This window comes from Agelaius phoeniceus, chromosome 5 (genome assembly GCF_051311805.1).
Source record: "Agelaius phoeniceus isolate bAgePho1 chromosome 5, bAgePho1.hap1, whole genome shotgun sequence".
Classification (NCBI taxonomy): domain Eukaryota; kingdom Metazoa; phylum Chordata; class Aves; order Passeriformes; family Icteridae; genus Agelaius; species Agelaius phoeniceus.
In genome coordinates this window covers 24,912,265-25,052,361 of record NC_135269.1, presented here as the reverse complement: position 1 = coordinate 25,052,361, position 140,097 = coordinate 24,912,265, and the positions used below count along the sequence as shown (strand labels likewise).

Here is a 140,097-nt window from a genome sequence, read left to right as displayed (position 1 = left end):
GGCTGCACGCAGGGGCTTGAGGCTTCAGAGGCAGCCAGGGGAAAGTCTGAGGAAACCCCTGGGCAAGAGAAAGTAATTGAGGCTAAAACCCTCCTCCCTGCAGAATCACCTCAGTATCTCCCTAGACATTTCAACTCCACAACCTCCACTGAGGTCATGAGCATATCTGAGCTCCTGCAAGTTTCACCAAAAATGCTGGTGGTAAAGGAAAGAAGCCTTGGTGTCCCTATGGACATGGGTTTGGTTTTGTCCATGGTCCTAGAGGCAGGAGCCAGCTGGCCAACAGAACATGGCAGTGTTCTCCCTTTGAGGAGAGGGAACACCTGGCCAAAGGTCTTCTGCAGCCAAACCCTTCACATCTGCCAAACCCTTCTCAATCCCATAGGCTCCCCAGACTCCAAAGTGAGGCTTTCCTCCCTCACTTGCTCCTCTCCACTCCCATTACTGGTTCACCCAGCAGTGTAGAATCCTGATAGTTCACTCACAGGCCCAACTACTCCAGCCTAAAGCCCCCTCAGGCCCCTGCAGACCCAGCTTGCCCCTCCCTGGGCAGTCCTTGACAGTAGGCAGGGCAGGCAGGGCAGGTGGGCACCATTTCATCCCATACACAAAGTAATGCCCCAATGGCAAACGTCCAACAGGGTCCGTCTGTCTCTGGGTGCAGCCTCTGATCCCCCCTTGCTGCAAGGACGGGGCTGTGGGGCCACCCCATCGTCTGCTTGAGGAACATGGATCTCATCCCATCCCCAGGAACCTTTCCCATCGCTCATTCCCAGCGCCAGCCGTGGCACAGCCACACGTGGGTGCTCCTGCAATGCTCGGGGGGCACCCGTGGGAGGCCGTGGGAGGAGAGGCCAGCGGTCCCGGGGCGCCCGCCACGAGGTGGCACTGACACCACACACCGCAGGGAGAGGCCGCAGGGCCAGTGCCCCAGGATTGCCGGGGGACCAGGGACAGCCAGGCAGGCTTGTGGCCAGCGCCACTTGGGCCAGACGGAAGGGTGACAGCGGGGTCTGGCTCTGTGCGACCACACAGCCTCTGGGCTGCCCAGGAGAAATGGTCGCTGGTGGCTGGACACCTGTGGGGCAACCAGAGGCACAGAGAGCTGCTGCTCCATCCCCCAACAGCACTGAGCACCTCGACCATCGTCCTGCTCCCTGAGCAGCCCATTCCCAGTGCTGTCAGACCTTTCTGAGCATTCTCCAGGACACAGACCTGCCACCCAGCACCTCTCTTCTCTATCCCTCCCTGTCAGTCCCTGCCAAAAAGGAAAATACAGTTCTAGCCACAAGTTCCCCAGGTGGAAAAGGCCAGGGCTGGAAAGAAAGGGCTGGCCAGCTCCCTGTGCGATGCTGTCAGGAGACCACAGCCTTCCTGATGCTGCTCATCAGCATCCCTCCCTAATTGCTACCCAGTGCCTAATGACAGTAATTAGGAAGAACGAAGCTGCCTGGGGACTGGAAGCGCTGACGGAGTTGGGGGAGACAGATGGTGTTCGCACTTAAAGAAAGATTGAAAAAAATTTCCACTCAGCTTCGATCAGCCTCCTTTTCCTTTGCTTAGTGTCAGGATCACTTCAGTCCACAGGCATACCAGGGAGAGGCAGAGATGTTGCCCTGGTCATTTTCAGACACAGTATCTGCACACACACACACACACACACACACACACACACACACACACTCACTCAGAACTGCCGGTATTTTCGAGTGCCGAAGGAGCTGTGGGAGGGGGCGCAGTGCCTGCCTGGGTACCTGGCACGGAGGGGATTTCCTCACTGCTTTTGTGGGCTGGCGCTCTCCCCTGGGGCCGCCCCCACGGCTCCCGGCTTTGCTGGCTGTGATCAGAGCAGCTTCCCAAGGGTATCAAGTGAGGGAACGGCCCAAAACCACCTGAGTGGCTGTGGTGAGCAGACAGAAGCTCTCCTGGCAGAAAGAGCTGGCCAAGGGACAGCCCCACATTCTCCCCATCACTGTGGAGTGAAGACACAACACTGGGCTTTCCAGGGAGCACCCAAAACTGTACCTCAGCAACCAGAGCACTTGGACAGGGACTGCAATGCACTCAGCTTTACCTGCCTGGAGAAACCCCACCTGCAGGAAACTCCACCTGCAGAAAACCCCCTCCAAACCCTTTCACACAGCCCCTTCTGCCCAAGTCCTGGGGTGATGCCACCTGCCTCCAGAGCTACCTGCCAGACTGCAGCTGCACCTGTGCACAGAGATGATACTGGGCTGTGAGGGAAACACCCCTCGTGCCCCTTAGCAGCTGTCCCAAATGCTCTCAGGATGCCCAGGACCTTCATTCCCCAGAGCACCCTGGGGATGCAGGGTCAGAGTTATGCTAGGTAGGGAAGACACTCAGCCTCATGGAGAAGGATGCTCAGCCCTGCACTATGGCATCAGCCTGGCCCCATTCAGGGGATGCTCCAAGGAAAGGCCCAAGGCAGGCATAGGGCAAACCTGCACATCCCCTGGGCTTTGGGAGGGCAACTTCTCCTTCTCCCACAGCAAATGGGGTAATCTAAAACCCATTCTGCATCCTGGCCACAGCTAGCGAGGCGAGTAGAACCTTGCCGAGTGACACAAACCTCATGTGACACCTGAAGTGATCGGTGGTGACAGGCAGATTGTGCAGGGAGAGCCTCTGCACTCCTTTCAAGGTGCCGCTGTGACAGGGACTGACCCCTCTCTTTCACAGGGACACCTCCAAGGAATGCAGGGCTCTCCTCCTGCTGGGAAACTGGCATTCCCAAAGGGCTGTGGAAGTGGACACAGGATGTGGAAGAACCCCAAAAATAAGGATCCAGTTTTGGACCCCCCTCAAAAGGGTCATCTGGGCAGCAAGGTGGCTGGTGCCAGAGCTAAAACACATGGTGCAGCCTGCCCTGCTCCAAGCTGCATTTCATCCTCCCCTCCCTCTCCTGCCGTATGTTATTTCTTCTTTTTTCCCTCTTTTTCTGAGCATGGGGCCGTGATGAGAGCCCAGGGTGCAGCCACAGGGGTGCAGAGGGAGGAGGTCACCAGCAGTGGGGTGCTATGGGGACGGAGCCCCATGTCCTTCACTGCTGTCTCCAGTGTCAGCTGGCCACAGCTCCCTTGCCGCTGACAGGAGCTATTCTGAGCCTGGATCAATGGGTAAGTGTGGGGGTTTGGGTGACAGCCATGGGAGGCATGTTGGGAGGAGGGCTGCAGGCAGGGAAGAGCAGGTGGGATTTCTCAGGAGATTCCCCCATCTACCCCCCCAAGACACACGCTCTGCTGTCCTGTAAGGTTTCAGTGATGCAGATGTCTTTCTCATTTCCTTCCCTACGGGGGGTTGCAGTCTGACTGGGTCCCACTACCCAGATGTCACTTCCTGATTCGAGAAGTGCCGGCATTTTGTGGAGTGGCAAAACTCCAGGATGAAGGCACCTGCAGCCAAAAACTGTGGCCAAGACTGAGCTCAGGATGGCAATTTAAATAGGGTTTTATAGTGGGGGTGACACACAAAAGATCATCTTCCTCCTCCGCCAAAAATAATTGCCATTCTTATTCTGTGACAATAATAATATTTGGTAAGGCTGTTAATTCTTTGTGAAGTGAGGATAATTTTAAAGCTGGTGATTTAAATTCAGCACTGCAAAAGTTTTTGGATAATTAAAAAAAAAAAAAAGCTGTTTTCCTTAACTGAAAGGTTTGCCTTCTCCATTAGCATTTCCAGTGATGTCCAATAGTTTCCCATTAGCAAATTTGCAGATGATACCAAGTTGGAGGGGAATATCATTCTGCTGGAGGGCAGGAGGATTCTGCAAAGGGACATGGACAGACTGGATAGACAGGCTGAATCCAACAATATGAGGTTGAACAAAACCAAGTGCTGGGTCCTGAACTTTGGCCGCAACTCCCTGTGCACTACAGGCTGGGACAGAGTGGCTGGACAGCAGCCAGACAGAAAGGGACCTGGGGGTTCTGGTTGAATATCCAGATGTCTGAGTGGCCAAGAAGGCAAAAGACATCCTGGTCTGTATCAGGAATAGCGTGGCCAGCAGGACTAGGGAAGTGATTCTTCCCCTGTACTTGGCACTAGTTAGGACATAGCTTGAGTCCTGTGCCCAGTTTTGGGCCCCTTAATTTAGAAACAATACTGAGATGCTGGAGAGTGTCCAGAGAAGGGCAATGAAGCTGGAGAAGGGGCTGGAGCACAAGCCCTGTGAGGAGCAGCTGAGGGAGGTGGGATTGTTTGGCCTGGAGAGGAGAATGCTCAGGGGTGACCTGATCACTCTCCTCAAATACCTGAAAGAAGGCTGTGGCCACGTGAGGGTCGGACTCTTCTCCCAGGCAACCAGCAACAAAACAAGAGGTCACAATCTCAAGCTTCACCAGAGGAGGTTTAGGTTGGACATTAAGTGGAATTTCTTCAGAAAAAAAGGTGATTGGGCATTGGAATGGGCTGCCCAGGGAGGTGGTGGAGTCACCCTCCCTGGAGGTGTTTAAGGAAAGACTGCAGGTGGCACTCAGTGCCATGATCTGGCCATGGTGGCGTTCGGTCACAGGTTGGACTCGATGATCTCAGAGGTCTTTTTCAACCTCATTGATTGGGTGATTCTGTGACAAGGGCCTCAACCCTCGTAGAAGGGATCCAGTCTCCTTTCCTGGAGAAGAATGAGCGCATGAGGGAGGCTGCAGCTGGTCACCCTCGCTGGCCTCTCATGGCCACCACTGCCCTCCCTTGATGGTGGCCCTAGTTTATTTGCAATGTGAGCTGATAAAAACATTTCCTTCCCCAAATAAGAGGGAGCATCATTTTGTCACTGAACAATCCTGTCATGGACAGTCAGAAAGAACTGGAGCAGTGGATTGGGATGAGGGGGAAGTAAAAACCTGTTAACTCCCTCCCAAACCCCTTTCAGAGCCACAGCCCCAGCCTCTCTACCCCCTTAATACACTCCTGATGAATTCCCTTTTGTCTTTCTTCCTGTCCCTCACCACTAATAAAAAAATTAAATCTATAAATGCTTCTGGGGTGACACATTTCCCAGTGTATTCCCAGGAGTGGTCTCTCTGGGTTTGCTCTTCAGCTCCTCAATTATTTATCTCTGCAAGGGAACAGGAAAACAAACTCAGCAAAGCAAACTTCATGCCCTGTAGTGACACCATGAGTTATTAAAAAATATAATAAAAATTCCCCAGTGAGTCATTTGAGAGGCACTTAAGCAGCTCCAACCACAGAGACGACAGTCATGACTAACTGTTTACAGCCAGCATTGGTTGGAGAGGGCCAGGGGCAGGACAGAATCCGGATCCCCTCATGGCATTTCCCAACAGGGATGTTTGAGGGGAACCCTGCTGGTGGACAGTAAACACTAAATGTCCTCATTTACAGTCTAAGGTAATTGCAAGCTCCCTGTAAGTTTCATATGTTCTGGGGTGGCAGAATGAGGTGATGCAGAGGATGTGGGGGATGTAGGGGATGTGGGAAGTTATAGAAACTGTGGTGGGATGCAGGGGATGGAAGAATGCAGGAGCAATTGAGGGATGCAGAGCAATGTGGGGGATGTGATAAAAGGTTAGGAATGTGGTCAGAGGTGAGGGATGCAGAGCACACAGAGGAATACAACAGACGCAGGGATGAAGAAGATAGAGGGGACTGGGAGGATGCAGGGAGTGTAGAGGGATCTCCATCTACATGGGCAGATTGTGCCAGCGGGCTGCTGGGAACCCTCTGCCCCAGCACTCCCCTGCCCCCCTGAGCCCCATTCCAGCTGTGATGCCAAATGGCCACGGGAGCAGCAGGGAAAGAGCCTCCTAAACACCACGTCCCTGTGCCAGTGACTGTCCACTGCAGCCAATCGAGCACTGACCCCATGCTCAGGAGAGACCTCCTTGACCTCTCCACCTGCTGCCTCTCACATCATGGCCAGTCCCCTCTGCTCCTCAGCCACAGGGACCTGCTGGGGCACATCCAGTTCTCCTGCTCCTGGCCCAAAGAGCAGCAGTGGCAATGCAGGAGATGGCTAAATGCTGTGCAGGGAGTGTGTACACCCGAGCATGGGTGGGCTCCAGCGGAGACAAACTGTGGGGGAACTCCTGGCCTTGGAGGTGTTAAGAGGAGCTTGTCTTTAGCTCATCCCTTGCTTTCTGCCCAAATCCAGAGCCTCCACAGCTAAAATGCCCATGCCTAAATTGTGACGTGCTTTGAGCCCAGGTTTGTGTGCGCTGTCACCGGGGCAATGCTGAAGCCTGTCTTGCTTCAAGGCATCCTGTGATCCAGCTGGCACTCAGGAAGCCCAAGCAGCAGGGTGGGTCCGTGCGGACCCCTGCTGTCCCCGCTCTGCCCAGGAGCCAGCAGGCAGCAAACGCTCGCTTGGGCAGCGCTTAACCCCTCGCTCTGCTGCCCCCGCAGCCCGGCACGGCCGACTCGCTGCGCTCCCTGCATGCCGCTGGCGCACCGGGCTCTGCTGCAGCTTGAACGCCGGGAAAAGCAAAGGGCATAATTTTAGGAGAAGCGTGTGAAATGTGTTCTGGCAGATCAGCCGAAGAGCTCTCCAGCGCAAGGAAAGCATTAACATTTGCAAAAGGTCCTTGCAACAAAGCAACAAATTCCCAGCAGGCAAATCCAGATGTGGGGATGTACGAGCCCTGGGATGCAGACAGGGATGGGACAGGTCCACTGGTTTGGGAATGATTCAGGAATGTCCTGGGAAGGAATGTTACGCTGCAGGGTTGAAATGGTGGAGGCAATCAGAGTGGGAGGGACCGCTTGCTCCTGGCTGGGATTGACAGCACAGAGATGTACAAGGGGATGGATTTAGGCTTGGCTGGGACAGGATCTCCCCTGGGTCTGAGCTCCTTTTCTCCATCAGCCCCTCTCCCCCACATGATGGATTTGCAGAGAAAGGATGGGAAAAAAACCCTGAAGCCTGCAGCCTGTGATTCATCCTTACTATATTTGCACATATTATTAGAAAGATGAAAATATAGCCAGAGCTGGAATTACAGATTTAGTAAGCAGGACTGCCTATTTCAGCATATACTGCTTCTCCCAATGACTGTAACTCTACAGGGGACCAATTTACACCCTCACTAGCATTAAGGCATTGCCCTACACAGTCTACTTATATATCTGGGTGGATAAATTCAGCAAGCAAGTCCTTCAGGGACGGCAGTGTTTGGGTTCTGGTGCTGCCCACTCAGCATGCTGTGCAACTGGCTGGTGCCCGTAAACCTCTGCCTCAACCTCTGCCCATCTCCTGCTAATGCTCACCCAGATTCTGGGGATATATCAGTCCATGAAACCCATAGGCAAGAGAGACTTTTTTGCTTGCTGTTTTGCAAGCCTTCTCCATCCCTGACAGGGAGTTTGGGATGAGTGAAAAGGGAGAAGGCCAGAGCTTGCCAGCTCTGTGCTGTAACTCACCCCAAGCCCCCATCTTTTTATGAACAAATTATTAGCAAACTCCACAAGTTTGAACCCATACCTGGCCCATACCCACCCTTGTCCCCATGCCCGGCCAGTGGGCTTTGTGCCCATCAGGTAGGGAAGGTGGCTGATACCTCCCTGTGACACCTCCCTGTGCTATCCCATGTGAGGAGATCTGGTGCCCTCTGTGAGCCTGGGCACAGCACTCTCCTGCATGGGTCCTTCTTCCTTGCTGAATTGTTAAATGCAGTCAAGTGGATGGGTTATCTGCTGTAGTCCACTTGCTTGGTTTGAGACATTTTGGTCTGCTAATAAACCAGGTTGATTCAATATTCTTCTGCCTGCAAAAGATATCTTTCAAGGTTTAATAAAGCAGGAGGCAGCTGTGTGACCAGAAGAAGACCAAATAAAATACCAGGTACCACGTGTGGTTGCTGGTCTCCAGCATCTTGCTAGCAAAAAGACTGTGTACTGAGCCCACTTCAAGTGCAAAAGCTCCCAGGTGTGCCAGTGTGGAGGGGCCAGGAAGGCAGCACTGGATCCCTGCTGCCAACCCAGAAAATCGTGTGTGTTTTCCCATGAGGTGGCAATACAGTGTCTGGAGGAGTTTATGCCAGGGAGGTGAGGAGGACTCCAGGATCTGTTTGCTCTAGCTGCAGTGGGACATAGCTCCACGGGGATGTGACCCCAACAGAGTGAGCAGTACAGTGACATAGATATTTTGGCAGCAGTGCAGTGACCTGCATGGCTGAGGTCTGCAGGGAAGATTTCCTTGTGTGATGTTTTCCTCTTTTTGCTGGAAGTGAGGGAGAACCTCTGCTTCTGGGGTTTTTCTTGTTTGTTTGCTTGTTTTTCTTCTGATTGTTTCAGCCCCAAGAAAGGAAAAGGAGGTTGCCAGGGAGCTGACTCTTGGGTCAGTGTGTGACAGGATGCTCTGAGCAGAGGAGACCCCACTGTGGTTGTGTTTGCTGTGAGAGACGCTGGAGACTCCACTTTTGGGATTGCAAAACACTGTGTGACCCCATCCACTCACCAGAGAGGTGATGGCACCCCTATTTCTGTCCCTGGCCTCCTAGGGAACATGTGGGAGGTATTTTTATCTTCCTGCCAGCTCCCTTAGTCACCGGTGCTTGCTTTAAATGGGTCAACAGGGAATAAAGATGCAGCAGCCCTTGCTCCCTCGCTGTCTGTCTTGGAGCACATTTACTGGCAGCACTGACTCTTCCTCCTCTTGCACTCCATCCTGGGCAAGTGTTATGGAGACCCAGGAGAGAACTCCCTGGCCCAGGCATTGTCAGCTGCAATTAACTCCTCATTAAAGGCAGCCCCACTGCAGAGCTGCTGCGTGCCAGGACAACAAGGGCTGTCTCCTGGGACAGTGGCTGCCCTGATGGTGGCAGAGGCAGTGTGTTGGGGTGGACAGATGTGCAGCAGAAAGAGGCAGCAGGAAAACTGCATCCATCTCACGTGCCCCAGATGCATGGGTACAGTGTGGCAGGGATGGCTTTGGGGCATTGGGCACAGGTATGGCCCTTCTGAGCCATTTTGTGAAGGAGATGAGGTTCATTAGGAGAGTCCAAAAGGTTTGCATCTGCTGCCAGCAAGGTCTTGGAGCAGATGTGACACTTGATGACATCATTTGACAGCAATGACCCCAAAGCCATGGTGATCTGCCTGGACAGTGCCAGCCACTGCTGTGACTCCCAGTGCTCACTGCCTCACACATCTGTGCACCTCGCGATCATTGTGCCAGCATCATGGTTCACAAACTCCCATTTGGTGACCATCCTGGGAACTGTAGCAAAACTTGAAGGGTTTAGAACCAGGGCTCTGCCTGAGCACTCTGCTGGCTCCAGCCCCACTGTGCTGGTGCAGCTCAGCTGATTCTGGGCAGAGGGACCAGTGATCCCCTCTTCCAGAAGCAAATCTAGCTGGCCACCATTTTAACCATTTTAAATGGTTTGTTCCTGAAGGGTGACAACAGAACTTCACATCTGCTCTCTCCTGCCCGGCGTTTCAAGGGTGAGATTTCCACTGCAGCCGCCTTTGTGGCCAACTCCCGGCTTAGAGGGGACAGCTCAACTTCAAGGTGACCTCAAGAGATGAGCATGGGGTGAGTACAGCACCCAGGGAGATTTGGGCCTAATCCTTGTGACATCTTATAGCCAGAGAGAGAGAAAAACAGCAGGAGACAAGCTGGGTGTGGGGAGGAGGGGGGCAGAGGGGGCAATGGCTGACAGAACCAGGCAGTCGCCTCCATCACATTTAAGGGAGTTCGTTTTCCTCCTGTCTCCTCAGATCTGTCCTCCTGCTGCACTTGCACAGAGCCACGCGGCTTGGCTGCCCTGGGGAAGAGGCGAAGGGAGGGGGACCTGCTCATCAGGAGATGTCCCAGAGAGGAGCCACAGCTCCAGGCTCACTGTGCTCAAGGGATTGCTCACCCTGGTGTGAGCCAGATGGAGAGTGAGGGGCTGGCAGCCTGCCTGGGACCCCCAGAACATGCAGGGGGAGTGGGGTGGGTGCCAGCAGCCACCTCTCCCACTCCAGGGGCAAAGCATCTTTGCTGCAGGAAGAGACTGCAAAGCCCTCCCAGAATACCAGCAGCTCTCTCAGGGGCCCTGACACAGTGTTACCCTCAGGCACCTCAGGGCAGGAGCCAGGCCTGCAGAAAGCCAAAAACTGGCATAAAGATTGTGAGAGTGGAACAGAAAGAAGGAAAAAAGTGAAGATTTGGAACTTTTCTTATTTCGTCTCAGGCTCCTGAGCCTCTAGGCTACACTCCTTTTACCTTTTCAAGTCTTTTCTCTGTGAGAAGGATGACTAGAAACCCACACCTTGCTGATGAAGGCAGAGCCCCACAGGCACTTTGGTGGGTGGGGAACCTGGCAGAGCCTTTGGAGCTCCAGCCCTTTTGATTTCCAAAGCTACAGAGCCTGCCTAGCAGGTCAGGGAGGGGAAAGTGGCATGAGAGTGGCAGTGAGGGCAGCATGGCCTGCAGTGGCATCCATCCCCTGAGGTAAAGCTGGTGCAACAGGGAAATGTCTCTGGCGATGATGTGGAAGACAGCAGAAGGGCCACTCAGGTGTTGCTAATTTTCAAGACCTAGCTTTTTTTGTCTTAGCAGTTCTGTTGCTCAGCAAGGCATGACATTTCCCTGCCACCACCAACCCAGCCACCCCTTCTCCCACTGGTCCTGCTGCCTGATGAGGGCAGGCTGGTGGTGGCCACTGTCACCATGCAGCCAGCAAGCTCCTATTCAGAGCTGAAGGACAATCTGGAAATGTGAGCTAAACATCTAAATGTGAGATCAATACTAAAACATCCCCTGCCCCTCCAAAGAGCCGTTTGGTACCTCTGATGCACGTACTACCTTCACACTGCAGGAGGTGCAAATGTCTGGGCTTTTCTCCTTCTCCTGAAATGTTGGAAGTACATCACCTAGAGCAGCCTTGAGCTGTCAGTCTTCCCCATGAAACAGGAGCTCCAGCCTTCACTCAAGAGGGACAAACTGAGGTAAGAGAGCTCCCATGTTTGCAAATCTTTATCACTCTGCATCCTTCATGCCTCCCAAAATTAGAGGCCCAGGGTCTGGTCTCATCTCCTAGATGCTAAGGGAGCAGAAATCGGGAGATCTTTTGGCCATGCTGTGCTCAGTGACACATCTGTGCTAACGTGGAATCTCTGGGGCAGGCTGGGAAGCAGCTTCAGCTTGGTTTCTGCCAGGGTGTGGTTCCCTCTTCCCATGCTCCAGGCAGGACCCTGGGGAAGGGGTCCCCTGGCCAAACCCTTCTCCCAGCTCCCAGATCAGCACATGGCTTCCCTTTTCCACTGGTGTCAGGACCATCTACCCTGTGCCTGCCAGCCACTCCATCTTTAAAAAAGATGGTGGATGGGAGTTTTTGCACTTAATTTGGACATAGCCCAAGCCTGCTGGGCTCTCCATGATGCCATTGGTAGAGCAGAAAGCCACTTGCTGGTAGATGCTGAGAGTTTATTTTTCTCCTCATATTTGCAATTACCTCCACTAGTTGTTAGAAATATTGGCAAGTTTTAAAAATGATCGGGGCAGCCACATCCCTGCATTCACCCCCCTTGCTCCAGCAGCCACATCCCATCTCCAGCCAGGGCAGGGCCATCATCATTCTCTGACTGCAAAAGGCTGATGGTACATATTGAAACAGAGCATGAGGGGCAGAAAGCAAAGGATGAGGCCAAGAGCAGCACCAGAGGGCAACCACACAGTGTGTCACAAGGGCTCTTGTGACAAGATGAATGTCCAGCAGTGAGAGCTCCAGTTGGGGGACATCAGGGGCATCTGCCTCTGCAGGAACTGAGACTGTGAACTGGTCCTCCAAGAGGAGTGATGAGTGAGGATTAGTACCTGGGAGGCTTGAACACAGCTCTCCTCACTCGGTCACACGCCTTCCCTGCCCACAGTATCAGCCAACTCACAGGAGTTTTCACAGTCCCCTCCACCTGCATCCTGGTGCCGCACTCAGACAGCTGCAGAGGTGAGAGCAGACCTGTCACATCCCCCACCCCGATCCCTCTCTCCTGCTTTTGGCATGTTTTTAATGGTGCTTCTCTTGCTCCAGTCCGAGGCCTGTCTATAGCCACATACATCTCTCTGTTTGGATTTTCAGTTTTTCTCCTCTTCTGCTTAATTTACTCCTATTCCCCTCATGGTATACTATGCCCCTTACCCTGTCCTTTGTGGAGCTGCAGGTAGTTACTGAGCCTCTCATCCAGCCTCAGCACTTTGCAAACCTCCCGCAGACCTTTAGAAATTATTTGTTGGGAGCTAATATTTTGCCTTTTTCCCTTTCCCTTCTTTTCCCCAAGATTTGCCACAGATCCTCCTGCATCCCTGGTCACAGGAGTTTTCAGTGCGCCCTGGTCCCTTGTTCCCCTTGAGGGAACTGGTGGGTGCACCCACCATGTGTCCTTGTATTAGTCTCAAAGGTATTCACTAACTTGCTCTTCCTGTGTAGAAAACACAGGACTTGTTTTACCTAAAGCTCTGCTGCTGGTGGCATCTGTCCTGTCCTTGGGCTGGGATTTGGGAGGCAGAAGGAAAATGACATCGCTAGTAGGAGCACCAAGGTGACTCCTGCTTGCTGCAGCGAGGCTGCTGCCGGCGTGGCAAAGGGACAGTTCCTATGTGGGAAAGAGGCACGCTTGATATTTAGTCTCCCAAAAGACAGAGGCTTATTGCACAACAAAATGTCATCAGGGTAATGGTAGGAGACCTGAAGCAAATCCCTGCCGCTAATAGGATTGGGCCATCTTCAGCAGGTCTCACTCGCAAAGGCGGATCATGCCAAAATGAGGCTGGCTCAAAAGCCCAAGGATCCCGGCGGGAAAGGGAGCTCTGCTCACAGCCAGCCCTCTGATAGCAAAGCCCTCTCCTTCCTCTGTAATCCACTGAAAAGAGACATCAAAGGACAAGTACATCCATCCTGGGACACTCTTGGGAAGCCAAGGGCACAGAGAGCCTGCAGTTTGCTGCTACAGAGGGGAAGAGGCGGCTTGGCACATACCAGTGCCTGTGGAAGGGCAGGTGGAGGAAAGTGATGGTCCCAAAGGCAGCACAGCACGCTGCTCTGTGCAGAGGTGGGCATGGGCATTGCACATCCACACCTCTGTGTTCTCTTTACCTTCTCACCCTTGTTCTCTTCCATTGGAAAAGCAAAACTGACTCTCTGGGCCTTCCCTGGGTTTAATTAAAGGTCTTCCCTGTCCCATTCTGCTCAGAAGACTTTCCTGGTATCTACCTGAAGCTCCTCTTTCTCAGGACACATCCCTGATTTTTTTTCTCCCCTTAGCATCTCAAGAAAGGGCAGGAGCCCAGTGGACTGGGAGCCTTTTGTAGAGCCAGCCTTTGCTGGAAAAGGGTTATCATGAGAGGAGGAGTGTGCTGAGACCCTTCAAGTCTCTGCTGGAAGAGCCTGTCCCCCCGCACAAAGAGCTAGCAGAGGGTGAGGTGGATGTGCTCTTGCTGCCGACGTTCCACCAGTCATCCATCCTCTGTTTCCATGTCAAAATGTTGGTCTTGTAGAGGCAAAGATTTCATCAACATTCATACCCCACCACAACCACACGCAGTCACATCCACCTGACCCAAACTTCTGCTTTGTGGGGGTCGTGAGCCCCTACACGTCTCCTGGTTCCAGGGGATGAGGAGATGAGGAGGGACAGCTGGTTTGCGCAGAGGCATCCTGCCCTGCTGGCCATGCCGTGCTGCCCTGCAGGCTCTGAGCCGCCCGCAGCACCTGAGTGTACCTGGCAGCCGGCCGGCACCTGTGCCAGAGTCTGCGCTTGGCACGGCCGCCCTTCCCGAGGAGAGGCTGTGCCCGCTGCTGCCGGTCTGACGCCGGGGCAGCACGCAGCACGCTGCTCCCGGCCATATGGCCTCCTCCTGCACACCCTGCCTCGGCCGCCGGAACAGGCACCCTAAATCTCCCATCCCAGCAAACCCCAACAGCTCACTGCCACCACCACCACCACCTCAGGTGCTCAAGCACGGGAGGGGAAATGCTGGGTCCCTTTTGCCGCCACGGTCCGGTTTTTATTGCTCCACAGTTGGCTAAAGCAGCCTGGGACTGGCCCCGCTGCCTCCCATCCTCCCTGCAGCAGACCCCCTTCACACACAGCTGTTACACTGAGCCCTGAGGATGTTCTGTGCTGCAATGGCTGCTCTCATTCTTTCTCTCTTTGGGTGTGTTTTGCCCTAAATGATCGCGGTTTGAATCAGGAAGGGTGGTCAGGGGTGAGAGGGGAGGGGGTGAAGAGAGGGAGCATAGCCAGAGATGCCACTGCACTGCTGAGTAAGCTGGGCTGTGCATTACTGCTTCCAGGTGTTATATGGCTTTTTAATGCTTGAAAAACTAGTAGAAACTTATTTTGAAGAGGAAAGGAGAAAATACTCGGGCTCCACCCAGGATAGCAGCAGGGACCTGCCACACAAGCCCAGCACAGAAGGAGGTTTGAGGCTGGGGTACTCCTGCTCAGCCTGCAGGCACCAGTGAGGGGACAGTTTTGGGTCAATGTCCCACAGACTGCCCTGAAGCTCAGATGAGTGTAAACAGGGCTGCAAAGGCTCTGCAGCCATCCCCAACACAACCTCCAGACTGCTCCAGCAAAACCCCTGGGCTAACAAGCTGATGGGTACCAAGTGCCTGCAAAGGGGGAGCATTTACCAGCAGCGTCTCCCAATTTAATCCTAAATGCGAAGTCCATATGCAGACAGCCTGGGGGCCTGGGGGGTCACAGCTGATGCTCATGGACCTTTGTGCTGTATGTGGAGGCACGGCTGCCCTCTAACAGTGGCAGCTGAGGGAGCTCGGGCTTCCAGCCCAGATCCTGCTTGCCCATACGGCAACATAAATTAAAAATAAGCCCTTGCTTTGAGCTGATTTTCTCCTCATTCTTCTGGATGTCATTTGGATTCGAATCCAGCCGCTTTTGGGAGGCTGGAAGCTCGCAAATCTCAACTTTTGAATGTTTGCAGTTATGATGGTAATGGTAAAGCACATATGCTTCTGTATTCTCTATAAGCCGTTATGAGGCACAGTTGTTCTTTTACAGCCATTTTACAGCCAGAGCATCAAGCACAGGCAGGAAAATAAAATCCTTGTGCACATTGTGCTGGAAATAGGGTGGATGGTGGCTGCTCTGGGCTCAGCCACCTCATCTCTGTGCCTGCCCCAGTGCATTTAACTTTTCCCTGCTTTAGTTTTCCAATGCCAGTAGCCAAGGATCTGCTTTGGTTTCCCTAATCCATTGAGCCTATGATAATGTGAGGAGGGGAGTAGCATCTTATTGCACATTAGGCCAGCACTCGAGCCCAGGGATCCCTAATCACAGTCCAGGGGTCCCTTATCCCAGTCCTAGACAATGGATCTGAGAAAACTCAGGACTTACGAACAGGCCAAAGAAATTTCCCTCACAGAGACAAAGGCAAGGGGAGACTCTTCCCTGGCTCTAGCCCTGGCTGGAACAGAACCAGCTTCAGTAGCTAAAGTTTCGAGAGAAGCACGTTTCTCTGATGTATCCTGGGGAATGGTGGGAGGTGTGGGGGGATGCACACACCCCGTGTACCCCCAGGGATAGTAGCAGGAGCTCTGCCTCTCCTCTGCCTCCAGGCAGGGGACAGTGTCGCAGCGCATGCTGGAAGCTCTTCCTGACAGCCTTCCTTCGCCTTCAGCTCTTCCTAGATGATGATGTCGGGTGTTGCTGCTGATTTGCAAGCAGCAAAACCCACTCTGGCAGCACTCCTCAGCACACAAACATGAGGTGCTGGAGCCCTCCTATTGCAGCACAGCCCTTCAAGATGGGGCATCATCCCACAGCAGCACCCTTTCCCTCATTCACCCTTTGACCCTGAGCCTGGCTCAGTTCTACATGGTAAAAATCACTTTTCTGGGAGAGGGAAGTGTCTCTGATTCTCTGGGTGGGAGGGAGGGGGAGCTGGCTGGGTAGCTTTGGGGCTCCAAACATCCACTGCTAGCTTTTCTCAGGAGCTGACTGCACCCCAAATCCTTCCACATTCAGGGAGGGTCCCAGGGCTTTACTTCACACTGATGATGGTGATGGCTCCCTCCTCCTCCTGCTCCTCGGGCAAGGGCCTGGCAGCTCTGCTAGGCTTGCACCCCCATGATCAGCAGGGATCTGGGTCTGTCGGGCTCTCTGGCTGTGACAGAAAGGATCTTCTCCAGATCACCGTGCCCTGCCAGAAACAATCTGTTTACAGTGTCAGTGCTCGGCGCATCCCTCCCCACTCGGTGTTGAACCGCCCGAATATCCTATTTCTGCAGGCACAGAGACACCCTTCTGTAGTCCGGGTGGCATTGTCACTACAGGGAATATTTCTGTGACATCCTCCAAGGCTGGTGGTCAAAGTCTAACGGAGCTCTTCTCCCAAATCCCCGTCCCTAGAAGTGTTCATGGACGTTGCAAGCACGTTCTTTGATTTTTCTCCAGTGGTCCCTGCTGACCTGAATTTTCCTGCGGGTCCTGCCGCTGCTTCCCGGTGATGTGAGAGTGTAGGTGCCGAGCTGCAGGATTTCCCTCTCACAACCCCCTCTCTTTGGGGATGCAGCTAGAGGCTGGGTCACTTATTTGACAAAGATGAGCTGACGGCTCAGCGGGGCTGCGGGCTGCAGCCCCTGGTGCCAGCACTGCACGGAGCCAGCCCCGGCCGGCCCTGCGCGCCGGGGACGTGCCGGGCGGATGCTCCTCCGAACCATGCCCTTGGCTTTGGTTTCCTTCTGGGTTGATGCACGCAGCTAACGCCTGCGAGCGGCTCTTCCTCCCTCCTTGTCGCTCCCAGAGACCCTTTAAACCGGTTGCTTCACACTCAGTAAACACCCTCCCCCGCTCCTTAAAACCGTTCCCTTTCTCCCAGGTCATGCCAGGCAACCATTTTCCAGCAAACTCCCCGATTTTGGCCAGTTTTTCGCTCTGACTGTTAACAGTCTGTTAAACCCTGAGGGCCCCCGGGGCGACTCTGCTCGCACACACGTCGGGAGCGATCAGCCGGTGCCTGGGAAACGACTGCTGGCGTTACCTGGGCAGCCGCAAACTTTGCTTGCGCAGCTTCTCTCAAGGCCGATGCTGCTTTCGGCTATTAGTGGTAACGACCCCCATGTCTGCAACTTCCAGGCGATGGGGCCTTTCATCAGAGAGTCCTCCGAGATGCAGGGAAAGTGTGGCTTTTCCGCCTCACTAGATTTTTATCTCTTTCAGGAAGCTCTGGAGGCTACAAGCTACCTTACCTAATGGATCTCTATTAGGCTGAGGCACTTGGGACCCATGGACACGTCCCGGGCTCCAGCTGCTCTCATCCATGCTTTCAATGTCTTTGACTTTTGCCAGACTCCAGATGGGAAGCAACCGGGGGCCTGCAGGGCTCAGGCTTGGTGAACAGGGAAAGGATATTTTATCCTCTAAATCCATCCCCCAGAAAAACACACAAGTGTTTCACCCTCGATGGGGTGGGAAGCTTTTTGTGCAAAGCTCCAGCCTGAAATATCTGATTGCCATGACGCACAGGGAGGATGATGACAGAGTGCTTCACCCCATGTGAGACCCTCAGCCTGTCCCCTCTGGTGTGGCAGGTAAGGCATGGCTCCTGAGGACAGGCTGGTCCATGGGGCTTCGGTGTTGGCCTGAAGGAGGCATCTGCCAGAGGGAGGTGAGCCTCCCCGACCTGTTTAATCCCACCTCCATTATTATAATCTTTTTGTATCACCACTTCCCTGGGGGCTGGGGTCTCCTGTGCCAGCACTACGCGGCCCAAGGGCAGCCACATCCCCCAGGTTAGAGTACAAACAGGGCAAGACAGAACAACGCATTATTCATCCTCTCAAAGAGCATGGAGGGAATGTATGCCCAAGAACACAATGGTGATGCCAGGGTCTGTCTGGAGGTGATGAGGCTGCAGCCACAGCTCCCATATGTCACTGCCCCTCACCCCAGCCACCCTTGTTACAGGCTGTACAACGTGTTAGTGCTGGGCAAGGGGCCCAGCAGCCCTTCAGTTTGCCCCATCCTGCTGTTATCACAATGGCCCCAGAGCAGGAAAAGGAAATCATGCCCTTTTGGGAAGAGGAGCTGGTAGTGAAGATGAATACCACCTTTATGGGTGGCACCAGCCTGGGACCAGAGCAGTGGATGCACATTCCCCAGAGAGTCTGAACTTCAAAGTCCAAACACAGGGCCAGCCAGTGGCTAGTTGAAAATCATCCCGACTCTGTGGAGGATGACTTTCCAGGGGTGCCTCAGTAGCCCCCCACTTTGCCCATCCTACAGCCCCCCGTAGACAGCTCCCCTTGGGGGATGCTCTGATGTTCACAAGGGTCTGGGACTGCTGCTCTCCCCCCCTTCCCTAAGTGTCCCCTTCGCTGAGGGGCTGCAGAAGGGCACCCCACCACTCCCGGGGCTCTGTTCCCTCAGCATACACCTCTCCTGTACCACTGAGTGCCCGCCTGCGGCCCCGCAGCTCCCGTCCGGGCGAGTGGGGGTGCCGCGGCGGGGCTTGGGGTGCTCGGGGGCGGGCGGGCAACGCGGGACTTGTGCCACGCGTGTCCGGCCGCCCGCGGCGGCTGCCCGACGGGGAGGGCGGGTGTCCTGCCACCCGGTGGCGGCGGGGAGCCTGGCAGAGGACTCGGTGAAGGACCTTCTCCGGTTTCCTCGGGAGGCTGTCAGGCGGCGGGGGAGCCGAGCCCCCTGCGCCTCGCTGGCCGCGCCGGCTCCCTCCCCCTTTCCCCCGCACCCCTCCTCCTCCTGCTGCTGCTCCTCCTGCTCCTCCCGCCCTGGTACGAAGGGCTTTTGCTGCTTTTCCATTCTCTCTCCTCCCTGTCTCCTCGGCGGAGCGCGGTGCCGGGAGGCGCGGGCAGAGCGCGGGGATGGGGCGGCCGCCGGCGCCCGACCCGCCCGCCCGCTCCCGCCGCCCGCCGCCGCGTCCCCTCCCCGGCCGGCGGGAGGCGGCGGCTCTCCCATGCCGCCCGCCTCGCCCCCTGCTCTGAATCTCTGCCTGTCAGCCGATCTGGAGAGAAACGGGGAAGGGGTACGTCCCCTCGCACTTTTATTTTTCACCCACTTCTTTTTTTCTACCCTTTTTTGTCTTCCCTCCATTACGCCCCCCTTCTCCCCAGCCCGTTTCTCCTCCATCGGAGCTCTTCAGCGGCCATGCGGCCGGTCCCGGGCGAGCGGCTCTAACTCGTCTCCTCGCCCGGATGGCCCCCCGGAGCCGCGGGCGCATGGAGCCGAGCTACGTCGTGGGTATCTGCTGCCTGGTGCTGCTGGAGCCGGGCCGGGTGTGGAGCGGCGAGCCCAGCACCGGGGGGCCCGGGGAGAGCGGGAACAGCAGCCAGGCTCCGCCGCCGGAGACCACGGTCCCTGCGCCCACCGGAGCGGCACCACCGGGGGGGGACCGCTGCCGCGGGTACTACGACGTGATGGGGCAGTGGGACCCGCCGTTCAACTGCAACGCCGGCATCTACCAGTACTGCTGCGGGACCTGCGGGTACCGCTTCTGCTGCCAGTTCAAGCCCGGGCGGCTGGACCAGAGTGGCTGCTCCAACTACGACACCCCCAACTGGGTCAACACGGGCCAGCCGCCTGCCCGGGTGGACGAGACCCCCGAGGACCCCACTCGTGACAAGACCAACATGATCGTCTACATCATCTGCGGTGTGGTGGCCATCATGGTGCTGGTGGGCATCTTCACCAAGCTGGGCCTGGAGAAGGCACAGGGTCCCCAGACAGAGATGACCGTCTCCAGGTAAAGGGATCCAGTCCCCCCACCTTCCCTGCTTCATCTCCCCAAGGGTGGCAGCTCATGTTCCTAGCTGATTGCATAGACTCCTTGGGACTGCCAAGAGGGTGAGGTGATCCCTAAAATCCCTGTCCAGCATGCTGAAACACCAGGGGGTGGGTTGGCTGTAGCCCACTAACCTGGTAGGGAGGGCTGGCAGCCAGGACAGCCTCCATGAGAAGGGGTGGTTGTACACCCATCTCCTCTCAAAATGACCTGCTCTGTCTCTTGAGGAGGCATGTCCCTGGCTCAGGAGTGCCAACCCACCAGGCAGTGGGGTGGGTGACATGTGAGCTATAGGATGTGTCTTTCCCCCCGCAACAAATATGTGATTCCCAATGTCCCAGGAAGGTGAGACCAGGTCTGAGTCTGACTGTGTGTGGGGTGACTCTGGACTGCAGTCCCCTTGATCTCAGCCTTGCTTGCAGTGCTGGGGGAGACAAGGTGGCAATGACAGTTCCACGGTGGCTGCTGCGCCAGCTCTGTGTGCATGTGTGCACACACGTGTATGCGCGTGCCCGGGTGTGCCCTGGTCTCTGCTCTGTGCAGCAGCAGAGACACTGCCCTTGCAGGGGGTGTCCACACTCTTATACCCCCTGGAGCACACCCTCCAGTGGAAAGTTGGGCAGCTTCTTCTTGGAGCCCATGCCCTGTGGCTCCAACCTCTGCTTTTCAGCCCATTCCTGGGGCTGAGCACAGGGCTGGCAGGGGGAAGGTCAAGATGTCAGACACACCTGAGCACTGGAGACCCCCTGCATCTCCTCCAACTCCTGTGCTGCTGCTGTGGCTGTCCTGCATCTTCCCCTCTCCCTTTTGCTGCCAATACATGCTTCTCTCCCCATCCTGGGGCTCTACTTTGCATTTTCCCGGTGAGGACATCAAGCCTGGAGAGAAACAAATTTTCATGCCATTTTGTTAAGGGATTTTAGCTTTTAAAAAAAGGAAAAGCAGGGCTGGTGGAAATTATTTCATCAGGATGATCAGGCAACTGTCCTGATTGCAACCCCCAGCACCAGCACACTCTCTCCTTCCCCTGGAGCACCCTTTTTCCCCTGCCCATTTGGGACTTATGCAGCCACTGGGTGCTGCACCCCAAATCCAGAGCCATCCTACTTCTTGCACCCACCCAGGGGAGCAGAGGCTGATCACCCCTGGTTGGAGGAGGGGTCATATACTGAGCCATGGAGGAGGGTCACAGGACCCTTCTGAGACACAGGAGGCAGTTTTGGGGGGATCCATGCTGTGCCCCCACCTTGGTAGGGAGCCTGGCTGTGTGCTGCTCCATGCCCACGCCTCCCCCCGTGTTGCCTGAGGAAGTGCTGGCACCTTGACAGGATCAATACGGCCTCCGCCAGCCTCCTGATCCCGTTCCACTCGCCTGCCGCTGTGTCTTTTTTTGGTCATCCCCCCCACCTCCTGGGAAGGAGATACTGTGCTCAGGGAGGGGTCAGATCAGACCCTGGGACACCCAGACCCAGGTCCTCATCCCCTGCCTTTGGGTATTGCCTTCTCCCACCACCAGACGCTGGTGGGACTGCTGCCACTCACCAGGGGCTGTTTTCTGTAGGTAGCCTCAATTCTGCACTGCTGTTTCCCCTGGTCCCCCCCTCCCCCTCTAAACTCATGCAAGCCTGAATTTTCCCACTGAGTTTGGAGAGATAGGTGCCTATTCTCCATAATGCCACAGATCTTTTGGGCACTAGCATACAAACTGGGAGAAGATGAGTTTTTCTCATCCACCTTTGAGGGACAAAATCAGAAGCGCACCTCCATCACTGCGGAAGTCAGGAGAAGTCTTGCCCTCTTCTGTGCCCTTCAGTGCAAGTTGTGAGCAGCTCTGGTTCCTCAGGGATGGTGACTGGAAAGCTGTGGCAGGGAAGGAGTGGTGCCTCAGGTGCAGAGCCCCAGGAACCAGGCAAGACACCAGGCTGACATGACTTCCTGGGTGCTGGGCTAATGGAGACAGTGCCAAAGCCTGGGTACACAGCATCAGCATCCTAAAAGGGACACTGTCATCTCCATTCCACTGTGTCTGGGCAGCTGGGGGAATATGCTTTGTCTTGGTGCCTCTGAGACAGCAGGGCTATTTCTACCTGCCTTGCCACTGTACCCACGCATGGTCCAAGGCATGGGCAGTGCCACCTTGCCACTCTCCTGGTGCCTCAGGTAGGAGCTTCTCATTTGCTCCTTGGGCACCGCATCATGGCCTTGGGCCAGCTCCCTGTTGCACGGTTGTCTTGATTTCCATTCCTGTCCCTCCCTCCTGCCGGGGTTTTTCCGCTCCTGGGGAGCACTTTGTGCTGCCCTGGACAGCTCCCATTGCTGCTGCTTGCAGGTTTCTCGCTTGGGGGTTAAGGTCAACCACTTCTGCACCTCCAGATGTTGTTTGTCATGGTTCTGGTCCTGGTCCAAACCCAAGAAGAGTGACCAGGTGCAAAAAGTTCATTAGCTTCCCTCTGATGGAGACACCTGAGTCTGTGTCCAGCTTGTCCTGAGACCCCCACACCTTGGCCATCTCCAACATGTCTTTGTCTCCTCATGGGTTTGGCTGCTGGTCCACCCAGGGAAGTGGGCGCTCTAGTGATTGCAGCTACCTGGTTTGTCTTCCCGTCCTCATCCGCCTTCCTCCTGCAGGACCTTATGGTAGCTCCTGCAATCCCCTCTCCTTCCTGCTCGGCTCATGCTTGGCATCTGTCCCCGGCACTCGCTTAGCCTGGCCAAACCCTGCGTTGAGTCAGGAACACCTGCCTGTGTTTTTCTTCCGTCCCCAGATCTCCGAGGACGTTGGGTCCTTGGGGGCCTCTAGGATCTGTCTGTGCCCATTACACTGAGAGCAAGCACGTGCCCCAGACCTCTCCCAGAAAACCTCCTGGGTGGGAATTGCAAATTTATAGCTGGTGTGAACAACCCTATGGGAAGAACTGGGTAAGGAGCAGCCTTCTAGGGAGTAGGGGGGATTCTAGAGAGGGCCAAAACAACTGTTAGGAGCAGGTGCCCTGGCAGCTGCAGTAGGTGAGTGCTCAACTCTGGCTTTTCACTCCTTGCGACTCCCTGTGCTATTTGGGGTCCCCAAATTTGGCCCCACTGTTCCTCCAGCTGTGCTGGGTGTTTCTCTGGCAATGCTCAAGTCCAGGGCCATGCCTACAGTTGATGTCCATGGTAGCAGGTAGTGGTGAAGACTTAGAAAAAGTGTTTGCAGGCAGCATGGTGTGCTATCACGTGCTGCCCTGGCTCTTTGGGGGACGAAAGAGGATCCAGCTCCAGTAGGGAGGGAGACCTGGAGGTCTGTCCCTAGACTGAACACAATGTTTGGGGATGCTCATTTCCACTTTGCCCAAGCTCCAACACCCACCACTGCAATTCCCATTTTGTAAAGACACCTTGATAACCCCATGCCCTTCTGAGCATCCCTGAGTGTACCAGCCCCACTGGCAGGTGTCCCACAGTGCCTGTGCTGCTCAGTTGCACGGATGGGCACCTCTGCTCTGGGCAGACACACTATAAGCTGTGGGAAATGTCTCCCTTGGGAGGTGAAGATGAGGCTCTCACTGGGCACAGAGGTGGTGTGAGCAGCCAGGATGCTCACCTGTGGCTGCAGAGTGCTCTGTGCCTCCTGCAATGCTGCACCTCTGCTCATCACCCCACTCATCCAGTGGCTGCCACCTTCTGCGTCCCCACCAAGGGTTCAGCTCATGGCAATGTCACTTCTCCCCATCAGTTCATTATCTCTCCTCTCTCCTGGAGGGTGTGCTCCTGTCTCCCCCCACTCTTCCCTGTCCCCTTGCCAGGACTTCCATACTCTCTCCTACTGGGCTTGCCAGGTATGGGGCTTGGGCTTCCCAAAAAGTGAGTCAGGCCGTGGACTGGGCTGCTGTCCCAGGTCAGCATCCTGCTCCCACACAAGCACCTTGGGGATGGATCAGGAGCACTGAGTGCTTCATGCATGGCTTCTGCTGCGAAGATCTCTTGGCCTCCATCATTATTGCTTCTGGATGTGCCTCTGTGCTTGGTCTCAGGTCTTGCACTAGGCTAGTTTGCAGCATCTTTGTCGCACCCTTAAGCAGAGCTAGGCTCACCATGGTGGTGGCTGCATGCCTGCCCAGTTGACGCCCAGGCAAGCTGGGTGGCAAGCCACCTGCACACATGGCCTCATGCTCTCTGCATCCATGGCCAGAGTGTGGATGGAGACCTCAGCAATTCCATTCATCAGGCCTTTTGGAAATGAGCAGTGCAGATCTGAAGCTACATCTGCTCTTTGTTCCTTTCCTCCATCTGCACTACCGATCCATCTTGGTGCTGCAGGTGACCTAGGGAGATGGGGCTTGACCTTCCTCACATCCCCCAGCCACAGAACCAGACTGAGGCTCAAAACCCCCAAGGTGATGTTCAGTGAGACAGCAACTCCTCCATAGTGTCACCTTCCATGTCCACCTTCCCTGCAATGCATCACCGGGGGATGAGCCAGGGAAGGGGTGCAGTCCCTGAAAGCCCCACTGGCAGTCCTGGCCAGTGGCACTACTCGTGGTGCAAGGGCAGGGTGAATCCAAGTGTTGGTGGTGCTGGGGACTGGTGCATGCTTCTCACCTTAGCAAAAGAGCTCATTAATTGCTGCTCGAGCCGTTGTTGTTAATTGTTACTGTCCACATGCCCCGAGCGGTCAGCACAGAGGGCACGTTTGTGAGAAAGAGCATTGATGGATTTATGTGGAGAGAAGTCATAGATAAAGGATTGCTCAAGCTTCATAAATAGACCCGAGGAAAAGAAAAAATAATGTTAAAAATAGGTCAAATCGCATTGGACTTCCTGTTGAAACAAGCCTGTTTGAGCGCTGGCCCTGGGGATAGGCAAGAGCAGGCAGCGTCCAGTGGGGAGGGGCTGGTGAGCAGTGCACCCCAGGGAAGGTGGGAGTTGACAGGCCAGCAGCTCCCCGAGTTGACAGCCCACACCCATGGCCTCGGGGGTGCTGCCTCCCCCTGCCCTGCCTAGGCCTGTGCCCAGGGATTCTCTGACTGCAGCATCCACGGCCTGAACCCTGGTTGGGTCAGTCTGTTGCAGGAAGGTTCCTGGGAAGGTGCAGGTTTTGAATAGCTGCAGGATGGAGATGCCACAGTCTCCCCAGGGAGTCTGGTCAAGCATTTAACTACTCCTGCAGGAAAAAAAAAATTTCTTCTGTTTAAACAGTATTTCCCATTTCTGTTAGCACCTGTCACCTCTTGTCAGCTTGACGCTGTCCTTGTTGCACCCTCCCTTCAGCTACTCACGTACATTGATAAGATCCCCCAAAACCTTCTTTTCTCCAGGATGGACAGTCTCAGCTCTCTCAGCCTCTCCTCATATAAAAGATACTCCAGTCCCATCTTTGTGTCCCTTCCCTGGACTCCCTCCTGTACATCCATGCTTCTCCTGTATTGAGCTGGAGCCAGCTCTCCAGAGGTGTGGTCTTACCAGTGCCGAGCAGAGAGGAAGGATTGCCTTCCTAGACCTGCTGGCAACACTTTGCCTAATGCAGACCAGGAAACCATTCAGCGCCTTTGCCCCAAGGGCACTCTGCTGGCTTATGGTCCACCAGGATCCCCAGGCCCTTTTCCGCCAAGCTGCCTTCCAGCTGGTCACCTGCCAGGGTTTGTTCCTCGCTCGTTTTCAATTTCTTCAGCTCTATCAGGGTTCTCTTGGCCCATCTGGAGATTAAGTGATCCCAGAGGGATTGCTACAAAGCTTCCCAAGAATGATGTGAAATTAACCCACAGGGCAAGTGACCCTTCTTTGTAGCTTTGCTCTTGCCCCTGCCCTGTGATGCTGACTGATTCCAAACTGGGAGGGAAAAGGCTCCCTCAGGTCCCCACAAGGATAAGCATCCCCCAGGTACAATTCATTGCTTTCTTCCTTTTCTGCTTTTCCTGGAAATTCTGAGCATCATGTTCACTAGGTTTTTGAGCACTCTGGTGCCATGAGCTGACACATCTACCAAGTCAGGATTATTCCCCCCTTCCTCTCCAATTTGCATTTATGCATGTTGAGTTTAATCTGCTGTTTTATCGTCCAACCACTCGCTAACCGTCAGCTCACAGTGTGCGTCTGTGAGCCAGCCAGAGCCTTCGAGGCGCAAGGCATGCTGACAGTGAGCTGGGGATTAGCGAGCCAAAAAAAGCCCTGAGTGGACACCCCTGCACTCTTGCAGTCATGGTCTCTGCAGGGGGAATGGTGTGTCTTCTCATCACAAAGCCCTACGCCAGCAAGAGCATCCATCCTGTTCTAGGACTTGCTGCCAAAGGCTGCAGTGGCACGTGGCTAGGTCCTGCTCCAGCACTACCAATGTGCTTCCTCTGTCACTGCTGTTGTACCCTCCTCTGGCACCACCAGCACCGGTGTACCTTGCTCCAGCATTGCTGGTGTGCCCTGCTCTGGCACCACCAGCATGCCTCGCTCTGGCATTGCCAGCGCGCTGTGGTGGGACTGCAGAATCTCTGTCCATGAATGTTAAACGAAATAGGGCTCTATCTTATGTAATGGTGTTTAATGTTTAATGCTGTTACTCACAAGGAGGGTGTTATGCACAGACAGCGCCTGCGCCAGAGGCTGCCACTAGTTTATTTCCTTCCCTGAAGGGGCACAAGTGGCCTCTCTAATCCCTTCCTTGGGATCTTCTCTGTTTCAAAGGGACTTGAGTGGAGGTGTTGCTTCCTCTCCCCTGTTCCACCAGGCTCTCGCTCCAGGGGAGGATCCCAGAGGCATTGCTCCAGCTTCCATCAGATCAGTTTCCTCTGCCTCAGTTCATTGTTCCCTTGCAGCCTGCTCCAAGCCATGCATCTCCCTCACCACTCTTACCCACTGATGGTCCCGGCTCTGGGAGGGCTCAGCCCCAGCCAGATCCCAATTAGCTGTTAGACTTGTTAGCCCAGGCTGCAAAAGCCTGGAGGCACTCTGGGTGCATTGCTCCCAGTGGCTCTTTCCTAGCCCCAGGCTGCCTAGCTCTGCCTTCAGAGTGGAGTTCAGGGCTGGGACGAATTAGGGGTCCCAGGGGAGCAGGATATTGTTCTAACAGCCCTTCACCCCCTCTCCAGGACACTGACAGATCTGCTGAAGCAGCCAGGCCACAGCCCCTCTGAGAACATGGACAGCCTCATGGGGGGTGTGCAGGTCCCACTGAGTGAGGGGCTGGCTCGGGGTCCCTCCAGAAACAGCACAGGTAAGGCACTGGTATGGTGGGGAAAAATAAGTTCCTTTGAGTGAATAAAGGTAGTGGGAGGGCACAGCCTACAGCTGAGCCCCCACCCGTCTCTGCCCCTCCAGACAAGCCACCCTTGAACAACGCAGTGGCCATTGCCCCTTCACTGGGGCGGCCCCACAGCCATGGCAAGCGCCTGCCTCTGGCCAGCAGCCTGGCCCTCTCAGCCCCGGACTACACTTCCTACACCACCCTCAAGGTTGGAGGTGAGTGCCTTTGCCGTGGGGGTGGGATGGTGGCTGGAGGCGTGCACCCTGTTGACCCCAGAAACCAGGTGAGGAGGGGCACAGGGCTCACAAAGGGGCACAGGCAGGACAAGCATTCCAGTTTCCCAATGCTCCTGGGGTCACTGCTCACAGCAGAAACTCTGCAGCTCCTCCACCACTCCACCAGCCAGCTGTGCTGCCCAGCCAGTCAGTGCCCAGGGTCTCCCACGGATCCACTGCGCTTCCCAGTGACCCAGAATCCCACACAGCCCTGAAGCACTGCCCACCCCATCAGGGTTCAGGATCCACATGGACACTCCGCACTGCCCAGCAATTGGTGCCCCGGGATCTCCCAGCATCACTGCCCAGCCAGTTTATTGCCAGTATCCCTCCCTTAGCACCCAGAATCCCTCCTACAGCCCCATCCCAGCCTTCACCACTGCCCCCTCCCTGGTCCCCCGTGCCAGCAGAAAGGGGTGTCCCTGCAGGGGTGACACTGCACTGTCCCCACAGAGAGCGCCACCGAGGACTTCTACAGGCGGTTCGGGGGGCTGGAACCACCCCCCGCCAGCACACTGACCTTCCCAGCTGAGGCCCCGGTCCTGGCCGAGGGCTGCCCCCTGCCCAAGGCCAAGGGCACCAAGGTGCCAGGGGGTCTGGCCTTCCCGGGGGGCTGGGAGGGGGGCCCCCATCGCGGCCCCCGCCGGCCGGGCCTGGCCACCCTGCGCCCTGAGGGGCCACCTGAGGCCTTCGGCCCCTCCGCCTCGCTGTACGGGCAGCACTCCCGGCACTTGGCCACCAACAGCAAGACCGAGGTCACCGTCTGACGGCCGGTGCCAGCGGGGACCGGGGCTGCCCCTCAAGGGGGAGTTGCGGCAATCGGGGGCAGCCCACCGGAGGAGGAGAACACCACAGGACTTACACAAACCGCGACGCTGGCCAGAGCGGGAGACGCGCCGTCCTTCCTGGCCCCAGGGATGGGCACTGCCACCTGCACTTCACCATCGAGGAGGCACTGGGGACTCATCCGGGAAAGTTTCAGGCGTTCTCAGCCCACGTCCGGAAGAGGCTGAGCCGGGGACACACTGGCCCTAGCCTGCTCAGGGGATGGGGGCCAATGCTGGACAGACTGGGAACAGATCCTGCTGGGGGCCAGGCACCCCCACCTGGCTCCCCTGACGAGGTGGGGGAAGAGCAAAAGACTCAAAGCACCGCCCCCAAGCTGCCTGCACAGCCCGAGCAGCACCCTGCCCTCCCCAGCCTCCTCCCTGCCCCAGCCTCCACCTTGTCAATAAATAACACATTAAACTGTATGGCCTTGGCATGAATTGGCTGGGGAACTTCACACTCCTTACAAAACCTTCCCCCGGGGCAGCAGGGCTCAAAGCCCACTCCCCCACAGGGTGTGGGGAACCCCCCGCAATGGGGGATGTGGTGGGAACACAGCTTTAAGGGCCAACTGCAAAACCCTTCAAGCAGCTGCACAAAAAACAGATCTCCTCTGTCTGAAGTTTAATGGTTCTGACAGAGTTTTACCAGGGGGAGCAGAGAAACAAAGAGATGGAGCGAAAGGACATTGTTCTAAAGCAAGGTCAGGTAACAGCCTTCCTCCCCTAGAGAAGCTCCTAAAATTGCAGGCTTCTGGCTCAGCTCCACCTTGCTTGGCTCTGCTTGAGCCATCATCCTCTTGAGCAGCTTCCAGAGGAGCATGGAGACACCACACTTGCTCCTCCAAGGGACTTTCACTGCAAACGGTACCGTTCTGTTCTCTAGGTCATCCGGATAAAGGACTGACAGCTTCACGAGGCGCCTCTGAGGTTTTACGTCTCTAAAGGACTTTTCAAGCTCACCTCTGCTTAAGAGCAGCTGCTGGGTGGGATGAATAGAGCTAAGAGAAAGAGGGCAGGTGGGAGGTGGTGGTAACATTCATCTTTATTAGTTAACAGATGCTCAGAAGCCCTGGAACAGGGTTTTCAGACAGCAGGTATGTTCCCTGGGGAACTTCCCCACCACCAGTTGCATCTCATATCACAAAGCATCCCTACTCTGAACTCCATGTGGATAAATAGACTTTCTTCACATAATCCATAAAACAATTTCCTCCCACCCACAAACCAAAAAGTTACAGTATATACACACACATATAAAAAAAGTTGTAGGGACAGATGGACAGCAAATTTTTGAACAGTGTAGAAAAAACAGGGCAAAGATCCCTCACTCTGGAGGGGGCAGAGACATACCAGCCATGCTAGAACCCTTGGTACTTTATGCTATTCACTATTTGGGTATCAGCCCAACAGCTTCTCCCAGCTCCTGGCCCAGCCAGTACTCCCTGCAGCCCAGCCCCCAGGGCTCAGACTACCATGAGTGACAAAGTGAAACCTCAGCATCACTGCTTTCCCAAAGCCTCACCTCCCATTTTACTGAAGCACAGAACTGCCCACGTGCTGCACGCAGACCTGGAGAAATGCAAGGTAACTCAAGAGATTGCCACAGGCAAGGAGTTTCTGTATTTTAGGAAAAAAACTCCTTGACAAGGAAGACAGCATGAGAGCCACAGAAGAGGGGAAAAAAGTCAGGAGGAGGCAATCTACTCCCCCAAAACAGGATCACTGGTAAGCTCATGAACTTGGCAATGAGCAATCAAAATGTGTACAAATCAAGAGCTGTTCTGCACACGTAAGGTACCCGCTCAAAGCCAAAGCTGCTGCCACCAGAGTGTCCCCTACACTGATTGGACACTCTTGAGAGCAACCTCTTCCCCTCAAACAATGAGCTCCCCCTCCAACCACCGACTCCAGGAAGCAAGGGACACTCCAGCCAGTAGAACAGTACTGGCTATTGAAGCTGGGTGTCCACCAGCCATTCCCCAAACAAAGTGGGGGAGGTAGGCAAACACCTTCTGGTCCCCATGCTTTTGTCCACAGCTACAGACCACAATCACTGGGAACAGGCTTTGCTGGGAGATAGGTTTCTCCTGGCCCCAGTTTCCATATCCTTGAAGCCAGGCAAGTCCAGGACTAGCATTACCTGTGTTCAATTACTGCAGCATGCAAAACGGCCCTCCCAGATGCCAAAAGACCCTGTGCAAAGGGAAACCACAAGCCCTTATCTTTCTCCTCTCATTTTGAAGGAGCTCACGCCTCTCTGCAAGAGCTGGATACATGTAAAAGCTTCTTGTAAAACAGTCCAAGTTTGCAGGAGCTGGGCAGTACAGGCTTGATTGGGACAGGATGGGTTTGGATGGCTGCCTGTATCTAAATGCTTTGAGCTGCCAACATGGAGAACATGCCGGCCGTACACATGGAGGAACAGCAATGCCCACTTGCCAAATGCTGGTTTCCACTTATGCACATGTGAGAGGGCAACCACTCTGCACTTCTTTGGAGAGATGCAACAGGAAAGGCAGAGAGAAAGAGGGCGAACCGTTCTCTCCCTGTCCCAAATCCACCTCCCACTCCTGGAAAGTCACAGGCAATTCAACACCTGCAAGTCAAACTGCTTGGAATAGCAACGGTAACAAAGCTGGGAGACTTGCACCCTAAACCAGTGCCTTCCAAATCCTGCAGAAGCTGTGGAGGAGTTAGAGAAGGTAAGGAGAAACACCTGAAGACAAGTTCTGGGACTGGGAGTTGAGTAACATAAAAAAATTGTTTCTAAAAATTGTTTCTGCATCAACAAAAAGGCACCAGAGAAGCATTCACCCTTCATGCCAAGTGCAGGGCACTGCATGTCCACCTCTGCTGCCACCCAGCACCAGATGACCAGGGATGCCAAGGTCTTCTATCAGGCTCTGCTTGTCGCAGTCTGCCACAAACCCACCCCCTGCTGAAAACTGGAGGCAGCTATCACAGGAAAAGACGCATGAAGCAGAAGGGAAAGGAAATCTGCTGCATTGTTCCCCATGTTTTTGTAAAGCCACAAACATTCCTATAAAAAAACCTGTATAAAAACTGTAGAGAAATTTTCCAGGCAGTACTGGCCCCAAGCGATACTCCCAGAGCACCTAGGTAAGTTGGGTCTAGGGGGCTTCAGTTTCCTGACACACAACTCAAGGAAAGCTGGTGCCTTCCCCTCTCTTTTGGGAACAGCCTTAGGTCCCAGCAGCCCCATGGGACAAGGCTTGAACAGATCCTCTGCCCTCCCCAGAGATTTCCTTTCTGCAGAGGTGTTTGGAAAGGGAACAAAATACCCCTGAGGACAGACACGGGATGTGCCACTTCTCTATGTCGTGGGCTTGTGGGCTTCTCTCCCAAGCAGGGACGGGTGATTTGTGTTGGGGCAGCGCTTCTCAACAGCCCCAGGCATAGTGACAAAAACCACGACTAGACAGATTCCTGCTGCAGTGCCTGAGAACAAGCAAGGAAGCTAGTAAAGCTAAACCTGGGGCAAGTTTAGAAAAAAATAAAACCCAAAACCCTCCCTCCCTCTCCCACCCTATCCTGATCCCACCAGCACAGCCCTAACCTAGCACTTTTTCTAAGGTCCAGAAGGGAAGTCCAGGCCGATGCTCAACCAGGCTGTCTTTGCACAAAGGGAACCCCTGCCGGCGTTAGGAGGCAGCGATGGCCGTGCCCCCACTGAGCTTGACGATCATCTGCTGGCAGTCGTTGCAGGAGCGCTTGTCCCCCACCTTCTCCAGGGTGCGGGCGGCCTCGGCCAGCAGCACAGCGCGCTGGCCCGGCGACGACAGGAAGGACAGGGGGAGATGGCGGCAGGCCAGCAGGATGGCCGTGGCTCGCTCCCTTTGGCCCGGCAACGTGTCCAGTTCACCTATGGACAAACGATGAAGAGAGAAAACCCGTAACAGAGCTACCACCTGCATGAGAAAACCCCACCACACAGCCCTCAACTGCTTCTCCGGCTGGCATCCCCTGGCTGAGCCAAGAGCAGGGGGCACCCTGAGGGCCTTTAGGCTAGCAGAGGAGAACACTGAGCTAGAGTCATGTAGGAACTGTCAGTCTGGTCTTCTACAGAGGCAGTTCCTTTCAGCTCACTTCCTAGGACTCAACCCAACATTGCCATTCCTGCTTCCCATTCCCTTATATCTTTCATCTTTTGGCTCTTCCGTTTAGTATTCCCAGCTTCTGCCTTTGCACTGACTGCTCCAAACCCCAGACTGTCAAGTTCTTTGCACTTGTAGCTTCATGAAGGCAAATGTTTTCCAGTCTGTTTGCCAACACCTCCAGCCCAGGGCTCGTAGCTCATGTTAGCTGGCTTGTAGAGAACATGGCAGAAGCATTGCCTTGAGCCACAGGCTGATGGCAGCTCATTATCCTGACACAGCAGGAGACACTGCAGGTTTTATCTATGCCCCCACACCTTGCCCAAGCACTGCCCCCTCCCCTCCCAGTCCCACATGCAGTGGGTCACTGCCTGGGCCCCAGGGCTGACCTTGTTTGCTGCTCTGGGGCGTGCGCCGCCTCAGGCTGTGCTCCAGCAGCTGGTGGGTGCGGGTCGGGCTGGCCCCTGCCATCAGGCGCACGGTGGCCTCGTGGAGGAAGACCTGGAAGGGAAGGCAAGATGGAAGATGAGAGGTGGGCTGGCACAGGGATGATGCTGTGGCTGAACTGTCATCCCTCAGCCACGACATTTCAAGAGCAGAGCACTGACACCTTGACAAAAACAAGAGACCCATTTCCACGCTCCTCCCTCATCTTTCCACCTGTCTCTGGGGAATTTGCAGGTCAGGGCAACCATGAGGAAGGGGAAAAAAAATTGACACCTAACTGTGAGTGGCCTGGAAAGGGGGAGGATTGAGAGCAGGGAACAAGGTTGAAAAATCTGAGAGCAAACTTGGCACTGTGGTCCAGGCAGGATTCTCAACCTATGCTGCTAGTGCAGTGCTTTGGTAACAGCATCAAACTTTGGAATCTAGAGTTTGGACAACACCAGGACAACTCTCGTGTCCAAATATTAGACTCTACTTCCTCAACAGAGGCTTAAAAGTAGATAAACTGAAGAGAAGCGGGGAAATGCCAAGAAAAGCACCTGGGGCTCTACAGATGCAGAAGGCATTTGACCCTCCAGCTACTCAGCAGAGCCAACACAGCTGAGGAAGCTTCCTTCCACACTCCCCAGAGGGACAGACCCAGTCTGAAGCCACCTTAATAGACAGGATGCCATGGTTTTGGCAATACACATGTGCTGATGGTTTTCCATGCAGAAACTAAAGGGGATACTTCCCCACATGCACTGAACTCCCACAGGAGCCTCCCTCATCCCCCACCAACAGAAAGTACAGAGGCTGGTAGTGGAAGAACATCCCACCCCAAGTATCCAAACCACCCAAGCTCAGATACACCCTGTGTTTCCAAGGGCACCAGCTTCCCATCACCCCACGAAGGGCTGTAGACAAGCTGGAGGTGGAGCAGGCAGGGAGGCAAGCCATCACCTTGCGGTAGGCGGGTCTGAAGCTGTGGGCCAGCTTGCGCAGGCTGCCCAGGTCGCGCTGGAAGCCCGTCAGCTCGGGGGCTGAGGCGTGGTAGGTCTCACCCAGCGCCTGGCTGGCGTTGGCCTGCTTCTGCCACAGGCTGGTGCGGAGCGAGAGCAGCAAGTCACAGGCCAGCAGCTGGATCATCTGCAAGAGCCAAGATGCCCAGGCACAGGCTTTTAATAACACATAGCACCGGGTGAGTAACAAACTACATGGCGGCTGACACAGCCCATGGGAAGGAACCACAGCACCTCCTGTGGGGCTCCCCTGCCCTCCCCCCGCTGTGTCAGCCTACCACAAGGCACCAAAGGGAGCAAGCCTTTGCACTTTGCCCAAGTGGCATCTCTGGACCAAGACAAGGAAATGTGCCAAGGGCACATTGCATCAATGTTACATGCCCTTGCCTGCACCTTTCACAGGGATCAATGCTAACAAACACAAACTGATCCCATGGAAACAGCCTCCTGCAGAGGTTTTCCTGCCCAAAAAGTGACACTAACTAGTGGAAAAACAGCAAAGACAGCCGTGCCACCTGCAGAGAAAAAAAGAGGCAGTCACGGCACAGCCGACAGCAGCTGCCAAACCCCTTTTCCCCATCTGCTGCTGCCCCCTAGCACCGCTCCCGGCTCTGGGAGGGCTCTCTGCCTGTGCTGCTGAACAGAGAGTGCCTCTGTACTGCACTGCAGAAACATTGCACAGTCACTGCCACAACATGCAATGCAACTACAATGCACTACAGCTGCCACCCAGAACGACGAAAGGGACCAGAACCACGTCCCATATGCCATGGAGGGAAGCTCCAGTTTTATGTAATCCTGGAAAGAAGAGAAACAAGCCCCACACAAACTCAGGAGTAGCACAGCATAGTCACACTTCTGTGTCAGAGGATTCAAACATTCAGACCACATGAGTGTGGTCTGAAACAAGCAAACTTGACTTAGTGATTTCCTGTTTTACAGGTATCACCAAGTTGACCTGGAGGAGAGAGATGGATACTTTCCATCTCTGCAGGGCCAAATTCAAACTGGTCAAAGCACCAGAAAGGGGTGACAGCTACTGGCGCAAGAGGAGCAAGAGCTGACAACCATGCCAAGGGAGACAACACTGTACTTGTGGCTCTGCTTCCCCATACAGCAGAAACAGAACAATGGTAATGCCTTTTTCAAGGATAGGGAAGAAGCCTCCCCTCTAATCCCATGATCCACAGAGTGAATGGAGAATGCAGCTACAACAGAGAAGCGACACACCTGCAGCAAGACCAACCTTACAACCAAGACAGACCATGTGTTATCTCAGGCTTACAATGCTTACATTGTTGAGGACAGTGCTGGATGTGCCACTGCTCATGTTGAGGCTGTTCCACAAGTGACTGCTGGCCCTCTCACAGTGACCCAGGGAGCTCTGCTGTCCATCTGCCTTCCCAGACAGAGAGGCCTGCATAGCTTTACACATGTAGAAGGTAGCTTTCACCAGGGCATTCCTGAAAGAGAAAGCAGGTGGCTTTCAAGCAACACCATGTCATGCTGCTACAGCATCAGCTTTCACTCTCCCACCTTCAAGAGATATCATCACTCCTTAGACAGAAAAAAGATGACAATTGTTCCTCACCTACACACAAAGAACAGAGAAATAAGAGAAAGCTGGCAAAGATTCTTTAGTGCAAAAGAACAGAGATGGTGATACCATCCTTTCCATCATCATGTGAGTTTTGGTTGATTTTAGAAGGTGGGAGACTATGCAATTAGAACAAAGCCAAAAGACATCCCTAAAGAAGCAACTATGACTGTGACTTCCAGTCCACAGCTTTACTATCAGTCTGCAAGCCTTGACCTACACGTGAACTACTGAGCACACTGGCTCTTGCAGAGCACAAGAGACATGCAGCTCCAGAGCACAGGTAGGTGTGACTCTACAGAACAGCACTGGGGAAGGAGTCACCCCTGTTTAGAAGGAGCAGCAGTTTGAAAAGCGTACGAGGCCTACGCACTCTGACATCTCCAGGGACTTTGGCATGCGCTCCACTTCTGCAAAATGTGACCTCACAGCTGCATCGTCCCCTCTGAGCCAAGCGATTGCCATGGCCACGGCTGCTGACCACCACCGGCACACCACGTCGGGACCTGCAAAACAGAACCAGCGCCTGCAGCACCTGGCTCCCTCACACCTGGGGAAGCGGACCGGTATCACAGGCCCTTGGCAGTGCCTTCCTCTGGGATTGATGCTAATGAGCCCAAACTGATCCCATGGGAACTCAGCCACCCATGTGAATGCTGAAATGTGCTGCAAGAACACAAAGGAACTTGGCAGCCTGCAAACACCCTACATCTGACTGCAAGCAGAGTTTTGGATGGCATGTTTGTATCTTGTCAACAAGAATGTATTCCACCATCTTGTCTAGAAATTTGTTGACTTCCTTCCTGACAATGATCTCCACTCACCACCCCAAAATAACAACTCCAATCATATATACACTCATGATTGGCACTGATCACCATTAAGACAGTACATTGGGTTCCCTATAGAATTGCCTTCATTATTTAACATCCCCTCAAAAACTTCCCAAAGCCTGCTTAGGGCAAAAGGACATATGTTCTGCTACTCTAACCTGCTTTTCAATTCCATGGCAATACTGACCCAAGAACAGACTTCCCTTTAAAAAAATAATTATTTAGTTTTCCTACTATGTTTGCTCTATACATTTTAGGTACAGCACTTAATCTGTGTCTAAAGCTGCACCAGCATCCCAGTGAGCTGCCAGGTGCTGTCTGTACCAACACCAAGCTAAACAAATATTCCAGCAGCCTGTTACCAAGCCAGCCCAGATGAGCACATGGCTCAGAGGGATTCTGCAGCCCTTGCTGTCCCACTAAATATACACCAAGGGACCAAAACAAGCCCTCCCAATACATGCCCAGAGCTTGCTTACAGCAGAGGCTGCAGGTCTCTAGAGATTGAGGAATATATCCAACAGTCACTGTGAAAGTGGGGGCAACCCAGTTCAATAGGTAATTAAATGGAAAAAACCCTTCCTGTACTTCAACTGCAATGCTGCTGTGTTTGTTTATATGCTCCACCCTTCCTCTCGCTTTGCATTGCTAGGAGCAAGCTCTCAGGCGAGGGCACAGGGTTCAGACTGGAAATAAAATATTGCCCAACAACACAGATAGCAGCAGTCCCTGGCTGGGCACTCAGCATTATAACACAGAGCCAAATTTATAAGCCTTCTTAATTACTTTCTTCCAGTCTGAGCTGTGGTACCACACTGGCATGCAATCAGGCCTCACTCCAAGGACTGCATTTCTCCTTGACTAGAGTTTGAGAGGCAGCAGGGAGAGGAAATTTGTATTGGCAGTAAATCCTGCATCTGAAAGTGCTTCAGTTCTGCCAGACTTACCCAGGGCAGACTTGAGTACGGAATTGCTGGCAAAGGGTGGGGCTCCACTTCCCATTGAGTCCAAGAAAGAGTTGAGCAATTTCAGGTACTCCATAGCACCCGAGAATTCACTGAAACAAGGAACAAGGCAGATCTTTGCTATGCTGTCAAACAGAAAATACCAAGGCACTTTTTGTTCACAAGTCATGTTTAAACAGTGCTGAACCTTTAAGCCCACAGAAAGTTCAAGCTCTACAAGTAACACAACACTGGTGGACTGAAGAGACCACCCCATGAATAGAAGTGCAGAGCAATGCTCTGAGAGGAACAGCTTCACACCTCCCCTTTCATGACCACCAGCACAGAACTAGATTTAACCTCAAGGCTCACTTCAAACATAGACATACATTACAAGCTGATTATAGGCTCCTTTTCAGTGACTGCCTCCAAAAGAGGCTGAACTACACCTCTCTGATTATTTGCACATATACAAATATGTAAGAATGGAAGTGACAGTATGTTCTCAGCACTGGTCAGAGAAAATAGCATATGCAGCAATGACCTAATTTAACTGGGACATGCTACAGATGAAGATCTTGAGCTCCCACCCCTAGAGTGGACAAAAAAGCTTGCTGTTGTACTAGATCTAGTTCTTCCCGTGAGGAGACAGGACTTCCACAACTATAGTGACAACCCACCTCCCTTATACAAATCCTGTTACCTTCTCTCAACAGCAGCATCTGATCACCAGCAATTAAACCAATCTGTTGCTCCTTCTCTGCCAGGAAACGGACGAGATTGGGAAAAAACCCAAAGCTACAGAGTATTTTTCCTACACAGGTAGGGAAACTGAATTATCTTCCCATCTGAGGCTTTTACCCACACTTTCTGGGGACACGATCCTTACAGAGCTTCCTATATATGTATGTAGCATTTGCCTGGCACCAGCATATCTGGAGATCAGCAAGAAACAGTGCTGAATTACTAGCAAAGGCTGGGTTCCTGCTTCCTGCAGAGTCCAGGAGAAAGCTGGACATGGTTCAATACAAAAAGCTGCTGTTTCCCACCTATTTTCTCCTTTCATTTGGTGAAAGAGCTTAGAGACAATGACAATTATGTTCAACATAATCTTTACTCTTCTTGCCACATGTCTGTTTGGTTCTTCACTGCAGGTAGATGTCACACTCAGTCAGAAGAACACCCATGCACAAAGTAGCAAGCTGGTGGGTTCACTCTCTGACCTGCCAGACCATCACACTCTAAAAGGCCCAGACATAGGTCCTGGTCTATAGAAGAGGTAGGTGCACACTAATTTTTGTTCTCCTGAACATTAAACTTTGTCTCAGCAGAGAAAGTGCCATCCATTTAGTCGAGCAATCAACCAGAATTACCCCAGCTAACACCAGAAATCCCCACCACTCCCAGGTTCACCTTTGACTTGAGAGGTTTTAATACCAAGAGGCAGAGCTTGCTCTGCTAATAAACAGTGGTGGTGAGACTAGCATTGTCGTTCCAAGCCTTTAACAAGGACTTAACCAAGCATTTTGCCCCACAGCACTTGGTCAGTGGTTATGAGCTCTGCCTCAGAGCCTGCTGCTGCGGCCAGCAGTGCCCAGTGGGCCACACATACTCACCATGACTCCTCCTCCTCTTGTCCTGCCACCTCTTTCCTAGTCTGAGGCTTCACAAGTGAATCCACTGCTCGCTCTAGCAGGTTCTCACAGAATGCCTGATGGACCTGTGCAATGGGATCCGCTAGAGAAGAAGGATAAACCAAATAATTTAACTTGCATATTGTCCCAGACACCTCCCAATACACTCAGAAAGAAGAATCAAAATGTAGGAAATAGCATGATGAAGAATAGTAGAAGGAAATTCTCAAGAAACTAATTGAATTATTTAGAGACTAAGTTTTAGGGCTTTTTTATCCTTTCAATCCCCTTGTAAAGCTGCAGTCTTTGACCAAAGATCCCTCTTGCACTTCAGCCTCTCAGCAGAACAGTGACAACACTGCGCTGCAGAGGATAAACCTTGGTCACCTCAAAGTCACTCCCCAGACATTCAGGGTCACCTTTGGGTTGTGTTCCAGCATATAAAGACACAAGCAGTATGACACAGCATAGGATACAAAGGGTGGCAAGCCAGACCCTGCAGGCTGAGGAGACATCTCAGCTTCTCATGCCCTCTCACCCATCAGAACCACAAGCAGGGTGGGGATAAAAGAACGCTCTCAATCATGACACCCACTTTTGTCCCAGACAAGAGTGGAGAGAATGTCTCAAAGTGCTGGGATGCCCCACACTTGGGAAATGAGTGTCTCTCACCAGGATTCCTCTGCGTGCAGTACAGGCTCTCCTTCGCAGCAGACTTCACCATCCAGCTTCGCTCCACAAAAAACTTCTGTCCCAGGGGGTGGCACAGCCAACGCAACGAGTCAGGAATGGCACTTCGCTCTGAGCTGCACAGGCTCTGAGCCTGGCTGAGAAAGTAGCTCTGGTGAAAGGAGAGGGCAAGATTGAGAACAGTGAGGAAAGAGCGGCACCACCAAGGACAAAAATCATATCATAATTGCAGGTCATATTAGAATTGTAGTGCTAGTAGATGCCCTCTCCAAGATACAGCAATGCCAGCTTCCAGGCTTTCCTAGATCTGTGCTTGAGGGTGTGATCGGGGAAGATAACACAACTCACCGCCAGGAAACCAAGCTTGCCTCCACAGCGGGTTTTCAAGCCAACTGCAGCTGTCAGGTGGATTTCTGCCATTGTGCTGGGTGGGATTTTTTCTTCTGCACACTCAGCCAGATTCACAGCACACAATGCCATGTGCAAGCCCGAGTAAGCTGAGCTGGAGGGAAGTTTACCTGTACCAGCAGGAGAAGGAAAAGTGTTAATTTTTAATCAGTAGTACCAGCTACTAAATACTATCACAATTTGCAGGGCTACTATCCTAAAGAAACAACAAGAACCTATTGATAAGAGAAGCTTACACTGCTGTTGCTTCAGCTGTTCTTACAGAGTTCTTTTATTGCATGAACCAACAACTAAACCAAACAATAAGCCTCAACCAATAGCTGTTGCCACCAGCACTAGAAGTAAAAAGTGCACAAACAAGACTAATCAACCAGTAAATAATGATGATGCAAAAAAAAGACCCTCAACACTTCCTGACATAAAATCAAAAGTCAAAGCAACAAGCACAAGATCAGAAACCAATACTGAGTCCTTTTCCCTAAAAGACCTTCATGGCCTACAAAAAAATTACACTCAACAATCTAATAAATCCATAATTAATTAGTTAATCTGACTTTGAGATGCTGCAGATGAAATTATAATTCTAAACAGCACTGAAACTAAACATTTGAAATCCCAGTCACATAATCCTGCCATCGACTAATGAACCTGTTGTGTTTTATTAAGTGCCTCCTAAAATTTGTCAGGCTAATTTCTAACAGCAGCCCTCCCAGAGGAGAGAGGCTGTAGTGCTCTCCCTTTATGCTCCAGGATCAGCTGAATCTCCTCATTCAGGAAAACCAGACAGCAGATCTGCCACCTCTGCTCCCACCTGTTATGTGGAGCTGATGAAGCTTGTGATACGCCAGGGCAGCATCCCGAGCGCTGGTCTTGGCCTCATCCTCGAATCCCGCAGTGGCCTCCCTTGCCCGCCACTGATGAGAAGTCCTCTTCAGCAACCACCGCACCAGGGCCAGCTTCTGCAGGCTGTAGCGGATCACATTCCAGGACAGGCTGCAGGCCAAGTCCAGGCGGGAAGCTGGCAGTGCTCGCCCGAGTACTGACAGGCAAGTCTGCAGGTTTGACGCAGCTGCAGCAAAATCACCCTGCAAATAACACAACGAAAGGCTCAGCAACAAAGATCGCTATCAGAGACACTTTGGGACCTCCTTGGCACTGTGAGCAAGGCAAACTCATGTGCAAGTCAGGACAAGATCTTTAGCAGAGGGACATCAACATAGAAACTGAAAACATAACAACAGTTTACACCAGCTTGAAATCTGGCCCTAAATATACTTTCTACACGTGGTTCTGATCCTGTACTCCCTGTGAGACACATCAGCACTAGATGAAAAGAGCTTCCTGCCTTGTCAAACACCATGGAAATTTCAGGGTCCCTCAACAATATGTTGCATGTAATGTTATGATGTTGGGATGTTGGAGGACACAAGACAGATGATGGACTTTGGACCTGGTTAACATAAGAGATTTGATAACAGGATGCCTTAGCAAAAGCAAATGGAACTTTGAAAATTAGACCTAGATTGCAAGAAGATTAAATCAAGTGGGTTTAGTGGAAAAAGAAAATCCCATTAAACTCTGCAAGCAAGAGATGTTGTTACATGCCTAAATTTGTGTATGTGATTTTAACCTAATCACTGTAGTACAGATTACTAGTCTCCCTGAAATAGTATATAAGCGTTGTATCCCACAATAAAATCAGATTCTGATCACCAAGTCAGTCTCCCCGTCCCTCTCCATCACCGGTATTATATTATAATGTTTCCTCAACAATAAAGAAGACTTCCAAGAGGCTAGAAGACAGCAGACAGATGAAGCAGAGGGCCAGATTCTGGACAAAACCCAAGATGTTGCTGCCAGAAACTAATACAAGATGCAGTAGCTAGCAACAAGGACAGAAATTAGGAGCCTCTTCCATTGCTTCCATGCCTCGCTAACTTAAGCTGAGTAGGACAGTAATCTGCTCAGAACAACCTGGCATCAGCTTCTCTGAAATCACACAGGATGATCCACTCAAGGAACACAGTATCTTACAAGTGCCACTGCCTCACTGGGAAACATTTACCCACAATCCCATCTAAAAGATGCATTTGATGCAAAACAACGAGTCAACTTTACCCGTGCCAAATCCAGGTCCGCTTGCTTGCGGTGCCTCCAGAAGGTGACCGAGGACCTTGAGTGCAGCCGGGTCACTGGCTCTCCATGCACAAGGAGCTTTATAAACACACTCAGTACAATCACTCCGTTCACGAGCCACAGGATTAGGGTGGGCATCACCCAACCGAACCAACCAGCTGCATCTACAAAGGATATCCCAAAAAGGAAAGTTAAAATCTAACCTGGACACCAAAAGCCTGGCAATACAACGAGTGTAGACTCCAATGGATGGCTTGCTATGCTGGCCACGTGTTTAATCAGCTTTTGCAAAGAGTGCAGTTCAATCAGGAAATGCCTATACCAACACCTCTTAACCCAAACTCCAACCCTCAACATTCCCAACTAAATGATTATTTTAACAAGATTGATGTATTAAAAAAAATTATCAGCACTTAGTTTTCCAAGAGCTGTCTTCTGATTTTTCTGTAAGACACACTCACAGGTACTCAATACTCCAGTATCATTTTCCAATCTTTGTCAAATTTACAAAGCAACGCTGAGGAACCATATTTATCAGTCAGGAAAACAATCGCATGCCTACAGCATCCCCCCACCCTCTCCTAAGCTGAACTTTTAACTATGAATATTAGGGAATGAGTGTATCAACAAGCCCAGTTGCAAGACTCCATAGCAACAGTGTAGTAATACTTTATGATTAAGTGACAAAAATCAGTCAGTTACTTTAAAATCAAAGTGAACATGCTTCAAAGACTGGTGAAACAGGAAGACGCCCCTTACCCTGAACTACTTTTCAAGGCTCTATGCCAAAAACCCAAGCTGCTGGGCTACAAATAGGTGCCACCTCTACCTCACCATAAAACCATGGCTGGTTTTATGCAAGAAGAACACTGGATGTGAATTGGAGCCACATCCAAGCTGGCTCTCCTTCCATGCCCTGCCCCACAGTTACTGCCCCTCCCCACCCACTAAACAAAGGTTGTACAACTCCCTGAACACACAAACCCACCCCGCTAAACCACAGCCACCCTTCACTTTGTGACCTGCAGCCTTCACAGTTGCAGGTGGCTTTTAGGGAGACTGTAAGGCTGGACATCCCCATGGCCCAAACCATGCCAGCCCTTTACCTGACTCGATGGTCAGCACATTCCTGCCGGAGCCATGGCGCACCAGGCTGTCGGACTCGGGGCTTCCTCGCGCGTCCAGGAGGGACGTCAGTGGATTGAAGGAAAGGCAAAGGAACGTGAGAGCACACAGGAGGATTCGAGAGCGATCCACCATACCAAGCGCCACAGGAGGAGAGTCAGGCTCATCTTTAACCTTCAAGGGAATAGGAATGGAGAGAAAAAGGAGAAAAACCCCAATGTTTACCATTCTGGAGCACAAAAAATGTTTATGCCGAGGAAGGGGTAGGGAAGAAGGAGAAACAGAACATGTATAAATTTACTTTTGAGCTCCAGATCAGCAAGAACTCCAGTAAAGCTTTTCTTAAGTTAATAAGATAAGGCTGAAATATTTGACTGTCTCCAACTTCCTTCTGTGTTCAGTCATGTCAAGTATTAACTGTGACTGTATCCCTGGGTTAGGCTAGGATTAACCTTTGCTGCCCCTACTCTTTTGAGGATCTCCCAGAAAACCCACTTCTGTGGTATCCATAAAACAAACCCATAAGCCCAATACAGCTAACAGCTTTTTGTTACTCTGATTACTTATGGTCTCATAAACCACAACTGATGTCATCAACCATTTCCAAGTTCTTCTGCTTTACTCACTGGACATACATATCCTGGAAAGCCTTGGGCTTCTTGAGTAATGAACATGCATTCTAAGTCCACAGAGAGTGTACAGGGGCTGAAGGATAAGTACAGTTCTTCCAGCAACTAAAGGTAGGGCTCAGGTAATACAGCTCAGGAAATAGTCTCAGTAATTTAAAGAAAGATAAAACACAAACATGCACCCTCCTCACCCTTAAAGACGATCTCTAAGCCCTGCAAATCAGCTTGCCAGATGTCTGCTGGTTCCACTCTTGAGAATAAGAACTCAAATTCTGGCTCTTAAATATCCTGAAGAAGATAGCTTGAATTTGACAGCTAAAGTCACAACTACCTTTGCATCATCAAGGAGAGGGCTTCCTGGCTCTGAATCAATGGAATAGGGAGAGAAGCCAGCCGGAGATCCTGAATCAGAGGCTGGAGGAGACATCAGCAGCACATTCTGGTTGAAGTCACCAATCTTCAGGTCTACATCATTGTCAACCAGACTGCTCAGGTCAATGCCCTTCAACAGCTCTGAAAAAAATCAGAGTGCATTATGTACATGTTTCTCCATCCTGACTCCTGTCAGTAGCTCTCAGATTGGCTCAGTCATCTGGAGTAACACTGGCCACTATCAATACAACCTCTGTGAAGGATAGGAAACTACAAGATACATCCTACATCCATGCTGACTGCCTCCCATCTGCTACAGAGCCTCCACAACTTACTGTTTTTTTGGTTAGCCAGCTTCAGAACCATGTTCTCCTGCCTCAGCTTATGGTTAGCTTGCTGCAGGTATTTAATGTAGTCAATGGCTTTTCTCAGGACTCCAGACTTGTGCATCTGTAAGGAATTAAATGCACAAAAAAACAGTTTATATTAAGAGCACCAAAGGATCACTCCTGCCTGTAGGAATACCACAACCCTTTGTATTATGTGATGAAAAAAGAGCATAAAGGACTCTCAGCAGTTGCAAAGGAGCCATTAGCAGAGCATGCTCTGTGGGCAAGGTATCAAAGATGGACAAGGATGAGGTCTCTCTAAGATCTTTTAGAACAGTTCAAGAGACAGATTAACATCCAAGTTACAATGGACTTCCCACCTAGGTTTCAGCCAGAAATAGTCTTTTGAAAGCACGACAGTTTGCAAATGAAGTGGATCAATTCTGGGACAGAACGAGCAGCCTGATCACCGATAAATTCTGAGATAAGTAGTTCCCTCCTTGCCTTACTCACTTGGCCATCTCCCTGCAAATCCCTGCTTCCAGCAGCAGTGGGCAAGTTTATCCTCTAAACATAAGCCAAAAGTACTATGAAGCCACTGCACAACACACGTTTTCAAAAGCTTCCACTTCCAGCAATAGGTGACTTCACTAGTGCACTGATTTGCGCAGTAGGCACAGGAGGTATCAAGAATTCTACTGCCTGCCTCACCAGCACAAGGTAAAGCAAGTAGGAACAAACCCTGAATATGTGGTGCAAGAAAGCTTCCAGTATTTGAGCAAGCAGGAGTTTTTACAGCTCAGTGTCTACAGGAAATAAACTGGAAAGATCTGTAAACCCTCATCCTTACTGCAGTCACATGGAAAAGGAAACTTAATTGAAGCAAGATCTGGTTTAGCAGAGTTATCAAAACATCCACTTGGATATTCTAGCTAGAGGGCCTATTTTAAGTTAGACCTAATTAATATAAGAACAAATGCATAAGGTATAGCTTATTTTCAAGAAACAGTACCACTAGCATAGTAAAATTAATATTTTACAGATGACCCTTCCTGAATACAATATGGAACACAAGTGATTCTCACCAGTCTTAGCCCAACACACATGTACATGCCACTAACAGCTGCATGTACCAAATGCTTCATTTGGTAGAGCAAATGAGCACCTGCAGACAAGTATTTGTGACACCACATTTGCACTTATCTCCCATCTTTACCTTAGCATCTGTCCCCATGACGAGGTCCTTCAGCTCAATGATTTTGTCATTTATGGATGACCGGTAGCGCTTTTCAATGATGTTGTGAGTTGTTCTCCTCTCTCCTTCTTTGGGTGGTTCAGGTTGCTTGACACCGCCAGGAACTTGTTTGATAGGCACCTTTTCTTGTCCCACCATCACTGGCATTGTGGTCAAAATGGTCCCATTGCTCCCAACAAGGGTCTACAAAGACCAGGCATAACAAGTGTCAAAAGCAATCAGCCAATTTAGATAAGGTTTATGATGGCAAAAGAAGGAATAAACAGGAATCAGGAAAAGTTGGTACAGCTCAGAAAATGTGTGAGATGCCAAAATCCTTCCGTCTTTCTTGGTTGGCACAAGCATTGGCACAGCAACACAGGAAAAATCTGTCACTCTGGCTCCCACACTGGTCACTGTGGAATAGGAACATCTCTTGCTCTCCAAGCACATCAACACTTCTGCCAGTACTATGCTCTGTTCATCCACTTAAATAGAGAAAGGGACTAAAGCTCCTCCTTGTTCCCACAATCTTTACACTCCAAGTGTCAAAATCCACCTTTTCTTTGGACAGTCATGAAAACAGCAACAGCCTACACTACTTCCAATGACACAAGCAACAACAATGCTGGAAAGGATCCAACTATGAAAAAACAACCTTTGGCTTGAGGAACACAGTTCAAATTGATTTGAATTTCATTAGATGAAAAAAAAAAACAACCCATAAGCTATAAAAATGGCTTAATATGAGGAACTAAGACTAATGAGTGATATACAGCAGAATGGAAAGCTCAAACTTGGGCATCTAGATGTAGGACAGACCATCTAAGCAAACTAAGGCAGTATGTACTCAGAAATAAAAAATGATGAATCCCACCAGAACAGCTGCACAGAGGGGCTCCTAGGACAGCTGTAATGAAAGAAAGTTCAGACTGCTTAATCCAGCAAAGCGAGATTTAGAAAGGCACATGTGCTCTCTGAATTACACCAAGGATCAGGGAAGCAAGTAGCTATGGAGAGTAAGAGTTATTTCTGTCAAGAGACAAACATAGTAACTAGCCTAGAGCAGCTAGCCATGAGAATAAACTAGTAATGAGCAATTTCAGAAACAATTTTGACTGAAATAGTCTTCTAATTGGGATACCAAAAATTAATTCAGTTTCACTTCAAGCTGGAACTTGACAAATAAGTTAATTTAGGTCCTATACCTTTCCTTGGCTAATATCCACCTAATTTCAGTGTGTTCAAACATGCCTCAGATATACACAACCTCGTAAGCCTCAAGTTGTGTAAAAACACCATCTAAAAGCAAGCAGATTATTGAAGATTTTAGCCTGGCTGCTAATAAGTATCTAAGAAGCCTACCATGCTATTGCAAAACAAGTCAAAATTTAGATCCACACTGAAAAGCTTATCTCCCCCAGTAAATATTTATACAAAGATATCTGTTCAGAACATACACGACCATAATGAATGTTTCTTTGGGGGCATAAAGTTCTAAGACTTGATTAGGAGTGGAGGCCATGAAGCACAATTGCCACCTCCAACGATTATGACAAATCCTCCCTGCAAATGCCCTCTGAAAAGCAGTTTAATTAGTTGTCACAATTAATATACTACTATTAGACACTACTGAGAGGCAAAAGAAAGTTCCACAGGTATTCCAAGCAAGTTAGCTTTTGGCTTCAAGTTAAAAACTAGACTGAGTTTTTAGGTCATATTCCTCGTAGTACCAGAAAAAGTTAAACAGAAATGTGCCCTTGATCTTTGCTTACTGGCCATGGGAAGGCAGCCAAACAATACAATCTGTGTATTTACCCTTGACAGAAACAGGGTATTACTTGCCCTGGACGTGTCTACAACAGCCCTCAAACCCCCTTCTTGTCTGTGCCACTGCAGAACACTAAGGCACAAATCTCTTCCTTGTGTTCATAGGAAAGGACATCAGTGAGGAGAGGGATGGAAGGACAGCCAAGGGTACCTGCAGAGCTGTGGTCTGAATGGGAGCAGTGAGTGCTGTCAGTGCTGGGTTCTGTACTGCAGCCATAACAGGATTGCCATCTGTTTTCAGGGTTGTCAAGACCAGGGAATCCGTTTTTATGATCTGAGGTTGGACGAGAACCTAGGTTGAAAAGAGTTACAGGTGAAGAGGAGAGCAGGCTCATATTTCCCTGCTGATCTCAGTAGCCAAAGGTAATCACTGACAGAGCTGTAATAGCTTTACAACTCAGTGGCTGGCAAAAGAGCAAGGTGAGTATTCCTTTGACTTGTACCCTGCATCACCTGGATGCTTTCCAATGCAAACCCTGAGTAGGAGACAGGCTGAACAGCACTGGATAGAGTGGGGCAGAGGAACAACTGGGACAGTGGTTTTCAAATCAGTCCCCAGAAGTAAACAAGTATATAAAAACACAAAAGAGCTGATGGAAAAGCTGCAATCCCCTCTCCAGTTACACCTATAATTAGCTCTCTACATTAACTGTCTGAGTATTCAGTCTAACACAGCTAGGACACTCTGCTTTGGCAAATACCCATAGTAGCTTCTCCCTGCAATTTCACTAAAAGGATCTGTGCCTTTAACATCAAGCAGATCAAAATCCACTGTAAGTTATTTTGCTCTTATTTCTTTCAAATATCTTGTTGATTCTGAGAACACCAGAGATGGCATAATACGACTGAACCACAGCAACTTTGTCATACTGAGTCTCACAGACAAACAGTTTCCTTTAATACAAAGATGCACAAGAGTGAAAAAAAATCACATGGCACTGTTAAACAGTAAAACTATTTTAAAAAAACATGACAGAAGAATTAAAAGAACACATTCTACTATCCTTATAAGTCCTTATAAGATGTGGTAGAGGTGATGGATATGCAAAGAAGGCGGCGAAAGTCAAAGAAAGCCTGTTCAAGTAGTTTTCAACTGGGTTTGGCAGTACCAAGTTAAAAAATAATTTTAGACTGCATTTAGTTACTGTTTTACTGAAAACAGTTGCTGAGCATTTCCCAGAAGTCACATCACATCTCACAACCAGGAACTCTCACATATGACCTGCATGAAGTAAAATGCTTCTGGGACACAGGCTGGCTAGAATCTCTCAGGTTTCTAAACCTCTCAGGTTTAGAAACATTTGTGCAGAAGCAATCCCAGCCAGGATCGCCAGCCCTACAGCTTCACCACTTCTCCCCAGACAAGCCAGGGGACCAGACTCACAAAAGCACTTTCTTGTTCTGCTGGATCCCCCCCATCATGCTGCATTTTTACTTACTGGAACCTGCTGAACCTGTGGTGCAGCAACAGTCTGGACCGTGGCAGGCGTTAAGGTCTGGATGGTGCCATTGGCAGCCTGTGTCAGCACTCGCTGGGCCTGCACCGTCTGCACCTGCTGCTGGATCGTCACCGGCTGGACCTGTGAGGATGTCACCAGGCTCTGGACCTGAGGCTGGAGAACTGAAAAGCAGAAGAGATGTAAGAAATGGTCAAGAGACACACATCCCCCTCCTGGAGCCTGGAAATGCTCCTAGCATCACCCCTCTTCTTTCCACTGCTTCTTAGTAGGCAGCATTAATCTAACACATCCCACATGTTGGGAAACGTCCAGCTGCTTTGGTGCTTTCTGCAAGAGGGCACTGCACCTCGAATAGCAGCTTTCCAGGAGGCACAAGGATCAGCTAAGAGAAAATGGAGCCAAAACCCTTTAGGCTGACAGCACAGGACTCTGCTCCAGTGGCATTATACAGGCCATCCAAACTGCACTTTCCCACTCCCCCTGCTCTTGGTGGACCATAGGATCCTATCCGTCATGTAAAGAATCAAAACCTACTGAAGAGAATCAAGTCATCCAGCATTCACAAAGGAAGATTGCTAAATATTCCTACAGGTGTGTCTGCTCAGTGCAGGCACTGAGCTCCATAGTTTGGTAGATAAAATGTGCCTTCATTCCAGACTGCTGAGTGGGATAGACTGGATCTGCCCAGCATACCCATCAGTGGAAGGACAGGGTTGCCAACAATGATGTTTTAAGACATCTTTTCTCAAGCCTCACAAGAGCCATAGGGCAGAAGGCCAGGATGGAGGAGAGGAGCAAGACAACAATTATAGTAAGAGGTTGCACAAAAACACTTAAGATCTAATTCCTGACAATTTCTCATGCTCCCCAACTCTAAAGCCACACAGGTAGGAGAAGGGACACCCCACAGGCAGCACCACAAGAAAAGGATCATCAGGCTTGTCATGGCTGAGGATGCACTTGGAGTTTGAACAGTGATGCCATTTCCTGCAAGTGCACCAGCACATCCAGAGCCTGAGCATCCTGGAATCTCGTGTGCACCAGGCACACCTGTAGCCTGAGCACCTCAAGCACTACCTTGGAAGCTTGTGGCTGCATTCTGGTAGATGACTGGCTGCTGGATAATCCTGGTCTGGGGAGCAGAGCTGAAGGTTGGTGTGATCATGACGGCCTGCTGCTGGAGCTGAGGCTGCACCGAGGGCCGCGGCTGCAGGACCGGGGCCGAGCGAGGAGGGGCTGCAGGCACCGTCTGCGCCGCTTTCACCGGCAGGCTCTGGAGCTGGGGGGATGCAGGGGGTGCAGGGAAGGTCTGCAGCTGCACCTGGCTGTAGGGCCGCTGCAACTGCGGCTCCAGGGTCCCGCTGCTGCTGCCGCCGCTGCTGCTGCCCTGGAAAGTGCTGGACAAGGGATCCATGAACAGGTCTGTGAAGTCTCCTCCCTGGTTATTGACAAACTGCAGCATCTCTGCAAAACAGAAGAAAATTTGTTCAACGCTATTTTGTCACCTGCATACTTTGACACCTGCCATTTACATCATGGAATTATGGTGCGTGTACACAGAAGGGAGCTCTGGGTCCTTCAAAACCTTCAGAGAACGTCACACCAATGCAACACCTCCAGAGAGAGACCAGGATGTGGCCAGCAACAAAGTACTGCTGCTGCTGTTCAGGGCAAAAAGTAAGACCCTCCCTCAACACTTTCCAGAGAAGAAGATCCAAGCACAGACTAGAATTTAAAACCACCTCCAATATATATCTAAAATATTAGTCTTGTTCCATCACTCCCCTTCAGTCTAATCTTTGCAGAAGGAAAAAACCAAGCACCTCTACAATTCCAGCACTAACCATTCTCCCACCCAACTTCTGGGAGCTTTCAAGTCCCCTGTCTGTACTGCCCCACAGAGTATCTGAAAAAGGAAGAGACAGGATAAGAATTCATCTTATCTCTCTTTTACTTACAAGCATAACAAAAATTGGGGAAAAACCATAAAAGGAAACACCACTTTATAAAACTGTGCCAGGATAAATCCATGCATGTGTTTAAAATATCAGAATAACTTTTTCTGTTGGTTTTATGCCTGCAATCACTGCACAACAGGTTTTCTCCATCCCACCTTCTCCAGGATTTTATGAACCCACATCAAGAAGCTCCTACTGCAACACTATAGGCCTTTCCCCTAGAGGTGAACATTTCACAACCAAGAGATCATTGCTCACAAGCAGAGCTTCTTCTTCCCTCCATCTAATCCAATTTAATACCTTAAGACATGTGAATGCTTTCCCTGATCTGTGTGCAGGCAGTGGCATGAGGAATCAGACATTCTTCCCCATCCCAGGACCTGTCCCTGCTGCACTGGCTCTTCCATGGTTTTCTGAAAGTCCTTTATCTTTTCTTTCTGGAAACAGGAAAAGAGGGGACCCACAAACCTAAGAGAGATTATACCAAAATAATAAATATGGGTTTAGGAAGCAAAAAATAGATTTCTTATTTATAGGAAAAAATACAGCAAAAGGCTTCTTACACCAGGACCTTTCTCATTCACAAACCCCAAAGGATGTCACTGCTGTGATTTATGAAGTTGGTTTGAAGCAGTAAACTTTTGACGAGAAGTTTCCATGGATTATATCCCAGCAATAGGAGGGCTATTAATTTTTCAGCTCTCTGAAATGCCACCCACACATTATCCAATTAATTTGTCTGACACTCCTTTGTCTGAAACAGAGCAAAGGGATGAATCCTCCTCCAAGCCTCCTGCTCCCTCAACACACATTTCAACATATTTCTGTGACACTACCACTCTTCCCTTTGGATAGCAATCCCTCCACACCCTGACACACATTTAAGCTCTGGCCATGACCACTGCTCTCAAGAACTGGAGTCTGTTGGAGGGAAGAGCTTGGGAGGAGATGTGTCCTCCTGACCTGTTCACAACCTGACACTAAATGGGGACGCACAGCTCCCCCAGCACGAGGCAGCAGTCACCCTCAGGGACCAGGTGGACCAAACCCTTGTCTCCACTCTTCACTAGAGGAATGAAAGATTTTTTTTTTCCTAATGCATTGCTTTAACTGGCTTTCACAAAACTGTTTCAAGTTTCAACTGTTTCAAGATCAACATCTAGCTGGATATTAAACAGCTCTTCACATTCCAACTGACTTCAGCTAAGCCCATCCCAAATAACCCTCACTACAATAAAACTGATAATCCAGACTACTTCCCAAACTCTGCATTTGATGGTATTGCTATTTCACTATCAGACAACACAACTATAATTAGGGAATAAACAAATCAGATGAGATTTGCTCTGGAAGAGTAAATTCCAGCATAAGAACAAAATTTTAAGCACTGTGTTTTAAAGAATGTTGTGTTCAATGCAGCAGATTTAACAGATTCTTTTAAAAACTACTCCTGCTCTCATAAGTTAAATCACATCTTTATGACAGACTTAACTTTGACTAAATGCAAGAAGTCTTAAACTTAATTTTTAAGAATTAAGACTGCCAGGAAGTCTGGCACTCTTAATTAAAACCCACCTCTTTTAAAGGGCTCAAGAGCTTTCCTAATAACCACACACAAAAAATTAAAAGCAAGAGAAACAGACAACACCCAAAATCTAAATCTCTGCTTTTAAAAACACTTTTGCCTACCCAGAAATCAGAATATCTACACTGACTGTGAGAAACCTCAGGTGCTTCTGGAGCCATCAGTGATAAACCAAGTGTCACCAGAGCACTGGCACCGTCTGTGCCAGAGAGGTATCTCAGGCCCTAAAGCAGAGTGACCTTACTGCAGAACAAAATCCCAGCCCAACCCAAGGCTAAAAAATGTCAACAAGGTACTACAAAACCAAAACCGAGCCCACCAAGGGCTTCTGCCACTTTCATCTGCCCAGGGCCTGAACACCTGGCAGAAAGGCAAGGGCTGGGCTGCAGCTGCCTCTCCCAGGCAGTGGCTCAGCTCTCCAGCACAGAGGCTGCTCTTCCTCACACTCCTGGAGGTGCTGTGCTCTGAGAAAAACAAAGCAGCAGAGACCTCAACCTCAATAGACAGAAACAAACTCTATCCTGAACCCTGATGTGCTTTGACCTCCCAGAGACTCAGACCTTGAACTCTGATGCTGCCCAGCATTGCCCGCCAGCAGGAGATGCCCATGGCTGGTGGAACAGCTTGTGCCGGGGCAAGAGGCAGAGCCTCTTGTGCCACTCTTGTGCCCTGTCTGGAAGTATGAGCCCAGTGAGCAGTGACATCCCAGAGCACATCCACCACAAAAAACCAAAATCCATGCAACAGGCAGTGAGGAGCCCCCTCAGTCTGAACAGGAGAGGAACACCCACAAGACGACTTTAAAACCAAATGAAAACCCATGGAAAATTTCAAACCCTGAGATGAATCCATGATGATGCACAAAAAAAGCAGGATTGTCACGTTCTTCCCCTGCCTTCCCCGGGAAAATCCACCCCTGGAGGTGGGGAGGAAAGTGAAGCTCGTTTTCCTAAGTTACTCATGGCTCTGAATCACACCTCCCAGGGCACACCTCAGTTCAGAGCCATTGTTGGGTTTATCAATTCCTCTCAGTTTCCGTATGGAACCTGAGACCTCATTACGTGGTGCTCAAACAACAGCAAACACCTCCTCCAATGTGCACTATCAAACTTCATGAGCAATAACCAAGCCCATTGCACTCTCATAAGGTACATTCTTCTTTTATAATCAAAGAAAAAAAGGAGTATAAATTTCACCCCAAGCTATGTGGCAAATCAGTGTCAATTAGAAGCCTAAAAGTACTGGTAAAATTTCATCTCCCAGCTGCTAAACAAGGATATTTTGGACACTGCCAAAACTGAGCTCTGTTTGGGATTACAGCCCAGCAGAGCAGTGAGCTAAGGCAGGAGCTCATCTCCACCAGCCTACAGCATAGACCACACCGAGAAATGTCATTTTAAATGGGGTTTTCAGGAGCTGCTCGGTGTCGCCAAAAATACACATAAAATAGGCGTCACACGCAGGCGCTTCATTTCGCTGCACTTCGGTGGAAAACAGGGGTTTTCTCACAGGTCTGCGCTGTGCCAGCGATGCAGTAAAGTTTTAGGATGACAGGGAAAATGGGAAATTTAAGCAGTTAGAGCTGCTGGGATGCAGGAGGGCTTGGAGGCTCGGCCTGCCACGGGCACTAGTGGAGGCACAGCCTCAGCCACCGTTTAGCACCTACTTTAAAGGAGCCACGAGGAAACACGGGGGGACCGTGGGCAGCGCCGCTCGCCCCGCGGGTCAGCGGCAGGGGGACGGGGGCAGCGCTTTCCCCGACCCCTGCCCACGCCGGCCACCGTGGAAGGGCGGGCTCGGCAGCTCGGACCCCACACCCCCACGGCCTTCCTGCGGCTACGGCCTCCACTCCAGGCGGGCGGCAGCCCCGCGAAAGTCGCTCAGAAGCGCTCCCCTGACAGGGCAGACACGCGTGGCCGCTCCCAGGCGGGCGCTGCCCGGCGGGACGGGCTCCACTGCCCCGCCTGTTCCCACCCGGGATGGTGGCACAGGGGGATGCCCGCTCCCGCCGCGCCCGTGGCAGCCCGTACCGCGTGGGAAGCGCCCCCACCCCGAACACTCCAGAAGCACGATCCAAGGACCACCTGCCCACGCCTCCTGCCCCGGCAGCCGCGGGCCCGCGCGGGGAGACCCGGGCGCTACCCCCAACACGCGTGGGGAGCCCACGCGCGCCGTCTCCACCCCATCCCCCCGCTCCTTCCCGCGGCGCCTACCGTCGATGTCGCCCAGGGTGAGCTCGTCGCCCAGCTCAGTCAGGGTGTCCATGCTCTCGGCGGCCAGCTCGCCGCCCTCCATGGCGCAGGGCCCGCCGCCGCCCCGGGCGCTCAAGCGGAGGCTGCTGCCGCTGCCGGCGGGCGCCGCCGACCCCGCGCCATCTTGGGCCGGCCCGCGGCCCCGCCCCCGCGGCCCGGGCGCGCGCGCCCCCCGCGGTTTGTTGTCAATGAGACCAGGTCGGGCCCGGCCAATCGGCGGCCGCGGCGGCGCGTGGTGTGATGGCGCGTCAGCGATCAGCAGCTGTCATTAGCATAGCCCGCCCCGCCCCCGCGCGCTCAATATTCATGAGGGGGCGGGGCATCGCCGTGCGTGGGAGCGGCACCGAGGCCACCGCCCCCGCCGCCCACGGGAAACGCGGCCGGGCCAGGGCTCCCGTCCCGGGATGCCACCAGCGGAAAGGCCCGCTGCAAGGCGGCGGTAGATAGAGCATGGGGTTTGCCCTTCCCTCCGCAGCGCCCACGGAGGGGCCAACGCAGGGGCCAGCTCGACTCTCTCTGGCGTATACCCGCTCCCACCAGGAACGGGAGCAAGAGCCAGGATTCTTCTACTTAAAAAAAATAATAAAGTCAATTTTATTCAAGAAAAACCAAATGCGCCCATTGCCACCCCCTCCCCTCATTGGAGGGACTTGGCTCTGCTGTTAAAAAATCCGGGACGTTTCCCTTTCCTCAAAGGCTGTGATGCTGCCAGCCCGACGCAGAGAACCGGCTCCTTGGGGAAAGCCCCTCTGCAAGAGCCCGCAATGGTGCAAGGCCATCGGCACAGGTGAGACATCACAGCGTGGCTGTGTCGGGTCCCGGGCCAACCCCTCAACTGTCCCCATGGCAGCCCAGACACCCGTGGAAGGTTGCAGCCCCTCAAGTTGGCTGCCTCGCTACTTCGGCCCTGCTGTTGCCACATGCCCTCGTCTGGCTGTCCTCTGACAAGGAGCTTCGGGGACTCATTCAGAGAGGATGAGCCCCAAAGAGAAAGGATGGGGCATGGGCTGCAGGACAGGCTCTCAGCAGCTCGGGGTGGTTCCCCAGCATCTTCAGCATCAGCATGGTTTGCACTACAGGCACCACTGGCCGCAAAGAGGCCAAGTACCGAAATTCCTCCTGTCCAAAAAATTCACCAGGCATTTTCCTCTCTGAGGGAATGACCTGCAGTGGCCCCGAGATGCCATCGGCCAGGAACAGCTGCTGCCACCGGCATTTTCAACTACGTCTGGACAATGAAACACACGTTGCTTGGTGGAACAGCCACTGGGAAAAGGGAAGGTCCTCTCTGGCAGAGGTAGCAGCTGTGCAGAGACCAGGTAGAACCCAGTGGGGGGTGCCAATGAGATCACCCGTTTAGCTGAACAAAAAGCAAAACTGAGAGAAGCAGCATTGCTCATGAGGCTGTTTGGTGTGACGCACTCCCCAGCCCACCCGTGTTGGAGGAGGCACCTTCAGAGTGGGGTGTGCTGCAGTGAGGAGGGATCCCTGGGCTCCACCAGAGGCGTGTCCCCCACACCCTACTTCCCCAAAGGCAGCAACACCCTGACCAGGGGATGGCCCCAGAGCTGTCCTGTCTGGGCTTTACCTCTGTGGAAGGGGTACCCCACTTTAGCCCCTTTGGGCCAACCCACCAGCACCACCACGCAACCTCCACTGAACAAAAACGAAAGGCAACAAAACAAAACCCACAGCACAAATGGAAAGGGAATGGCCAGGCACTGGCCCAAAGCTGCCAAAAAGGGAGCAAGCCACTCTGTGTCCCAGTGGTGCCACCCCCACTGCAAGGCACAAGTCCCAGCCTGCTACAGCTCCGACTGTGAGCGGGAGATGCGTGGGCCCTTGCGGATCTCCTTCCGCTTCTCTTCCTTCTTCCTCCTCTTCTCCTCATCCCGCAGCGCCTTCTGAAAGGTGTCAGCACTGGGGAAAAACTGGGGGTTGACAGCAAGGAGTCAGCATTGGGGAGCACCCACAGCCTCCCAGAGGCACAACCCTCCAAACCCACCAAAGCCAACGCACGAGCCTCGCAGTCCAGGGAACTTTGAGCACAGATCAGCAAGTGACAAACAGAGTCTCAACTATGAGGCAGGTGGCCACAGAAGGGAAGAGAGGGCACCAGGTACCCAAAGTAGAGCACAGACAGGGAATTCAGTGTTTGTGTTTCAGCCATGCTTAGTCAGTGACAGGGGCTTTTGGCCACTTCCCACAAGCCAGCCATTGCATTCCCCAGTCAGCTGCCTGGAGCTGTGACACGGATGGGAAAGCCCACGAGACAAGCTGGCAGCGTTGCCATCTTACCTCTGACTGGTCCGTTTTAAAGGGATTGCGGTAATCAGGCGATTTCTCACTGATTCCTAGCTCCTGAGCCATCTGCAGAGCAAAGGGGAGACCTCACTGGGGAGTTGTGCCTCCCACTCGCATCCCCCAACTGTGTGACCGGGGTCCGCTACTCTCCCACCAGTCCCATCAATGCTCTCTGCTCTTCTCCCATCCCTCAGCTGAAGGACAGCCCCCAGACACAGTGAGGGCAGTGCCCCTCCCTTCCTTTTAGCCCAAAACCCTCAGCTCCCCCAGCCCAGCAGCAGAGAGGGGTCACGGCAGGGGGGACGAGGAGCCATACCAGCCGCAGGACCTGGGAGTGGGGTCCCTGCTCGAACACACCCGTCAGGTTGCAGAAGCCGATGCCCCAGCGGATGAGGCTGTTCCAGTTGGAGTTGCGGTCGAAGTAGTGGTGCACAATCTTGGGGAAGCGCAGGACCACGTCACCAAAGAAGGCAGTGTTCTCCACCACGTGGGAGTATGCTGTGGGGACAGCCACCAGCTCCATCAGCACAAGGTGAGGGCAAACCATTAGGCTCCCCAGTATGAACTGGTCAGAGAGGCAGCAATAACATCCCAAACAGACAGGGAGCAGTCCAGGTCTAGTCTGGATACACAGGGGTTTTGTACCTACCCCAGCACTGATCCCAGGAAGAATGTCTGTGGTGCACCAGAACAGAAGAAAAAGGAGGAGGGTAAAAACCAGAGAGGACCTACCATCCTTTATCTTCTCATCCTGAGGGAAGGGCCCATCAGGAGGCACATCAGCAGCGATGAGCACAGCACGGGAGTCCTCCAGCACCTGCCAGAGTCCTTGATTAGTGTTTTGTCCTGCCAGTCCTGCTCTGCACCCTAGAGGTGTTGCCACAGCTGCCCTACTTTGAAACCCCATGGCATCCTCCCTTCAGGTCCTAAGGCTCACCTGCCACACGCTCCACAGAAGCCCCCAACCCTTCCCTTTTCTGCCCACCCATGTGGGCTCAGAGTGCAGCCTGCACTGTGGCTTACTTTGAAGAGTCCCTTGAGCATGATGTCAATGATTTTGTACTGCTGGTTGACGTCATTGAGCTCAATCAAGTTCTTCAGAGCATTCATCTGGTCCTTGCGCTTCACCTCAAACAGTTTCTTATCTGCACCACTGTCAAGGGCACTGTCAACACTCTCCCAACACACTGCTGCTCTCCCCTCCTCCAGCAGGCCCCTGGCACCATCCCAGCCCCACTATGAGGTGTCTGAGGGGCAGCACGTGAGCCAGGATGGAACACAGATTTCCAGTGAACCCCTTGCCCAAACACCTCAGCAGGGCCCTTAACAGTGCTAAGAGCTTGCCAATCCATGCTCTGACTGATGGGATGGAGGAACATGGAGGAAGAACATGAACTGCCACCTTCCCCATGGGTCTCCACATATTCATCTTTTCATACTTTGCCTATTCAACAGGGATGCTGTGTGTGCTAAGAAGGGCTTGCATTAGCCCATCATCTCCTCATGAGCAAAAAGTGCCTGTGGCACAGAGGAGACCAAGTGCCACAACCCAGGAGTCCTTTTCCACCATCCCAGTCGGTGATCCCAAAGCACTGAGATGTGCAGGCATGCTCTGCCTTCTGGCGGGCCATGCCACTTCCAAGAGCAGACTGGGAAATGTGCTCAGTGCTCAGCACAACAGAGCAGAAAGAACACCAGGCATCACTGCCATTTCTGCTCCTGCACCAAGCCAGGCACTTGGTTAGCAAACCCAGGAGCTTGGCTAAAGCCCATCTACAGAAGGACAAAGCAGCAACTTCCCAGTGCTTTTTTTCCTTCCCCTCCCTTTTCCACTTCTTTGTGCCCCTTTCCATGGTCTCTGACCCCTTCCCTGTGCATGTGCTCCCTCCAGCCTCCGTAGCCATTAGTGCATACGTGGTCATGAGGGGCAGGCTGCAGAGGATACAGATTTCCAAGCCAGAGTCTACTCTCTGTTTCTCCAGGTCTGTGAAGCTGCCCTGGGACAGCAGCAAGGCCAGCAGAAAGGGACAGATGATGAGAAAATCCATGTTGGCCACTGCAGCCTGGAAGAGAAAAGACCAACAAAACCAATGATCGTTGAGGACTTACCAAAAGGAGAAGTCACACAAGCCACTTGGGACCAATGGCACAAATGCCCTTGGCACCGGGGTCCTTGCCCATCTCTCCCTTGTCCCCATGAGGGGTCTGAGGGATACAGTGCCCAGACCAGAGGCACATGGAGCAGATGCTGCAGCCAGCCTGCTGGAAGTGAAGTCCTGGTCTCCCTCTTCTCTTTACCTGCCTGCACTGCCAGCCCCAGGCATCTGACCCAGCACTGACCCAACAGAAAATTTAAGTCCTACCCCTTCTTCCAAAAATAACGGCTAGGTTTTTGCTGGGTTTGCGAGGCAGAGCAGCCCAACAGCCACAACAGCAGGTCTGGAAGAAAGAGCGGGATCACTGAGGAGTTGAAGTTCATCTCTCCTTCAAGTACCAGTGCAACCAGTTCAGTGACCTCCCCTCACCCCTTGGGGTATTGGTACCCGGACCCTTTCCCTCACTACAAGCTGGGTGCCACCACACCAAAAAACAACAGTTGGGTGACCTGGTGGTAGCTTCCCCCTCCCTCCAAACAAGTCCCTTCCCAGACAGCGTCTGAGGCTTTGCAGGGATGCTCTTGGGCAGAGCTGCTCCTGACCACAAATGTCCCTCAGACAAAATCAACGGCTGGAGGAAAAGGTCCTTGAGAATGAGGATCCTCTTGGACGGTCTATACCTGGAAAAGCCTATACCTGGAGCTGTTGCTTAGTCTATACTGAGCAACAGCTCAGTCCGCAGCAGCAGAACTCAGGGTGGTCTGTCCTCAGGCACAAGGTTTGCATGGAGCTGAGCACAGGCCACTGGCAATTACAGAAGCAACAGCTCCTTCAGAGGCATCATCTGAGCCATCTCCTGCTCCCGAAGGAAAGGCACATGTCTAAGGCCACCAGAGCTGACTTCACCCTATAACCCACTGCCCTCTTGAGTCCAAGCTTGCCTGCCCAGCCAAACTTGTCTCTGTAATGCCCTAATACTGAAACAAAACCAAATCCCTTCTTGTTCTTTTCTTGTTGCTTTTCTTTTTTTAAACAAATACTATTTCTTCAACTCCAAGCCCATGAAAGAGGCAAAGCAGGCAGCACTAGCAGTTCTCCCAGCCCTGCAAGGATCAGCAGCAGCTCCCACCATGTACCTCCTGCTGAGGCCAAGCCAAGCATCTTCACCCCCCTGGCAAAGGCAGGGGAGCAGTGTCAGACAAACATGAGAAACCCATATTTTGCTGTTATGCTTTGTAAAAGGCTGCACCCCTGGAAAGGAACAGACCAGAGTAAATACAACCAGCATTATTGAAGAAGATGTGGCTGCCCCTCGTGTGGGCTCAGCAATATGCCCCATATTTCTGACACGGTGTGGAGCTGGGACAGCAGCACAAATCCCCATGCCAGGTTTGGGGTCTGTCCCCTCTTCCCACTGTGGTGTGAGGCTTAAGCCATATTCCAGACATCCTGAATGCCACAAAGCACACCAAGAAGCGAAGGCTGTAAGGAAAATTCTCCAGCCCAGGCAAACAGATGTTCTGTTGGACCTAACAGCCTGGTCAGCTTCCAAGAGACTGCTTCACCCTGCCAAAAACCATGACCCAAGACCCAGGGCCTGGCTCAGTGAGGTGGCTCAGGTCTCCCCTCTGCAGAGCCCCACAGCTGCTCAACACCTCCCAAGCTTTCAGGGAGGAGGAAGTGCAGCAATGCAAAAGCACAAAGAGTGACTGCCCTGGGACCAGGCTCCTGTTTGCCCCTTGGATGAGACATACCAACATAAGGATTAGGCTGGCTATTTGCCATGCTCATGGAGAACTGGAAAGAGAAACTGGAGGTAGCCAGTGGCCTCCAGACTAGGCTGGAAGGCAAAGAGCAGAAATGCTGCCCACAACAGCTCTGCCATGCTGCCTGTGACAGTCCCAGCATGCCTGGTTAGTACAGGGGCTGCAGTATCCCGCATTTCCAACACTGGAGTTGGGTGGCCGGAGGATATTCCACAGGTGCAACAAGGGGGAAGATGAGCTGCAAAAAGCCCTGTTCCAGGCAGCAGCAGGGCAAAGCACAGCTCTCAGCTGAAGCAGCTGCTGACCAGCCAGCTGCTGCAGCACAAGGGCCACCAGCCTGCCTGGCTGTGCACAACAGTGATGGGCTTCTTCAGAGACACAACAGCAGATGCTGGGGTAGGGATGGTCAATGTTTGCAATGCAAATGTATTCAGATCCTCCTACACCAGCCCTAAAGATTGTCCCATGGGACAAGGTCAGAAGTAAAGGACTGGAGAACCACTCCATACTGGAAGCCCATCACTTTTTCATCTGATCTGCTGGCACTCATTCTCACATTGGAGCTATTTATTTGCCATTGTCCATCCAGGCTGAAACACACCGGGGAAAATGAAGCAGGCCCAGTTGTTTCTCTCACCCACAGGGAACTTGGGGCTGCTGATGCCATGTGGGACCACTCCAGATTTATTTCCTTTCACTGCTCTGGCAATTTCACCCCATTTTAACAGCAGAGGACATTCCTTCCTCTCCAGGCCACACTATGTAATGGCAGAGATGCCAAAGCTCCTTGCAGATGTTCCTCCATGCTTTCCCCACAAACTCTCTCTCACATCTTCACCTGCTGAGGGATGAGATGAGACACAAACACTGCAGAGCTGCTCCTCTCTTTCCTCCCAGCTCCTCCCTGAATTGATTTCTGCTAGAGACAGCTCTGCCTGATGCTCCCAGAGCAGTCCAGGGAGCCAGGGCCTGGCCTGATGCTACAGATGGAAAGGAGTTTCCGCCAACATTGCCTTGCAGCCCTGGCCAGCTGGCTGTTTCATCAGCAAGCCCACCAGTCTGTCTCACTGTCTACCAACCTCTTAATTTAGATGTGTTTTTCCAAAGACATGACAACAGATGCCATGTAATAGATGGTTAGTACTTCCCATTAAAATGTTTTCAATTACTTTATAAATTTTCCTGCAGGAGCCCCATCTGAAGCAAGCATCCCTGAGATTTATTCCCTTAATGAGCTTGCAAGGCAGAGCCATGCTGCAATGCTTAGGTTCCCTGGAGAAACTTTTGCATGATCCCCCCCCCAGTTCCCCTCTGCAGGCACTGAAATGTAGGGGGAAAAGCATCATCCTTCACCAGGAGCATGCTGTAGCAAAACAAGGGATGAAAACTCCCAGCCCCATGAACCCAATCCCAAGGCACTCCTCCAACAACCAGATGAGGATTAATCTTTTGTTACAGGTGAACCAAAAGCTTCAGAAGTGAAACACCTCTGCTCAGACTCCTCTAGGAGGACATATCTATATGGGGTTTACAGGACCAGCTGCTTCAGTTGAAACCGTACTGGCCATTTACACCTACTCGTCTCCCAAGTCTCCCAGCCACCAAGCCCAGAAGCTCGCGTACCGCACGGTTTGGCAGCCCCGATTTCCTGCTGTGATTTCCAGCAGGAATGGGTCCGTTCCAGCCCACCCTCGTGCCGGAGGGGTTCAAGCAGCACCCTGAGGGGCTCGGGCGGCCGCTGGCACAGGAGATGCGGATTCTCCCGCAAGCTCTGCTGAAAGTAAAGGCAATCACACGGGGACGGGGGAAAGCGGACTAGCCGAACCTGCCCTGGCCGCGCTGCGGGAAACCCACCCGGAGCCGTGTCAAGTGGACGCAGCAGGCGGCACCCGGGAGGACGCGAACCCTCGGGGGGACGGCAGCTCCCGGGAGCCGCGGCGCTCCGCTCCTCCCGTGGCTCCAGCGCGGGGCGAGCAGGCGGCGACGGCATGCAGAGCCCGTCGGGCACAGCCCTTTAACCCAGGGTCCAGAGAGGTGTCCCGGGGCCGCACTGCCCGCCCCGCTCTTCGGCCACCCCGGCTGCCCGGGAGGGCGGGCCCCTGCCGGGTCTCGCTCGGGGAGCACCGGCCACCTCCGCCCCGTCCCCCGGAGCGGCCCCAGGGCTGCTCCCGCCATTCCCTCCCGCCCCGCCACGGCCGGGCAGCTCCCCCCGGCCCCGCTGGGCCTCCCGGGGCGGGGATGGCTCCCGGGCGGCGCGGCCGGTCCCCACCTGCGGGCCGGGTGCCGGGTGCGGGTGCCGAGGCCGGCGCTCACGCCCGCCGCGCTGCCATGCTGCCGCTGTGCTGCCGCTGCCACCGCCGCTCCGCCCCGCCGTGTCACTTCCTGAGCCCCCGCCCCGCCCCGGCACCGGCACCGGCCACGCACCGGCGGGCACTTGGAGGGTCTGGCGGCAACAGGACAGCGGGGCTGGGGCTGTAGTCGAAGGGGTCACTCGTGACCTGGAAGAAGTCTCCTCATCCCTATGGGACACGTATCTGCTTCCCCCGGGATCCTGGCTGAGCCCCCACCGCCCCTTCCAGCCCAGAGCAAAGGGACCATCCTGCAGCCCTATCAGCCAGGATAAGTGAGCTGAGTAGCTCTTCCACAGCACCCCTGTACGACATCATTTCCCCGGCAGGATTACAGGCAGGACTGTATTCTGATACATGAAGGGCATCAACCAAGCCTTATCCCGCACAGAAGGGGAAACTGAGCCGTTTCAGTAACAGAACTTTTTAATTTCAACAAACCTTTTTCTAAAAATGAGCAACAAGTAACTTCCTTTGTCCTTCTTCTCCCGACTACTCACTGGGAAGGAATGGCAGGATGGGGTCTCCTCCTAGATTCTTGCTTTGTTCCTCTGCTCTGTGCACTGTATCTTCTCATTTCAATCTCCAATGTGTGAGAGAGACACTGCCACGTTTCCCAGACATCTGTCATTGACAGCATGAGTGGAAACCAAAAGAAAGGCATACATGCTACGGGAATTCCCACATTTGACATATCACTGACAGGAGGTTTTCATTACTAAACCAACCCTCCCATGGAACCTCACTCCCAACATACATGAGAAACGTCAGTGTAGGTAAACCTGAAGAAAAGTCAAAGCTCCATTTTGACCAGAGGATTTTGTCTTTCGTGTCCGTGACAATCTTATTCACATAGCTTCACTGCTGCACTTCAAATGCATCTAAGATCCTTCCTTCCTAACCACCAAGATTTGAAGGTTTCTTAATACATAAACAAGTCAGAATTGAAAAGTAACTTCAGCAATGTAACAAAACCTCCCATCCAAAGTCCTTCATCCCTGTACAGAGAAGCAAAATGGAGAAATGGAGTGGAGAGGTACTTTGTGGGGCTCGATGGCCTCCACCAGGACAACTTGCCCTCTGATTGTTCCACAACAGAGCAGTAACATCACACTGGGGGTAAGCATGAGGACAAGCTACTCCTGACAGGACAAACACCTCACCCACCACATACCCTACACATGGCTGATGACAGTGCCCCACAGTGAAGTCCCCACACCCACAGGAAATCACTGCCATGTCCACTTCCATCACTGCTACACATCTGAGGCAATGCAGCACGATGAAAACAGGAAGGCAGAAAAAGTTTGAGAAACAAACAAATATTGCATCAGGTTCCCTCTTTCTCCACAAGGCATCTGGGAGTGGCCTCTGCCTCTATCTCCAGAGAAGAGGATTTAGTTCACAGTGGCAGACCAGGCCCAAACAGAATAAAATCTGGTAATTCCACTCAGTGGTTCCCAAATGCTCTCTGTGTTTTGAAAGTGCCTGAGTTATATCTGGGTTTCCACTACTTCATGGGCATCCTGGCACTAGATGGCATGCAAACAGAGATTAACTCATTGCTCATCCTCCAGGGAAATCAATACAGGGATTGTTACTGCTTTGAAGCCAGAGACTCCCAAGCCTGCCCCTCTTTCATCAGATCACCTCTGCTTTATAGATGAATACAAGCCCAGCGCACAGAGCCTTCTTTAATCCCAATTGTCTACTCATTTCTGAAATGTCTTCTCAGATTAGGACATGATGAAGTCTTTCATCCCACAGTTAGCCAAGTGTAGAAACCACTCAGGGTTTTTCAATTTTGTTTGCCTTCAGCTGGAACAAGAGAAGGAGCAGCAAATTAAGTATCCTTTCTACCTCTGTTACACATATTAGTACCACACAGTGCTACTTTGGCCACACACATTAGTACCAAAGGATACACAATGTCCTGATGCTTTACACACATGGTCCTCTGTCCCAAGAGCCGATCCAGCAAGGTCTGAATGACCTCTGACTGTTCTGGCTCCACGTGGTAATGACTATTCTGAATCTGAGGGGTCAGAAAAAAAGAATGATTTCCAGAACAACATAAAACTGTTGGGCTTGTTCCTTCAGACTCCCTCCCTCATCTCCACACAGACCAGTGAGATCTTCAAAGGCCAAAGCAAACACCTAGGGACTCCATTCCCATTTTCCTAAGCAGTCACTGCTCTCTTACCTGAGAAAGGAAGAGGTGAAGAGCATGAGATGTGGCCTCAGGCAGCTCTGCTATGTTGGCTTCTGCTGCCTCCTGAATAATCTGGCTAATTTCTTTTTGAGAAATAATATTGCTGCTCTGATATCTCACAAACTTGAACAAAGGAAAAAATAGAGACATTAAATAGTGGAAGACCCACAGAGTGCAACAGTGACTCATCACTTGCAAAGACCTCTTCTGTGCACCATTACTGCAGCACCTTAACCACAGGCCTGATTTTTATACCACTTCTATTGGAACCAGTGCAAATATCTATGTTGATGGGGCTCTGATTTATAGCCAGATTTATTTTGGTTTAAGCTGGGAGGGAACTAAAATAAATGAGGTAACCTTTTAAAACTGAAATAAGAACAGCAAATACTCACAGACCCATCTTATATTTGGAGGGGGAAGGTTCACTTTAATAACCCCTTCTTCTCATTCACTGCCATGAGGGCTATATCTTCAGTGTTTCTGCTAGGTAGGATCACATTCCCCCTCTAGCCCACAGACCCCACATACAGCAGGGTAGAATATGGCACTAACTCCCTGCCCTGAAAAGTCAGGTCTGTAAGGTCGAGACAGGAGACAAGCTGCAATGCCAAGCAGCCAGCTTGCTCCCCGACTGGTAACAGCAGTTGCATGTTCTCTGCAAGTTTCTCCTCTCCTCCCCAGGGATCCTAGATGATATAAATAAATGTTACCAACACCAGAAGAACGAGAGGTGCTCAGTAACGGCAGTCAGTTTCTGCAGGGTGTGGAAGTTCACTTGAAAGTATCATTATTAATAGAGGGCAGGAATACAGTCCTGGGCAAAGCCACAGCAGTATCAGAGACTGTGTTGCATAGCAAGTTAACTACCAATAACCAGCCTAGGTGCATTGTGCCAACATACTGGGAAAGACAGGGAACAGTCCACCCTTCTGCTGCTCACCAAAGTCATCAGCCTGAGAACTTCTGGCTGCAGAAAGGACTTCTGGCCCCCACTGAGTAGTGTGAAGAGCAGGAATCGGTGCCATGGCTGTGAAGCAACATGCAGAGCTGGGAGAGAAGGAGAAGCCAATCAAAGACAGCTGTAAAACTGCCAAAGTGACAGGCTGAACCCAGCTAAGGACAGTCTTCAATACTGATCCCAAGTTTTCTCTCCTAGAACCCATGCTGTGAAACACTAAAGGGTTATTTTTCACTGCTCTTACTTGCTTTTTAATCTGTCACTCTCTGGGCAAGAGTTCAGTCAAGAGGACAAAAGCTTAATAGCTTTTCAAAGCAGAAAACACATACTGTCCATCTTTGTGCTGGTACAGGAAGAGAAACCTTCTCCTGGGGTGTATGTCATAAAACAGAGAGAGAATATCTTTAGCCTGGGGTTTTAAAAATAATACCCTCCAGTTTCAATCTGAGGACAACTCTCCTGACCTCAGTTTTTATTTAGCTGCAGAATACCCTTTGGGTAATGAAGTAAGCCCAATAACAGAAGTGGAACAAACTGAGGCTGGATCTACATCAGACAGTGGACTATGGGGACCAGCCAGGCTGATGGTGGCAATGCAGTCAGTAGAGAAAATGCTCTCACTAAAGAATAAACATGATAACATAATATGTATTAGGTAAGGCCATAAGTCTATGATGGCATGAAGTCTTTCACTGAATGCTGAAATTAAACTGTTATTACCTTGTATTTAGTACAGGTTAGGAGCATGGGATGGACAAATAAATCAACTGATATAACTTGTTATACTATAGCAACTCACCAGAGTGTAGAAAAGGTCTCTTTTCCACTGGCAGTCACATAACCTCCCTATTGCCACTACAAGAATCTTTTCCATAGGAAAACAACACTGAAAAATAATGTCAAATATTTTGGGGATATCTTTCATCTGGGGTAAATGAGAAAGTACCAGCACTGTGCATGAGCCTGCTCTGCACATTTGGAAATATCTCTGGACCAAAAGAGGATTTTAGAAAGCCTCAAGTGAGTCAACTCTTAGAGGCAGAGTCCAGGACAGACTCTTTCCAGTGTTCTTGCATCTTTCGGCCAAATAAAGCTTGACCCTCATTCTGCTTGAAATAAGGAGACTCTTGTTATTGTTGTTCTGAACTTCAGCACCACAGCAGCCAAAGTGACAGGTTCAGCTGTTGCTGCAGCAGCATTTCATTAGTTTAATCCCAAATTAGCAGAGCCTCCCCATAACTTTTTTTTTTTTTTTTTTTTAATTCAGCCTTTTAATAGCCTCCCTTCTGGGGAATGACTGGCTGTCATTCATCTGCAGTATTACATCTTTATCCAACCACTTCCTCTCTCCCACCAGTGTCCCTTTTGCCTGGTGTTCATTCACTCCATTCCCTCCTCTATTGGTGTTTAAACAACTGAAGTGAACAGGTCAGGGTACAGAGAACTTTCTGGTTTAAGAACAGAGCCAGCACCTGAACTTCATGGCAGGAGGCTGACAATAGCAGAAAGGTCTATTCTTCCCCCCCAACAATGTACACGGTACAAATGTAGAATGCAGTGATATTATGTTATACTGAAAACATGGTACACATTAGGTCTGACATGCACTCTGGAAACCAAGGTCAGAATTCACCCCTGGAAATCCAGAATTTCCATCTTCCATTCCCTAAGGCTGCCCAATATCCTGTTCTCCCTTCCCTTCCTTCAGGGCCAAACTATGACCAACACTGTCCTTTTGTAAGACACATCATGTTCAGATCCTTCCTCCCTCCCTCCCATATGTTTATGGTCTAAAGGTTTGATACAATTGGCCTGAAGGTCAAAGACTATTCCTATACTCCTTCCATTCCCAAACCTTTCCCTCTTACAGGGTTGGAGAACTACTTTTTGCCTTCTGGAAAGCATCTTGGTGTCCAGAGCCAAAGTTCATGCAGAGGAGCCATGCACTGAGATGTCATCCCACAAAGCACAATATTAACTTTAGGCACACAAATAATTTTTCTTATTTGGCATACACTCATCACACATTTTCTCCAGAGCACTACTGGATAAAGAACAAAGAGCTCAAAATCACTGCAGGAGGGGAACTAGGAGAAGAAAGAACATGAAGACTTTACCAACATCCTGGTTCTTCACATACAGGTATTCCACTAAGGTTTCCAAGCAGGCAACCACTGCCTGAGAGAGCAGCAAGTCTTTCTGGAATACCAAGAGAAAGGAAAAAAAAAAAAAAAAAAAAAAAAAAAAAAAAAAAAAAAAAAAGCCCCAGTCAACAGCTATTGCAAGAGGAAAATTCATAAAGTGCCAGGATCAGAAGAGTATGCAGCACAGGAAAATAACACCTTTCATCTCCTTCAAGGAATGCAATGTGCTGCAAATTATCTGTCACATCAAGGAGCCAGACAGAGCTACAACTACTTATTTTGAGACTAAAAATAATAAGTAACAGCCTCTAAAGAATAAAGATAGGAGCCCAACACAGCTTAAGTGTTAAATGGAAACTGATGTACTACCCCTGGAGCCCAGCATCACTTGAGCAAGTTAAATGTATGCTGATGCACTCACTACCCGCAGAAGCACCTTGTCAGGGGCATGGGGAATGAACTGGGATTTGTTATACATTGCCCACATCTGTCCCTATGGATGTGGCATCCCTGCAGAGAAAGAGATGGGGAGACAGAAATTGTCATTAGTACACAGAATTTCAGCTACCCAGTTGAGCAGCAGGGAGTACTGCCTAGCTTGATTTACCTTCTCTCTCACTGCACTGTGCTGCAGCAAGAGCATTTTCCCTCCTCCTCATCACACATCTGTAAGGGGTTGAAAATGCAGGGAAAAGAAAAAAACAAGCAGGCAGCCCCTTTGATTCTGCAGCAGGGTGGTTTCTCCTCAGGTTACTGTTCCTGCTTGAAGCCCAACACTAGTGTTGTTCCAAAAATCATATTTTACATACCTGCAACTGGACATGCACCAGAAGGTTCTGCAGACTGACAACAAGTGAGAAGACCTGCTGCATGGCAAGGGGGTGCAGGGCAGTGTCCTGCAGTGATGATGGCTGTGGTTGAGCAGCACTTGGGGCTGTGTTTTGGCCAACAATCACCAGCAGGGAGGAGGAGAAGTTCTGTCGCAGAACAGCTCTCAGGAACTGCATGATGCTCACTAGATGGAGAGATGCTTTTTAGTGTGTGTTAGTGTTTTTCTCTGCTCTACCCTGTGTGTTGGTGCCTGTGCAATAGCATGGGAGAGGGTGATGAGAGAATATGTGAGCTTAATAGCCCACCAGAGTTGTCTGGCAGCTGCTGACAGCTCTAGACAGGAATGGCAACATGCGTTTCTTTGTAAATCTTCTTTGAGACACTAACACAGTTCATACTCAGTTCCAGATGTCACTACCAACCTCCAAGGAAGATCTGTCCAACTACAGAACTTCCCTTTTGCCCCTTCTTATCACCAGTTACACATTTACAACATCAAATGGACCAAAGTTTCCAGATTCCCTCCAGCACCCCCACCATTCCATTCCATTCCATTCCATTCCATTCCATTCCATTCCATTCCATTCCATTGTCACTAGTTCTCCCTTGCTGCTTGTATCATGGTACTAGTGGCTCCTTCCAGACAAATCCCCCTAACAGATGTAAATACCTAACAGCAGGATTGGCTTCTTATTCCTGAAGATGACTGTATTCAGGACTTCTGTAAAGTCTACAGAGAGTGTCTGGTGAACCTAGAAGAGAATTAAATAGAAGAGAATAAGTGGTGCTGGTTTGGAGCAGATAGAAAGCTCCATTATGTACTTAGACAGTATCCCATGATGACCACTGAAAATCAAGGGAACAGAAGGGAGAGTTACATCATTGGACCCTCATGTTTCCCTCACCACTAGCCTGAGCTGCACAGCTTCCAAACCGCAGCCTACCTTGTCTGTCTTGTTCTCACTACTCCCTGCAGGACCTCTGGCATGTGGCTGTCAGCCTGCCAAGCACATGAAGTGGCAGAAACAGCCACCACCAAGGTGGCTCTACCTTAGCCACAGAGCCAGGCAGCAGGACTGAAGAGCCAGGCAGCCAAAAAGCAGCAGTGGCCAGAAGCTGTCCTTGCCTGCTGCAGCTGGGGCCTGCTGAGAGCCCAGGGACAGGAAATATTGCATGGGTGTAAGTGGCAGAGGAGTTCAGGGACTTGGGAACTTGGTGAAATAGGACTGGTCGGCTTGAGAGGGAAATCTGCAGTACATTGTTTCCTTCACAGAACAGCCATTCAAGAGCAAGGGCATGAAGGCTCAGAGAACACCAGAAGGGTTCAAACTCTTCAACAAGCCAGAGAGTTGATATGGGAAGGCAGGCATAAGGATCACAGGACTGATTCCTCTAAATACTCTTCTGAAGAGAGAAATATTCCACAGAGAACTAGGAGTAGCTCCTGCAACATGGTGGCAGTGGCTACTCATCTTAGAATTGACAAGCCAAATCCTCTAATAGCCTGCCACCCATGAGCCCTGTTTATTCACAGGGTAAAGCCAGCAGCAGCAACACAGTTAAGATGTAAGTTGGCTATGGCCAGACAAATCCTCACTATTAACATCAGCCTGAGATGAATGTGGCCATTTCTTGAAGCCACTGTTCTCCTCTAAAAACTGCAGGTTCAGGGAGACAGCCTGTCATCAGCTCACATTCACAGCCACAAAGGTGCTCTTATGAGTTTCCAGGATGTTTTGTGCAGCTCCAGCTACACTGAACAGCAGAAAGAAGCAAGAGAAGTGACTCTTCTGCTTCTTCCCCTTCAAGAGAAGAATAGAAACACTGACAATTAGAAATGCTGAAGATTAGAAACATTGAAGCAGTCTTGAAGCATTTCAATTTCCCAGCTGTATCTGCAGTTTCTGTCCTCATCTCTGGTGCAAAAACATTTCTGGGTTGTATATCATAGCACATCAAGCCAGTTGGTATTAATAAAACCCAGCAACAGGCTTATAAGCTGCTAAATGATTGCACTTCAAGGATCAATAGGAGCTGAGAGCATCAGTCCCACAAGATGAAGCCCAATACTTGACACTTGACACTAGAATGTCGTTTGGGATTGGCACAGCCCCAGACACAGCCCTGACTTGGAAACTGAGAAGGCAGGCTGTACTTAGCAGCTCCCAGAGCAGGGCCAGGCTGCATTCCCACAGCTGACAGCCTGTACAAGTACCATGCTCTGAGCCCTAAGCCAGAGGCTGCATGCTGACAAAGTAATGAGTGCAGACTTGGTCTGGGCTGGTCTTCTGGAAAACATCTTCCCTCAGCATTAGAAATCAAACCCTTGCTTTTCTGTGCACATGCATGCATGTCCTTAATGTGATTTTATCATCTGCAAACAGGCGTTCCAACCCCCAAAGAGCATACTCTGCTGGGCATAACTGCAAGAGCAGAGCTCACAACTCATTACATGCTCTCTAACTCCATACCAAGAGAGGTCTGGGTAGGTACTTCACAAGGAAACATTTTCCTTTGTATTGACATTGGAAAATGCTTCCTTCAAAGTTGTAATTCCATTAATAGCTGACAACTCCAGCTTAGATGTCTTGTTGGACTGCAAAGCATCAAATACAATGACAGCTGCCCACATTCATAAGAGCTTGCTAATATTGAACACTTACTTGCCAATAATAGGTTCTATCTCACTATTGATCATTTTAGTAACAAAAAAGCAGTTTACAACATGGGAGCTGTGCCCTTCACCCCCAGTCTTCCCTTGAGAAAGGTTTTAAAATATATTTTGCTCTGTTCTGAAGAGGAAAATTATTTGGATCGGGAAAGCTGGGTATGCACTTCTCCCCACAGGATTTGCACCCCTCTTTAACTCTTCAATGATTACTGTCTCAGACCTTCAGGGACATGCTAACTTCCAGTCCTGTTGGAGAGGTGCAGCAGGGAATAACTTGTGGACAGTAACAAAAGAGAAATCAACACAATCAGATTACAGGCCAAAGCCTGTAATTAGATTACAGGCCAAAACACTTTCATATATATATATACTTACACACATATTTATTTTTAAGGTTTATCCATGTGCTGACTCTGAACACTGGAGGGTTTTAGAGTGGTTCTAACCTCAGTATTGTAGCGATGCTGATAAAGCAAAAGGGATGCCACCAAAAGCCATCCAGAGCACAGCAAGGCATCTTCAGATGACAAGGAGGCAGGTCTGGAAGGAGGGGACCACAGCCAGGTGCATTCCAAAACCTTCTGCAGGAGTTCCAGCAAGGACACATTGGAGAGCAGCACAGCTACTGCTGCATGAGAGAAACAAAATCAGAGAGGGTGATGGGATGGCATAGGTTAAACAACCTTGACAAGCACAACAGAAGTGCAGAGCACACCCCTGCTGCAGTGAGGTAGCCCAGCTGCCACAGCTCATCTGAGTGAGGCTGTCCAGCTACTGGTATTCATCTCCCAGAACACAAGCAATTGGTCAGCAAGCTAATCAACTAACAACACAGTAGGAAAGTCAATTAGAGCTTTTCCCTAGTATTGTTTAATTTTTTTGAACTATGACAATACCAGGATATTTCAAGCTAGGCACCAAAGGCCCACTGCTGTGTTTATGAACAAGAAAAATACAGTGATTCTGTCTTTCAGCAGCCAATTCTCAAATCATGAGAAGGCAGCAAAACCAAATCAAACTCCTCAACCTAAAAAACCTCATCCAAAGTATGAAATTGTCTTTAATTATAATGCTGTGTCTGGATGGGGAAACGTCCACCTTACCTGCTAAGACAGTTAGAATACAGTCTCTGTCAAGCTACATCCTCACTGAAATTAACTTAGCAATCAATACAATCCTTCCTCACCTCTCTGTTGACTACAAGGTGTTGTCTGATGAAGGTTCCAGTATAGAAAATTCAAGGATGGCTGCAGGAGGTCAGTGTCCCTTGGCCTGCATTTCCCACAGAGATTACAGACTAGAAACAAAAGAACAGGTGTAACAAGGACACCAACTTAACAGAGCACCTCAGCAAATGAAAGAAGTCAGTCAGTGGGGAGGGAATTCAGACAAAGTGAAAATAAACACAGCAGGGCACAGACAAAGCAACAGGTGTTTGCTCTACAATGTTTGCTTTAGAGTGGACAGTGCAGTGAAGGAAGAGTGCAGAGGTGGGGAGAGGAATTGAAAAAGGTATATTAGAGTGCATATATCACATTGGGCAGTAATGAGTCCAAGAGAAATGGACTTTAGGGCATCTGTTTCCACAGAGAAAAACCTGCAGTGTGAGTTATCTGCTTCCACAGTGTGAGTTTGATCCTAGTACTAGAACAAGCATAAACAACGATGTGACTGTCTCTCATGGCGACCAGACTGGGGAAAGCCATGGAGAGCTGTGCTCCTCCACTCTCACCAATTTGCTCACACCAGGAGTAAAATGTCATGTTTGTTGTAAGCACCAAACACTTAGCAACAATGTTTGGTAAGAGTTAGGGAGGGAAATCCAGGACTGCAGGGCTCAGCAAAACTGTCTTTGAAGATCTGGAGAGCTTAAAACTTGAGTAAGCAATTCTCAGAAAACACACATCAACACGCCCCTTCCATCTAAGAGGCCTCATTAGAGAAGAGTGTCCTGCACATCCACCCCTAGAGAACACAGCTGGGAGGCCAAGGGGGAAATAAATGGGGTGGCTGGGGTAGGGAGAGAGTTGTGTGGAAAAAGAACAAAGCAGAAAGCAAGGGCAAAAGGGGCTTGTGGCTCCTGGGAGAAGCTGTGCTGTGTTCTAAAATCACAGCAGCTAAAAAGGCTGGGATAAAGAGGCTGTGGTTCCTCCACACCCCCAGTTCCCTTGGCTAATCAATGTCTGAGAAATGCCACGTCTTTACAAGGACAACACAGGCAGCTCTGAGATATGAAACATTTCAAATTGAAGGGGCTAGTCCTTCAAAGTCTGCTGGAGAAACCAATTTGTCAGAGCAGGGAAGAGATGAGAGGATGGATCAGCTGAACTTTCCTCCTCATATCTTTTCTTTTTTCACAGCTATATGAACCTGCAATAGTCAAGTAAGAAGGCAGAAGCCACCAAGAAAGGATCAGCAGACAAGGCAGCAGGTTATGGTATGGTAAACACAACCTGCTCTTCTGTCTTTGGGGTGGAGTGGGAAAGCCCTGCAGTTGGTTGGGAGCCATATACTCTGAATTCACATTCCAAGGAAAGCCCAGTTTCACTAGACTGCTGGTTCCTGATAGCTGATTAACAGGACAAGACTGTGGCCTGAGCCCCACCAGACTGTTATAGCAAGAATGGACAGGAATGATTCAGGAAGCACAGCAGCCACGTGGTCACATGCCAAACCAACGACAGTCACTGACCCTGAAATCTTGTCATGGTCAGGGGAATACTTTGGCCACCTTGTGAGGTTTCAGAGAAAAAAAATTATTGTAAAAGCAAGAGGAAGAGAACTTGGGCCTTGTTAACTGAGTTAGTTACCACAACTCTTTACAATGCTCTGCTAAGAAAGCATCTCAAAGCAATCATTACTATAATGCAAGGTCAATCTTCTCTCAAAGGACAAGGAGCAAGCCCCTAATCATCTTATGGAACAATTAACAAACACTTCCCTGGGAGAAGATGGATGCACATACTCACCCTGGTGAAGCAGCTTGAAGTCTGTGCTGTCCAGCTCCCTTATGCCCTTGCTCCGCAGCTGCACCAGGAAAAGAAGGCTCAGCAAAACAGGCAGGTTCCTGTTGGCTAAGAAGGGCACAAACAGCTCAGCTTCTCAGTGAACTCCAAACTATTGTACCTTAAAGTGTGTCAGGAATTGTGAATTTTCTGGCTGCAGGATAAGGACACGGACACACATACACACACACACACACACACACACACACAGAGCCCCAACGTTTTTCTCATCTCTACAGTCCCCTCTGGACCAGATCCCCTTTCTGTCACTCTGGCTTGGCCTGAGCCACACTTGAATCCTGCCAACACCATTTTAGGAGCAACTAAGAAGGGGGGAAAAAAGAACTAGGATCATTCATACCCTTCATGAGCTATGTAGGGAGCATGTTCCTCACTCTTTGAAATTGATACTGCTAATAAACTAGAAGTCATTAGCCCTTTCTAGACTGCTCCCTTCCTGCCCACTTGACCATTGCTGTTAGTTTTGTTCTCCTCCATCTAGTGAGACTGCAAAAATGCTGTCCCATTCCATCCTACAAGAAAGGGCAGAGACAGAAGTGAGAACCTCACACATTGGGCCTGTATGTAAGGAAAATGGGGCTATTTAGACCACCAACCCCACAGAGCAATCTTCTCCCTAATATTCACCTTTTTACAGTGCTGTAAACAGGTTAAGATTTTGTACTGTGTACAGCCATACCTACAGCAAGCAACTATCACCTCCAGTAAATGTTTTCACAAAGGCACATGAGTTTTCAGTTTTGAGGAGAAAACACTTATGGGTGTCTTTAATGTTAACATATTCCTGATGGAGTCCCACTGTTGGGTCTCCTTCTTGTCTAAAAGCAGGCTACTGTTTGAATAGGGATGCAGATCCCCTGGACTTAACTACTCCAGGCCTCACAGAGCTGCCTGTGTGCTGGGAGACAAGGAAGTCTGTCTCCAGAGTACATCTGGTGTTTGACTTTCTGCATGGGTTGCCAGGATGTCACTTAACAAGTTCAAGATGCAATACAAAGAAGAGCTACACATATTAGCAGCAGCAGAAGGGCTCAAACCTTGCAAAAGCTCCTATAGCTCAGTGTCCTACCCCCATAACCAGTGGTTTGGAGGAATAGGTCTGACTTCCTATAGGAAATGGATACTTTGCCTCCCCACAGCTCCTGACATCCCTAGATCAGCAGCAGAGGGATATGCAAGTTCAAATGTGCACAACTCCAAACAAGATCAGACTTAGCAGATCTTGTAGCCTCATGCTCTACCATGCCCCTCTTTCAATGCCCCTCCTCCAGCCTACTGACTTTGCTGGAGGTAAAGCAAAAACACTGAGGTGCTCCCAACTGCTGCACAACAAAACATTTGAAACAGAGCAGAGCTGTTAAAAGCATCAGTGGCCCCCTCAGGAACAAATAAAAGTTGTGCTAAGTCTCTATCCTGAAGGAGCCAAGGACATCCTAGCACTGCTTCTTATTTCAGTTCAAGCTCACAGACTGGTTTGCACAGCACCATTCTTAGTGGGACAACAGTTCCAACATCACAGGCAGGGCTAGAAAGGAAAACAGGGACTTCCCCTGGTCACAGCCTTGCTCCCTTTGAGAGACTTATCAGAGTTATAAGATCTGGTGATACCACAGTCCCTGTTTGGGGATCAATACCATGAACGATTCAATCCTTGCTCCTGATTTCTGTGTCCTGGGAACTATGTATACTCAGGCACACCCAGCTGTTTTGCACAAAGAAGAGGCAAAAAGGAGGATGTCTTTCAGACACCACTTGGGCCCCTATTCAAGCAGGAAGATTTACCAGCACAGCTATCCATTTGAACACTGACAGCAGTATACAAGAACCTTGCATTGGTTTAACAATCACAGTTTGAAGCCAGAACAACCTAAATTAGAAAAAAGGCTCTAACTTCAAAATGAATCTCTGAAAAAGGAAACTAAATTAGCACAGTTCTGTTCATAAATTTCCCCATGCAGGTAAGTACTGAAGCTACATCAGCAGTTCAAAACCACTTTATCCCAGACTGTGTCCCTACAGCTAGTTGATCTTACAGCAAGACCAAATCACAGAGGTGGGGTCACCTTGCAGGGTGGCTGAGCTGCTCTCTACCAGCAGCTGTTGCAGAATCTGTAAAAATCGGCTCCGAAGTAGGTCACAGACAAGGACATCCTCATTTCTTTCCAGAAAGGTCCTTAGAGTCATCAACACCTTCCAAGCCACTTCCACAGAGCTTGAGCAGACCAGATCCTGCAAAGGAAGAAACAAACACATTACCTTTCTACCCTGATTAGAGAGAAGTCACCATTGTTTAATACCATTATGGTAATCTGGTGCCTTGGGAAACAGCCTAATAAAGCACCATTAAGATTAAGTATGTCCTGATTAAATAGAGAACTGAATGAAGCAGAAGGACTCATGTCTGTTAGGCACCTCTGAGTAATATCCCTTTTAAAGAATGATTTGGTTCTGAGTGTAAGGGTAACATACATTTAAGGTCACAGTTTTAGGCAAGGGAGAACCAAACAAGAGAACAGAATCTCTGGTACCTCTGCTCTCCATGTTGTTTTGAAAAATAAGCTTGCATATTGAAGATGCTTGTCTAAAATCAAGCTTATGAGTCAGTCCATAGTTCCTAACTTTCAAAAGGCTGGCAGCTTGTATGTGCAGTAGTAACATAACTAAACTGCATGAAACATATGTAAGCTGGGCAAGCAATCAATCACAGGAAAGGGGAGAGTCATGTACACAGCTCACAAGCCTGCCTCTTGACTACAGGGCTTTTTCTGGAGTCTCTGAGCTGAATCCCACAGCCAGTAGGCTTAATTTGGGCATAGTCTTCATGTTGAGGTACATAACATTAAATTCACTTGCACAGCATGTACAGAGGCAGTTGTATAAATATCAGACAGAAAATGCCTGGTAGTGCTGACATAATATAACCATCTCAACACATATTAGGTCAGCACTACCTTTCCTCTCTTCCTGCAGTAGTCCTGGCTACTGCATTGCAATGGTAGAGTTGAAGAGGTAAACAGGAAACTGGTCTCAGCAACTGAGCCTACAGCCTGCCTGGACAGCTTGCTGCCTCCCCCAACTGCTTTCCCCTATCACACAGCAGTAATGCATCCAGACTTTGATGAGGCAGAGAAAATGGCTGTGGGACCCCGTACCCAAGGAATGCAAATAAGGAAAGAACAGGCTGTCTGTGCTAGAAAAAGCTCTCTAGTTCTGAGATGAGTTCCTGTCTCTAGCAGAGACTTTCACAAACAAAGGGCAGGGAGATGTCGGCACAATCATCTCTGCTGACATAGATGTGCTTCATATGACGTTCAGGAATGTAATCTAACATCTCTGTTCTCTGAGAGAGCACCTCAGACCTGGAGCATGGAGAAGACAAGTGGGACAGTGTGTCATTATGACTACATTCACCCCCAGATGAGCACACAGAGCCCAAAATGACATGAAGCAATAGCCACAGCCTCTCTGGTCCTGGCAAATTCACCATTGTGTTAATCAGTTCCTTCCTACCCAGAAGCCCAAGGTCTCAGATGAAGTCACTAACCATCTGTTATATCTAATCCAGGCAATTATTTAAAGCAGATAAGCAAAGAAGTCATCCTTGGAAGGACATTCATTCTTGTTTCACTGTACCATGCAGAGGCCTTTCCACTCCACTAGTGCATTCTGAGGCTTAGGTTATTCATCTCATAAGTTTTCTTTCCATCTGACAGTATATTTATCCCTGCATATTGCACTGTTTTATTAGTCCATCTAAATTCAGATTGATTATGCTCTTCCACAACTGAAAGGTGAATTGTCAAAGCCTGTGACTTATTACAACTTACTTTAAAGACTGGAACAGAGCTAAATGAATTTACTTCTGCAAGAACATATGGCAAGGCAGAGAAGGGAAAGCAGAAATGTCGTACAATTCAGGGAAGGGAGACACCATTTATGTTTTGCTTATTGACAGACCTGCTTCAGTTTATGGAGTGACAGGTTCCAGAACTACTGCCAAAGGTAACAGAGTGGACAAGCCTCATGGGACACTTCACTTCCTTGATTTGTCCTGATAGGTAAACTCATTGCTCAGTTTTACTAATGCTCTGCAATGGTATCAAATGCCTGGATGCTGTTACCCACCCTGCAATATCATCCCAACTGTGAAAGAACTGCCCCACCTGAGAGGCCTCCTGGCAGTCATTTCAGTAACATCAGATATTAAAATTTAGCCATAGCCTCTTAGATCTGAACAAACATGTTCTGTAATGTCCAGTGGATGCCCACTCAGAGTTAAGCCTTGCTTCCTCTTACTTCTTTATCATCTGCTGACATGGGTTTGCCTTCTCAATGATAGTTAGTTCTAATTTCTCTAAGGGACTGGAGAAGAAATATCACAGTTCTTAGCTTTTGCCCTTACAAGCAAATCTCATGTTCTTCTGTGGAAAAGTTAGCAAATATTTACTACATGACTGGCTCAACAGTCATGGGACAAGAGACCACTGATGGGGAGGAGTGATGGGAAGGTGAGAGCAGTGGAAGTGAGAAAAGGCCTCGAAGCAGCCATCAGGACACAACTGTGTCATGATTACATAGGTTAATAAAGCTCATCACACCAGCTAGAGGCAAACACACTAGCCTGCTACTTCAAGGCCCCTTTCTCTCCTGAACTGATTAAATTTCCCTGTCCCAAGACTATTATTTTATCTTTTAAGAGCAATAAAACATGTTATTTGCAGTCCTGAAAACTCAAGAGTACTTCAAAATTCTCTGACAAGAGTCTCCAGTTAAAACAAGACAAAATGAAAACCTCAAACAAACAGAAAGCTGTGCCCTCAAGACCTGTTCTCTGCACACTGCTTTTTCAAAGTTCTTGTTCATTATACCCTTCTCATCTATGAGTAGCAAAGCTTTGCTCCCAAATTTGCAAAACAGCTTCTTCAAAGGCTGGTACTGAAGAATCTGAAGTACCCAGCTGTGTATCTGGATAGAGGAAGGAATGGGATTTTTCATGACATACATCAGAATAACTCTTCAGATCCTTGTCCAGCCAGCTCTCAGAGGATCTCTTCCTGTCACAGTGGATGGATGACAGAGAAAGAGATAACACACATACAAGGTCCCATTTGCCACAGAAGGCTTCCCTGGCAGGTGGAAGTCTGTGTACACACACACAGCCCCTTCTATCAAAATCCTTGGTTTCACAACATCACTACAAGCTTTAAGAACCAAAAAACCCCCAAAATCAGGGCCAAGATAGCAGCCTGTCCTTGTGAAAGCCACATACCAGTAAAATAAGCAAAATGCTGGAATTGCTCTTCAGAATGGGAAGCAATGGGTTAGCACTGTTCAGCTGTTCTGATGAGCCAAAATCAGATTCTTCAGCCTTAGTCTGCTTGGAGTCTTCCCAGGAAAACCAGAGTTGGAGGACTTGGTGTCCAAATCTCCCCATGAGCTCAGGGTAGCGCAGGAAGAATTTCAGCAGGAGAGGACAATGGACATAGACCAAGCTCAGATCTGGAAGATTATCCAGGATCCTTCTTATGGTAGACAAAGACCTCTGGTAAAGAGGGAAAGGGGAAGTGAGACAGAGGACAAAATAATCACTAATACTGAATATAAAGCATCTGAAGTGATGAGACTTTACTGCAAGAAACAGTCACACTGCCTTTTCAGCAGACAATCAAACACATCAGTTAAACATCATTTTGTGAAGCCCATTTGCATCACAAAGGCTAAGAAACCTGTAGGCTTTATACAGAGCTCAAAGCTGTGCAGCAGCAAAGAGCCATATGGGAGCACTAGAAAGCCTGCTGCAGAGGCTGGAGATGTGTTTGGGAGCCTGAGCTATGAAATTCATTATATTCTGTGTGTGAATTCACAGCCTACCCAACGCAGTTACACTTCCCACACATACACAAGTTTATTCTGTCATATCTATATTCCCCTGTGGATTTACATAGTTAACTTTCCAGGGTGTAGATGCACTGCACAGTCTTCACTCATTCACTGCTCACCACCTATGCCAAAATACTTTCTACAAGAAGGTTGATGTGAGTGGGGAGAAACCTTAGTTTCAACAAAAAGGCTCCAAGAGGTAGGAATGAAATCTTTTACCACATCCAGGGCTTTGCCTTTGTCCTGACAGACAGCAAGGAGGTAAAGTGCAGCTCTGAGTATGTGTGGAGGGGGACAGTCTCCATGGTCCTGTGCTGACAGGAGAAAATTTCTTACAGCTAGAAATAATTCTGCATCTGGAACAAACCTGCATTGAAGGAGATTGGAGTAGAAACAGTAACAATAGATATGCCTTACCCACCAATTCATGGTCACTTGCTTTGTATAGTCTTGGCTCACCTGTCCCCAAAGGTGTAGGCAAAGTATAAGAGCAGTACAAAACAATGCTGGTGGCTGCAAAGAGACTGATCCAAAAAGAAAGGTTCAGGGGTTTCAGACAGGAGGAGAAGGCTTTCAGCAATGGTGTAGTTTAACTGAGGCAGACCCTTCTGCAGGAGCTCAGACATCTCCTGCTCTAGAAATAAAAACACAAGGAAATGATGAGCAATGTCTATGGAACAACTCCACAGTCTGCATACACCAAGCGCACCTCTGTGATTTGGCATCAATAGTGGTGTGAAACCTGACTTAACAGAGCTGGCTTAAAGGATGAAAAGACACTTTAAGGATGAAAAAACACAATCTGTTTGAGATTCTGAGCCTTTTGCTGATGCTGCCTGTATGGCAACCAACCACTGCTAATGGGAAAAGTGGCTTTTCTGATGTAGAAACTTTCACCTCATTTGTTTGGGACTTACCTATTATGGAAAGCTACAGTACAGACAGGAATGCTTTATAGAGTATGTCAGAGGGAAAAAAATACCTTAATCTGCAGATATGCCACTTGACTGTGGCAAGTAATTTTGTTTCAATTAAGCATGCACAGCTGTGCTAATAAATGCCCCCATGTAAACAAAACCATAGGTAGATGAAATGCATTCTTTCAGGTAGGGTTCCAAACTCTTCAAAAGGCATTTTCTGAGTGTTTTCTGTGCTGGTCCAGTAAGGACCAGCTTAAAAACAAGCTGGGGAAAAGAAATCTCTCAGTCAAGCTTTGTGTGTTTTCTCTTCCCTTCTCCTTTGTCCTTTACTATTTTTTTTCACCTGTTGCCTAAACAGAGGGTGGCAGGGCCTCAAACTAAATTAAGCAATTTTTCTCTTTCCCCAAACTTGCCCTCCTGAGAAGTTCTCGTCTTCTCCATGGCTGAGTAAAGGTTCAGGCATAAGCTGCAGAGGAAGCTGGAACAGGTGTGATTCAGGACAGGATTACTGCGAAGAAGAACAGAAAGAGACAGTAAAGGAGGCTAGAAATATCCTCTTCCTACTTCTGATATCACACGCTGTCTGCCAGAACCTCATTTTACTGAATGATCAAAACAAACACTGCCCCATCACAAGAAGACTAGGAGCCAGCCTAGGCTTCCAGGAAAATTAAGAGTTCCCAATGGACTGTCAGCTCACAGATGTGGGGGTGTGTGCAGTGACAACAGTGAACATGTTCATACCTTGGGCCAATGTGAATACAGTGAGGTATTCCCACAGCCATCACACACCTTGTCTACACAGAGAGTCCTATAAGGACAGGACCCTAACACTGCAGAGAATGGGAGATGTTTAAGGGCAGCTCACAATACAATGATTCCACTGGCAAACAACACTTGGATTTTTTAGCAATGACATTGCCAGGGATGAACACTGAAGAATGCCAAAATAGCAACTAAAAGGGTGAGAACAGCTATTTCCAGGCATTTCTTTCTCTCCAACCCATTTCCTTGCAGAACAGGACATAAGCAGATATCTGTAACACACCATCCTTGGCATAGCACAGTGCTCTATTCAGAAACCTAGATCACTCCCACCACACACCATTCACAGGCACAAATGTCCTCACTCGAAGTTCCACACTAGTAAACTCGACTAGGAGTGCTCTGTGTTTTGTTTACTTTTTAAATGAGGTACAGTCACAGGAAAGAGGAGGTAAAACATCTCTGCAGACCCAGAGAGAGTCTCCCCAAATACTCCTCAACCTAGAAATCATAGCCTCTACTACAGGAGATCTTTTACAATACCTGCTACTGAAGTTATCCTCCTTCCCCCCATGTCTAATATATTATCACACCATGAGGAACAACAACAGTGGCAGTAAATGCTTAGGAAGCCAGAGCTCAGATGGAACTGATGCTACTGGTACTTCTCTTTAGAACACCCACTGATCTGACTACTCCAAAGTCAGGCTGCTCTATCTGTGCAACTCACAACAGAGCACAGAATTCTCACAATGCTGTGCAAATCCATCCACCTCCTACCAAACCGCTTCTCCCTTCTCCCACATCAAGCTCTTCCATTGTCAGTAACCATTTCCATTTTTCAGTAAGACACAACTATTCCTGAGTCTCTCATCTTACCTAATCAGGTGTATTAGATAAGGCATGATCTACTTTCCCATCTGGAAATTTTATGCTCACTAACAATGCACACATCACAATACCTCTGTACAGAGCAAAATCTGGCCTTCAGCTCCAGTGTCAGTCGGATGAAGGACGAGGATGCTAGACAGAAAGCAAGACAGAGATGTCAAAGGAGCACAGAACATGTATGATAAGAAAAAGAGTAGGCAGGTCCCATAACCACCCCCACACATCTCCATACAAGCCTGGTGAAGAGGGCAGGCCATCTTAGTAAGAATATACATATTAGGCTGCCTCTCAGAAAGTAAACTACTCCAAGTTTGGGTATGAGGAGAGTATCTGAGGTTACTTTGTTTTCTTAGGAGAAGTTAAGATTTGCCTGTTTCACATGTTTAGAACAGAGGAATTGTCTACATCACCTCTCTGTTGTGTGAAGAATAAGGCATACATAAACTAAACTAGGATTTCTACATAGTAAAATCCCACCAACAATTCCAGCATAATCCCTGTCTACAGGAACAGCCAATTCAATTCTGAATTATTCCAGAGGGAAGGAAAAAGCTGACACAACATTCTTATCCAAAATGAAACCTGTCTCATCATCATTGCTAGACCAAATAACTTTTCCATCCTGCTGAACAAAACTATGCACCCTATTCTTATTCATATAAACTTGTAATAGCATCCTCCCCATAAAGTCTCAATGTTAGGCTCATTGCCTCAGTAATATGCAGTAGCAGCAAGTTCCATCAGTTAAGAGCACAGAGAACACAATCCCACAATACCCTCCTACCCAGCTTCTTGGAGAACTTATTCCTCATGCTTGGCACCACTGTAAAGAGGGTACTGAGTGCTGAGATGAAAACCTCTGTCACTGACGGGCTGACAGCCCTTTCCAGATAGCTCTGTTGAAAGATAAATACATCAGGTGCACAAGGTGCTATAAACACTGAAGGCAGCAGCTTCCTTCCAGCCTCCTGCCTGCCCAGAAAGTCAGGTTTCTAAATCCAAACAAATGGAGTAGCAGTTCTTTTACCAAAATGCCTGGCAGCAGAGCAGGCTCACAGAGCACTTTGAACACAACTAACTCCCCCTGCCAGCACTATGAGCTGTGCTGGTAACTCTGCCAGACATCCCACCAGACAAGAGACTTCTCCTGGACTCCAGCAGGCAACCAGTTAGGCCTTAATGCACAGTGACTGACACTACTGCCCACACTGCACTGGGAGTTACTGCTCTCACAGGTCAGATGGATAATTCTATACAACATAGGACATATGTTTAAGTGCAGCTGACCTCAGCAACATTTAACACCTGTGCTTCAGTGTTTCACTGAGCAGTGGCAAACACAGGCATTTGAGCTCTCTACAGAATTTAGCCCTGAACTGTTTAGAACAGAATGACTCAACTCACTCTTGTTGAAGGTCACTGGACAATTTTCTCACAGTCCATTAATTTTTACCCAAGTTCAATGAGCAAGAAACAGAACACCGACTCCAGCTTTGCCAAACCGGACATGCACTGCACCCTCCTGTCAGGGAGGAGAACAGCAGTGCCACTGCAGCTGCCTACCAAGAGATTGGTTAAGAAAACACCAACCAAAACATCTCCAAGCTCCTAACAACTGTGAGAATCCATACACCAGTGCCCGTCACAAAGCACAAGGAAACTTTACTAAATGTTAAGAACCGCAACAAAAGTCCCATTGTTTTGACAATTCTGCTTGAAGTGTCTTAGGGACAGGCCTGTATGGAGCACTAAAGCACTCATGAGTCTCCACAGCTACTTTTTAAATCATGTCACTGGCCTTACTGCTTAATACTGCCCATGCAGACTGGGAAGCCTCATCAGTACCTTCTGGGAAGAAGCATAGAAATGAAATTGCAGGTGCAAACCATGGCAGCTCTCTGGGACACAGGCAAGTTTTGAAAAAGTGGCAGAAGGGGAAACAACAGTTCAGGCACCCTTCATTTCCTGACACATCCAGAGCTGCAATGGATCCCACAGCATGGTAGGTAGGCTATGGGATGGCACAGCCTGAAGACATGGAAACTGACATGGAAACTTTATGAATTTCTGCACCCTCTGAGAGCATTTGCATGAACTATGTAATTCCATATTTGGCTGTGGAAAAGTGGCAAATGCCACAACTCTTCTCAGTTTACTTGACGTGCCCTCTTCCCCAAAAAAACATTTGTGCAACCCACTCTTGGTGCTTGAAAGCACCTTTCCAGGTACCCATGGAACAGACCAAGTTCAAAAGAAATCCTACCATGACCATGGGGATGCAGAGACTGTCACAAATCCTCAACAAGAACTCAGAGAAGTTGCTTAGTGTGTCTTTGCTCTCAGAGTTGGGGGCAGTGAAAGCATTCTCCTGGGCCATGAAGTCACCCTGGAATTCCACTGCTAACCTACAAACACACAGTGGATAACAGAGGAAAGAGGAAACCTCCTAACTCTGTAAAGGAAGCCAGGAGATACAACATTTTAATCACAATTATCACCATAAAGGACTCACAAACACTCAATGGGTTGGAAACAGAGGAATCTGGCAATCACATTCAGTTACCTCTTGAGTGAAGCTATTAAAAGTCATCAAGGTTGCACAACAGTACACATTGGGAAAGGAAGACTTAGTTTCTGTGAAGAAAGCATGTGTTGTGGGAAGCTCTGGAGTGGTAAGACTGGTTTTCAGCCATACCAGAATGTCTGATGCACAATACAGCAAACTTTGTGAAAATCAGCCAAGGAACCATTCAGCTGATATAAAATCCATGACAGAACCTGAGTGCCCTCTAACACGACCCTGAGACTCTGGGTCAATGCAGAAAGGCACGTCTGATTCTGACTGAATTATCTCAGCCAACCCAAGTGATGCAAGGCAAAAACTAATTTGGCCAGACCACCCTAAAAGCTGATCCTGATTCATTCTGATTCATGCACAAACTCATCTATCGCTGTCTGATGTGCAGGTTAGGGTGCCAAATAGCTCTGATCCAGCAGAAGAGGTAAAGTTGGTGCCTATAAACCCACTTCCAGTAGCAGGTCACAGACATGAGCAAATCCAAGGCCAGTATCTGGAGGAGATATGCATTTGTTAAATGGTTAATCCCCTCTGGCAGTGAAACCACATAGCATAGCATAGGAATCTAGTTTCACACATACCTTCCAATAGTTCTTACACTATCAGCAGTTTTGGTGAATTTTCAAAGCCCAAAGACATGACATAAACTGATAGGTCCCAGGCAAATTTAATGGGAGACATATTCAGGTGTCACAAAATTTTCACTATTAATACATAGCCCTGATTCTGCTGTTTCACTGACCTGTGCCATGCACTGAACTCACCTGTGATATTTCTGTGGTGGGGCTGGGTGGAGGAATATAGTCACAAGGACAGAAGAATGGACAGACACAGACACACACCACCCACCCACCTTCCTGACGTGTCCTCACCTGCAAGCATTTCTGAAACTTTCCAGTGTATTGAGCAAGAACTGACCCTGTCTCTGAGGAACTCTCCCAAGATTTCTGTTTGCTGAATGACTCTGAGACACTGAGAACAGGAGATCGCCCTGTTAAAGGAGAGAATCTTATAAAATCTTATGTCCACTTTCAGGAAAAAAATAGCTTTCTCCTCTCACACCAGCAGCAGGAGAACAACAGATTGCACTTCACCCCTTTACACAACAATTTTTTTACTACTGTGCTTTCCCAGAGAGGGCAGAGTTAAACAACTTGTATGCTCTTCCTAGGGAGGACAGAGTCATGGAACTATTAACTCTGCACTGCCATCTCTTTAGAGTCTGTATTACCATGATTTGATCTAATCCGAGTTTTATGCATTTCAGCTAATGGAGCTTTAAATCCTTCTGAGAAAACTTTGTATTTTTAAAGATTTTCTTTCTTCCAAATACTCTTCAGACAACACAGAATAGATCTTCTCCTTGCTTAGCAATGAAATCTTAGAAGTTCTTCTATTTTGGCTCAGACTTTTAAGCAGTTATCCATGTACTAATTCTTGTTCCCACACAGCATCCCACTGAGTTAAGCCTGAAGCCAACTGAAGCATCAGAGTTAATCATTTGCCCAAACTGGGAACAACTTGGAACTCAAAATCTGCCTTTAAGCCTTAACCTGTTGTGGTGGTCTTCTCCATAATACCAGAGGAGGGCACAGCTACACACTGGTGCCTGGCAGTTCAGAACTCCTTCTCCATTTCATGCTGAGATACCTTGGCAAAGGTATCATAATTTCCCCTTTTCTCCCTTTAAACACAGCCTGCATATCCTCACTATCTAATTTCCTTCCTGTGAAGCTCCTAATTCTGAAAGGGACACCCAGCTCTGTGTGTGTGCAAACTGACTGGCCAACATCTGCCTATGGGACAGAAAGCACTTCTGCCTTCTTCAGGCAGAGAAGGCCAATATCTGGTACGACAGAACTTGGGTCTAAAAAATGTTCATCATGAATTTGGAGTTCTGCTACTCCTTTGAGTATTGAGGTGTTCTCCCCACTAATGGCACGAAATCTAAACCTACATGGCTCTAAGCCTACAGCAAGAAGGCTCAGTCCTTGTCTTTTCATTAGCCATCTGCACCTGGGGCTCTTCTCAGAAGTGCAGAGGTCCCAGCAGCACACCACACTAACCACAGATGCCAGGAACAGAAAAGGGTTTATAGTTCAAATAGTGGCTAACAACTCCCTTGCTGAGGGATCACAGTGCATATATGGTGACACTCTTGATCTGAATGTAGAACAAGAAATGTTCATTGCTGAAAAAATGGATTGACCAATGCAGCCTACAAGGTGAGGGTGGGAAGAAGGGGAAGTTCAAATGGCTGTGGAGTACTGGACACATAAAGAGAGTAGCATGCTCAAGTAGTGCCCCACAGAACTTCACTGATTTAGAAGGATATCATTCACCAGCATCCACCTTCATCTGCTTCAACGTCTGCTACCATCTCAAGGCAAGAGAATCAAAAGAAATAGCAGAGAACCAAACAGCCACAGGGGATGTAAACAAGGGGATGGAACACATATAAAACATCAATATAGGAAGATCATCACTGTCCTGCTCAGTCCTACCAACAAGCAACAGCTTTTGACTTACTGCATGCCTCTTACTACTCTGTGGTGGGGAAAGGTCAGCACATCGCTTCAGCACTGCCTCCAGAAGCTTCTGCAGTTCTTCATATGGGACTGGAGGGGAACTCAGATGGTCCTTCCTTAACAAGTGAAGACAAAGACAAGATGCACAGTCCCTGCAGGGGACATTCCACTAGGAAGGCAACACCATCAGAAATAACTGCTCTTCTGATGGAAATATGCCACTGACACTTCTCTCCAGCAGAGCATAGTAAGGTCACAATATCTGAATAGTGTCTTCACCCACACATAAACCCAAACACACCCTCAGTGCTCTGTCTGCTTTCACCACAGTCAGGGAGCCCATGACTGTCCAGAGTCTTATGTTTATTATTCTTATCAGTCCAGATGGGGCACAGAGTGACAAAGCCACAGCAGCTGCTGTACAAGCCTGCCTAGAACACTAGGTCCTTCCTGAAATTACTTGCTGCCTGCCACAGCTTCATTGCTCTGGCAGCTTTCCTGAGGTGGGTGGGAAGCTGGCTCTGCTGTACCCACGCCTGCCTCAGCCACAAGTCCCACTGCGGAGCACGTTCACCCACACAGCCACAGGGGAACTGCAAAGCCCAAGATGGTATCAACAGATCTATCTGAAGAAAAGTCTGCAAATACATTCCTACCTACCTCAGGAAAGCAGCCACAGCTTTCACAGCCTCCACTGCCACCTCCAGCACTGGGCAGTTCACTGTCTCCATCAAAACATCAATGGCTTCTATGCATACACCTCGGTTGGTGAACAATTTGATTTCCACTGGTTGCCTTTGAAGACAAAACAAAGTAAACAAGGAGAATGTTGTCAGAGTTAGGTAACTGTAGTGCCCTTCCCTCATTTCAGCAAATTGACAGCTGAGCCACGAGATTACAGCCATGTTTTTCAGTATTGAGAGCCAGGAGCCAGCTGCTCTCAAGGAGGTACATTCACACTTGAGCAGGTAGAGGGTTTGCTATAAAGAGGAAATTTCAGCCAGTCTAAAGCACTACCATGATAAAACACAGCCTGGATAGAGTGTGACTACTCCAGAACAGTGTCATGAAAAGCACAAGAAAAACAAGCTTTGCAAAATATAGTGATCTCTGTGCCTTGGACTCTATGTTCAGGCCATCTGCTCTGGCATTTGTGAGTTCATCTAGCAACTTACATTTTTAAGTATACAAGCAAACATCCCTGTCCTAGAGGATAATGCCATGAGAATAGCTTCTCTCATCGCACTCCTAATGGCAGATGCTGCCAGGGCAGGAACCTTCACAAACTTGAAAAGTAAACAGGAGAATAAACACAATCCAACTGTCGAGATTTAACAATCCTTCTCGACAGTGAGCATTTTGGTCATCTGTGGCCCAACACCTTTGAGCATTCAGCATGAGAGCATGGAGGGACAACAGGCCATTAATTCCATTATTGGACAGAGCTGTGTAAATGGCAGACTTTGGCTCCTGGCAAGTCAGGTACAGTTGGGGAGGCAGGGGGAAGACAGGCAGTTACATACAGACAAGAGGCACAAACAACCTGCCAGAGGGTCCCTCCAAAGTGAAGCAAGAAAAGCAGCACAGCATGACAGGAGCCACATTTGGGAGCCAAAACTATTCCCTGTTATTCAATTTTCACAGTCATGCCTGACTGAAGAAAGCCAGGAGCACATGCTCTCATGCACAAATGGGAAAGCAAAGTGAACTTCAGTAGAAATTACACTAATAGCCCAGTTACATGGCAAAAAGGGAACAGAAGAAGAACCACTCTTTTTAGTCACCCAGTGGGATGGAACCCAGCTTCGCAGCCACCTCACATCCCGCTGTGAGGTGGCTGCAAAGAAAAAAGCTGTGAGGTGGGCATGGCAAGGAAAAGGACTTGTGGAACTCAGGCATCAGGAGCCAAGCCACAAGTGATGCACTGAACTTCCAAATTACTTCTACTCACACTGGGTAATTCTATTAATCCTCTGTATCTCCTTTCTTTAATCACTGACCTTCTGAAGTAAAATACATCAGGAAGAAAAAAGTCTTCACTGACTCATGCAGGGAAGAAGGGATGGAGGAGTATTGCTGACTCATTCAAGCAGCACAAACCCACTTTCAAGATGGTGCATTGTGATATCTTTGGGGCCTGGAGGGAAAGTGTGAAGGGCAGCACTCTTGCAGCTTCCTGCAACCTCTCATCTTTGGGCCCCAAACTGCACCTGCCACTTTGATTATGCTGGGAGAGACAAGGGTCACTCCAGGGAGAGCTACCCAACATTCCTGACATACTGCCAAGGGGAGCAGTACGTCCTGCGTGGACCTCACCAGAATGTGAGGCTCACTTACACAAGAGAATCCAGCTGCAAGCTAAAACCAAGATGAGAGGTTCCAGCACAAGATCCCTTTCCCCATTATGATATAATTTTAAATAAAACGTGATTTCTAAGGCAAAGCTCAGAGAAACAGAATGGGTGTACGAGAAAATGAGAGCAACTGCACAGAGTGTTCTCTTTGTTTCACAAGCATAAATGCTGTAATTAATGTTCCCCATATCCCAGTTTCTCTTTTTGACAGATCCCACACTGGCATCACCACACTGTTCTAGCACTGTTGCTTTTTCTTCTCCTTTTTACCCTGCCACTTGCTACAAAATTGACTATGACATTTCCAAAATTCTGCTCAAGGGCTCTCTTGGGGGATCCAAGTGACAAAAACGAGACTCTGTCACTAGCATGACAGGATAGGAACAAGATCATAAAGGCAAGAACAGGAAGCACAGAAGAAAAACAAGCCAGTGTATATTATTTCTTCGCAGAAAACAAGAGGCAAAAAGTGACAGAAGACATTAATATTTCAGCCTAGAATTTGTTTTTGCAGTTTGAATTTAGTTCAGATGATGATAGAAGACCAGAGGCCATGGAATTTGCATACTTTGTTTTGTCATAGAGGCACACTTAGCAGGAGCTGGCCTGCTCACATATGCCTGGACCTTCCTGGACTTCTCTCCTGCTCTATCTACAGCTGATAAGAGATTTCAACTCCCTAACTGGCAAGTAAGCAGGAAGAGGAAGATTTAGTGGTGGATGTAAGCACAAACAGGACAAGCTGGGAGGTTTGGAAGCAACCATCAGGCCTTTCTTTGCAGGAATAAAGGAGATGAGATTGTTCAGCACCATCTTTTAAACACAAAAACTCTTGTGGGTTCTGGTCTTGGAAGAAAATCTTAAAAGAAAAAGCCTCACAGTCTCCATTTTGGAGTACCAAACTCTGCCTGCAAGCCTCCCTTGGCACTCCCTTACCGTTTCAGTATTTCAGTGAAGAGCAGGAGCCCTTGTTTGTGCAACTCCACATTGTTCAGCAGCAGGACACCTTGGAGACTCCTCACCAGAGATTCAATGCCTGTACATGTTCAAGAGAAGTCACAGAGAGTCTTTTAATGTTCCAGATTCCAGAATGGAAGCAAAATTAATTTTTAAAAGGAAGAAAGATTAGAACAATTATTTTTCTGAGCTACTGACAGAAACAACTGTCCAAAACTGTTGAGTGTTCACTCAGCTCCCTCATAACATGCCTCAACCTTCACTGCTGGAGATAAGTCCCAAAGAACAGAAGGAATTTAACCATTCTTCCTAAATCCACTCTTGGCATATCCACAGAAATACTTAATAGTAACTCAGACAGTGTCAATCATGATAACTGGTTATTATAATGAATTAGTGCTCATCAGAAACTCATTAGGACAATGACACTACAAATTCAAGCTATGTTGGACATCACGAGCATGTCTGATAGGTACTTATTTTCAGTCCTTTATCCATCCTGACTGGAAATTGTGGTTGTGTGCAAAGTGCTGGAATTCAGCTAGAGGCACAAGAATGACTGCAGTCACTGTGCCAGCAAGGTTGATGACTCACCATACACAGTGTGACACTTGGAGAAGAAAAGGCGCTCTTCAGTCAGGAGGAGTAGACAGCAGTACACTGACCAGATGAGGATTTCACTTTTGCACAAGAGACACTCAAAGAGGAACTCTGCAAACACACACACAAATAAGGTCACTCTGGTAAGAAGCAGGCTGCTCACAGCACGGCACAGCTGCTCCTGGAACAGAGCAGAGGAAGGAGGAGGGAACGAGAAAACATAGCAACAGCCACAGGGAGAATGGCTGTACCATGAAATGGCAGGAATGGAGAACACAGTAGATGCTCAGGGGTATGCTAATCTTCAAAAAGAGGTGACTGGAGAGCAGAGACCCATGGGCAGGCATCTTCCCAGCACAAACTCAGTAGGAAGGAACTGAATTGTGGATCTAGCCTTTGGCACAAATGAAAAGCCACAAAGCAAGCTTTATCACAGATGCAGTGACCTTTTTTTCCTCATGACTTTTACATCTCCCAAATAATTTGTATCATGAAAGTATTTCTGTCTTTTGGGATTACAGAGAAATAATAAACCATCTCCCATAGCTGCATTCTAAAGCTAAATCCTAGACCAAAATCTGAGCAAACTTACAATATTTAGTGGAATGAAATGGAAACCAGTTTGCTTAAACTTGTATCTAAGGTCCTGCAAGAAGGACCTTGACCTCAAGTACTTGGCCACATTCTCTCAGTGGAAACTCCATTCTTCCTGGTGACACCTGCTTCTAAACTTTCAGTTAAAAACATACTCTCCCCTTCTACTCCTAAAATCACTTGGTACAAAATGGCCACCACATTATGGCATCAGTGGATTTCATGGAGCCAGCCTGATTCCTAAACCAAACAGCCAGGGGCAGATTTGATACTGGGGAACGAACAATAAGATGCTACTGCATTTGTTCACCTGGGACATCTGCATGGATAAAAGCAGGAGCATATCTGCTAGGAGAGTGAACCAGCACTGCAGCCATACAGTGAGAACTCGCTGCCTGTAGCATCTCATCTCTGGTTAACAAGAGCTGTTGGGAAGCAAACGTCAAAAGGAGAAAGGAAATCAGCTATACAGCTGTGAGTAGGAAACAGTTTGTTCTACCTTTTAAAATTTAAAACATAAATTAAGGTCTCTCTTTCGGCATTTATTTCACAGATTAAACCTGCTAAGGTAAGATAAAACACTGAACCAAAGAGACTCAAAAAAGCACATGAGAACTACAACAGAGTAGATCATGAGTAAGAATAGTTCTGCCCCCAGGCTTAGTCATGCTGGTGCTGCATGTGCTGTATCAGACCTCAAGTGTAAATGAGTAAGATCAGCTAAGGCCAGGAGTAAAATTTTCCCCATTCCAGGATGCAGGCATGAACAAGAAGGTGGTCAACAGAGGTATCCCCTATTGCTGGTTGGGGTACTATGTACAAATTACAAAGGGGATGGGACAAGCATTAATACACAGACCATTGTTCTACTTGTCCTTACTTTTTTTTTCTTACATAATTTTTCTGCTGACAAATCTTATAGCTACTATTTAACTCTAATCACAGTTCTGCTGTCTCTAAAGCTTACCTTTTCCAGCTTTCCCAAAACCCTCTGATTTTAAAGATTCCCACATTCCCATTTCTCAGTGCAGCCTCTATTGCTGGTGTTGGTAACAGAACACCCTGCTTTTTTATATATACAGTGCCTCAGATAAAGGTTCATTACAGGCCAGCAAATTATTTATGTGTACCAACAATTCACTACTACTTCAGCAATCACCTTTTTGAGAACAAGTGGCAGTGGATTTTCCCCTTCTAAAAAGTCAGGGTTCTCAGTCTCCTCCTCTGTCTTTGCATTATTCATAAGAATAGATACAAAATGGTCAGATTTCAGCAGCTCCTTTAGCAAGCCTGCAAAAGGAAGAGCAAGAATGAGCACCATATTGAGCAGCACAGTGAGGATTATATTAACACACAAGTATTTACAGACTAAGACTTGTTGCCAACTTCTTCCCCTCTCCTGGAGGGCCTCACCTCCAATTTAGGGAGCTTCTTCTCATTGTGTCCCCCAAATGCTGCCATGACCCCCATGTCTTGCAACCCCTTGCTGCTGATACTTTTTGCTGGTCTGATCTGGTCTCTGTTCCTTCTCAGAGCCACATATGTACAGGGATGCATCTCAGGAGCTCCCTACTTGCATTATCTTCTGTTAATAATCACACTTTAAACTGTTTCTTGGGAGAGCTCTTGACGTGCATTCTTCTCCAAGCAGTCAGTTACCCTCAATGACAAGACATTTTCCCTAGAACACTTCCCAGAGAACAGGCATTTATCTTCCCCTTCTATTTCCACAGGCTCTTACAGAAACAGCTGTGTTCAGCTAAAGGATATCCACACTCCAAAAAACTCCCTCAGTATAGCAGTATAGATCACTGCTACAGGTAATGATGAAAATCATCAGTACACATCAGTACAAATCCACAGGGGTATCTTCTGAGCTACAGAATTCTACTTTCAAAGGAATCATAATCTGTTTCTAGTAGTTGAGTAGATAAGCTGAGGAGCAATCCAGTTCCTGCTTGCCTCCTTCTAGAAAAATTAATTCCCTGAATGGTTTACAAACAAGTGATGTCAGAAAGGCTGAGATTGTGCTCCCCAGCAACAGCTGAAACATGGAGTTGTAAGGATAACTGCAAGAAAGTGCCACTTCCACATTAGCTCTCTATCTAATTAACACAATGCCCCACATTTAAAGACTGTATTTTTTAGACTCCATCCCACTGCTCTACAAAATCCACTTGCCCATGCACAGTATCTGAATTTAGACATTTTGAGAGATGATCAGGCCATAGCACAGGCTCTGAAGAGACTGAAGATTAGTCATTGCTGGGCAAATGTGAGGCATCAGGGGACACAGGGGTCTGGGGGTGCTCAGCAGCTGGTCTGGGCTACTTCACTGGAGTAACAGAAGGGACTGATGGCTTTGGACAAGCAACATAAAGATCCTCTATGGAACAATCCACACTAAAGCATCTAAATCAGCCAAGGACTTCTTCCTCATTCTAAGCCTTCCCTTGCACCTTGCAGTTTCTCTCAGCAATGCCTTACCCAAACAGTTAACCTGCAGCTCCTTTGTCTGTGCACACCCCAGAGTATTCAAGAAGACACCACACAGCCTTTCTTCAAAGTGTCCTGAGAGCCGTTCTGTGCCAGCAGGAGAGGAGTACAGCTTGCCATACAAGTAGCAGACAGCAGCTTTTATACTTTCATTTGGGTATGTCAAGCCCATCAGTAGATGATCCACTAAATTATCTAGCATGAGGAACAGGAACAGCAAACATTCACTGACATTTTAAAAGCACCAACCTATTTCCCTTGAAAACTTGCAAAAGCCTACTGGCCAGACTGGTGTATGCAGGTTAATGAAAGCCACAGTCAGGTGATGTGCTCAGCACCATCTGTCCCTCTGAGCAGAGGTACAGTAACCAACAGCCAGCAGAGCTCACTGTTCACCATATGAAGATCCACCATCCCAGCTCCCTCCACAAACAGTTCAGCTTGCTCACCAGACCCCCAAGGACTGGATCAAGATAAAAAAACCTCAATGTATGTTGCCTGTGAAGCAGACCCACAACCCCAGTTCACAGAGGCTAAAAGCAGGATTATAAAAGCTTCTATGAAGGTTCTAACCTGTATCCCAGGAGGCCTGAATGCCATTCTGACTTCTGGACAGGCTTCTTGCATGACCTTCATGAACTCATCTGGGGGACAGGGGAGTGCATGCATGCATGTGCACTAGGGCTGTGACTACCACCCTTCAGTGGGACATGACATACTACTCACTGTGCTTTACCACCAGTATTTCAGCAAAGCCTGGGATGGCATCTGCCAGCTTGCCCAAGAGAGAAAATGTGGGCAGGCTGCTTCTCATGGTATTGGCTTTGCACAGCTGTAGAGGAGACAGAGAAGGAAAACATTTCGTTGATGAGGACACAGTCCAAAGGCAGAAATGCACCCAAACCAGCAACTTCTCAGTGATGCATAATCTTCCAGAACAGGATCTTTTCCAAAGATGGGCCCTCTTCACCACTTGGGATAAAGCACAGGGAAACCCCAAATACCACACTACGTCTCCAAAATGTCTTTAAATGAATTCAAGGAATTGCCTGCTTGTTGTTCCTTTTCCTCTTTCTCCCCTCCACCTCTTACATGAGCAGACTAATTTCTCACCACTTTTGCTACTTCTCTTTTTTTGTACGCTGTGGGACCATCATAAACTTAGGAATGAAGAGAATGAGAGCCCATAGCACAGGTTGGGAAAGCTCCTCATATAACTGAACAGTGAAGTAGGAAAAGAAGTATCTAAGGAAACCACACAGCTTCATAAGAGTATCATGAAGCCCTGTGGCTGCAAGGCATCATGAGAACAATATAAAAACTCCATGGTAGAAACTAACACTGCCAACATCACAGCTGAGAATGGGCATTAGGACATCCTAGATCAGAGGGGATGGAGCTTTGAGCAACCTGGTCTAGTGGAAGGTGTCCCTGCCCACGCCAGGAGGGTTAGAATTAGATAATTTTTAAGGTTCCTTCCAACCCAAACCATTCGATGATTCTGTGATCCCACTGCTACATCCCAGTCTTGCAGGGCCACTCATTCCTCAACCTCTGAAAGACTGGAAGAAAGGGGAAGAGAACTCATCTTCACTGACCTCCTTCTGACTTTCATCCAAAATGCAGTATAAGTACTGTTCTGACTTCAGCTCCACAACAAGCCTCACCAGAACTAGGCAGAAAAAACAGGATCAGTAATACACACACAAGAGCACTCACAATCCATCTTCCATGGGGCTTTAGCAGACCAGTGAGCAAAGAGCTTAGAAATGAAATGAGCCCAGACATGCTGAGAGAGCTGGGTTACAGCAGCATTCCCAGCACTATTACCTCTGATAGCCCAGCTCAAGCTCTCTGAGGCATCATTCCAGCAGTCCTGCTTCAGCTGCACTACAAACCATGCATGGAAATGAGCTGCAAGCGACAAGCTGAGCCTCAGGACAGCAAGTAAACATAAGGAATTAGGAAAGGAAGGGGGGGAAAAAAACCTAGCTTAAAAGTATAAAAAATTATGGTAATTGAATAGACCAGGCTTCCTACTGCATGAAAACTGGCCTTTAAAAATGCATCCTTCCAGAGAAGATATCAGAACTGAAACTGCTAAGGAGCCTTAGATTCACACTCAGAGCTTCTCCTTCAGCTGCTACTGTCCCTAAGATAAGTGAAGTCTATCAGCCATTCCTCCCCACTGCAGATGTCCCATACACCTTACCAGAAAGCACAGTGCCAGAGTGGTGCTGGTCACTTCCTCAGCCCCAAGCAAGTGCTGTTACTATTTTTAGAACTCTGACAGCTCTGTACTAATAAGAGGAATCAGCAAGAAATTATGTTTTCCAGGCAGTGGCAACACATCACCTGGGGTTTCCCTAACCAAATCTCAAGGGAGTTGCCTGATGCTGGCAGGCTGCCTGTGCCTCCACACATAGACCAGCAGGCCAGTTGCAGCAAGCAAAGTTCTTCTTCCAGCACTTTTAGAACTGGCACCTGAATGTTCAGCTGATAAAATTTTGGCAAGAGCCCCTTTACTGAGACACTGCACACATTTCTACACGGGGTTTGGTAAGGCTGTCTTGGATGTAGCTTGCTGTCATGGCATGACTCATTTGGAAAACCTACACTTTTGATTCGTATCCTAGGAAAGCATTCTAAAAAGAAATACCAGGGACTTCTGGGCTCACCATTTCTTGGTATATCCAAGGCAGTACTAGACCTGCTTCAGCTACAGAGCTACACATCTCAGTAGAAGCATGTCTGAGACAGGTGATTTATAGGTGGTTTAATAGCCCTTTCTTGCCCTAAACACTCAGAAACTTACAACACTTTCAACACTTAGGCAACACTAATTCAAAATTGCTCTGTTAGAGAGCATCCATCTCTCAACAGACTGGTAACATGACAAAAAGACTTCTCCACTTTTCAGCCCCATTTCAAGCAAGTGTCTGGAAACTAAAATCCCTCTGGAAGAAGTTTGTAATAGCTCCTTTTACCTTTCATGGCTGGTCATGAAATGCACTACTGCACTGTTGATATCTCTAGATTCAGCAGAGGTGCCCAGGGTTAACTGGACTGCAGAGATTCCTTTGTCAGCCCTGCATATGTTTTCTTCAATTTTCAAATGAAGGACTGCTCACAAAGAGGAATCTACAGCCTGTACAGCTAAATCACAAATACCCTGTACTCCTGAAGAGAAAGCAGTAGATCCCATAGACTTCCATTTGCTTTGACAATTTGGTCAGGTCTAAAGATGCCAAAGTTGAGGCACTGTTACCCATTTGATACTAAATTCATGACACACACAGAACCTTTGAGAGAAATGTTCAGTATTTTAAAATGCACACACTCCCCTGCCCCCAGTATTAGAGCAGACCATCATTTTTGATGCATGGATATCGACGGTCTTCCCTTCTGAAGCTGTGTCAAAGCTGAGCATCTCACTATAGGTATCAGACAAGACACATTGTCCCCTTCAAAAACTGCCAGGAATTGAGATGTGGATTTGTCTCTCACCTTCAACTAATAGGTTCAGGGCACTGCTGTCTTCCACAGAATGCAACATCCCTACAAGATAAACCACAACACATCATAGAACTCATTCCTGTTTCTGATCATCAGTGATGTAATTCCTTCTTGTTAAAAGGAGATGATTTTTTTTTCAGAACTGTTTTGTTTTCCCTGCTTCACATAACACCAGCCTGACTTTGTCAGATAAGAGTGGATACTCTCCAGGAATATGGCAAAAAGTGCCTCCATAAGCAGGACACAGGGACACAAGACATTTGGTTCTCTTGCAAATTTTTATGTGCTTTATAGTTGAAGTCAATGGCTCCACCTATGTCAGGGAATATGTAACTGCTGCTACCACCACATCTCACTGTGTGTATGCAGTATTACACATCTGAAACAACACCCTGGAATGACAGAAGTGGGTTTTGTCCTTTGTGTGCTTTGTGTCCTTCATTCTTACCAGTTACTATGATCAGTCTTCTCCCTCCACAGTACTGACAACCCTGAAACCAAACCTGAACACCAGGTTTAAATCATCCAGAAACAGTTCCAACATTAAATTGAACCTGAAGGCATCACTTCACGAGTTAATTTTACAATGAGAGCATAAGAGTGGATGTATCAAAACAAACCACTGTCTCACTCTACAACACTACAGCAGACAAGAAACTCCACCTCCCAGCCCCTTCCAACCCATAGCATCAGGTATGTGTTTCGGATCCCCACTTCTGCCACACTAAATCACTTGTTTCAATACATCCAATCAAACTACCTCCCTCTGAAGGCTCCATGATGTCTCAGAATTCTGACCAACTAAAGCAATGTTATGACAGATGAAGAAATTACTTATTTCATGCCTCATCTGACCAATCCTTAGTAACTCTTTAGAAAATATTTGTATACAGCATTATTGAACATTACAATATTAGCCGCATTAAATTCAGGCTTATCTGAAACACACCACCTCGTAAGTAACACTCCACATTTCGCCTCTCTTAACCCTCTTTCTTCTGCCTATGCTTATTCCAATATTCTCTCTCCAAATGTATTTTCCTGAATTCACTATTAATACCTCCTCCACAGCACTGCTCAAACTTCTGGGGAGGTCCCCCTTACACTCTTGCACCAAATGATCCTTGGTTCATCCATGCACTACTGAAAATGAACATTGTTTGTAGCCCCAAGTTTAGGATTCCAACTGCTGTGAGAGTTACACCAAGTACAGTAAAACCCAAAGCTGTCCTCAAACCACCCAATCATAAAGAGAATTCTCTTCTCAGAGAATTATTAAAGCAGACAAGAGCACTGAAATGAAAGCACAGCATCCCTGTCTTCTGGGCTATTTTGTGTTAGGGCTATATAGTGTAGGGTTCAATTGGCCACAATCACCACTTTTTCCACTACTCTGAAGGATTATATGTGCACCACATACTATTAAAAAAAATTTGCACAATTAAAAGAATGAAAACTTCATAAAACTCTGTTTCTAACAAAACTGCTTCCAAAACATGCCCAACACAATCTAAGGGCAATCAACTCTTTGAACAATTCAGTGCATCAAGGCAGGGAGAGGGTCTTGTAGGTTACTTTTCCCCAAAGAACAAGAATTATCTGTGATGTGCAAATGAGATGGTGGAATTGAAGGAATCTGGTATATTTGCACTTCGAAGGCACTCTTATTTCTACCCTCCACCTTTCCCTTCCATTATTTCTTCTCCATCAAGACTTTAGATGTTTCAAAGACATTTCTCTGCCATGCAAACAGAAACCCATAAGAGAAGTCCAAGATCACAGAGACTTACTGGAAAGACACTTTCTGACATCCTGCCGAACACTATTTTGCTGAGGCTGACTCACCAGAAAGCAGCAGGTTTCAGTTCTACAGCAACAAAGATTTCTACAAATGTAAAGTGATGGCGTAAAAAAACCCCACTACATAGATTTGTGGTTTGTGCATTTTATATTAAATCCTGCAACACCTTTTTATGCTCACACTTTGATTTCTGTATGAATCTTCATATAACTCCAGAGGCATGAGACCAGAATGGAGAGCATTCAGGGAAAAGCAAAATGCCAAGCATTCCCTATTCTCCAGAAGGACTTTACAGATACGTCAAGATACTTTGAAAAACTGCAAGAGCTTTATGAACATGCCAATCCTGCACCTTGGGGAATGGGAAAATTAATTAACCTATTCTAAATCAGTGACAGCCAGTTTTCTGCAGGGAGTAATTACACAACAGCACGGTGGAAATATAGAGGCAGGCACCTCAATGTTCTTTTGCTCTTTTTTTTTTTGGCTTCAAATGTGAGGAAGCTTCACATGTATTCAACAAAAGGTAACTACCTCCTCCCTGCTGCTGCACCAGGCCTCAGAGAGCTCTTACCAAAGAGAGTTCCTATCAAATGCATGCACACTCTCTCGTCTGGTGCCAGCAGCTGGACGACCGGCAGCGCCTGCCAGGCCAGGGCATCCTGGAGCCGGGACAGGACGTGCTTCTTGCGCACCAGCTACGGATCAAACACAGCAGCGCGTTAGGCCCCGGGCCCGAGCCCCGCGCTGCTCCCACCGCCCTGAGGGGAAAAGGGCCACCAGGGCCCGGCTGCCGAGGCGACAGGACTGGCCAAGGGCCACACCGGCCGGGCCCGGCCCCCAACTGAGCGCCGGGGAGCGGCAGCCCCGCCGCTGAGGGGGCTCCGCGGCCCAGCCGCACAGGGGAAGGGGCGGCGGGGCAGGCGCTGCCCACCGAGGCGCTGCCGTCGCCCAGGGTCTCCACGGCGCAGGCGAGGCAGAGCGGCGGGCGCAGCGGCAGCGCCCAGTGCGGCCCGTGATCGCCGCACGGCCCCGCCGCCATCGGCGCTGCCGGGGCTGCCGCGCGGCTCCGCCCCGCTGGGAACGGCGACTCCGCCCCGGGGCCGCCCCGGCACCGCCTCCCTTCCGGCGGCCGCGGCAGCGCTCCCGCCTCTTCCCTCACAGCGCGCTCGGGCCCACAGGAGAGACCGCGCCGCGGCCATGGTGAGTGGCGTCGGGCCCCCAGCTCCTCTTCGTCCTCCTTCTCCTTCTTCTTCTTCTTCTCCTCCTCCTATTCTTCCTTCTCCTCTCCCTACTCCTCTTCCTTCTGCCCACTCCCACCAGCCTGGGGTAGAGGGAGGCCGCTCTCCGGCTGCGCGGCGGGCAGCACGTGGAGGCCGTGCGGGCGGGGGTGCGGCCGCTTGCGGGGCAGGAGGCCCGGAGGGATCCTGGGGACACCCGGTAACGGGCGATTCTCTGTGTCTGGGGTCACCCCCGCGCCGTGCTGGGAGCCGCAGAGGCCGCGGTTCTGCCAGCGCCAGTCGCTAACACCGCTTGTGACCTCGCTGCTGTGCCACCCCGCTGCCCATGTTAACATTTAGACTACTTGTGGTTTGCAGAAATAACCCTGATGAGTGCTCTTCTGGTGATTTCTTCAAAATTTTTGTTAGTCCTTTAATTTGCACTGTTAAGGTGCACTGAAGTGTTTCATTTTGCGTAGTCTGAAGACTGCCCCATAAGTGCACTGCTTTGTAGGATGTTTATTGTAAGTAGATACACTCTTTGATGTAAAGCATATCTTTCTTACGTTTCCCCTTTACTTTGATACAAGAAGAATCCTTACTCTTTTAGGAGTAAAATACAGTGGCGTTTCTTCTGTATGAGCAGAGCAGATTAGACACGACTTCAGAAATCAGTATATGGTGGACATGGACCAACATGCCTGCGCAGTGTTGGTCGAACCAAAGCCTCTTTTGCTCCTATTGTGATATTCTTTACTTTTTCCTTTAGAGTGAGGCAGAAGTGAATCCCAAAGCTTACCCCCTGGCTGATGCACAGCTCACCAAAACACTGCTGGATCTCGTGCAGCAATCCTGCAACTATAAGCAGCTACGCAAGGGAGCCAATGAAGGTAAAACCTGCATGTTAAAAAATGTGCTACAAATCACAACAACGATTTTGTGAGATGCCATGGGTAGAGATTGTCTTTTCTCTGTAGCTTGATGAGTGAATCACTCATTTTATATAGATCTGGGTATTGCAGGTGTGTGTCTCCTTTCTCCTCCTTCAAGTCTGCTTTAACAAGATTCAGGGACAGAACTAAACTGTAATCTTTTTGACATTTATATGTAGTTCTGGTAGATTCCCAAACTGTGTTCCTGGTGCATGGTGTGTAATCGTGCATGTTTCAGTGGTGTGGCACTGGGGTTACCAGATGCCTAACCAGTTCAGAACCATAAAAGATTTGGGTTTGAAGGTACCTTTAGTGCAACCTGCTTACAACCTCTCTTCACAGTTGCTTGGGGCTTCACCTAGTCAAACTTGTAAAAAACCCCAGAATTCCTAAGGATAGAAACTCAGCAATGTCTTAGAGCCCATGTCTCATGCACTACATCTCTTCCCACTGATGCCACTTCCAGCACTTCCTGAAGTTGTTTAACATTAGATGTGCTTTCCAGAAAGACCTAGACTGACTCCAGCTTCTTTTACAGCCACCAAAACACTGAACAGAGGGATAGCAGAGTTCATTGTGATGGCAGCAGATGCAGAGCCCTTGGAGATCATCCTGCACCTCCCTCTTCTGTGCGAGGACAAGAACGTACCGTACGTGTTTGTGCGCTCCAAGCAAGCCCTGGGCCGGGCGTGCGGCGTTTCCCGGCCTGTCATCGCCTGCTCCATCACCATCAAGGAGGGCTCACAGCTAAAGCCTCAGATCCAGTCTGTACAGCAAGCTATAGAAAGACTCTTGGTCTAAGTGCCCATGAGAGTGTGTGTGTGAAATAGAAAGTGCAAATTAGGGGAAATTTATGTTTAGCTTCATTTGAGACGATAGTTTTGATATCAAAGTTTCATTTTAAAATGCCACATTTTTGTTTAATTATGGCTTAATTCTTAGTGTTTCCGCCTCCTATCCCCCCACTTTTCTATTATTCCACTCCAACATTTTCATTCTCATTGTATTACTTCTTGAAAAGTGACTATACAACTGTGTTTGCTGTTTTATGTTTGAAAGAATGACAGAAAAAATAAGTCCTCCCCTCGTCTTCCTGTCTGCCTGCTCAGGGCTTTTTTAACCCACCCGTCAGCTTTCTCTGTGGTGCAGTATTTCTGCCAAGCTTGAGCTTCCAGCAGCTGTGAGTAACTGCATTTCTGAACGGTTTAGGCTACTGAGGAAAAGGTTCCCTGTGTTCAGGCTGCTGGAGTCAGTAAGTGATGGAGCAGCACAGGCACGTATAAGGCAGGCAGCAGCTACTGTGTAGCAGCAGGTAGAGCCAAGATCAGCACAGCCCTTGTTCTCAAAACCAGACAAGAGATGTCTGTAAGAGATGCACCGCAAGCAGAAATCTTATGGCAATACACAAGGGGAACTCTCTTAATTTGATTATTTTTAAATACTGACTTTTTAAGAAAAAATAAAAATGCTGCAAAGCTAAATATAATTGTCATTCCCTTGGTGAAGTATTTGCAACTAACTGGAATGTTTCTGCTTGTAAAGCTGAACTGCTCACAGGTTGCCTAAAGGCTATTGCAGTGCAGTAATTTGTTCTCTTTCAGTTTCCTTTTCATGGACTGTTACCACTGAGGTTGGGCTCAAAACACATGGCAGAGAGCAGCCTGTTGTGGCTGATGAGCACCCTACACCTGGCTGTTAATTATAAAAAGTGCCATGCTTTTTAGCTACTGCACTCTAGTCACCTGATTGAAGATGAACCCTTTTAAGTCATGGCCAAGGAAACAGAGAACAAGTAATTTTTCAGATAAATTAATACATGTCTCAAGAAGAGAATGTTATATCATCTCATGTCCTGGAAAAGCAGCATGGAGCACCAACAGCAGTCTGGATCAGTGGTGGTTTTATGGACCTAGTTTTAGTTAAATACATATTGTATAATAAATGCACTTCTGCTCTGATCAGAAGTTTAAACCCCTGTGTTGGAATATCAAACCTGTTTTCTATTGCAGGATGCCAAAGCAAAATAGTGTGGAAACTCCATTAGGTGCAATAGCAGAATGGAAAATAAAATTTTCTGTAATGTTTCCACAGAGGCACTAACTTCATACCTTTCATAAGTACATCCCAAGCAGATGAAGTGAGCTTATGAAAGACTGAAGACATCATGTTTGTATATTTTTGTAAATGGCTGATACCAGTAATCCTTGCTGAGATAAACTTGATCCAAATACTTCAGAATCCTTTTATTTGTATGAGGTTTAGAAGGGCTCCTGTTCCCTTCTACTGATGCTGACTGTTGAGCTAGTTGTGTTAAGAACTACAGCTTTGCCAAGGATTTGCCCTGTTGTACCAAGACAGATGATGTAAGAGAAAGCACACAAGGAGCAGAAATAAAAGATACTTGAGCAAGCAAAACTGTCTTTTTCTGCTCTAAAGCACTCCATCACCATCCCTTTTAAACTTCTGCTTAATGTGATAGCCTGCTATTAAAAAGAACAAAAAAAAAAAGCCAGGAGGCAGATCTAATAACCTAGAACAAACATGCCACAATCATCCAAAGCCTGGCACATAGTGTGCCTGAGGGTTAGCAAGGCAAGAGAGATGTTAACAAGGGTATTTGCAGAATTCAATTCACAGACTTAGAGACAGGATAGTCTCACTATTCCACTCTTCAAGCCTTGCTAAGACAAGCGTTTACAGTAACTTCATTGCCCAAGGGCAAAATAAATTGAGTGCTTAGGCAAATTTTATTAAAAATAACTAATCCAGGCTGATGGGAAGTGTAACAGGTAACGTAGTTTCAGTACTGCAGAGCTCAGTGCAAGCTAGCTGCTCTCTGGGGTAATTGTCAAGGTAGAAGTGAGCAGCATGCTGGCACAGCTAGGACAGTCACAGTGCTAGAAGGGTGGTCACAGCTGGCTCCACGTGTGCCACACTACAGATGGTGACAAGACAGTTTGTGGGCCACACACAGGAATCTCTGGACACTAAAAACACTATGCAGACCAAAATGGACACCTCAGGTATCCAATGTTTATGTACTGTAAAATGTTAAGAGTTTCACTAAACAATTAGTAATTTCCTAAAGCAAAAGCAACAACTGTTTATTGGTTTTAGGTACCTTGCACTACAAGACAGGTGGGGCATGCCAGGGATGGAAATCTAACACCCAGCTACAGCCTTAAGTAGGACTAAAAAAGTAAAAATACTGTATGTAACAAGGGCTCTCTCCATAACTTGCTATTCTTCTATTTTAAAAGCACATGTTTGAGTACAGAAGCCTGAACAATAGTCTGACTCATTCATTTAGAGAGGTAGAAAAGCTCTTTGCCATCTCAGTAATTTAATTGGGATAAATGCTTGCAGCCTTCCAGGGAACACAATTTGTTTTCCATTTTTAAACCAGCTTCTGCTATTACCGTTTAAAAATGGAAGACCTGTGTGTGCAGATTTAAGTGCCAGCTTTTTGCCCAAGGGATTGGATACTGCTTCCCAGTAATGATTTTTTTCTTTTAAGATCTGCTGGTAATACTTGTAATGGTGATGGCAGAAAAGAACCCAATTGGATTACTAGTACTGATACTGGCTGTTTTGGAGAGTAATACATATTTATACCCTCTGTTAGGACACAGACTCAATCTACTGCTTGGATTCATGTGGTGCCATTAACACAGATCACTGGGTTTTTTTACAATGAAGTGAGTTCTGCTGTCTTTATGATGCTGAGACGACATAGTCGGTGTTGCAAAGGAAAAGATCCAAACTTTTATTAAGAAACCAGCAAGGCACAACTCTGTCCATGTGCAGTGGGTGACCTGAGTTCACAGGGAATTTAGTTCTGCCTTTACCTACTGTCAACAGAATCCAACTTTGCAGAGATGTTTCACAACTAAGTAAAAAGTTTCTCCACTGCTAGACAAAGCAACATTTAGTTGCCATCTCTTTCATAGCAAGATTAAATAGACACAGCGCCTACATAAGACAATCAAGATTCTAAGCAGACAGAAGTAAACCAGGGCCTCCCTCTCCAGCTTAGTGCTCATTAAAGTAATCAGTTAAAGAATCCACAAGCTCCTGCTTCTTGCTTCCACATCTCAACCCCAAAAACCTGCATGCATCCTTCAGGATAGGTACAGTGAGCTTGCCTAGAGTGCCCTTCTGCACATAACTCCGCAGCTCATCTTCTGAGACTTCTACCTTGGGCCTCTTCTCAGTTTGACCATCAGAAGCTAGAAAGATACATTTTAGATCACAAAGATTTTAAAAATTAGAAAGACATCCATGCTTCTTACACATACCATAGTTAATGGCCATTAGCACATTAGTACTTTAACAGCCACACGCTCACAGACCTAGTTTTCATGTTCTCTTTTAAGAAACAGGTAACTTAGTCACTATGTAAGTCATGCAGTATTTCGTTGATAGGAGTTATCTTAACTGAAGTATGAAACTGTGTGTTCTGATGAAAGCATCACCCTCCAAAATGAAACTTTTAAGGGATTCTCGTTGAGACAGCAGAATGCAATGATTCCACAGCGAGCTCAGCTGACACTTGTTTTATGCAGTCTTTCATAGACTCCCAAATTACACATGGACTTAAGCATTGCTTACACATATAGCCATTAAGATGCCCATCCTGGACTTGCTAAATAGCCCATGCATAAAAGTCTCACCAACACAAACTGAAAGCATAAGTGATTTTACTATTCTGTTGTAAAACAGAAAGTTGCTAAAATTATATATACATATTCTGCAGTCATTTACCTACGTTACTTCTTATACTTGACCCTGCATTTTGTCACTCCAGCAACTGTCCAACTGGATACCACAATATTCTCTACTCTCTAAGAAGCAATACTGGATATAACACTTCATTATGGAGATTAGCAGAGTTGTTGCACAAGCAGCTACTTTAAACTACGAGACAAACTGAAAACACAGGAGCTTCTTAACAGAATACAGACATTGTATTTTGTGTCTGCACCACCATTACTTACCTTGTTTTCGCTTCACAGCCTTCGCATCAGGATTGTAGTCAGGGGGATAAACCAGCTGCTTAAACTCATCCACCAGGTTGCCCAGCCTGTGGCTCATCTGTTCAGACTTTGGCACTGGCAAAAGATAAAGATTTGCCCTCTCAGAAACAGTGTGATCACAAGAAAGTCTGCAAGGCCATCCCTGTTGCCAGATGAACTATCAGCTCACCTGGTGGGAAAAATACAACACTCATTCTACAAAACCATTAGTGTATGGAACCACACAATACTTTATTTTGTAGGATCATGTTAAACATTCACCAAGAAGGGACTCACAAAATATGAACCAGTTTAGGTATGCCAACTGCACTCTGTATTGGGATGTAACACGAGTTCATCAAGCACCCAGCTGTAACTTTAGGGTCTATGACCATGAGAGAGATCCCTGGGACTGAAGAACATGTGTACAAAGGAGAATTAACACATGTTAATGAGTTTGGGGAAATGATTACCACATGTTTGTTTCTTCTGAGAAAACCTACATAAACAGCTTTTTCTGTACTAGAGATGCACGATTTTGGTGGAGATATCCTTCATGCATCCAGGACTGTAATAAAGAACACCTGCTTCTTAAAGCTGCATTGGTGCTAACAAGTCTGACTGTTTTTCAGTAACATCACCAGACACAACTGTGCTTCTGTAATAACTAGTCCACAAGTGTCCTGCAAGCATGCAAAAATGCAAATACTTGTGTTATGATACTCCCAAATGAGAAATTTACAGCTCTTGGTAATATCACAAGTTTGGACATCTAGAATGCTGCGTCCATTTCTGGGCTCCCCGGTACAGGAGAGATATGGAGCTCCTGGAATGGGTCCAGCAGAGGACAACAAAGATGATTAAAGGACTGGAACAGTTTCCTTATGAGGAAGGTCTGAAGGAACTGTTCAGCCTCCAGAAGAGATGACTGAGAGGGGAACCTCATCTAAGTATCTGAAGGGAAGGTGTCAAGAGTATAGTGTCAGGCTCCTGGTGGTGCCAAGCAACAGGACAAGAGGCAATGGGCAGAAACTGAAGCACAGGAAGAGCCATCTGAACAGGGGGAAAAACTTTCCTGGGAAGGTGACTGAGCACTGAAACAGGTCACCCACAGAGGTTGTAGAATATCCCTCACTGGAGAAATAATTTAAGAACTACCTGGAATGCACCCTGTGCAATGTGCTGTAAGATAACCCTGCTTGGGCAGGGGGGCTGGACCAGATGACCCACTGAGGTCCCTGCCCTCCTGACCCACTCTGTGGTTATACAGGACACTCACAGTTTAACTCTCCCCCTCACTAGGTGGCAGCACTGCCCCCAGCAGAATAATTATCTTCATTCACTCCATTTATCACACTGAAATATTAATGAGAATCTTGAACAGAGGAATTTCAGAGAAAATATTTTTCACCACAGGAAAAAGGTGATTCAATTTTAATTTTGTATGGTAAAGTGAGCAATTTTTTCTTTACCTTATAAGTGACAGCAATAGAAAATAAGGTTTCAGTATTTCAGAATGAGCCCATCCAGAATCCTACATAGTGAAACTGAACACAACTGAAATATTTCTTAAAATACATTTAGGTTTGTAGTAGCACATATTTGACTCATAACAAAGTCACGAGTCCTCTACCCTGCCTCCCTTCACACCCACCAAGAGCTCTCACTTGTAAGATCCTCAGCTTGTTCTGGTTCCATCATATCCAGCGCCAAAGCCTCCAAATTCCTGAAGTGCTGCTGCAAAACTGGGTTCTCAAAGCTGTCAGCCCTGTCAAGAATCCCCCAAAATGTCAATGCATGCTGCCAAGAAGACAGACAAAACACAAGATCTACCACCAACTTATGTGAGAATAAAACTTCCCTCTTTCCCACACAACAATCCATCACATCAGAACTGCTTTTCCTCTTTGCAATTTACCTGCTGAATCACTATTCTGTCATGTATAAACCCATAAGAATGCTGTGTGAGAGTTAGAAAGTTGTATGAAGCAAAAGGAGATAGTGGTATTATACTTTATGTACAGTTATGGTGGCTTCCGCATATCTAGAGAAAAAATCTCCCATGAAAGTACTTGATAGCATTTATCCCAGCTGTAATGAAAAAAAGACCTAATTTTTCTTTCTAAAGTGCTCTAATTTAAATGATCTGGGTCTGATCTGCTGTAGAGTGACAGAGCCACAATAAAATGTGATACCTCTGCAACAAATGACAACAGCCCAGAGAACAAGAGCAATTCTACAAAGAACTCCAGAACGTGCTACATAAAGCATTGTGGTGCCTGGGTATCCAGAATGATTAAGAATAAAGTTTGGACAAAGCTACTGCAAAGAGAAGCAATCTCTATCAAAATACATCAAAATCTGATCTCAGGAACACCACAGCTGAACAACATGTGCAGCAGAGCAAGCAATGGTTGTGCTTTCTTCCCCATGCCACCCCCTGCACCCTATTTATCTCCAGGTACCTGTATTTGAATCGTAGCTTCTGAATGATTTCCTTCATTTTGTCTACCTGCTCTTGGCTGGCTGGCACATTGTCTGTAACATCAACATTACGTTTGTCATCTGCATAGGGTAGAAAAATCATGTGGAAACCTACACAGAAGAGAGGGAGGAAGACAACAGTTACACAGAGAATGGTGTCAAAATAATTTACAGAAAAACCAAGAGGGTTATTATCTAGGTCTGATGACTCCAAACTACCTACCTGTTTTGTTGTTAACAACAGCAGTCCATAATACTTCCAAGTGCCTACAGCAGGACACTCAATCCCAATCTCAATGTTTGTAACCAACATCACTAATGGCTTTGTGAAAGACATTCAGACTAAATTCATAGCTACCAACTGGATACCAGAGACTTGCTTTATGTGCAGGAGATCAACCAGTCCACCTCTCCCACTGGGTCTGAGCTTGAGAAAGATTTGTTTGAAAATCAAGATATTGCCCACATTATTCTGAAATAATTTACTTTGTACACAAGCAGTGTTACTTCCCTACTTTACATTCTCCCAGAAGATGTTTTTGCACTTAAAGAGGTGAGAAAATGCAAAACAGCAGAAATCTGCTCCCTAATCATTCCCCATTCGTCTGACGTGGTATGAGGCTCACTATATGTGAGATTATTTATTTAATACTTTACAATCTATTCAAGGATACAACATAATTCAAGAAAAGACATTCTGACTAGTCTTCAAACAGGAAAAAAAGGCTTTTCATTTCTACAGCAGTTATTTGAATCTGCAAAAAATAGGTAGAAGGCAGGGAAAACACTCTAGCCAGGTCATACCTGAGCAAGCACTGATGCAATTGGGGCTTTAAAAATAGATTAAACATCAGATGCTTACACTGACAAAACTGAAGAAAAGGAATGTTGGAAAGCATTTTCCCCAGTTTTAAGGGAGGGTAGCACCAAGAGTATTTTCCCTCAGTAGAGGATGCCATTACACTGACTACATCCAATCATGCAGGGAAAGGCATCATCTCTTCCCATACCTGGAGGGGCTATCTGCACTTTCTGCTCATCCAGCTCTTCCTCCTGGGGAACCAGGGCCACAAAGCGAGGAGGGACATTCCGCCGAGGGGTGTACCTGCACAGCATCATCACCTCCCTCTCCAAGCACTTCATCAGTAGGGCATTAAACAGAGTTGTACTCCCTGCAAATCAAAGAGGGGACTGGTCACACTGACAGCTTTGCTCCTTTGCTCTGGAATATAACCCTAGATATAATCCTGTAACTTCTTTGAAATGCCTGCATTATTGTGGCAGTAAAAAAGCAAATTTTAGAAGGGAGAAGACTCAAAATGGACAATGTTAGTGAGTCTCTCCTGACCAGCAGTGAGAGTTCTGGTGGAAGAAGTGAAATCACTACCATCTGAGAGATTGAATACTGTGAAATTTTATCTACCAAGTCTATTTTTGTTTGCTATTTATCACAATAAAAGCAGATCACAGACCTTTTGTGGAAGTAACACACTAAGAATTCAGACTTCAGTACTATTCCTGAGGCACATGTTTGCCTCAGGTATATTTCACCAGACATGGTGGTCAGGGAAAGACTGACATATAAATAACATGATTGAGCCAGGAGACTGCAGTTAGAGAAGCAAGCATAAGGGTTCTTCTTTAGTCAGACACTGGAAAAGCCTTTGGTCATAACTCAGCCCTCTTTATCCACTGCTAGACCAAGGAGCTAAAGGTTTTTTCTTTCTACTGCAGATTGGGATATATTTCTAGATAAACAGATGTATGTATACATATAAAAAGGCAAAACTAAGCAGTTCTAAATGTCCTTCCCTTCTCTCTTTACAAGCCTATAAAGTGCTGTTAATTCAACTATACTTCCTGAGTATCATGTTTCCACTCCTAGCCGATAGGGACTTAAAAACAGCAATTATCTCCCCTGATTTGGGGTTTAGGTTTTTCTTTTTTTTGTTGTTGGTTGGTTTTGTTTGGGCTTTTTAAACCAACTTTACCTTCTTGTCAGGTACTAGGATCCTTCACTTTCATGAATGGCTAAAACAAGTACTTTGAGACTACATCTGCATGGTTTAATTGGCTGCTTGTCATGATGGATAAACATGATGCACAATTGGCTGCTCTGCTATAGAAGAAAACAAGACATATCTGTAGCTGAGAGGGGCAATAACAGTTAGTTCTTCTTAGCATTAGCAAGTTTTTAAATTACATGTAATTAAAATTTTACACTCAATGATCCCCACCCACACACGATGGATCAGCAGGTTACACTAATGCAAAGTGATAAATCTTCTCTTGCCATCTTTGCTTACCTCTCACCAGGGACTCCTCAGGATAGATGAACTGGGAGGGCCTGACATGGTGGTGCTGTTTTAGCATTGAAAGTGGTTTGAAGCCAATCAGAACCAAACCTGGAGAATCAAACTGTTTTAATTCTTCCGTCTCCTCTTTCTCCAGCACAATCTGTCGGTTTCCGTATGTCTAAACCAGGGAAGAGCAGATGACAGGGCTGCCAGCATAAACAAAAATGAGGACCAGGAGGCAGGACAGGGCAGGAAGTGCAGGAAGAGGATGCAATTGCTGTGTTCCACTATTTAAAAGAAGGTTATAGACAAGACAGTATAAACTCTCATGAGAAGTGCACACTGAAGTGGCAAGTGACAATCTGTGACCATTATCCCAAGGGAAATTCTACCTGACCATAAGCAAAATGCACTTTTGTAAGAAAATGGCTAAGCCCAGATACAGAGAGGCTGTCACATCTCATCTCTGGAGTTCTTCAGAGGTGTCCCAAAAAAGCCCTGAGCAACCTCATCTGGTTTTGCTCTGGGCTGGGTTGTACCAGACTTTTTCAGAGGTCCTGTCCAATTGTAAACTTGCTTCAGTCAGCTACCTGCTCCTGACAGAAACAGTGACTGAGAAACAATGTTTCTGTAGCACCACTCATGCCTCACAAAATCAAAACCATATTATAGTCCAGCTGCTGAAGCAGACATCAGGGCTTATTGCTCAGCTTTCTGTTTATCTCCTGTACTTTATTTCAAGAAACTAATATCCACTATAAATAGACTAAATACTTCATTTTAAGACAACAATTTTAAGAACTACCAACATCGAAGACACAAAGCACACTTGTGACAGTATACCTAGCAACTACATAACCTGTTTTGAAATAAAGCTGTGCTTGTTACAACGTGACACTCAATTTACATCAGCCAAACTATCAAGTGGGAAGGCAAAACAAAGAAAAATTTATACAAAAAAACTCCAAAGGAAACATGCCTTTTGTTTGGAAAACAGCTCCAACTCCCCTGTGATTCACACTTGTATGTTTAACAAAATGGACCATATCTGTTCCTATCAAACCAAAAGTTGACAGCAGTGGCAATGGCCCAGGGTCACACAAGGTCAGGCTCTGACAACCTCGTTCTTTCTTACAGAAAGAAATGAACTGTATTCCTGACAGCACTCCCACCAGCAGCTATGCCTTCCCATGACAGCCAGGCCAGGGAGACAACCCATTCTCACCCTGCAGAGCTCTCAACACACCAGCCTGTCCCCAGGTGCATACACATGCAAATATTTCTGTATCTCATCTTGAAAGTACAATACAAACAAAAGCAGCAAGGGAATTGGCATCTCCCTCACACATCAGAGACAAGAAAAAGCAGGTACATAATCAAAAAGTTACCTGAGCCCTTTTAGTGTCACTGGGCAGGAGCAAGCTGCCTGTTTTTCCACTAAACATCCTTGTTTTGGTTTTAACAGGTTCATTAGTTTCCCGATAAAGCTTCACTGGATGTGGTTTATAAGCTTTTTGAATAAGGTTGTAAACACCAACAGAAAGGGCCACATCTTTGCCCAGATGCAAATTTAGCCTGTGTAAAAAAGCAGATACAGACTTGAGATTCCTGAAAAATCACTACTGCAGAAGAAAATCACCCCCTCATGTAAGTTATTTCCTTTGACCCTCTCCTGTTCTCCTCCCCCAAAATCACATATATCTTTGGAAACATACTATCAGTTGAGTCATAATCTCACTTGAATAAAAATATTTTTGCAATATCATCATTTCTCATCATAAAAGTCATCTAAACACAAGCAATTTACTATATTTCTTTGACCTTTTTTTTCACTGAAGGGCAGCTATGCTCAAACAGAGCACAGGACAAGTCCCCATTTGGGTATCCCAATTATGCCTGTTGTAATGTCCATGAATTCTCACAGCTGTTTGCACAGAAGGCAACATTCTCCCCCAAAAACCCACTAAGACAAACAATACCAAGATTTAGGAAAGAATATAAATCAGATGTTAGGGAAAAAATTAGATGCAAAAATTTAAAAATAGAGGTAATCTTCAAGTTATGAGAGCAGAACAGTGAGTTACTACAAATGCAACTTCCTCTCTTGTAAAAGGTATCACTGATTTGGGATTCTTCCTTCCCAGCTATTAGAAAACTTAAGGAACATTCCCAGGAAAGAAAATAAGGCTGCAAGCAGGAGCAAGAATGCCAGTGACAACAGCTCAGGTTGGGATACTTTATAAATATTTATTAGAAAAAAACATTAGGCCTTGAAGTTCATTCCCTTTACTGTGCTTCCACAGCATCCTGCTATGAACTCACTCCCAAAAAAAACAACTGTTATAGAGCATGTGGTTCCAAAAATACTTTCTATCTGCTTTGTCAAGATCCCTGTAATCTCTCTTAAGTATCTCTAATCTTTTAGGAGATTAGAAATATCAAGGCTGTGTGAATCCATGCCAAGTACCTAGACAGTCTGGCAACGTATAACTATTTAATAACAGGAAAAAATACCTAGCATTCACATTCAGATGCATTTTTTAAAGTTAGTGTTGGCAAGAAAAGCCTAATTTCAATCAGATTTCACTATACAGTACTTTTTATGTTGCAGCTTTTTAAGTAAGTACTTGGCAATTATGTAATTTTTTAACAAATTATCATTTCTGGCCAAGATCAATACAGGAGATATCACACAGAGGAAACAAGAGGTCCACTCTGCTCTTCTCATCCAGAAATATCATTGGAAACTACAGAAGAAACACCACTAAAGATTCTTGGACTAAAGAATTAAGATTGAGGAATGTAAGCACTTTAAAGTGCCTTTAAAGACCAATCATTCCAGAAAAGGAAAGTGAGATGCAGTCTAAAAATAACATCAGGTGCCCCTGCTGAATGAATGATGTATCATAAGTAGGTACAAACCTGACTAAAGCCCTCTTCTTTGTCTCCTTTGCTCGTACTTTCTTCATGAGATGTTCCAGTTTCTCTGACTCTCTAGGCTGGATCCCAAGGTCCTCATCCTCTGCTACATTTATAATATCCCTGTAGAACAATGAGATATCGAACCCTCCAGGCTTCTTCAAGTGCATCAGGTCCAAGATGATACCTAGAAACAATGGAAGAGATAAGAGCAGGATAAAAACTGCCTTTTTCTTGCATCAGCATGTATCTCAGCACTCTCAGATTTCTCTATCTACACAAATAATTTAAGTAAGAATAAGCTCCAAACTGTCATCTGTACCAGATGTGAAATATTCTGGAGAAAGGGAATATTAACTTCAGTCAAAACAATGCAGAATAGAAAATGTTTCCTCTCTAATTAAGAATCTGGACAGCAATGAAAGTTCCTATAAAATATAATCTTACCTCAGGCATAGAGGGGAGTAACAAGTTCAGAAAATCCCTTTTCCTTTAGTTATAGGGGCTAATGGATTAAGTAACCTTCACAGCTTCTAGATCCAGGACATCTCCTGAATTCCAACATCACTGGTTACCTCAGCTACACACTCGAACTAATGCTGTCTACTCTCTGAGCCCAGGCTGATGCCCTTCAGCTAATTCAAAATGGAACCCTAAAGTAATTTTCCTTTTGTGTTAACTTGGTGTTATTATTCCTTTCCTAGAAAATGATACAATAACAAAGAAAAGCTTATTTTCTTGGCCCTGTCATGTCCCCATCTATGCTATCAAACTAGAAAGAGGTCCTAGAAAACAAGTGCTAGCTTTTGAATACCAGATCTGAAAACATCTATTCTAATTAAGATTAGATACCAAATTTTTAGTTTAGGAACATTCAGAAACATTCCCCAGTTCCGAAGATTTTACATCTTTTTCCATCACAAACCAGCAATGCAGTTAACATCTGCTGCAAAGATTCATCACGTTTACTATGTCTAAAATGAAAAGGGGAAAGAATGACCTGTGTCCCTCAGATCACCAGCTCTGGTCCTGGCCAGCTTGGCTTTGGCACTGTCATTGGCATGGGGGTCATCCTCGTTGGTGAAGAGCATGATCCTCTTGTGGCTCAGCCTGACACGGACATCACTGAAGAGGTTGGAGCAGGCCCAGAGCGCCTCACCCAGGGAATAGTCAGCGCTGTGGCCAAAGCTCTCCCGGAACAGGGCCCGGCCTTCCTCTCCCCTGTACTGGTCCAGCTCCAGAACACGCTTTGCACCTGGGGGCAACAGCATCCACATTGGCATTGGGAATTCTGCCAGAAGTATCATGAGTTCTTCTGAGTATGCACCAGGAGTCCCCTAGAGCTGACATCCAAGGAATGCTCCCAGGCACCTCTGTGGCAATGTGTAGGGGGGTAGGACGGTCGGGACAGACAGAGACAAGAGATCTCTGCAGCCAGGTCATGGAACTTGGGGTTTATTGCAAAGGGCCCGGGTGCAGGGCCCTGCTGGGGACTGCCAGCCACAGCTTGGAGCAGGCCCAAGAGAAGAGAGGGGTAGAGAGGATGAGAGGATAAGAAAGTGAGTTTCCCGTTACAATACAATAAATCTTCTTCTGTGTTGAATATTCTGATTCTCACTAACCAATCTAGCACAATATACAAATCCTATAGCATTTACACACAGGCTATAAGAATCATTACATTTCCATACTGTGTTACATTTTAAACTCTAAAAATGACTCTTTGGACTCCTTCTGCCAAGCTAGTAGGGTCTGCAAGCTGTCTGCAAGCAGAGGGTCTTGTTTCATCAAAAGGGGATTACCTTCAGTCTGGCCATACTATTGTTTTCCAGTTGTTCAGTAACTAAGGTATCTCAAAGCTTGCTTTCATTTCAATCTCACTTATAGTTTCTATATTCTCAAAATCTTTTGCCAGGCATTCATTTATAAGGCTTTCCTTTTTATTTATAAGGCTTTCCTGTTTCATCTTCTCCAACAGCAATGTCCTTCCAACACCTGGCTGAGAAAACTGTCCAGCATGGCCTAACACTATCACTAGCCACTTACCACTGAAAGCACCTGCTAGGGCAAGAGGACACAAAATGCCCTGGCACCAATGTGGGCTCTTTCTGTGGGAAAGGACAGGAATCAAAGTATTGCAAACCCCCTCCACTGAATGCCAAGTGCTCAGCTGCAAAGGCAGCAATCTGCTGCAGAGGCACAGCAGACTGCTGCACCACCACAGAAAAGAGAGGAGCCTGAAATGCATCCTGCATCTCCACAGCATGTTGGGAAGGTGGAGAGCTCCTCCTCCTCCTTCCACACCCCTCGTATCAGAGAGAATGCACACAGAGGTGAGAGGAAGCCCACAGATCACCACACTGATCACAGCAACATTCAGGTCAGGTGTCCACAGCCTTGCTGCAGCTCTGAGGATTACCTCAACACAGCTAGGACTCCTTTTCCCACCTGTCTAACAGCAGGTTCTGTTCTCTCCTGTTACTCTACAATGGGAGACAAGCTTTCATTTTTCAGCCCCTGCATTCTGCAGAGCTTCTTCCTTTGTCCTTCACTTAAGCTCTATAGCACTTACAAAACTTCATTTGAAAATGTTTTTCTCTGCCTTTACTATTTTATTTTCATCTCCTCATCTATCCTTTAACATAAATCTTCATAATTATGTACTCCATAATAATCACCAATAGCATCTCTTCCTTCTCCAGAGGACTGCTCTCCAGGGGCAGCAAATACACAATTCTGCTCTTTTTGAACTGATGCCTTAAGTTTTAGCTTTCATATTTTCTAGCTTCTGTCCTGCATTGGTATATAACTCTGAGCTTCATATAAAGTATTAGCAAGTTCTCTTCACAGGGCAGTTAGGCACAGCAATCCTTTTCCAGCCTGAGAACCAGGGACACTGTTGTAGCTTCAGGCCCAAAAAGTGTAAACAGCAGCAAATTAAGGAGAGCAATCTGGGAGGATGGAACTTCATAAGCTAAAGCTGTAATTGGACAATTAACCTCAATATGTAAATGAACCAAATCTTATATAAGTGTGAAACCTCATGACTCAGGATCCATCCTGGGTGGAGCCACAGCCGGGCTCTTGGACTGCCCAAGGTGTATCCTTTGAAGGCCATTTAATAAATACCTGCTTTATTCCTTTAACTCTGTCTTAGCCTCTGTTCCAGGTAGCCTCAGAAGGCATCAGAACAACACCCACCTTTCACCTGTGCTGTTTTTATCCTCGTGGTGAGGCTACTGCCTCTAACATGGGAGAAAGGACAAGCAGGGAAGAAGGAGGAAAATGAAAATACAAGACCTATAAGGCACTGTCAACCAGAAAAGGGAGAAGAAACTAAGGCAGTCCTATCAGGTCTCTATTGTAATAAATTCTGAAAATAGGAGAAGGCTCAATTCTTTCAGGAGAAGCTCCTGTGTTGTTACCGCACCCCCCAGTAAAGAATATTAAATCAAACATCCTCAGAGATAAAGGCTGTATTAAAAGTTGTAGACAAAATTCCCCCAGAAGACTCAACTGCCAGACAATCTGTCACCACTAGCATGCATTCTTTGCACTTCTCCTGCTGCCTTTCCAATTCAGCAACCAGCACTTGCTATCAAGCAGATGGTATGTAATCTCAAGAAAATGAAAGAGCAAAATTCAAGAACTGCAGAACTTATTATGGAAATAAGAGATGGAACACCCCAAACTGGCTACCATATTGAACCACCTGCTCCAGCTGACACTGCCTGAGCAGGAGGACTGGACAAGATGACCTCCAAAATCCCATCCAACCTCAGCTATTCTGTGACATTCTCCATCAGCTGGAATCCATGGTGCCTTAACATGGACACACACTTTTCTGATGGACATTTAAGAGTTCTGTTGAGATACTCTAAGGTTTAGCAGACAGCAAATGAAGCCACCACATTAAAATATAAGAAAAGGCATAGAAAAGGATCTGAACCAACTCTAAGAGAAAATGCAAGGCTCTTATGAAGTTTCTAAGCTTTCAATAAATATCTAAATCTATCCCCACCAGCAAGAGTAGATTTCAGTAAGAACTTATCTGATAGCTCTCAGATTTTAGAGAGACCAGTTACTGAAAATGCTACTACACCAATTTCCTTGCTCCCTCTTTTTACAAAATCTTCATACCACTTTACCTGGATTGTCCAGCTCCTGGAGAACATAAATGTGCTTGAAATCTGCCGAATTTTTGTTGTTTTCTGTACCATAGAATACAACGCTTAACAGGTCCCTGTCACTGCTGATAATTTTGCTGGTATACACATTCCGGATGCACTGAAAAAAACGCACCCAGGTCAAAATTACAAGAAAATAGTTTTCAGAAAGGAGTGTGAAAGTCTTGCCTTAGCAGTTTATCCATCCCTACCTGGATGGTCATGTCGAAAGGAGTCTCTGCCTCCCCGTCGGACTCGAACATAGCCTTGGAGGCATCCACCAAGAAGATGAGGCTGTCCCGGCCCGAAAACCTCTGCTCCGCTACGGAACGGGGGAAACAGTTTTAGCAGCGGCCCCTCCACCCGTGGAGCATGGAAAGCAGGCTGCCGCCTTCCGTGAGGGGGTGGGGGGCCCTTACCGACCGCCTCAGGCCCTTCCTCCTCTTCCTGCTGCTCCTCCTCCTCCTCCTCCAGCCCGTCGCCCCGGTAGAACGACCCCCAGCCCGCCATGGCCTACGCCGCACGGCCCCGCTCACGCTCAGCCGACCGATCGCTCCGCCCCCGCAACAACTCTGACCAATGGCGAGAGCAGAAATGGGCCGGCCCCGCCCATCCCGGGGCATTTGCCCCTCCTCTCCATGAGGACTGGCTGCAGTGGGGTAGCGAAGGGCGGGAGGTCCTCACGCGCTGCTCACGGCTTCGAGTCTCAGCCAATGACGGCGGGACTTGTCCGTCCCCGCCCCCCGGCTGTAGCTCCGCCCCCGGCGCGGTCGCGCAGTGACGGGGCGGCCCCGCAGGCGCGGAGCGGCCGCGCATGCGCCCGGGGAGGGTGGCCCCTTCCTCCCCGCCTGTCACCTCACGGCTGGTGCCGCTGTGCCGGGGACCGGCACCGGGGCCGCCCTTTCCTCCCGTTCCCCTCCGTCTCCCGGAGAGAAGGGCCTTCCAACCTTGTCTGCAAGGGTTCCGGCTGCCGCCCGGCGGCCGCGCCCGCGTCACCGTCCCCATGGAGGAGCCGCTGGCGCTGCACCCCGTGAAGCTCTATGTGTACGACCTGTCCAAGGGCATGGCCCGGCGCCTCAGCCACCTCATGCTGGGTAAGAACACGGCGGGGGACCCGGAGCCGCAGCGGCCGCCGCCTCCCAGGGGCTCCCGTGCCGCCACCGACCACCGCGGCCCGGCTTTGCCGCGCCGGAAAACGGGGCCGAAGTCGCCGCCTCCTGCCCCTGGGGTGGCGATTCCCGCCCGGTATCGTTCTCCTGAGGGAGCGGCCCGCTGGGGAAGGCTCCCTGAGGGCGCTCCGGGCGGCGGCGGTGTCCGGCGGGTGCAGCACGGCTCGGGATGCGCGGGGCTTGCCCGGCGGCTCAGTGCTTGGGGACGCTGCGGGGTTTGGCTGCAGGATTCCGGACCCCGCTGTCTTCGGAAGGAGCTTTGTCAGTGCGGCAGATGCAGCTGCTCTGGGTCCAGCCTGTTCTCCCGCAGCCGCCCGTTGCCGCTACGCGGGTGTATCTCCTAACGGCAGAGTAAAAGTGTTCCTTGGCCCCTGCAGGGAGGCACGGCTCGGCTCCCTGAGCCCGGCTGATGTGCTGCCGCGGCCGGAAGGCTGAGCTGAGGAAAGGCGCCTGCTGTTTACAAGGTTATTGAGCTCGAACGTCTCCATGTTGTGGCGAGGCCGGGCTGGGCTGGTGATGTGCAGCTATCCTCCCGCTCCTTCAGAGGGTTTGTAGGAGTCTGCTGGATGTCTTGTCGAGATTGTGTGCGTTTCCATCCGAACCTGAAACTTGGGATGGAAAGGAAACGGGTTTTGCTTAAAGTTTTGGAAGCGTGAATTAGGAATGCAACAAGAGAGTGTTTTATACCTGTTATGAGCAGATTCTGACCTATGCCAGACCAGCAGTCTGTGTGGGATGAGACTTCTCAACAGACTCAGTGTCTGAACAGATGGCTCTGTGTAATCTTGTTTTACAGTTTGCTGGCATTCACTTTGCTCATCTGCCCTATGAGGAGATTCTTGTGATTTCCTGCAAGCTTAAAATGAAAGTCCAAAACATGAGGTTTCATGAAGGTCAACGATAGGTTTGCAAAGTTAGGAAGAAAATATTACAGGGATCATGTGTGTTGTGCTCTGTTAGTCATTTAGCAGCAACCACTTTGGGAGATGTGTGTTTCCTGTACTGGATAACCTCAAAACTTTCTATGCGGTCAGAATTGCTTCTATTGTAGCCCTTAGGGAAATAGCTTTTCACCTATCAGGTGAAATGTTTTATCATGTGCTGAGTTATAAATCTTGAGATTACACGGGTGCATGATTTACCTGTATTTGAGTTGAGTAGAGTTTAACTACTCTTATATCAAAGTGTTGGTCCAAGCAAAGACTGTAACAGAGGTAGGTTGCCACTATAATTATCTCCATGCCAATCTCCACACAGATCAAGCAAAGGCTTTTTAGCTCCCTTTTTACCTAGAAAGTCAGTCTTGACATCTTGTAGCTTTCTGAATTTCCACATAAAAACACATAGCACATTACTTCATTTTGATGCTTTCTAATCTATTCAGACAACTTGGAAACTTTTGTGCTTCTGATATAGTTTGATGGTAAATTTTGGGAATCTGAGCAGTGAAAAGGAAAGCTTAAAAACCTGAACACTTCTGGGTAGAAGGGGAAATGCTACTTGCTAGTACTGCGTGGTAACTGTGTTCAGATCTGTTGGTGGAATGTGGCCAACGAGGCCCGCGTGGTCACAGTGACAATGCAGACTGCAGAACATTTGAGATTGTGCATCCTGTGACATATTGTCCATAAAACAAATCATTCTTTCTTTCTTTCTTCCTTCCTTCCTTCAAGTTGTTTCTTCTATGCATTCACACTCATCTCTGTTTCAGATGATTTTGGAAACCTCCCCAAGAGCCAAGTGATTGAGAGAATACTCCTCTTACCTCATGCATAGACCCTTTTTCCCCTGAAGAACAACAAAAAAACTCTTCTTATTTCTCTGTATATCAACTCTCAGGTGGTCAATATCAATTCTTTCTTTAGTGATGTTCAGAAACTGTAGGTCCTCGGAGAGGGTCATAAAAATTAAAGAAGAAGGCATTTCTTAAAGGATTTACACTTGGCATCTCTACTTACAGTATTCTCTTCATCAATGCCAAGTTTGAAACAATGCTTTTGCTTTCAGTGATAATCCTGTAATATTGCCTAAATTGAAATACATTGTTTTAGAAAGAAAAAAATAAATACAGCAATTGATTGTGGTAAAATCAATTTCTGTCAGGCTTGAAAACAGCAGCTCAGGTCCCCTTGCCAGAGGGGGATGAATCCTGTCTTGTGAGACTGACCCACTGCAAGAGCATCACTGCACTGTGGCTTCTTGTGCTCATAGGGTCCAGAGGTACTGTGGGCTATGTCAGCACAGCCTTCAGGGGTCAGCTCTCACTGCCAAATTTATACTGACTTGTTCAGTACCATTTCTCTCTGTTGTTGCTTAGTGAATCTGGAAGGCAGAGATGTTTAGCACAGTTCATAGCAGGTTTTGGAGTGACTTAGTCTTGTCCCTTGGACAGTCTTTGTTTTTCTTGGCCAGTTTACTCTTTCTCTACCCAGACTACTTTTATTCTTCTTACTTTTCTGTAAGCTTTCTGTAATTTAGTGACTATTCCTATTCTGAAGGATACATGACCAAAAATTGTAGTTCAGTTGCCTTTGGTATCAGAAGCAGCACATTTAATTTTTATGTTGCTTTACATCTTCTCAATAGCTACTGTTGGTCCTCTCTCCCCCACTCTCAGTCTGTGACTACATTTGTATGTTCAAATACGTGTTATAATAATGAGAAATGTTGACCTGAATGCAGTAAGCTTTCTGTTGCCAAGACAGAAAACATAATCCACCTGATTCTGTGGAGGCCAAAGAGGAAAAGAGAATAGTTCAGCTTGCAGTGCTGATTTTGAAATAGACGTCCAAAGGCAGAGAAGTCTTTAAGGAAGATTAAAATCCTATTGCATCATAGGCTTAAAGAAAAATATCTACCAGCTCAAAGTTCTCCTGTCCTGTAACTGAGGTTATTGCTTTTGTGACTCACAGAGTGAGCTGGGAGCTTGGTTAACCACAGCAGCCTTGGCTCAGTGTAGTGTAAATTAACGTTGAGTGGACTGGGAGTATGTTTTGGTTGAAATTTTTAAGTGGTGCATTCAGCTGTAGGGATTTAACAGCCCAGAGGGAATTGGAGCGAAAGGTAACTGCTGAAAGGAAGTGCCTTCTGCTTGGTTCCATTTTCCCAGGCCAGCACATTTCTCTGCTTCTCCTCCATCTGTTCTGAACAGTTTTGAATTGCTTCAGCATGATATTCTATCAGCTTTGCTCCCAGCATTTGCTGGGGATTTCATGAAAATGGCATGTGTTACCCTCCCCCAATATAGCCTACTTCTGGCTCTCTCTAGGCACCTCAAGGAGAAGGGAATTGAAGCAGGCTCCTCCCTCTCTGTTAGGTTTTTGGTTTTTTGCTTTGGTTGAGCACACTGGGTGGCACATAGAAGAAAGTGCTTGATTAAGTGCTTGCCTAATTAAAGTAATTTTCAATTCAAAAAAGACAGGAATCTTAATGGATTGTCCTAGGGAAATTACAACAATATGCAAAGAATGCACTGCTAGAAATAGCCATGTTGGTTCACCAAATTGTATTACTTCCAATTCCACAGGAGACCAGTTCACTACTTTTTTTTTTAGAGTCTTTTATGGTCTTCTGGACTTTGCATATCAGCTGCAGACTACAAATATATTGTTAAAGATACTGAGCATCCTATTATTTCTTTATAGCTCAAAAGCAGGCGTAGATCTTGCACTGAGGGCTGGATGGCCTGAACTCAGAATGGGGTAAACTAAGGGCCCATCTGCACAGACTGTTCCTTCCCTCATGTCTCAGAACTCTTCTGCCCTTCAGTATAATAATTTGGATTAATATACAAATGCCACTTTCATTTGATATTTAAAATGCACAGGAATAATCAACATTGTTTGGACCTCAAGATTAATAAATTACTGTGACTATAAAAAAGATTGGTGAGCATCTAATCTCCCTTGTGCTTGGCCTTCCAGACAAATCTAAGCATGGAAGTAATCCAGTTTGATTGTATTCTAAAATTATATGGGCTTGCTTCTTCTTTCAAAATACCCCTGTATCTAAACAATTACAGCCTCCTGAATTGATTTTACAAGAAACTAATCTAACTACTTCATTCTCCCTGTTCCTGTGACTAAGCTGAGGGTCCTGGAATTGTTTATGTTCTATTTTTCTCATAGGTTTCTGGCTCATGTAAACACCATTAAAATATTTGAGCTATGAATGTTATAAAGAAAATAAAACAGTAAATATAAAAGCTTGTTTACTTGCTACTTACTCTGCCTTATGGAAAGAAATTGAATCTTTGAGATGCTGAAGCACACAGTTTTATGCTGAACTGGCATCTCCCCCCCCAGGTTCTTGTGAGTATTTTCAGGAAGGAGCCACAGAAGCACATCAGCAAGGGAAAAATAAAAAAGTAAATAAACAAACAAAACCATCTCCAAACAAAAACCATGGTGATCATATTTCCAAAGACTGACAGGCTATCCCCTGAAACTCTCACAAATATAATGCAGTAGCTTTTCATGTCCATGTTCATGGTCTGTCATGAAAACAAGGTACCTTGACTTGCATTGGCTTGGAATGGATGCAGATCAAACTAAGCTGATTTGCTTCACATTTACTTCAGGCTGAGCTGGCACATGGGCAGTTTCTCTGGGAGGGTTGGTACCTGATAGCCTGGCCATATGCACTAAATGTTGTATGATTAAATGTGTACACCTAAATTTGCAATGACCTTTCCTGTTCAACAGCCCCTGACCCTTGAAATATTTAAACTAGTTAGCATCTTGCTGTTTCCCTGTTTTACCTGGATAACAAAATCACAGAAGAGGTAAGGTTTCAAGGGACCACAGTGGGTTATCTGGTCCATCCTCCCTGCACAAGCAGGGTCATCTCAAGCACATTGCACAGGTTTGTGTCCACATGGTTCCTGAGTATCTTCAGTGAGAGAAACTCCACAACCTCTCTGGGCAATTATTCCAGTGTGTCATCACCTGTACAGTAAAGAAGTTCTCCTCATGTTCAGATGGCTCTTCCTGTGCCTCAGTTTCTGCCCATTGCCTCTTGTCCTATTCCTTGTCACCACTGAGAAGAACCTGTATCCATCCTCTTGATAACCCTCCCTTCAGATACGGTAAGTGCCCAAAAGAGCATAATCCCATCAGGACATTCCTGTTCTGCATTTTGAGCATGTGCATCCTTTGGATTAGCTTTACTGTAGGTATGAGCAAAGGGTAATGCCTGCAATTTAATACTGCAAGAGTTTTTGCAGCTCTGATAGAAATTACTGGAGAATCTCTATACAGTAATAGTAATAACCTGACAGCCTCAGGTTATGAGTAAATGGCTTGGTTTTGGTGGCAGCACCAGCACACAGCTCTACCCACATTGCAGTGACCATGGGAGTTTGGAGTGTTGTGGCAAGGAGTAGAAGAACAGGAAACGTGAGCATACCTGCCAGTATCCTGGATAGTGTTTGCAATCCCTTCTTACAGTCCACTCTATTGACTATGGGATGTCAGCTCTATTGCACTGTAGGATTATTTGGGGAAGTTCATGGTAACCTTGAGCTTCTGGCTTTCAAGTGGACAGTGCTGCCAGAAGCAGCTTGGTTGGAAAGTGTTGCTGCAAGGCCCAGATACAATTTGTGTCTAAGCACTCGCAGCAATGCTGTAGCCTTGCTTGGTCATGCTATTGGGGCTGCTGTGTGTATCAAGCCTTCCGAGGCTCTGGGCAAAATATTTTGTGTGTAGTGAGCAATGTCAAGCAGAAGGCAAAATATAGCTCATTAGTGCATGCTGCCCTGACTGCTCTGCCTCAGCTTCTCAGGGGTGGCAGTGGTGGTGAGCTGTCACCTGTTCTGTGCAGTGTCTGAGTCTGGGAGAAAGGGCAAGAGGAGTCATAGAGGAGGGTCCCCACCAGAGGCAGAACTTCAAGAGGAAGATGATTGTGGCCATGAATGTCTATACATAACCTCTTACATGACAGACAAGCAACACTGAGATTCTTGCTGAGCAGCAGGAAAGGGAACTGCCTGAGTTCCTCAGAAACTGGTGGCCATTGATTTATTCCTCTGGGGCTGTTTGAGTTGAAATGACAACAGCCAGCTGTGAAGCCTGGGTACTGCAGCAGCTTAGCAAAAGTTCTCAGTCTTGGATGTCTCTGTTTGATGCATATGTTGCCAATAATGGCAGGTTTCTTAGGCATGGGATTCCCCCAGCAAGGCTGTCACTGAAGACACTTGCACTGCCTCTCACCAGACACAGTTCATCAGTGGAAGAAAGGGATTATATTTTGTCTGCAGCAGGCTGGAGACCTACCACAGATGCCTTATTGTCAGCAGTGCTGCAGATCTGGTGTGTGTTTTCCACAATGCCAGCTTGGTTAATGACTTTTAGGAGCCAAGGAAAAATAGTGGGTCTGCAGCTTCATTAAGATTTTCAAATCAGTGTTGGCACAAACCGACCGAGCTGAGCAGCATCAGACAAACCTGCCTTGTGAAGATAGGCAGCTTCCCTTGCCAAAAGCTGTTCTGTTACTCTCCTGGCAGTTGCTGCCTTTGGACTGCTACAAACTTCATGTGTAACAGCAGAGAGTGGACTGCAGTCCAAAACAAAGTCCAGTTCCTGAATTCTGCTTGGGTTTTGTACATACAAACAGACAATTACTTTGGTGAAAAGGGACCTCTAGAAGTCCTGCTTAAGGTAGAGCCAACAAGAGCAAACTCTTTAGGGCCCTGGACAGCAGAGTTCTAAGTATCTTCAAGGATTGAAATCCCATATGCTTTCTGGACTCCTCCTCCAGTGTTTTGACCACCTTCATGATAAATGTTTTTCCTGCTTCCTACTGAATTGTGAATTTCCCATTTTCCAGCTAGCACCTGTTGCCTTGCACTGTGTCTGTCTGAGTAGAGCAAGGGTCCCCTTTCATCCATACCTGTTGGGTAGCTGTAGACAGGAATACAGACTCTTGGCTTTCTCTTCTTGAGGATGAACACACCAGTTTTCTCAGCTCTTCTTCAGTACAGTAAGTGCTCCAGCCTGGTATGTCAGTGTCTTTTATATTGTGGTGATCCAAAAGTGGACACAGCACTCCAGATGTGGTCTCACAAGTGTCAAATTGGAGAACAGAGTCACTTCCCTTGAGCTGTGGGCTGCAGCCTTGCTAGAGCAGCCCATTGGGTAGCCTCTGCTGCAATGATAGTTTCAGGTAGGTGTTGTAATTGCACAAGCAGGTCCTGGCAGCACCTGTGACATTGTCAATATCTACCATAGCTCTTTCACCTGCATTCAGTATCTAGGTACAAAGTGGCAACTCTCTGGAAAGTCTTTTGTTATTGTTTGCTGGTGGTGTGTGTGAAAGTAAATACTAAGATGTTCTCTTTCAATTTAGCATGCAAAGAACAGGCACAATTCTAATATATGCTGCCTTTTAAATGGTTTGTTTCTCTGGTCTGAAGGAAAAAGTTCAAGTTTCTAGTGAAAAAGTTACTTATCACAAGCAGATGTGTAATAATTTGTTAATAGATACACAGAATGCTAACTGGGCAAAGCCAAAGGGTAGATCCAACCAGAGGCCAGTGCTACCTGTGGTGCTGAGCCTGCAGGGCCAATGGGCTGCAGAGCTGGCAGCTCTAGAGTGTGAAACCTCCTATGGGGAGCATGTGGAGCAAAGGCCAAAGGATCACAAAGCACAGCAGTGGGACATGCTAAAGGGCCAGCAGATGCTTCTGAGATACTGCAATACAGTGTTCTGGTTCTGTCATTATTGGCCCTCTCCCTTGGCCTTCGTCCTACTCCAAGCCCACATTTCTGTGCAATGGGTTGACAGGGAATGTGGTTGCTGCCTGGCTGTGACCCACGGGAGTGACAGATCAGTCCATCTACTTCAAAGCTACATGTGCTCACTTCAGCTGATGTTTCTGTTGTTACAACAGCCTTTTCCCTGCCTCTGCTCTTCCATGACCCTCATCTGAAGCAGGTACCTATTTTGCTTCAGACCTGAGTGGAAAAAAATGTGTTATTGATTGCTTCTTCTTGTGGCAGAGGAGTACTCAGTCTAGTGCTTGGGTTCAAGAGAATACCAAATGTTGGTATGCACAAAGTTTTTCTGTTCTTAATCTGCTTTTTGGGGGTTCTGCACCTTGTTCAGGAAATGAAGTTACAGCACATCTCCCCCAGCATGCACCGGCTCCCTACAAGCTCCCAAAGGGAGGGTACCAGGGACCAAGCCTTTTGGTTATGATAGATAAAATAATTGAGCCTAGAGCAGTAAAAGCTGGTGACCTTTTATAAATAGGTTTAATCTTGAGATCCTACCATGAACAACAGAGAGGTTTATGTCTCCTGCTTCTAGGGAACTGGAAACACGTTTTAAAAAGGACCTTTTCTCTGAGACTCAATTATATTATCAGTGTAGGGGTGCCTGAAGCAAGTCTTTGTTGCTTTGTTTTGGAAAACACACAGCTTTATAACTTGTGTAAATTTCAGTCCTGTACTTCTCTACCTCAGTTCCCACTTAAACTAATTTTTAAGGGCAGGGGGAGGGAGGGAAAAGAGGAAATCATGGAATACATTATAGAGGCTACCACCACTGGTCACATGTTTAAGTCAGACCTCTCATCAGCTACTGAAAAAGAGAAATGAATACACTCTGCTGGCCAGCTGCCTGCAGTTATGAAATCTGTTAAATTCAACTCTTCTGCTCCTGATTGAAGAATCTAAGTTTAGGAAAATGTTTTCTTGGTCTGTAGAAAAACACCTAAGGAAGGTAAGCATCAGAAGGATAGGATGGCATTGCTACCTCTGCCTGCCAGGAGGGAAGAAGTACAAAGGATGTGGGTACTAACTAGTTAAATTGAAAGATATTCTGGATTTTTTAGAAGCAGCTCTGGATTAAATCTTTTGTGTTGCTCTCATGATGAAATAATAAGCATGGTTCCTAAGTGATTGATGGAAAGTAGGCTGAAATCTGGAAAATACATTGCTAATAACTCTTCTTTTCTCTGCATACAGGGAAACAGCTGGATGGCATCTGGTAAGTGACTGGATTTAAATTGCATAATGTGGGTAAAACACTGGTGTAGGAAGTATTTTCAATATGCAGTTATATATGCTTCAGAGCTTAAGAACATTTTGTGGTGGAAGAGAGACCAAGGCACTTTTTGTTGCTGAATACAGATTGGCAGTAGGATTATGAACAGTCAGGTGCTAGTTAAACCACTCTGTTCAAAGCTCAGTGGACCCCATGGAATAGGGTGTTGTTAGTAGCTGTTGTGTTTTTGTGCACCTGTGTACTTTTTCAAGGGTAAGTTGGTGTCCTTGTCCCAAGCACTTTGTCTTATAATTCCAGGCATGACTAAACATGATAATAAAAGAGTAGGTGGGAAGAAGGTATTACAGGATCAAGTCTTCTGTCATATAGGAGCAGTGTCTACATTCAGTCACAAAAAACCCCTTAATTTCCTATAATTCATACCAAGCATTTTGATATCACACAAAGAGGGTTTGTTTGGTTTCATTTTAGAGGCAAGAAACCCCGTAAACCCTTGTCCATCCATTTTCCTCTCCGCTGATCTGTCTCCAGTGGCTGTGTGACCAGCTTCTCAGGCAGTGAGAAGTCTCTGTCAGCATGGTAGCAGGGCTAGTTCTGTCTCTGAGGGCTGACCTCACCCTCAGCCCGTTAGCTGAGAGAGGCTCATGCCTGGGCTCTTAGCTAAACCTGTTCTTTCCTAACTACTTGCAGGATTACAGTAGGCTTGATAATCATTGCTTCCATATCCATTCATGTCCCAGCAGATCCTGTTCCCACTCACAGAAACACATTGACCTTTTCTTTCAGTTATTCCCTTCATTATGTCCTTCAGCTCATCAGTTTATCAGTGATTTATGTGCTAGGCTATTTAGTTTTTTCCTTTATTTCAACTTTTTTGTTTTGTTTTGTTTTCTGTGGCAGGCACACTTCTATAATAGTCCATAAGGATGAATTCTTCTATGGCAGCGGAGGGATCTCCAGCTGTGCACCTGTAAGTTAAACTTAATTTTCTGATCATTTTTTGTAAAGTTACCTGATGAGAATTGCTTGTGTTACTGTCTTTTAGAAAAGCAGCAAAAGACTTCTGAATTCAGGCAGATGCTGAAGCCAGCTGCTTGTCATGGTTTCCCAGGGAACTGGGGGTGAGGGGAGCATGGACAGTGGGTTTAAGCCCAACTCAGTTCAGGCTGGGTGATGCTTCTTCTGGTAGAGTCTATCTATGCAGAACACCTTTTGCAACTGCTTTGCCAGAGTGACACCTTGTCCAATTCTGTATCATTAAGTGTTACATGCAGACTTTTTAAGAGTAAAAAAAAGCCCCAAACCATGATGTTTTCTCAAACCTTTCTGTTCTTAGAAGGGTAAAATGGATGGGCCGTGCTTCTAAAGGAGAATTTTGCCATAGCTTAGAGCTTTCAGCCCAAAGAGCCAAATTTACCAGCTGAAATGGAAGTTTAATGTTCCTTCTCATTCTCTGGAGTGCAGAACAAGGGAGGCCAGCAGGGCTTTTTGCTTGATAAACATACCAAAAGTTCCTTCTTTTGTGCCCACACGAACCATAACAGCTTTATTCAGTAGAGTCCTCCAAGAGAATTCTGCCTGATCATTTGACATTATCTTCTGGCTGTTCATTTTTACAGGGAGGGACACTTCTTGGCCCTCCAGACACAGTTGTTGATCTGGGGAACACTGAAGTCACTGAAGAAATTTTTCTGGAATACCTTTCCTCTTTGGGGGAATCTGCATTCCGGTAAGTAACAGCCTGTACTGGAAAACCTGTGTACCAAAAAGGTGCAGAATGGAAGAAGGTTTTATGAAACCAATCCAGCTCCCAGAGCTTCTGTCTGCTTACTCTCTCATGTGGTACTCTTCAAATATGGACTGGACTGTTGCACCAATACACACAAGGAGCTACCTTCTAGGCTGGGAAAGCATTCTTCTGGGAAGTCTTTAACACTGTTTTTTGTAAAATCCATACATAATGCCTAAAATATTTTTGAGAGAATCACCAGAGAAAATGAAATCTCTCAGTAAATAGCAGTTTGCCCTGTGAGTCATAGGTAGTTACTGTAGTAAAGCTGCCAATTTTCACATGAGTAGAAGCAAGGTCTTGACTGTTAAAGAGTCTGCTCTGCTTCTCACAAGAGTAGGAAACCACAACATTTAGTGTTCTGGCTGTCTTTCAGAGTCAATAAGTCCTGTGATTTCTCATTACTGCTACTGTGGTTTTAATTGAAGAAACCTGACCTCACCTGTTCTCCCAAAAATGGTTGCATTAAAGTAAGGGATATGGAGAGATGTCATTTTCCCCCCGATTCAATTGAATTTGAGGGTGAATTGATGTCTGTATTTTACCTATTTGCCTTAGAATTCTTTGGGGTGGGTGGCGGAATTGCTAATGTAAGATTCTTCATTAAGGGTGTAAGTTTTTTTCTGCTTGTATGATTTATTGCTGAATCTGTGGGGTTTTTTGTTTCAATTTCTTTTCTGTGGCACAGAGGAGAGTCTTATAACCTCTTTGAACATAACTGCAACACCTTCAGTAATGAAGTGGCCCAGTTTCTGACAGGAAAAAAAATCCCTTCCTATATCACTGACCTTCCATCTGAAGTTCTCTCCACGTGAGTATGGATGCCCCTCCTCTCTGTAGTTGCTTCATGCTAATGCTTAAACATTTGATAGAGCCAGCAGTACCAGTTCCTGATGGATCTGTCTGAGAACCAGCATAAGATTAGGGAGAGGATGCAATTTTCTTTACATCAACACTTGCGACACTCTGTGACAAGTGCTAACTGGCACTGGTGTCCCAAAGAGAGGAGAAGGATGTTCTTCTGCCTTTAACTTAAACTAGCTATTTTGTGATGGTCTCTTATATAGAGAAAGTTTCAGAAGACAGTGTAAGGGGTTTTTTCCCTCTTAGACAACCACTGTCTGTTAAAAGTCATTTCTCTAAGCACCATAATTGCAGAGGTGTCACTTTGCTTGTGAAGAGGCAGGGGAGATACAATTTTAAAATTAATGCTGCAGTTTTAAAGCTAGAATTGGATGGAAAAAGAGGATATGGAAAAAAGGAAATTAAGAATTTCCTGCTTGATAATTCAGATGTTGTTTTTGTTTGTTTTTTTTTTAACTCTCAGCTAGTGAGGATCCCAGTAGGATGATGTGAGCTCCATCATTTATGTCTTACTTCTCATAACAGTGGTTACAGCACATTATTTGTGAGACATGGGTCTTCTACCCTGGACTCTTAGAACTTCAGATCTCTCAAAATCAAATAATGTCTGTAACAGAGGGAGTCTTACTGAAAGACAAGCCAGGTGCTACAGATTGCAACAGAAATTATTCTGGAAGTGTTGAGCCACTGTCTTTTAAGTAAGCTAGAGGCTATTCTTTTGGCAGGCCTCAATATTGATGTATTTAATAGAACACTACAGTTGCATAACAAGGATTTTGTTTGCACACTTAAGCAGAATGAATTACTGAGAGGTGGTTTCAGACAGTGTTACATTAGCAGTCTAGGCATGTTAGGACTCAGAACTACCTTATCTGATGATTATATGATATAAAATCATGTTTAAGTTTCTTAGTTATTGAACAGTAAACTAATAGGTTAAATTAGTGTGTTTTAGTTTGTAGTGGAAGTCTTTTCTTCAAATTTGCTTCTAGAATGTTGGTTTGATTGCACTCTAGGAAGTGAGTGCACTTCACTGGTAAGTGGGAGTGTTGACCAAGTAAACTATTTGAGATGTTTATTTCTTTACCTTCTCAGACCTTTTGGACAAGCTTTAAGGCCCCTCCTGGACTCCATCCAGATCCAGCCACCCGGAGGCAATACCTTCAGCAGACATAATGGACAGAGCTAACAGGAGTGACCCAGTGTGCCCAGCCTCACCAGGCCTCTTCCTTTTTAAACATGAATCTACCAGATTTCTATTTTATAATTTCTCATGAGAATTAACTCTAAAGAAGTTACAAGACAAGTTTTAAAATTTCCTGGGGAGAGAATTTATCAGGGTGCATGTAAGACAATGCTACCAAAAATATTGCCATAATTTCTAATAGTATTATACTAATTTATAAAGGCTGTCTTGTCCAAATAGGCTGACACTTTCTATGTAACTCCTGTACTGGTAAGTGGAAATTCATTCCATGAGCATTCAGTGGCCCATTACACAACTTGAAGTAAGTAAGGGGATGTCCTGGCCATCCCTTGCATCTCTGTCTTGTCACTGCCTCTGTTATGAGGGTATTTGCTGAAGTCTAGCAAAAAAAGCAGAGCAAGTATTGGTAGCCTAGGAAGTGAAGGTGTCCCAGGATTAGTCTGCATATTTCACTGACATTTGCTCAAAGGAAGAGCTGAACTCATGTGATCAGAATATTTGCAGTGGTACAAGTGTATGGGAAAGGTGATGAAGCTGAACCATGTGTCAGTGTCACAGTCAGAAGCTGAAATTCAGTGGGACTTCCTGTGGTGGGAGGGAACCTGGAGCTGAAGGTTACCAAGAGCCTTGTAATTCCAGATCCAAGAGTTATGGGAAAGAACCAGCTGAAAGAAGAGAATCTCATGAGCAGAAGTGGTAGAGACAAATTTCAGGTGAAAGTAAAATGAAGTGAAAAGTTTCCTTTTCTCACACATAAGCTTATCAGCAGATAGAACCTTGGTAATGCATAAAAACTGTTTTCTTGGGTTTTTTTTTTTTCCTTGCAAAGCCAGGGTTACAGTACAGCAAGGCAGGAGTGGCATGGCAACTGCATGATAATACCAGTTGGACCAATTCTGCCTTCAATATCCAATTGCAGACACAGTAGGAGTTCCAACAAAGTGCTGCCCTTTCCAAAGCAGTCAAGCACATCAGGGCTCTCCTTAAGAGAAATAAGTGCTAGGTCTCCCCAAATGTAAAGAAAACGAGGCAGAGTAAAATTAAGCTTTTCTGTGGAACAACTGAGTTTCTTGGGATACATGCAGAAGCAGTCCTGTGCTTAGATTAACCTTTGATTATAGCAATACTGCATCTTCTAGTTTAAAATTTTTAGAGCTTTGCATTTACTTGCAGTGGGAAAGAACAGGGGAATGAAAAAATAGGCACAATGTTTTCTTTTCATGCATATATATATATACACTACTTTCCTGAACAATTTTGTAGCAGTTACATTTAGGAAGGAATGTAAGAAAGACATCAGACAAACCCCAGAACACTGCTGATGCTCTGTAAATGGGGATTGCACATCCCAGATGCTGCCAAAAAAGCATCTATGCAAATGTATAGCCCTTTGTCCAGTGCTTTGTTGTGAAAAGTATTGCTGCAAGTTCAGTCCTGCATCTCAAACTTCCTGCACTGGAAACTTCTTATATACCTAAAGGAGATGTCTTTCCTGTGCTGGGTTCTTTCTCCTGGAATAATGCAGATTGATAAATTTCTCACACTGTTACTCTATGTGGACGATAACAGTTTGTATTTTTGAGGGGTTGGAATAGAGAAAAACTGCAATTTTGTCACTGTCAAATACTCTGTTGTCCTGCACCTTGTGGAGCCAGTGCTCAGATGGGAATAGGGTATTGTCAGGCCATTCTGCTGTTTCATGTTCACCTGCTCTCAGTGCACAGCAGTGGCCCCTGCAGCCCAGATGCTTCTTTTCTTTGTCATTCTCACCTTGTGCCATCAACTTCTCCTTAAGCATTTCATTTGACAGACTGGACTCAGAGGTAACTGTAGCAGTTACTACAGATGGCTTTATATAAAAGCTTTTAATCTTTCCCCCTCCAAGTGTCCTGTTTGCAGAAAACATTCTATGAAAGTCAGTTATGAATGCCTTTTGATGCTCCTGGAGGAAGGATTGGTGTTTGGTTTTACTACACCATAGGTTAGTTTTCCTGTCCAGTATATGTATTATCTCCAGTCTTTTCCCATACATGTTTGTGAAGAGTAACCAGCCTTTCATCTTAATACACACATGACTGTGCCACAAAATGCTGTAGATCATGTTAGAAATCTTGGAGCTTCCTAGTTGAGCAGGTACACTCAAGCTGACACAGTGCAGCCCAACATCCTGCTGTGCTCGTTTGGTACCTGCAAGCAGCACAGCTGTGCTTGCTTGCTCAGCTGCCTGTGATGGAAGCACTGGTGCCATGGTTTCTGCCCCACACACTTACACAATGTGGATATGCCCTGTATGTCCACCACTTGGGATGTCCTGAGCCTAGTTTCTGCTGGGCTGCCTACTTCAGGACTTTTTGTATCCTCTCAGGGCAGGAAAGAAAAGGAAGACATTCACCCTGTGCATTTTGCAACCTGCCTTTTCCCCTCCTGAGCAGAGCCCCTTTGCAGAGATAGTGCTCCTTCTTTAAGGTCACTGGGTAAAACTTCACTCAGCCATATATTGTTTGCAATAGTCAGAGCTCCTGGGCTCAGGACCTACTCTTGGGTTTTGTGGCAAAAGAACTGTAAGAGGGAATCCTCTTTGCTTGCTCTTACTGGGTAATGAGACGCCTGTACGCTCTAGGACTCTTAGAAAACCTGTTTTCTCCAAAGATGGTTATGTGTAAATTGCAGGACTGTGCCCTCAATGTTCCACCCAGCTGAAAACAAACTAGACTGAGAAATGTATGTAAATGTATATAGGTGATGAACTTCATCCTGCTGTTGGACAAAGGGGCAGGGGAACTGAAATCGTGAAAGGGAAGAGAATCCTTTTGCCCACACTTACTATTCTGTCTTGTATTGCTGAGGTTCCCCTGTGCCATTTAAAAATGTTAATAATGTCTTTAGGCGGAAAGTGATGTTTTGATTTACTTGTGGGTTTTTTTCTATTACAATAAAAATAAATACAACACCTTTTTCTGATTGAATGCATGTGCCCAACAGCTGCCCAGCCAATGCAGCTGCCCAGAAGTCATTATCTTCACTCTGGTCCCATCTGGGAAGTGCAGCTTGAGAAATTTTCCAAGCAGTTTCTGCCAGGTGCTGCTACTGGAAGTAGTGGTGGCAACTGCCCTTTGCTCAAACTGGCCAAAGGCAATACTCTTATTTAAGTCTAGGAAGTCTTTTCTTCTGTAAGTACTACACTATTTAAAACCATACTCCTGCAGCTTGACACAGGTTGGATGAGGTGAATGAAGATGTTCTGTCAGCACTGGTTTTGTTCAAACTTTGGTCATCTAAGTCTGCATGTATGAAATGTCTAATGTCTGCTGTTGAAGAAGAGGCCAAACAGAGTTTTAAAATGGAAAAAAGTATTTTCCTGACTGCCTTGATGCTACTTTCAAAAGGGAAAAAAAAAAGGAAAAAAGAGGTAAAGTGAGAAGTAGACTTCCATGACTGGGTTCCTCTGGAGCTTCAGAGGGGATATTGGGGAGGATTATATAGCACTGCCTAAAATATCTGGCTCTGGGGAAGAAATTCATTCTGCTTGGTTCAGCCTTCTGCATGCTTATTGATGGCATCCAAATGATGAACCACAGAGTTTGCTGTTTGTGTGACAGTCTGTATCAGCACAGTACAGAAGAGGTCTTGTAACAGAAGGGGATTGTAACAGAGATGTGTGATTGTGATTATTTTGGCTGTGTTCTTCAGATGTAGTGCTGGTTTGCTACCAAGTACTAGTACTGGCCCCACAGAAAATACCTGGAAACAGGTATTTTAATTTTTTTTTTTTTTTTTTACCTTTTAGAAGTTTAATTTTAAAATTAAAAGGAAAACTTTGACCTTAATGGCAGCTCTAGACAGAGTGTAAGCCAGTGCTCACAGTTGTTTGCCTTCTAAACTTCAAACAAAATTTCCTGGCTTTTCCTGCTGGTAACAGAGATTTTATTCCTGACAACAGCTGCTGCCTATCCAAGCGGCAACCAAGCGAATGTACCAGGAGTGGTTGGAGTGTGGAGTATTAAATAACCAGAACAGAACAGCCACGGTCGCCCTGTTCTCAGAGCTAACCCAGCTGAGGGAACAGCCCCAGCTGTGGACAGCTGTGCACTTCAGCACAAGGCACCTTTATACTCCCAGGGAAACCAAGTTGTCCCCGGTCCTCACCAGCTGACACCAAATGGCCACCAAGGTGCTTCCTGGGAGAGGCATTTTGACATGAAGAGACTCCTTAAAGCAGCAGGACAAGCTGAGGAAGCACAGCAGGTAATTCAGGTTTCAGGAAGTTCTCCTGGGTAGCATAAACCCGGCAGTACTGCAGGAGTGTGAAAATGTGAATGCTGTCCTGTATTTTAGCAGACCTCCCAATTCTGGAAAGTGCCCCGAGGTGGCACTGCTGCCTTGCAGCACAGGGATGCACCTGAGCCTGGGGAGAGCAGCTCCTGCTTTTGGGATGCCCACAGTAATGTCAGTGCAAGAGGCACGAGAGGTGTCTCCCAGACAAGAAAGCTGCAGGTAGGAGCAGCCAGAAGACAAGACCATGGAGAAGCTTGGGCTACAGCAGATCCCAGTGCTGCTACAATGCTAACTCCACACTGCTTCCACCCAGACATGCTTTATGAAAAATAAAGGTTTGCATTCCTGAAACCCTGGGAGTTCACAGTGTGTCTGACCCCACGGCTGTCCTTTGAGAGCCCTGGGTGTTAGGTCACGGTTCTGCTGCATGGAGGAACAGTTCCTTGGCTTCTGGCACTCAAGCACCCAAATCCAGGAAGGCATCTCTGCTCACCCATCAGCATGCCATTGTGATTATTTTGGCGGTGTTCCATCCAAGGGCACAGGTGCCCCCTGGGAGACCTCGGCACACTTGGATGGATTCATATTCTGGAGTAAGTGTCCATACATTAACTGATGATAAATGTGTAACCACACCTCAACAAGTCCTATAAATGAGCATAAACCTAAACTCAACTCAAAACTCAGCACCCAAGTGCATACAAAGTAGCTGGGTGCTAAGAAACCATTCTGGGAGCTTCTCTGCATCTGAGAAAAGAGTTTCTAGAGGTGGGAGCCCATAACCAGGGTCTGATCCAGAAGGCCACAGATTCTGCAGAAATATCAGTGTTGGAGTGAGTGACACATGCAATAACCATGCAAGACTTTCTGACTCGCTGTGTTGCAGAGGCAGCTCACAGAAACAGAATGGAAACAGCTGTCCTGGTGGACTCAACAAATGTCTCCCCCAGAAAGTAGCTGAGGGTATTTTGGCAAACCTTGTCCGAGGCAGTGGCACAGAGGTGAATTATTGACATTGTTTCTGTACATACCCCTGCCACTGAGTGGGAGCAGTAAAATCATAAACCGCAAACAAGAAAAAACAGAATCCGTGAAGGCAGCTGAATGCTTCCTTTTGAGAGAAGTCTGGTGAAGAACTGGGAAAAGGGGTTGCATGATATCTTGGAGCAAATTATACTGAAGCAAAAAACAATCAGACGGTAAAGGAACAATAAATCTCTCCCCAGTTCCAACATAGCTCAGCACACTGAGCACTGGTGAGAGACAGAATGCAAGCTAATTTTTGAGAGAAAGCATTGGATGTTCCACATAGGCTGGTTTTGATTTTGGAAAATAATTCAGGAATTGTTGTAAGAGACCAGGGGGTGGGGGGGGGGAGGAGGAGGGATATGGGGCCGGCTGTCAGCATCAAGCCAGCATAACACAGCGCCGTATGAATGAGGTCTGACCAGATGGTCTAATTAAATCCTAAATGACTCGTGGGGTAAATGGTAGGCGGGTCAAAGCAAAAGCTACTGGCTTTGTGCAGAGGGTATTTTTACTTCCCCAGTGAAAATATTAACAGCATCCCATTGGAAAAGCAAGGTGAGGCACTGACTAGGAAAGTGCGTGCTGCTCCTGTCCCCTTCACTAGGACGCAGGAACCCTCAGAGGAGCTGAACTTACCAGGCAGCACAATCCAGACCCAAAGCCCTCAGTTCCGGGGGGCACTGCAGCAATAACAGTAAATGTGAAGAGACGCGCCACACACCACCGTCCCCCAACTCCAGGCTCGAAAATGATTTCAGGAAAGAGCCGAAGCGGGGGAGCCGTTCAAGACCCGCGCCTTAGTGCATCCCTGTGAGGGCCGTGGAGGCGCGTGTGAGCAGCCGGGGGCGCCGGGCAGGGCGGCACGT

The 140,097-nt window shown here is 47.8% G+C and overlaps 8 protein-coding genes across 10 annotated transcripts in view; 4 read left to right on the top strand and 4 right to left on the bottom strand.

Annotated features, from left to right (window-relative positions):
- The first annotated feature begins 18,704 nt into the window (after nucleotides 1-18,704).
- On the top strand, nucleotides 18,705-28,464 carry SHISA8 (shisa family member 8). The gene is made up of 4 exons (XM_054632255.2): nucleotides 18,705-19,687; nucleotides 26,782-26,906; nucleotides 27,011-27,151; nucleotides 27,665-28,464. Exons 1-4 carry the CDS (start codon nucleotides 19,140-19,142, stop codon nucleotides 27,976-27,978), a joined length of 1,128 nt encoding a protein of 375 aa, XP_054488230.1. The 5' UTR covers nucleotides 18,705-19,139; the 3' UTR covers nucleotides 27,979-28,464.
- Nucleotides 28,465-29,065: 601 nt separating this feature from the next.
- Nucleotides 29,066-54,803, bottom strand: SREBF2 (sterol regulatory element binding transcription factor 2). Its single transcript, XM_054631805.2, has 19 exons — nucleotides 54,582-54,803; nucleotides 49,903-50,289; nucleotides 48,805-48,986; nucleotides 47,517-47,657; nucleotides 45,518-45,739; nucleotides 44,308-44,422; nucleotides 43,932-44,113; nucleotides 42,953-43,145; nucleotides 41,829-42,010; nucleotides 40,522-40,795; nucleotides 39,651-39,820; nucleotides 39,285-39,453; nucleotides 38,595-38,715; nucleotides 36,982-37,091; nucleotides 35,575-35,707; nucleotides 34,899-35,067; nucleotides 33,546-33,731; nucleotides 32,546-32,657; nucleotides 29,066-31,924 (listed from the first exon to the last, which is right to left on the bottom strand). Exons 1-19 carry the CDS (start codon nucleotides 54,661-54,663, stop codon nucleotides 31,704-31,706), a joined length of 3,351 nt encoding a protein of 1,116 aa, XP_054487780.2. The 5' UTR covers nucleotides 54,664-54,803; the 3' UTR covers nucleotides 29,066-31,703.
- Nucleotides 54,804-55,190: 387 nt separating this feature from the next.
- CCDC134 (coiled-coil domain containing 134) lies at nucleotides 55,191-63,190 on the bottom strand. Of its 2 annotated transcripts, none has more exons than XM_054631436.2 (7): nucleotides 63,056-63,190; nucleotides 58,870-58,987; nucleotides 57,948-58,069; nucleotides 57,657-57,741; nucleotides 57,241-57,422; nucleotides 56,919-56,990; nucleotides 55,191-56,551 (listed from the first exon to the last, which is right to left on the bottom strand). In XM_054631436.2, the coding sequence occupies exons 2-7, from the start codon at nucleotides 58,970-58,972 to the stop codon at nucleotides 56,426-56,428; spliced, it is 690 nt and encodes a 229-aa protein (XP_054487411.1). In that variant the 5' UTR covers nucleotides 58,973-58,987; nucleotides 63,056-63,190; the 3' UTR covers nucleotides 55,191-56,425. The 2 variants fall into 2 exon arrangements, with proteins under 2 accessions (XP_054487411.1, XP_077034747.1); XM_077178632.1 differs by lacking the exon at nucleotides 63,056-63,190 and adding an exon at nucleotides 62,641-63,010.
- A 352-nt stretch (nucleotides 63,191-63,542) lies between these two features.
- MEI1 (meiotic double-stranded break formation protein 1) lies at nucleotides 63,543-101,933 on the bottom strand. The gene is made up of 31 exons (XM_054631438.2): nucleotides 101,794-101,933; nucleotides 101,434-101,557; nucleotides 99,050-99,100; nucleotides 97,141-97,214; nucleotides 96,269-96,374; nucleotides 95,534-95,737; nucleotides 94,206-94,336; nucleotides 93,357-93,471; nucleotides 92,447-92,563; nucleotides 91,832-91,931; nucleotides 89,202-89,336; nucleotides 88,543-88,657; nucleotides 86,886-87,004; nucleotides 85,699-85,840; nucleotides 84,220-84,331; nucleotides 83,507-83,567; nucleotides 82,193-82,287; nucleotides 81,319-81,493; nucleotides 81,079-81,226; nucleotides 80,249-80,521; nucleotides 77,043-77,208; nucleotides 74,923-75,027; nucleotides 73,140-73,250; nucleotides 72,400-72,581; nucleotides 69,953-70,034; nucleotides 69,261-69,466; nucleotides 68,425-68,506; nucleotides 66,290-66,396; nucleotides 65,338-65,469; nucleotides 65,060-65,169; nucleotides 63,543-63,758 (listed from the first exon to the last, which is right to left on the bottom strand). The coding sequence occupies exons 1-31, from the start codon at nucleotides 101,899-101,901 to the stop codon at nucleotides 63,713-63,715; spliced, it is 3,834 nt and encodes a 1,277-aa protein (XP_054487413.2). The 5' UTR covers nucleotides 101,902-101,933; the 3' UTR covers nucleotides 63,543-63,712.
- On the top strand, nucleotides 101,932-105,097 carry SNU13 (small nuclear ribonucleoprotein 13). The gene is made up of 3 exons (XM_054631264.2): nucleotides 101,932-102,062; nucleotides 102,849-102,969; nucleotides 103,550-105,097. Exons 1-3 carry the CDS (start codon nucleotides 102,060-102,062, stop codon nucleotides 103,810-103,812), a joined length of 387 nt encoding a protein of 128 aa, XP_054487239.1. The 5' UTR covers nucleotides 101,932-102,059; the 3' UTR covers nucleotides 103,813-105,097.
- A 1,654-nt stretch (nucleotides 105,098-106,751) lies between these two features.
- XRCC6 (X-ray repair cross complementing 6) lies at nucleotides 106,752-120,469 on the bottom strand. Of its 2 annotated transcripts, none has more exons than XM_054631795.2 (12): nucleotides 120,312-120,469; nucleotides 120,105-120,214; nucleotides 119,875-120,013; nucleotides 116,727-116,981; nucleotides 115,730-115,913; nucleotides 114,196-114,382; nucleotides 112,817-112,985; nucleotides 111,521-111,682; nucleotides 110,492-110,621; nucleotides 109,694-109,794; nucleotides 108,009-108,122; nucleotides 106,752-107,240 (listed from the first exon to the last, which is right to left on the bottom strand). In XM_054631795.2, exons 1-12 carry the CDS (start codon nucleotides 120,400-120,402, stop codon nucleotides 107,044-107,046), a joined length of 1,839 nt encoding a protein of 612 aa, XP_054487770.1. In that variant the 5' UTR covers nucleotides 120,403-120,469; the 3' UTR covers nucleotides 106,752-107,043. The 2 variants fall into 2 exon arrangements, 1 of the variants encoding a protein (XP_054487770.1); XR_008534149.2 differs by having other exon boundaries at nucleotides 107,101-107,240; nucleotides 109,681-109,794.
- Nucleotides 120,470-120,687: 218 nt separating this feature from the next.
- Nucleotides 120,688-136,877, top strand: DESI1 (desumoylating isopeptidase 1). The gene is made up of 6 exons (XM_054631147.2): nucleotides 120,688-120,986; nucleotides 130,028-130,049; nucleotides 130,968-131,037; nucleotides 131,687-131,796; nucleotides 132,545-132,667; nucleotides 133,816-136,877. The coding sequence occupies exons 1-6, from the start codon at nucleotides 120,707-120,709 to the stop codon at nucleotides 133,907-133,909; spliced, it is 699 nt and encodes a 232-aa protein (XP_054487122.1). The 5' UTR covers nucleotides 120,688-120,706; the 3' UTR covers nucleotides 133,910-136,877.
- Nucleotides 136,878-140,071: 3,194 nt separating this feature from the next.
- Nucleotides 140,072-140,097, top strand: part of PMM1 (phosphomannomutase 1) — a 9,753-nt gene continuing 9,727 nt past the window's right edge. The window contains exon 1 of the mRNA XM_054631369.2: nucleotides 140,072-140,097. This exon is cut by the window's right edge and continues 152 nt beyond it. The gene's annotated coding sequence lies outside the window, so the exon portion shown is untranslated.

Coding starts and splice junctions, on each gene's coding strand:
- XRCC6 (XM_054631795.2), bottom strand. CDS start 120,402: ATGGCGGGCTGGGGGTCGTTCTACCGGGGCGACGGGCTGGAGGAGGAG. Junction 115,914..116,726: donor TGGTGATCTGAGGGACACAG/GTCATTCTTTCC, acceptor CATTGTTTCTAG/GTATCATCTTGGACCTGATG. Junction 111,683..112,816: donor TGAGGAGTCCCTGGTGAGAG/GTAAGCAAAGAT, acceptor TTTGATTTGCAG/GGAGTACAACTCTGTTTAAT.
- SREBF2 (XM_054631805.2), bottom strand. CDS start 54,663: ATGGAGGGCGGCGAGCTGGCCGCCGAGAGCATGGACACCCTGACTGAG. Junction 42,011..42,952: donor TGTGCTGACCATCGAGTCAG/GTAAAGGGCTGG, acceptor TATCCTTTGTAG/ATGCAGCTGGTTGGTTCGGT. Junction 39,454..39,650: donor GCAAGCTTGGTTTCCTGGCG/GTGAGTTGTGTT, acceptor TCCTTTCACCAG/AGCTACTTTCTCAGCCAGGC.
- SHISA8 (XM_054632255.2), top strand. CDS start 19,140: ATGGCCCCCCGGAGCCGCGGGCGCATGGAGCCGAGCTACGTCGTGGGT. Junction 19,688..26,781: donor ACAGAGATGACCGTCTCCAG/GTAAAGGGATCC, acceptor CCCCCTCTCCAG/GACACTGACAGATCTGCTGA. Junction 26,907..27,010: donor TCCCTCCAGAAACAGCACAG/GTAAGGCACTGG, acceptor CTGCCCCTCCAG/ACAAGCCACCCTTGAACAAC.
- DESI1 (XM_054631147.2), top strand. CDS start 120,707: ATGCGCCCGGGGAGGGTGGCCCCTTCCTCCCCGCCTGTCACCTCACGG. Junction 131,797..132,544: donor TTGGGGGAATCTGCATTCCG/GTAAGTAACAGC, acceptor TCTGTGGCACAG/AGGAGAGTCTTATAACCTCT. Junction 132,668..133,815: donor CCATCTGAAGTTCTCTCCAC/GTGAGTATGGAT, acceptor TTACCTTCTCAG/ACCTTTTGGACAAGCTTTAA.
- CCDC134 (XM_077178632.1), bottom strand. CDS start 62,961: ATGGCGGGAGCAGCCCTGGGGCCGCTCCGGGGGACGGGGCGGAGGTGG. Junction 58,070..58,869: donor AGACTCTGGCTTGGAAATCT/GTATCCTCTGCA, acceptor ACAGTGGTGCAG/ATAAGAAACTGTTTGAGGTG. Junction 56,552..56,918: donor TTAAAACGGACCAGTCAGAG/GTAAGATGGCAA, acceptor GTCAACCCCCAG/TTTTTCCCCAGTGCTGACAC.
- MEI1 (XM_054631438.2), bottom strand. CDS start 101,901: ATGGCGGCGGGGCCGTGCGGCGATCACGGGCCGCACTGGGCGCTGCCG. Junction 94,337..95,533: donor GCTGCAGGTTAACTGTTTGG/GTAAGGCATTGC, acceptor TTCCTTTTGCAG/GCTTGCTAAAGGAGCTGCTG. Junction 68,507..69,260: donor TGGTGCATGTCCAGTTGCAG/GTATGTAAAATA, acceptor TTGGTATTCCAG/AAAGACTTGCTGCTCTCTCA.
- SNU13 (XM_054631264.2), top strand. Junction 102,970..103,549: donor ACGCAAGGGAGCCAATGAAG/GTAAAACCTGCA, acceptor CTTCTTTTACAG/CCACCAAAACACTGAACAGA.